At 40.0% G+C, this 135,072-nt stretch overlaps 2 protein-coding genes and 1 pseudogene across 8 annotated transcripts in view; 1 reads left to right on the top strand and 2 right to left on the bottom strand.

The window, feature by feature from the left end:
• YEATS2 (YEATS domain containing 2) overlaps positions 1 to 35,761 on the bottom strand; it is a 116,960-nt gene extending 81,199 nt beyond the window's left edge. The window contains exons 1-4 of one of the 4 annotated variants that reach the window (XM_059391439.1): positions 35,586 to 35,761; positions 9,633 to 9,750; positions 5,187 to 5,284; positions 4,412 to 4,504 (exon numbers count right to left, since the gene is read on the bottom strand). In XM_059391439.1, coding sequence (XP_059247422.1) covers positions 4,412 to 4,504; positions 5,187 to 5,284; positions 9,633 to 9,732 — 291 coding nt within the window. In that variant the 5' untranslated portion in view covers positions 9,733 to 9,750; positions 35,586 to 35,761. Of the gene's footprint in view, positions 1 to 4,411; positions 4,505 to 5,186; positions 5,285 to 9,632; positions 9,751 to 12,901; positions 13,013 to 35,391; positions 35,461 to 35,585 lie in introns of those variants that run through there. The other 3 variants (XM_059391441.1, XM_059391440.1, XM_059391442.1) reach the window with 3 other exon arrangements.
• A 1,309-nt stretch (positions 35,762 to 37,070) lies between these two features.
• LOC132010066 (prefoldin subunit 1-like) lies at positions 37,071 to 37,443 on the top strand (annotated as a pseudogene).
• Positions 37,444 to 60,173: 22,730 nt separating this feature from the next.
• Positions 60,174 to 108,587, bottom strand: KLHL24 (kelch like family member 24). Of its 4 annotated transcripts, XM_059391449.1 has the most exons (10): positions 108,435 to 108,587; positions 103,334 to 103,464; positions 101,757 to 101,819; positions 100,048 to 100,198; positions 91,889 to 92,865; positions 79,646 to 79,830; positions 78,173 to 78,291; positions 74,256 to 74,444; positions 72,569 to 72,757; positions 60,174 to 65,164 (listed from the first exon to the last, which is right to left on the bottom strand). In XM_059391449.1, exons 5-10 carry the CDS (start codon positions 92,806 to 92,808, stop codon positions 64,964 to 64,966), a joined length of 1,803 nt encoding a protein of 600 aa, XP_059247432.1. In that variant the 5' UTR covers positions 92,809 to 92,865; positions 100,048 to 100,198; positions 101,757 to 101,819; positions 103,334 to 103,464; positions 108,435 to 108,587; the 3' UTR covers positions 60,174 to 64,963. The 4 variants fall into 4 exon arrangements, with proteins under 4 accessions (XP_059247432.1, XP_059247430.1, XP_059247431.1 ...); XM_059391447.1 differs by lacking the exon at positions 100,048 to 100,198; XM_059391448.1 differs by lacking the exons at positions 100,048 to 100,198; positions 103,334 to 103,464.
• Positions 108,588 to 135,072: the final 26,485 nt, after the last annotated feature.

The raw sequence follows: 135,072 nt of genomic DNA on the forward strand, positions 1-135,072 counted from the left end.
CATGCTTAAAATCCTTCAACATCTGCCCACACCCATAAAATGAAGTCCAAACTCCTTAATGTGGTCTGAGCCAATAAGAGCTAGAAAGTGATAATTATGTGAAGGTCCTAACACTAAGAGCTAAAGGTGCAAGTTCTCTGAAACTAAATGAAAAATAGAGGTAAATATAAAGTAACATATGGGAAATAAGATTTGACTTTAGGGCGCCTGGGTGGCCCAGTGGGTTAAGCCTCTCCCTTAGGCTCAGGTCATGATCTAAGGGTCCTGCAATCGAGGCCCACATTGGGATCCCCCCTCTCTCTTCCTGCCTCTCTGACTGCTTGTGATCTCTCTCTCTCTGTCGAATAAATAAATAAAAATCTTTAAAAAAAATAAAAAAAGATTTGACTTAAAATAAAAAGCAAGCCTTGGGGCATCTGGGTGGCTCAGTGGGTTAAGCCTCTGCCTTCGGCTCAGTTCAGAATCTCAGGGTCCTGGATCAAGCCCCACATCAGGCTCTCTGCTCAGCAGGGAGCCTGCTTCCCCGCCCCTCTCTGCCTGCCTCTCCGCCTACTTGTGATCTCTGTCAAAAAAAATAAAATCTTAAAAAAAAAAAAATAAGCCTCACACTGCTTTAACACAAACATATCAACTGCTCTACATACAATGTCCCTATAAAATATATAAAGATATAAAAAATATATATGTAAAATGGCTCCCAAGTAGGAGTAAAATGTAGTATAGAATGCTTTAAAATGATTCATACTTACATATAAAGTTTGTCATAAGTCCAGTACTGAGGCCTGGAGTATTTCTGTGTTTCTTGTTATTTGAATACAAAATACAGTGTATTCTGTTATAATGGGATACACTCTACGATTCCTAGGAAGCCCAACTTTTAAAAGCGGTGCAAGGAACATAATTTAGCAATAAGAAAGGAGCCAAAGGCTAGTATTTCAGAGCAGCAAAATTATTGCATCTCAATAATAAAGGGTATTTTGGGGCACCTGGGTGGCTCAGTGGGTTAAAGCCTCTGCCTTCAGCTCAGGTCATGATCCCAGGGTCCTGGGATCGAGCCCCGAATCAGGCTCTCTGCTCAGCGGGGAGCCTGTTTCCTCCTCTCTCTCTCTCTGCCTGCCTCTCTGCCTACCTGTGATCTCTATCTGTCAATTAAGTAAATAAAATCTTTAAAAAATAAATAAATAATCTTAAACAAAATAATAAAGGGTATTTTTTAGAGCTGTGATGTATTTTGTTACAGCAAATGAAAAACAAATGGCAGATCATAATAGACAAAAATACACCTAAATATCTTTCAATTAACTCTAATCAGAATATAACAGGAAAAAAAAATCAGTGCACTTCTAGACTACCAAATAACACAGAACTGCTAATGGTTTAAAAAAAGGTGGGGGTGCTGCCTGGGTGGCACCGTTGGTTAAGCAACAAACTCTTTGGTTCAGCTCAGGTTGTGATCTCAGGGTCATGAGATCAAGCCCCCTGTCAGGCTCCCCACTCAGCAGGCAGTCTGCTGAAATTTCTCTCTCCCTCTGCTCCCCACCCCCATCATGCCCTCACTCACACACTCTCTTTAATAATAAACAAATTTTAAAAACAACAACAACAAAACATTACATAGACAACCACCTCTTCAGAGTACCTACAAGCACCATGTCACACAGACAACTAGCTTATAATGTTCATCTTGTTGGATCCAATAGCAAACCATGTAACAGATGACAGTAAAATCTGCCCTGTTTTGAAGAGTGTCTCCCAAAAATTCATGTCCACTCCAAACCTGTGAATGTGACTTTATTTAGAAACAGGGTCTTTGCAAATGTCATCAAGTTGATAATGTCATACGGGATTAGCGCTTACCTAATTAAAGGGAAATGTGGAGACACGTAACAGGTAAAACATCCATGTGAAGATAGGGGCAGAAACTGGAGTGATATAGCCACAAACTATGGAATGCCAAGGTTTGCCAGCAACTGCCAGAAGGTAGGAGAAGGTGAGGAAGGTTTCTTTCCTAGAGCCTTCATGGTCTAGCAACACCTTGATTTTGGACTGTTAGCCTCCAGAATCACGAGATAATAAATTCCTCTTGTTTTAAGCCATGAAGCTAGTGGCAATTTGTTATGGTAGCTCTAAAAAGTAGTTCAGACTCTACTATGTATTAGGGAAACTCCTGCAGTAGAAGAAACAACTACCTAATATGTAAGATTAAATTCAAATAATGCTCCAGATTTCTAAGACAACATCGGGAGTATGACCAATGCCAGGTACCCTCAAGCAACACAGGATGACATGAAAGCCAAAATATGGTACCAAAATATGGTACATTTCACCTGTAAAAACCATGAGGGACAATGCAAACCAGTATGGCATTGTACGTTCCCCTGGCCTGCTACCACTCTCATTGAGCCAGTACTATCCAAGAGAATTATCTAATTCTAATTGAGAAAACTTAGGAAATTTGAAAATGAAAAATGAATAAAAGTTATAGGAAATGATCAAAATATCAAACAAGAAGAAACACTTCTGTTTCAATCCTATTCCTATTCCTTAATAAATGGAGTAATCCAGTAGCAATCACATTACCAAAGTGATAAAAACGTAATATTCCAATTTGTGATATATGAGGTATCTAGTATCTCTTATGAAGTATCATTGCCAAAAACTTCTAACTTTAATCAAATCTTTAGACCCAACTATCAGTTTGCAGAAAAACAGAATGAAGGAATAACCCAAGGAAAAAAATCAAACAAACACAAAATGTAGGATAAATGGCCTGATCTTTTTTTTTTTTTTCAAAGACTTATTTATTTATTTATTTGACAGACAGAGATCACAAGTAGGCAGAGAGGCAGTGAGACAGAGAGGAGGAAGCAGGCTCCCTGCTGAGCAGAGAGCCCAATGCGGGGCTTGATCCCAGGACCCTGGGACCATGACCTGAGCCAAAGGCAGAGGCTTTAACCCACTGAGCCACCCAGGTGCCCTGGCCAGATCTCTTTAAATAAGTCAATATCATGGGGAGAAAAGGTGAACTATTTTAGATAAAATAAGTCTAGAGAAACCAAACAACCAAATGTAGCCCCTGAAGTCCGATTAGATCCTACATCAAAAAACAGCTTTAAAAGATATTTTGGGGGGACGCCTAGGTGGCTCGGTTGGCTGGATGACTGCCTTTGGCTCAGGTCATGATCCTGGAGGCCTGGGATCGAGTCCCGCATCGGACTCCCAGCTCCATGGGGAGTCTGCTTCTCTCTCTGACCTTCTCCTCGTTCATGCTCTCTCTCACTGTCTCTCTCTCTCAAGTAAATAAATAAAATCTTTAAAAAAAAAAAAAAGATATTTTGGGGATGAATGGGAAAATCTGAATATGGACTGATTAGCAAATAATATAAGGATGTCATACAAGAATATCCTTTAGGAAATGTATGATTTAAGGGTAAGGTGTCATGACGCCTGGAACTTATTTTCAAATGTTTTACAGAAAAGTAAGATAGATAAAACAAAGATGACAAAATGTTAAAAATGGTGAATATGATGCAAAAACAGGTGCTTATTTAATCTCTTTTGTGGATTTGAGATTTTTCATAGAAAGTGAGGGGAAAAAAATCCTGAATAGGATGTATCTACTGAAACTACAAATTGCTATTCATTAGGAAAATCAGTCTATCTAAAACTCACTTCAGGGCACCTGGGTGGCTCAGTGGGTTGAGCCGCTGCCTTCGGCTCAGGTCATGATCTCAGGGTCCTGGGATCGAGTCCCACATCGGGCTCTCTGCTCAGCAGGGGCCTGCTTCCCTCTCTCTCTCTCTGCCTGCCTCTCCATCTACTTGTGATTTCTCTCTGTCAAATAAATAAATAAAATCTTTAAAAAAAAAAAATAAATAAAAAAAAATAAAACTCACTTCAAAGCTGATCACAACCAAAGGAAAAATAAGGCAAGTTAGAATACAGTCTCACTCAACTTTGTACCTAACAAAGCCTAGGAACAGTGCTAAATATTAGCTGGAGAAGGATTTAATATAAAGTGAAAAATGTTAGGGTGCCCGGCTAAGTTGTTGGTTAAGTATACGACTCCTGATTTCAACTCTGGCCATGATCTCAGGGTCATGAGACTGACCCCTGTGTCGGGCTCTGCGCTGGGCGTATAGCCTGCTTGAGATTTTCTCTCTCCGTCTATCCCTCCTCACCCCACGCTCATGCTCTCTCTAAATAAAAAAAATAAAAATAAAGGGGAAAACGATACTTAGGATTATTGACAGTTTATGTATTTTCCCAGGAAGGTAAAATAGGCTTCTTGAGTTCTAAAGGTCAATATAAGAAATGTTTCAAAGGCAGGAATTTCACATCAACACTAATTTCCCCTTCACACATATCAAATATGGATAGCCAGAAGTGACTGTAGATAAGGAAGACTTACCTCAGAAACTTTTAGAAGCCCTGCAGAAGCATAGTAATTTGCAACAATGCAGGCACGAAGTTTATCCATCATCCTTCTTGCTTCAATCAGTCGCTAAAAATAATGTCAACTTGTTACTTTAAAAAACAGAAATCACAGATGAGATATACTACAAAAAATTAATAAAATAAGAATACAAATGATCAAAAGCTCAATTCTCTAATAACTGAAGAAAAGCAAATAAAAATGACCATCTCTACCTGTCACACTACAAAAGATTTTTTAAAGGAATTTCTACAAAAGCTAATTTTACAAGAGTATGCATACATGTTAGTATGTATATTTATGTGTATGTATAAATACTCATTGAGAACTGTCTGCAAAAATAGTAGGTACAAGAGCAAAAAGGAATTATTTTTTTGGGATGGAATTTCAAGTAATTTTTTTCATTATGTATTTCTGCATTTCATTTATAGGGGAAAAATATATATATATACACCTTTTTTCCAAAATGAGAACACTCTTTTTAAAAGAACAGTAAGAGGGGGAGGGGTGCCTGCATAGCTCAGAGCAAGATCTCAGGGTCCTGGGATTGAGTCCTGCATGTGCATCAGGCTCCTGACTCAGTGGGGAATATGCTTCTCCCTCTTCCTCTACCCCTCCCCATTGCTCATGCACTCTCTAATAAATAAATCTTTAAATAAATAAAAGAACAGCAAAGGGGAAAAATCACGATTCTATCAACAGATTTTTTTGCAACAGCTTTTTTAAAAAAAATTATTTATCACCATTATACCTGGTCAATGACTTCAATTTCATGTTCCTTATTCTTCATTTCAAGTGCAAATTGTTCCTTGATAATAGTCTCGATCTTCTGCACAGCAGCATCTCGAGCTGCATAATAAACATAAAATAATCCAAGGTCTAATTACTCAGTAACTATCATGATCTAAGTCAGTATGTAAAAAAAGAAACCCAGGAAACAGTAATTCCTACATGGAGAAACCTAGTGGCTGTCACCTTAACCAATGATGAAAAGTTAACATTACTAATATGGCAGCAAACTGACATAAGGCACTGAGAAGTCTACATCACTCTAAGGCACTCTGGCCAAAAATGCTAAATCTAATTACAGGGAACATCAAACAAACCCAAACTGAAGGACATTCTACAAAATAACTGGCTTACATGATTCAAACATTAGAGTCAAGGAAGGCAGAAAGGTTGAGGAGATTAAAAGAGATTAAAGAGGTATGACAACAAAATGCACTGTGTGATCCTGGACTGGAGCCTAGAGAGGGAAACAGTTATAAAATACAATACTGCGAAACTGGTAACACCTGAATATGGACTGAACGCTACATAATGTAATGATGAATGTTAAAATTTCCTGCTTCTGATAATAACGCTGCAATTACAAAAGACAAATCTTCTTAAGAAACACAACACTTGTGTTTACAGGTGTCCAATTTATTTTCCAGAGATTTAAAAAGAATAATGTGGGGGCGCCTGGGTGGCTCAGTGGGTTAAGCCGCTGCCTTTGGCTCAGGTCATGATCTCAGGGTCCTGGGATCGAGTCCCGCATCGGGCTCTCTGCTCATCAGGGAGCCTGCTTCCCTCTCTCTCTCTCTCTCTCTCTGCCTGCCTCTCCATCTACTTGTGATTTCTCTCTGTCAAATAAATAAATAAAATCTTTTAAAAATAAAATAAAATAAAATAAAAAGAATGACGTGCATATATACCTGCATGCAAAGATGCACGTATCTGAGAGAGCGCACGCGCATGTGTGGGGGGGCCAGATAAATGAGGCAAAATATAAACAACTGGCTAATTAATCTGGATAAAAGATATAAAAGTATTCCTTGCAATTTTTCTGCTAGGAATTATACCAAAATAAAAATTACCTAACAACAAAAAGAAATCCATTAAGATTCTGACAGAAATATTTGGTGACCTGTGAAAAACCACAGTTCCAAAGAAAAAGAAAATAAAGAGGTAGCTAGAGGGGAGGTATAGTCTGTGACATAAGAGCAGCTCATAAAGAAGGCAGGGAACTTCCTTCTATAGAGAAGGATCTAGCAAGCAATTCAGCAGTTCCTGATTACAACTACCTAAAAGAACGAGCAAAGAAAGAACTCAAAAATTAAAAAATGCCTCTGGGGCCCCTGGTGTCTCAGTCAGTTAAGTGTCCAACTCTTTTTTTTTTTTTTTTTAAAGACTTTATTTATTTATTTGACAGAGAGAGATCACAAGTAGGCAGAGAGGCAGGCTGGGGCGGGGGAGGGGTGCAGAGAGCCCGATGCGGGGCTTGATCCAAAGACCCTGAGATCATGACCTGAGCCGAAGGCAGAAGCTTAGCCCACTGAGCCACCCAGGCACGCCAAAGTGTCCAACTCTTGATTTCCACCCAAGTCATGATTTCAGGGTCATGAGATCAAGCCCCATGGCAGGCTCTGTCCTGGGTGTACAGCCTGCTTAGGATTCTCTTACTCTCTCTGCACCCCGCCCCTCAATCTCTCTCTCTCTCAAAAAAAAAAAAAAAAGCCTCTCTCTCCCTCTCTCTTTTGTTTAAGATTTTATTTATTATTTATTCGAGAGAGGGACAGAAAATATAGTGAGAGAGAGCACAAGCAGGGAGGAGAGGAAGAGGAAAGCTCCCCGCTGAGCAGGGAACCTGATGCAGGGCTTGATCCCAGGACCCTGGGCTCAAAATCTGAGCCTGAAGGCAGACGCTTAACCAACTGAGCTACCCAGGCACCCCCACAAGCCTCTACTCTTGAAAGCAATAACGTACTATATGATAACTAGAATTTACATAAAATTTCAAGGGGTCACCTGAGTGGCACAGTCAGGTGAGTGACTCTTAGTTTTAGCTCAGGTCATGATCTTAAGGTCATGAGATAGAGCCTGAAGTCATGGTGTCTGCTAGAGATTCTCCCCTCTCTTTCTGCCTCTCCCCCATGCACACTGTCTCTCCCTATCAAACAAACAAATCTTAAAAAAAAAAAACCTTGAAATTAAAAAAAAAGAGGATTAAAAAAATGCCTCTAGAGGTCACAGAATTCAGATGAAGACTACTCAAAGTAATATGCAACTCAGAGTTTAAAATATCAGATACAAGAGGAAAAAAGAGCCAAAGAACTGCCTGAAAACCCTGGAATTTGGGGGCATTTGGCTGGCTCAGTCAGTACAGCATGAGACTCTTGATGTTGGGTTTGTAAGTTCAAGCCTCACACTGGGTGTAGAGATTACTTAAAAATAAAATCCTTAAAAAAGAAAAAAAAACCTGGGAATTATACAAAGTGAGCCTATATCTACAATATGAAAAAAAAATGATGTTCAGGGGCGCCTGGGTGGCTCAATGGGTTAAAGCCTCTGCCTTCGGCTCAGGTCATGATCCCAGGGTCCTGGGATCGAGCCCCACGTCGGGCTCTCTGCTTAGCGGGGAGCCTGCTTCCTCCTCTCTCTCTCTGCCTGCCTCTCTGCCTACTTGTGATCTCTGTCTGTCAAATGGATGAGTAAAATCTTTAAAAAAAAAAGAAAAGAACCTTTAAAAAAAAAATGATGTTCATGCATGCTCTGGAGTATATGAAAAATTACAGAGAAAATTTGGACCCTCTGATGACCCATGTAATTTTCTCCCTGTAAAATATATCATTAAACTGGCAACTTCAAACTAATAATGGTATAAATGGTATAACTGAGCATTCTTATGGATAGTCTGCATGGAGGAAAATGACTGCTTTTTGTCATTGTCAAAGAATATTTTCTAGTATCACTATATATAGATCCTTATATATATATATCCTTGTGTGTACAAACCAGCAGATATTCTTAGGGAAAAGAAGCTGAAGTCAGAGAACTTGATCACTGAGGGCTGTTTTATCATAAGCTCCTTAGAGAGAAACTCTTCTAATAAAAACAAAACAATATAATAAGCAAAAGGAAGTATTCAGAAGCAAAATTCTGAGAAATAAAAATACAGTTTGGGATTAGGCACAGAATGGTCACCCAGAGGAAGAATAGCAAATTATCCCTCAGTAGGAAAAACTATCCCTGCTTAGGCTAAGTACCTGGGAAATTACACTGTATTTTTAAAGTGAAATTATGATGTTCACTAAAACAATCAGTTTTCCTTCTTATTTTTATTAAAAAAGTCATGCCATCTGATGCATTTGAGTAATGAATCCAAGTGTCACAAGTCTTTGGCTTATTACTGAAAGGAAATAATTTCCTTATAAATAAAATAACTGAATGAGGAGAAAGGTTGCAGTGAAATGTTTTCATTATTTAGAATTCAATTTGATAATTTTTGGTCCACAAAGAATTTTGGGAGGTACACAGGACTTGACTGCACTTGGAGACACAAATTTTCTTTCACTACTTCATAGGACTTGACTGCACTTGGAGACACAAATTTTCTTTCACTACTTCCACTTATCTTTGTGGAGTTACAACAATATGACTTGGATGCCTTCTGTACCCAGTCGTGTCAATTTACATAGATTTATTATTTTAATAAACAGCAGTGAATTTCAGCAATAATTTGTTTTAAAAACCCAAATTCAGCACCTTCTCCTGAGATACCTTAAAATATTCTGGGTAGCTACAGACACATATTTGATAATTTGCTCTTCAACTAATAATATGATCTTGGGCAAGTAATTTCACACCTCTGAGCCTAAACTAAAAGCAGCTAAGTGCAAGGGTTAAACTAGATCAGAATCTTCCAAATTTAGGTCCTCCATATACCACCTTTAAGTTACCTACACTACATCTGAGAATCATATGAAACATCTATTTCACATAATTAAATATTATATTTAAATAATTTTAGCCTTATCCTAAGCAACAGTAGTCATGAAACTATGAGTTTGATTAGACCATGTATGTCCAACAGACATTAAAATAATATGGCACTACTGTAATAGAAAACCTTAATCCATGTACCACCTATTATCATCTATCCATACTGCATATTATAAGACTTTATGGTTATGACCGACTTACCATGATAGCTAAATCTTTCAGCCAGTCTCACTATTGACACTTTCACTGTCTATGTGATTGTCTTCTGGTCTTCGTTGGAACACACGGCGTATTGCTGTTAACAGAGGAGTTAACTAATCCCTCTTCAGATTATACAAAACAGTGGAAATGCATTTTGTCTTAATCCCTATAAATCTTATAAGGAAGCACATCTCAACAAAGAAATAATGTCTCAAAGCAGGTGCATTCGTACCTGAATTCTCAATTGCTTTATGACGCTTATTTGGAAGGGCCACAGACACGTCCTCATAATCTGGATCGGTTTCTTTGATTGTTCGCTTGAGTCCAGACATGATGATATTCGTTCTTCACTGTGAAGTAGTAATAAGCGAATAAATAAACAAACACTGCTTGATGCTAGTACTTATAACTGCATGTGTACACGTAAATGAAGAGAATAAATACTACATAATACTGAACTCTTAAGTCTCTATCTAAGACATATATATATATCCCTGTTAAAGTCAAAAGCATAACTAACTTCAAAAGTTTACTAAAAACAGGGGCTCCTGGGTGGCTAAGTTGGTTAAGTGTCCAACACTTGGTGTTGACGCAGGTTATGATCTCAGGGTTGTGAGACTGAGCCAGGCGTCAGGCTCCCCCCACAACAGAAAGTCAGCTAGAGATTTTCTCTTCCTCTCCATCTATCATTCATCCCCCACCCGCTACATGCACATACTCTCTGATAAATATGTAAATTTTTTTAAGTTAACTAAAAACAAAAACAAACCATAATCATCTGTCAGAAAATGTAGGTTTTCCCTCTCAAGAGAAAATCCTATAATAAGGTAGCACATTGCTCAGACTTTTCAAAAGGAGCCAGGCTTTCACAGAAGGGCATTCATAAGTGAAGGAAAGAAACCAGACTTTGATGAAAACATGGTAAAGTCCAAATAGCACCTTGGAATTCATAATACAAAACAGGAGCAATACATATAGTTAAGCTCTTAAATAATTTATCATACAAGTCCTCTTTCTGATACTTACACAGTGCCTGCTACATAACAGGTACTCAATAAATATTATTGTTACTGATCACTTTTCATTACTCATAATAAACCCAAATCACAGACATATTAAGCAAGTTTGCAAAATAATAAGTCCTACGTGTACAGGTCTTCAAATAAAACAATCCCATAAATCTTCTAGATCAGTACAGTACCCATACATTAGCAACTACTCATATGTAGTTATTTAAAGTTAGTTAAAAATTTAAAAAATTAAAAAATAAAGTTAATTCAAAATTCAGTTCCTTTCTTCCACATTTCAATTTTTCTTTTTTTCTTTTAAAACAAGAGAACAAGAGCAGGGGGAGGGGCAGATGGAGAAGCAGACTCCCCACCAAGCAGAAAGCCTGATGTGGCACTTGATTCCAGGACCTTGGGATCATGACCTGAGCCAAAGGCAGAAGCTTAACCGACTGAGCCACCCAGGCAACCCAGATTTCAATTTTTTAATTTCAGAACTAAACACGTTTCAAGTGCGCAACAGCTATCAGTGGCTAGCAGATACAGAACACTTATATCATTGCAAAAAGTTCTACTGGACACTGTTCCTCTTCCAAACTGTGTTACATTGAGCACTTAGTAATATTTCATGAGTTAGCTTAGGAAATGCTGTCCAAACCAGTACTGTCCAAAAGTCATATGATGTGAGCCATGTATGGAATTTATTTGTTTAAAGATTTTATTTATTTATTTGACAAGGAGAAATCACAAGTAGGCAGAGAGGCAGAGCAGAGAGCTGAGCAGAGAGCCCGATGCAGGGCTCGATCCCAGGACCCAAAGGCAGAGGCTTTAACCCACTGAGCCACCCAGGCACCCCAGCCATATATGGAATTTAAAATTCTCTAGCAGCCACATTAAAAAAAGGAATAAAAGGGGCACTTGGCTGGCTCAGTCAGTAGAGCATGCAACTCTTGATCTCAGGATCATGAGACTGAGCTCCACACTGAGTGTAGAGATTACTTTAAAAAAAAAAAAAAGGAAAAAGAAATGGATGAAATTAATTTTAATTGTATTTTTACTTAACCAGTGTACCCAAAATATTATCATTCCAACAATGTAGTCAATATAAACAAATTAGCGATAAAATATTTTACATTCTTATCTCTGTGCTAAGTCTTTAAAATCCAGTGTGTATTTTACAGTTAGAGCACATCTCAATTTGGACCAGCCACTTTCAAAGGCTCAATAACCACCTGTGGCTAATGACTCCCTTACTGGGCAACGAGGGCCTACCGATACAGTATACAGATAAGAAGACAGCCTCAGGGTAGTTATGAGTTGTCCCTTAGAGCATTCATCTACAACACAGAAAAGACAAGAAGAGCTCCCTGATTTCCAAACCTCTGTTCTATCACTAATGGTTATTTACTTAACCAAAAGGCAAAAATATACAATATGCATTTACTGAGGTGATTAAATTTTTAAAATAAAATTAATTTAAAAATGTTAACTCAAAAATATATTTTATTTTAAATTATAAAAGAACTAACACTTTAAAAGTTTCTTGGCTTAGTCCAGTTCTGTTACCCATCCCAGAGACAGGCTCACATGATTTAGCTGGGAGAGGAACCCATTATGTAATGTTATATATTTAAGTCCTAGATCTAAGAGATCATTTTCTCCCGTTACTGCTACTTTGTGTAATAAGCTCAAAATGTTCTAAAAACTCCAGCACTTACAAATATCCAGAATTAAGCCATTTAATGTTTCTTCACCATCATTACACACCTGCTATAATTTAGAATATAAATGAGTCTTTACTTTTGTAAAGGCCCTGAATCCAACTGTTATTTGCTGTTTCTAAAGCTTATAAAAATTGAGCATAGAGGCACCTAGGTGGCTCAGTGGGTTAAAGCCTCTGCCTCCGGCTCAGGTCATGGTCTCAGGGTCCTGGGATTGAGCCCCACATTGGGTTCTCTCTGCTCAGTGGGGAGCCTGCCTCCCCCCCTCTCTGTCTGCTTCTCTACTTGTGATCTCTGTCAAATAAATGAATAAAATTTTCAAAAGAAAAAAAAAGTAAGCATAATGGGACACCTGGCTAGTTCAGTTGGTAGAGCATGCAACTCTTGACCTCGGGTCATGATTTATGCCCCACGTTGGGTGCAGCGCTTACTAAAAATAAGATAAAAAATAATTTTTCTTTAAAAAGTGAGAGTAAGTTCTTGCCTTCTCTATTTGGTCTGCAACTAGTTTTAGACAACATGAAAAAATCTTGGGCCATTAGATAAAGAATACATTCTTTAAAAAAAAAATCAACAAACCTCATTCTACTCTAATGCAGATGGAAAAAAACATATATCCTATTCTCTGATAAACCTAGAAACAGATACAGACACATCCTAGCTGGTCTTCAAATCTGTTTCTGTGCAACACCATTTCTTGGTGACACCCTGTCTCCTACAGTTTTCCAGAGTTTTATGAGATTATCTGTAAAGATGAGTGTGCTCAGCATCACCTTCACTCACCCATTCCATGGGCCTCATTATCTGAATATTCTCCTCCTACTTCCCTAGAGTAATAGTAGCTCCTCTCCAGGAAGGCTGGGGATCTTTGAAGAAAAGAGTATTTTATTTCACCCTCATTTAAGGGATAAAGCAAAAACTCTCCTTTGCTCCTTTTGCTCTAAAACAAAGGAAACAGAAGGGAAAAATGAGAAGAGTTTGATTGTGGAAAGTTGGGGTAGATAAGGAAGAAACCACCAATGAGTTAATTTGTACTGCCAAGGTCATTTGTAATTCATGCAACCCTTGTAATAAAGCTTTTCCTGTCTTCTCTGGGCATAGATTTGAGCTTCTGATAAACATATTTAGAAAGATTTAGACTGGGGTGCCTGGGTGGCTCAGTGGGTTAAAGCCTCCACCTTCAGTTCAGGTCATGATCCCAGGGTCATTGGATCGAGCCCTGCATTGGGCTCTCTGCTCAGCAGGGAGCCCTGCTTCCCCCTCTCTCTGCCTGCCTCTCTGCCTACTTGTGATCTCTGTCAAATACATAAATAAAATCTTAAAAAAAAAAGATTTATAACTATACTGTCACTTTTTAATAACTCAGGTCTGCTTCTGTCTAGCAAGAACAATACTGAAGTATACACGTGCCACATTCAAGTATCCACCAGCTAAGGCTAGGAACAACTGCTGGGGCGTGCTCTCATCACGATGGAATGAGTGAGAGAATGGAATGTGTAACAAATGACCCCTGGTCATGTTAAGTTTCAGATTCTTGTCTCACTTTGAGATTTATGAAAAGGAAATAGGAACAGTTGCTAGATACTGTCAGATTCAACTTTGAAACAAAATGTCCTATTAATACTCTTTAGGTTTTGAATCAAATGAAACAAAAGAGTACAGAGATGGTAAATGTGAACTGCTTAAAGAAAAAAGTCTGTCACTGTTTATAATTAGTCTGTGAGAAAGGATTTTCTCCATACCATGGGACCACTTCCACATTCAAAAATGTATGTAATGCTGATTCCTCTAATTTAAAATACTTAAGTCACTGGGTGCCTGGGTGGTTCAGCTGGTTAAGCGACTGTCGTCAGCTCAGGTCATGATCCCAGAGTCCCAGGATAGATCCGGCTCCCAGCTAAGCGGGGAGTCTGCTTCTCACTCTGACCTCCTCCCCTCTCATGCTCTCTCTCTCTTTCTCTCTCTCTCTCAAATAAATAAATAAAATCTTAAAACAATAATTAAAAAAAATAAAATATTTATGTCATTTAAACAGGCTCATTATAGAAAATTATTGGCTTGGGGCACCTGGATGGTTCAGTCAGTGGAGTGCGTGACTCTTGATCTTGGAGTTGTGAGTTCAAGCCCCACACTGGGCATGGAGGTTACTTAAAAATAAAAAAATATGGGCACCTATGTGGCTCAGTGGGTTAAAGTCTCTGCCTTCAGCTCGGGTCATGATCCCGGGGTCCTGGGATTGAGCCCTGCATCAGGCTCTCTGCTCAGCCGGGAGCCTGCTTCCCCCTCCCTCTCTCTCTGCCTGCCTCTCTGCCTATTTGTCATCTCTGTCTGTCAAATAAATAAATAAGATCTTTAAAAATAAATAAATAGATAGATAGATAGATAGATAGATAGATAGGGGAGTCAAGATGGCAGAGAAGTAGCAGGCTGAGACTACATCAGGAAGCAGGAGGTCAGCTAGATAGATTATCAATCCATTGTGAACACCTACAAATCCAACAGGAGACCGAAGAGAAGAACAGCAACAATTCTAGAAACAGAAAATCGACCACTTTCTGAAAGGTAAGATCGGTGGAGAAGTGAATCCAAAGCGACGGGAAGATAGACCCCGGGGGGAGGGGCCGGCTCCTGGCAAGTGGAAGAGCAACAGAGCACAAAATCAGGACTTTTAAAAGTTCTGCTCCATTGAGGGACATCGCTCCAGAGGCTAAACTGGGGTGAAGCTCACGCGGGGTTAGCGTGACCCCAGGTCCCGCGAGGTCACAGAAGGATAGGGGGTGTCTGGAGTGTCACAGAGCTCGCAGGTATTAGAGCGGGGAAGCCGGCTACAGAGACAGAGCCAAGGAGTGAGCTCTCAGCTCGGGGTTACCTTGAACCAGTCACAGGCTGGGTGAGCTCGGAGCGCAGCCAGAGGCCAAGGAGACGGGAGTGATTGGGCACTTTTATCTGAGGGCGCACTGAGGAGTGGGGCCCCCAGCTCTCCGCTCCTCCGGGCTTGAGATTGGGAGGCCGCCATTTTCATTCCCATCCTCCGGAACTCTACACAAAGCGTTCAGGGAACAAAAGCTCCTGAAACCGAACCCAAGCAGATTACTTAGCCCAACCCCTGGTAAGGGCGCTGCAGTTCGGCCTGGGGCAAAGACACCTGAGAATCACTACAACAGGCCCCTCCCCCAGAAGATCAACAAGAAATCCAACCAAGACCAAGTTCACGTACCAAGGAGAACAGCAGAATTCCAGAGGAGGAGAAAGCAAAGCATGGAATTCATGGCTTTCTCCCCAAGATTCCTTAGTCTTGCAGTTAATTTTTTTTTAATTTTATTTATTTTCTTCTTCTAATTTTTTTAACTTTTACCCTTTCCTCTTTTAACGTTTTTTAACGAGGTTATCTTAACAATACCTTTCATTTAAAAAAATAATAATCATCATCTTTTTTGAACCTTCATTATTTGAGTCATATTTTATCCTTCATTTTATCTAATTTTATTTTTTGTATACACATAGGGTTTTTTCTTCTAAAAAATTCGGGGTATGACTTCTTCTAATAGATCAAAATATGCCCTAAATCTAGCTCCAGGCTTGTTCTAGTCTCCAACCCGAGCAAAATCTCTCCACTTTCTTTTTCTATATTCTCCCAACCAACTTACTTTATCAACTCCTTTTTTAGAAATTATAAAAAATTTTTTTTCCATCTTTATAGGCATATTCCATTCCTTCATTGTGTTTACCCTTATATATGTTTTTCATTCTTTAAAATTTTAGGAGGTAGTTTCTTCTAAGAGACCAAAATACTCCCAAAATTAAGTGGGTGACCCTGTTCTAGTCACTAGTCTAATATATATATTTTTTTTATTTTTTATTTGTTTAAAATTTGTTTTCTTTTTTTTCTTTTTAAATTTTTTTTCTGAACTTCTTTTTATCCCCTTTCTCCCCACCATGATTTGAGGTCTCTTCTGATTTGGCTAAAGCACATTTTCCTCAGGTCTTTGCCACCCTTTTAGTATTTTATTTGCTCCTTCATATATTCTTATCTGGACAAAATGACAAGGCAGAAAAATTCACCACAAAAAAAAAGAACAAGAGGCAATACCAAAGCCTAGGGACCTAATCAATACGGACATTGGTAATATGTCAGATCTAGAGTTCAGAATGACAATTCTCAAGGTTCTAGTGGGGTTCGAAAAAGGCATGGAAGATATTAGAGAAACCCTCTCGGGAGAGATAAAAGCCCTTTCAAGAGAAATAAAAGAACTAAAGTCTAACCAAGTTGAAATCAAAAAAGCTATTAATGATGTGCAATCAAAAATGGAGGCTCTTACTGCTAGGATAAATGAAGCAGAAGAAAGAATCAGTTATATAGAAGACCAAATGACAGAGAATAAAGAAGCTGAGCAAAAGAGAGACAAACAAATACTGGACCATGAGGGGAGAATCCGAGAGATAAGTGACACCATAAGACAAAACAACATTAGAATAATTGGGATTCCAGAAGAAGAAGAAAAAGAGAGGGGAGCAGAAGGTATACTGGAGAGAATTATTGTAGAGAATTTCCCTAATATGGCAAAGGGAACAAGCATCAAAATCCAGGAGGTGCTGAGAACCCCCCTCAAAATCAGTAAGAATAGGTCCACACCGTGTCACCTAACAGTACAATTTACAAGTCTTAGTGATAAAGAGAAAATCCTGAAAGCAGCCCGGGAAAAGAAGTCTGTAACATATAATGGTAAAAATATTAGATTGGCAGCAGACTTATCCACAGAGACCTGGCAGGCCAGAAAGAACTGGCATGATATATTCAGAGCACTAAACGAGAAAAACATGCAGCCAAGAATACTATATCCAGCTAGGCTAACATTGAAAATAGAAGGAGAGATAAAAAGCTTCCAGGACAAACAAAAACTGAAAGAATTTGCAAACACCCAACCAGCTCTACAGGAAATACTGAAAGGTGTCCTCTAAACAAAGAGAGACCCTGTAAGTAGTAGATCAGAAAGGAACAGACAATATACAGTAATAGTCAGCTTACAGGCAATACAATGGCACTAAACTCATATCTCTCAATAGTTACTCTGAATGTTAATGGGCTAAATACCCCAATTAAAAGACACAGGGTATCAGAATGGATAAAAAAGCAAAACCCATCAATGTGCTGCCTATAAGAGACTCATTTTAGACCCGAAGACACCTCCAGATTTAAAGTGAGGGGGTGGAAAACAATTTACCATGCTAATGGACATCAGAATAAGGCTGGGGTGGCAATCCTTATATCCGATCAATTAGACTTTAAGCCAAAGACTATAACAAGAGATGAGGAAGGACACTATATCATACTCAAAGGGTCTGCACAACAAGAAGATCTAACAATTTTAAATATCTATGCCCATAACATGGGAGCAGCCAACTATATAAACCAATTAATAACAAAATCAAAGAAAGACATCAACAATAGTACAATAATACTAGGGGACTTTAACACACCCCTCACTGAAATGGACAGATCATCCAAGCAAAAGATCAACAAGGAAATAAAGGCCTTAAATGACACACTGGACCAGATGTCACAGATATATTCAGAACATTTCATTCCAAAGCAACAGAATAAACATTCTTCTCTAGGGCACATGGAACATTCTTCAGAATAGATCACATCCTGGGTCACAAATCAGGTCTCAACTGGTATCAAAAGATTGGGATCATTCCCTGCATATTTTCAGACCACAATGCTCTGAAGCTAGAACTCAATCACAAGAGGAAATTTGGAAAGAACCCAAATACATGGAGACTAAACAGCATCCTTCTAAAGAATGAATGGGTCAACCGAGAAATTAAGGAAGAATTGAAAAAATTCATGGAAACAAATGATAATGAAAACACAATGGTTCAAAATCTGTAGGACACAGCAAAGGCAGTCCTGAGAGGAAAATATATAGCGGTACAAGCCTTTCTCAAGAAACAAGAAAGGTCTTGGGCGCCTGGGTGGCTCAGTGGGTTAAGCTGCTGCCTCCGGCTCAGGTCATCTCAGGGAGCCTGCTTCCTCCTCTCTCTCTCTGCCTGCCTCTCTGCCTACTTGTGATCTCTCTCTGTCAAATAAATAAATAAAATCTTTAAAAAAAAAAAAAAAAAGAAAAGAAACAAGAAAGGTCTCAAATGCACAACCTAACCCTACACCTGAAGGAGCTGGAGAAAAAACAACAAAGAAAGCCTAAACCCAGCAGGAGAAGAGAAATCATAAAGATCAGAGCAGAAATCAATGAAATAGAAACCAAAAAAACAATAGAACAAATCAATGAAACTAGGAGCTGGTTCTTTGAAAGAATTAATAAGATTGATAAACCCCTGGCCAGACTTATCAAAAAGAAAAGAGAAAGAACCCAAATAAATAAAATCATGAATAAAAGAGGAGAGATCACAACCAACACCAAAGAAATACAAACAACTGTAAAAACATATTATAAACAACTCTATGGCAACAAATTTGACAATCTGGAAGAAATGTATGCAGTCATGGAGACATATAAACTACCACAACTGAACCAGGTAGAAATAGAAAACCTGAACAGACCTATAACCAGTAAGGAGATTGAAACAGTCATCAAAAATCTCCAAACAGGGGCGCCTGGGTGGCTCAGTGGGTTAAGCCACTGCCTTCGGCTCAGGTCATGATCTCAGGGTCCTGGGATCGAGTCCCGCATCGGGCTCTCTGCTCAGAGGGAGCCTGCTTCCCTCTCTCTCTCTCTGCCTGCCTCTCTGTCTACTTGTGATTTCTCTCTGTAAAATGGATAAATAAAATCTTTAAAAAAAAAAAAAAAAATCTCCAAACAAACAAAGCCCACGGCCAGACGGCTTCCCAGGGGAATTCTACCAAACATTTAAAGAAGAATTTATACCTAGTCTCCTGAAACTGTTCCAAAAAATAGAAAAGAAATGGAAGGAAAACTTCCAAACTCATTTTATGAGGCCAGCATCACCTTGATCCCAAAACCAGACAAGGATCCCATCAAAAAAGAGAATTACAGACCAATATCCTTGAAGAACACAGATACAAAAATTCTCACCAAAATACTAGCCAATAGGATCCAACAGTACATTAAAATGATTATTCACCATGACCAAGTGGGATTTATTCCAGGGCTGCAAGGTTGGTTCAACATCTGCAAATCAATCAATGTGATACAACACATTAATAAAAGAAAGAACAAGAACCATATGATACTCTCAAGAGATGCTGAAAAAGCGTTTAACAAAGTACAGCATCCCTTCCTGATCAAAACTCTTCAAACTGTAGGGAGAGAGGGTACATACCTCAATATCATCAAAGCCATCTATGAAAAACCCACTGCAAATATCATTCTCAATGGAGAAAAACTGAAAGCTTTTCCGCTAAGGTCAGGAACATGGTTCATTATCACCACTACTATTCAACATAGTACTAGAAGTCCTAGCCTCAGCAATCAGACAACAAAAAGAAATTAAAGGCATCCAAATCGGCAAAGAAGAAGTCAAACTATCACTTTTTACAGATGATATGATACTGTATGTGAAAAACTCAAAAGGCTCCACTCCAAAACTGCTAGAACTTGTACAGGAATTCAGTAAAGTGTCAGGATATAAAATCAATGCACAGAAATCAGTTGCATTTCTCTACACCACCAACAAGACAGAAGAAAGAGAAATTAAGGAGTCAATCCCATTTACAGTTGCACCCAAAACCATAAGATACCTAGGAACAAACCTAACCAAAGAGGCAAAGAATCTATACTCAGAAAACTATAAAGTACTCATGAAAGAATCTGAGGAAGACACAAGAAAACTGAAAAATGTTCCATGCTCCTGGACTGGAAGAATAAATATTGTGAAAATGTCCATGCTACCTATAGCAATCTACACATTTAATGCAATCGCTATCAAAATACCATCCATTTTTTTCGAAGAAATGGAACAAATAATCCTAAAATTTATATGGAACCAGAAAAGACCTCGAATAGCCAAAGGAATATTGAAAAAGAAAGCCAAAGCTGGTGACATCACAATTCCGGACTTCAAGCTCTATTACAAAGCTGTAATCATCAAGACAGTATGGTACTGGCACAAAAACAGACACATAGATCAATGGAACAGAATAGAGAGCGCAGAAACAGACCCTCAACTCAATGTCAACTAATCTTCGACAAAGCAGGAAAGAATGTCCAATGGAAAAAAGACAGTCTGTTTAACAAACTCTCCTTGAGGAGAATACAGGCAGCAACCTCTTTGACCTCAGCTGCAGCAACTTCTTCCTGGGAACATCGCCAAAGGCGAGAAGCAAGGGCAAAAATGAACTATTGGGATTTCACCAAGATCAAAAGCTTTTGCACAGCAAAGGAAACAGTTAACAAAACCAAAAGAGAACTGACAGAATGGGGGAAGATATTTGCATACAACATATCAGATAAAGGGCTAGTATCCAAAATCTATAAAGAGCTTAGCAAACAACACCCAAAGGACAAATAATCCAATCAAGAAATGGGCAGAGGACATGAACAGACATTTCTGCAAAGAAGACATCCAGATGGCCAACAGACATATGAAAAAGTGCTCCATATCACTTGGCATCAGAGAAATACAAATCAGAACCACAGTGAGATACCACCTCACTCCAGTCAGAATGGCTAAAATAAACAAGTCAGGAAATGACAGATGCTGGCAAGGATGCGGAAAAAGGGGAACCCTCCTACACTGTTGGTGGGAATGCAAGCTGGTACAACCACTCTGGAAAACAGCATGGAGGTTCCTCAAAAAGTTGAAAATAGAGCTACCCTATGACCCAGCAATTGCACTACTGGGTATTTACCCTAAAGATACAAACATAGTGATCCGAAGGGGCACATGCACCTGAATGTTTATAGCAGCAATGTCCACAACAGCTAACTATGGAAAGAACCTAGATGTCCATCAACAGATGAATGGATAAAAAGATGTGGTATATGTACACAATGGAATACTATGCAGCCATCAAAAGAAATGAAATTTTGCCATTTGCGACAACGTAGATGGAACTAGAGGTATTATGCTTAGCGAAATAAGTCAATCGGAGAAAGACAACTATCATATGATCTCCCTGATATGAGGAAGTGGAGATGCAACGTGGGGGGTTCGGGGGTAGGAAAAGAATAAATGAAAAAAGATGGGATTGGGAGGGAGACAAACCATAAGTGACTCTTAGTCTCACAAAACAAACTGAGGGTTGCTGGGGGGGAAGGGGGCCGGGAGAGGAGGGTGGGGTTATGGACACCGAGGAAGGTATTTGCTATGGTGAGTACTGTGAAGTGTGTAAAGCTGGCGATTCACAGACCTGTACCCTGGGGGTAAAAATACATTGTATGTTTATAAAAAAATTTTTTTAATTCAATAAATAAATAAATAAATAAATATGTATGTATGTATGTACACACACACACACACACACACACACGCATATATCTGTATGTATATATAAAAAGTAAACAGCTTTCCAATAGTGATGACCTCTCCATGTGTAAAAATATCCCCTCATGAAGGACCTCTTCCACTGGTCTCCGGAAGAGGAGAAGAGGAAGCATGAGAAGCACCTGCTGCAGAGCCCCAACTCCTACTTCACAACTGTGTGGCGTCCCCAGAATTCTACAAAATCACCAGTTCAGTCTAGCCACCTAGACTCCCCACAAAGTAAAAGAATAATAATAGTAAAATAGCAAAAACCTGTTTAGCTACCACTTAGTCTAAGAAATAGGAAATTGCTTATACTTTTAAGTGTCTTCAAGTACTCCCCTCACCGATCATTTTGTATTTTTTGAATATCTGAAATATTTTATGATAAAATCAAATTTAAAAGTATTACGAATCTGGGGCATCTGGGTGGCTCAGTTGTTAAGCATCTGCCTTCGGCTCAGGTCATGATCCCTGGGTCCTGGGACTGAGCCCCGCATTAGGCTCCCTGCTTGGTAGGAAGCCTGCTTCTCCCTCTCCCGCTCCCCCTGCTTGTGTTCCCTCTCTCATTCTCTCTCTCTCTGTGTCAAATAAATAAATAAATAAATTTTTAAAGATTTTATTTATTTATTTGACAGAAAGAGATCACAAGTAGTCAAAGAGGCAGGCAGAGAGTGGGGGCGTGGGCAGGGAAGCAGGCTCCTTACTGAGCAGAGAGCCTGTTGTGGGGCTTGATCCCAGGACCTGGAGATCATGACCTGAGCCAAAGGCAGATGCTCAACTGATTGAGCCATCTACGTGGTCCGAGGTTAATCATTTTTCCTAAAGAGTTAATTTTTTTAAGTAATTTTTACACCCAGTGTCGGATTTGAACCTACAACCCCGAGATCAAGAGTTGCACCCTGCATCCTCCTCTGAGTCTTGGTTTCATTTCAGGTCATGATCTCAGGGTTGTGAGGCTGAGCCTTGAGTTGGGCTCTCTGCTGAGCATGGAATCTGCTTAAGGTTCTCTCCTGTCCCTACCCCCTACCCCTGCATGCTCTCGCTCTTGCTAAATAAACAAATCTTTGGGGAAATAAAAAGAGCTGTGCACTCTAACTGAGCCAGCCAGACACCCCATCATTGTTATTTTTTTATAATGACTTTAAAAAAATTTATTGGATTGAAAGGAAAGGTATTATGCTAAGCAAAATAAGTCAGTCAGAGGAAGACAATTGTCATTTGATGTCACTAATACATGGAATTTAAAAAATAAAACAGAGAAGCACAGGGGAAGGGAGGAAAAAATAAAACAAGATCAAGTCAGAGAAGGGGACAAACCATAAGAGATTCTTTTTTTTTTTTTTTTAAGATTTTATTTATTTATTTGAAAGACAGAGATCATAAGTAGGCAGAGAGGCAGCCAGAGAGGGGTGGGGGAAGCAGGCTCCCTGCTGACCAGAGAGCCTGATGCAGGGCTCGATCCCAGGACCCTGAGATCATGACCTGAGCCGGAGGCAGAGGCTTTAACCCACTGAGCCACCCAGACGCCCCAGAGATTCTTAATCGTGGGAAACAAACAGGGTTGCTGGAGGGGAGGGGTTGTTGGGAGATGGGGAAACTGGGTGATGGACATTAAGGAGGGCACATGATGTAATGAGCACTGGATGTTACATAAGACTGATGAATCACTGAATTCTACCTCTGAAACTAATAATACTCTATATGTTTAATTAATTGAATTTAAATTTAAAAAGGGAAAAATTTATATTAAGTAATCTCTGCACCCAGCATGGGGCTCAAATTCATGACCCTGAGATCAGGAGTCACATGCTCCTCTGCCTAAGCCAGCCAGGTGCCTCTATTAGGACTCTGAGGTCTAATTCACATACTGTAAAAATCACTCTTTTAAAGTACAAAACTCGGTGTTTTTCTTTTTGTTTTAGTAGATTCACAAAGTTGTGCAACTACCACTATATCTAATTCTAGACAGTTTTTATTAATAAGTAGTTTCTTAGACCAGGGAGAGTTGATTTAAAGAACAGCCAATTTTCTAAAAATTGTTTCATGTTTCGGCACCTGGGTGGCTCGGTTGGGCTTTCAGCTCTTGATTTTGGCTTGGGTACTGATCTCGGGAGTTGTGGGCTTGAGGCCTGGGTCTGGCTCACGAGCTAGGTGTGGAGGCTGCTTGGGATACTCTCTTTCTCTGGCCCTCCCTCTTTGAAAGAAAGAAAAGAAAAAGGTCTCATGTTTTAAGGTACTTATATCCTTTTTAGAATCTCAGTTTCACATTGAAAAGCGTGAGATTTATCCCCACAGAATTTGTTGTCCATTTGAAAGCCCCAGTGAAAAATCCCTAGTGAAGTGTACAAGATTTGGTTCAATTTATATACTCTCTGTGACTATGTCCAAGAATTTAACACAATCTTGATCTGGTCCAGTTTCTTCCTGTCCTTTCAACCTGGATTTGTAGACAAGCTTTGTTTTCTTTTGCTTCTCTTGGAAAAAAAACTTATATGGCTTCATGGTTGAAACAATAGGGTTGTCATATGAATCAGAACTGTCATTTCAGACAATTCCAGTCAGTGATATTTGTCTGAAAGTGCCACCAGGGAAGCTTATATGACCTCTTTTCTTTCTCTTTTTTCTTTTTTTAAAGTTTATTTATTCAAGCAATCTATATCCAGCATGAGGCTTAAACCCATGACCCTGGGATCAAGAATTGCACGCTCCTCCAACTGAGCCAGGCAGGTGCCTGTGTATGTTCTTCCTTCTGTCAGCTTAAGAATTTGCCTTCAAGGGGCGCCTGGGTGGCTCAATGGGTTAAAGCCTCTGCCTTCGGCTCAGGTCATGATCCTAGGGTCCTGGGATCAAGCCCCGCATCGGGCTCTCTGCTCTGCAGGGAGCCTGCTTCCTCCTCTCTCTCTGCCTACCTCTCTGCCTACTTGTGATCTCTGTCAAGTAAATAAATAAAATAAAATAAATTTAAAAAAAAAAAAGGATTTGCCTTCAATATCTCAAAACCCTTGAACATTTCAAATAGTTCACTCTGTCCAGAGAGAAGATACATTAAGTGGAGGGGTGGGAGAGGGTGGTAAAGGAAGAGTAAAACATACCTAAGGCCAGTTCTCTCCAGTTTTTGCACTAACAGATTGAAGCGGTGGCATGAATAATTCAGAATAGCTGTTTTATTCTAAACTCTTCTACATGTTGCTTTGCAGACTGGAGACAAAGTACTGACCTGAATGGATCCTGGGGCTGACCTTATATAGCAACTTGCATGGTCTTAAGCAATTTCATGTGTAATAGGAAAGTAGGTATTTTTGACCTGGAAATATGTAATACTTAAATAAGACCACAATCTTTTTTTTTTTTTAAAGAGAGAGAGGGAAAATGTCAGGGGGAGGAACTAAACAGGTGTTTGCTATTTTATTATTATTATTCTTTTACTTTGTGGGGAGCCTAGGTGGCTCAGATCATGATCCCAAGATCTTGTGATAGGGCCCCATGTCAGGGGGAGAGGGATGTGGGGGGTGGTCTGCTTCTTCCTCTCCCTTCTGCCCCTCCCCCCAACTGTGCTCTCTCCTCCATGCTCTCCCTCTCTCTCAAATAAATAAAACCTTTAAAAAAAGATTTGCTTATATATGCTATTTAGTATATATGATATTTTTTTTTAAAGATTTTATTTATTTACTTGAGAGAGAGACAGTGAGAGAGAGCATGAATGAGGAGAAGGTCAGAGAGAGAAGCAGACTCCCCATGGAGCTGGCAGTCCGATGCGGGACTCGATCCCGGGACTCCAGGATCATGACCTGAGCCGAAGGCAGTCGTCCAACCAACTGAGCCACCCAGGCGTCCCAATATATATGATATTTTAAAAATAAAACTTAAATAAAGAGGGGCTCCCGGGTGGCTCAGTCGGTTAAGTATCTGCCTTCAGCTCAGGTCACGACCTCCAGGTCCTAGGATCTAGCCCCGCATCAGGCTAACTGCTCAGCGAGAAGTCTGCTTCTCTCTCTCTCTCTCTCTCTCTCTCTCTGTGCCCCTCCTTAATGATTGTTTGTTCTTCCACTCAAATAATGAAGTCTAAAAAATTTAAAAAAAACTTAAATGATTTACATTCATACTATGGCATAAATCAGTTCCATTACAATGTGACATACACATTCCTAAAAATCTCCATAAAACTGTATAATAAAAACCACAAAGCAAGGGGAAAATGGAGTTAAGGACACAACATTCAAAAATGCCATGAGCGACATAAAAAAGGGAATCTAATAAAACCAATAGCATAGTTTTACACATTAAAGGGTTGCAAAATAGATAAACGCTATAATAAATATGGTACTTCATCCTGAAAAAGGCCTCATGTTTGCTTGTGGAAGTGGGCACTGAAAGGTTACAACTTGTGCATTACTGTGAAGTGGTAGAATTAAATAATCTGAAATCAACAGAAAGTTGCAGCACCAGATGTGGCTCACAACAGAGAAGTAAGGTAAGGTCACAAGAAGATATCTGCAAGGCGTGTGCCTGCATACAGCTGTGGAGTCCCTTGAGCAAAGTACAGTTTTCTGAATTCACCTAGCATGTCTTGCAGAAGAAATCACACAATCAAATGTGAAATTCACATTATACTCAAATGGTTCCCTGAGGTTTTTTTTTTTTTAATATTTTATTTATTTATTTGACAGAGAGCACAAGCAGGAAGAGAGGCAGGCAGAGAGAGAGAGAGGAGGAAGCAGGCTCCCTGCTGAGCAGAGAGCCCGATGCGGGGCTCGATCCCAGGACCCTGAGATCATGACCTGAGCCGAAGGCAGAGGCTTTTAACACACTGAGCCACCCAGGTGCCCCAGGTTCCCTGATGTTTTAATTGCATTGGAGCAAATTCATGTTTTCTCAAAGCAACACTGACTGTAAGACTGAAACGCAGCCACGAGAAAGAATGTGCCAATATGGAAAACTCCAAAATAGACTGTGAAATGAAAAAAAGCAAGGTTCAGAATAATATGTATACTTTGATCCCTTCTGTGTAAACTAGGGAAGAAAAACGATTTTTAAAAAATGCTGATACATGTCTGTGTAAGTTTTCACAGAAGAAAATATTAAAAAATGATTAACAATAGTTGCCCCTGCCCAGGGTAGTGATTTTCCTTGTTATTCCTGACTACATTTGAACTTTCCAAACCTGTTCATGCATTACTTTAGGGAGGAAAATGCCAAAAGGACTAATCTGGGAGATGGATTACAGTTTCACCCTGCTATGGAAGTGCAGCATTCCTATGAAACCTTTCCTAAACTGAAATGTGTATCCCCTGCTTTATGAAGTTCACATTATACTACCTCACTTTTTCAAAAACCTACATCAGTACTGGTTTTCCCCAACTGGAAGAAATCAGAAGAGGATTTCTGCTTTTGTAAAAAAAAAGCTATGACTATCTTTCTTTGTAAAACCAAAGTAGCATAACGTAAACTTTCAGAAAGCAGGCGATTCCTATATAGAGGTATTTATGTCTGTTTTCTTCTTCACTAAATGTTCAAAAGAACATAGCCAAAGGGCGTGGACCAACTGGAACATTCATACGTTGCTGTTGGAAATGTGAAGTGCTACAACCACCTTGGAAATCACTTTGGAAAACAGTTTGGCAGTTTCTTATAAAGGATACTCTACCACATGACCCAGTCATTCCACTCCTAGATACTTACCCAAGAGAAATAAAAGCCTATGTCCATACAAAAACTTGAAAGCACATGTTCACAGCTTTATTTCCAGGAGTCAAAAAATGGAAACAATCCAAATTTCCATTAACAGGTGAAAGGATAAACAAACTGTGATATATCTGTACAACAAATTATTATTCACCAATAAAAAGGAATGAACTGATACATGGAACAATGTGAGTTAATCTCAAAACAATGCTGAGTCAAAGAACCCAGTTTAAGAAAAAGTACATACTAGAATCATTCTACTTATATAAAAAGCAAACTCGTCTACAGTGACAGAAAGCTGATCACTGGTTGCCAGGGGAAGGGACAATGACAGGAAGAGGGGAGAGGGATCATTAAAGGGCATAAGAAAAATTTATGGGATGATACATATGTTTACTATCTTGATTGTGGTGATGGTTTCATAGGTGTATAAATCTGCTGAAACTTCCCAAATCGCACACTGTGCAGTTTGTGGATGCCAACTGTAGCTCAATGACATACGTAAAAACACACACAGAGCGCCTGGGTGGCTCAGTCATTAAGCGTCTGCTTGGCTCAGGGAATGATCCCAGAGTCCTGAAATCAAGTCCCGCCTCCGGCTCCCTACTCGGGCGGACAACCAGCTTCTCTCCCTCTCTCTGCCTGCTGCTTCCCCTGCTTCTGCTCTTTCTCTCTCTCAAACAAATAAAATCGTTTTTAAAAATTATAAAAACACATACAACTGGGGTGCCTAGGTGGCTCAGCAGCTGAGCACCCAACTCTTGGTTTCAGCTCTGGTAGTGGTAGTGAGATCAAGGTCCTGCGACCCAGCCCAGCACTGGCTCTGCGCTCACCATGGAGTTTGCTAGAGATTCTCTTGCTCCTTCTCTCTGTTTTCCCTCTCCCTCCCCTTCTGCTATTCTCCCCCCTTTTCCCAGCACACTGGGGCTCTCTAATAAAAAACTAAAACCTTTAAAAACAACACACATACACACAGACACACACAAGTACTCAATATTCTGCCAAAAAAAAATATGAAGACTACACAATGGGAAACCTCATATTGTTCATGAAAGTGTAAAAATGGTGCAGCTGCTGTGGAAAAGTCTGGCAGCTCCTTAAAATGCAAAGCAGAATCGGGGTGCCTGCCTGGCTCAGCAGGGAGAGCTTGTGACTCTTGTTATCAGGGTTGTGAATTTGAGCACCATGTTGGGGGTAGAAATTACTTAAAAAAAAAACCAAAAAACCAAACTTTAAAAAAAAAAAGTTAAACAGATTTACTATATGACCTAGCAATTCCATTCCTAGGTATATATCCTAGAGAAATGAAAAGACATGTATGCATAAAAACTTACATGTAAATGTTCATAACGGCATTATTCATAATACTGAAAAAGTATGAACACCCCAAATATCTACCAACTGATGACAAGACAAAATGTGGTATGTTCATAAAGAATATATTTTTTTAAGATTTTATTTATTCATTGAGAGAGAGCATAAGCCGGGGGAGAGGCAGAGGGAGAGGGAGAAGCAGCCAGGAGCCCGATATGGGGGTCAATCCCAGGACCAGAGATCATGACCTGAGCTGAAGGCAGACGCCCAACCATTTGAGCCACCCAGGTGCCCCCATACAGAACATTATTAAGCAATAAAAATAATTAGGTACTGTGGGGGGCCTGGGTGGCTCAATGGGTTAAAGCCTCTGCCTTTGGCTCCGGTCATGATTCCAGGGTCCTGGGATCGAGCCCCACATTGGCCTCTCTGCTCAGCAGGGACACTGTTTCCTCCTCTCTCACTGCCTGCCTCTCTGCCTACTTGTGATCTCTGTCTGTCAAATAAATAAATAAAATCTTAAAAAAAAATAATTAGGTACTGATACATGCTACACCACAGATAGACTGAATACAGCATGCTAAGTGAAAGAAGCCAGATATGTTAGGCCACATGTTATATGATCCTGTTTACATGAAATGTATAGAAACAGGCAAAACCATAGACACAAACAGTGGATGCCAGGGGAGAAGGGGGAACCAGAACTGACTGCTGATAGGTATGGGGTTTCTTTCTCAGGTGATGGAAATGTTTTGGAATTAGATGGTAGAAATGGTTGCATAATCTTGTAAATATACTAAAAAACATTGAATTATACATTTTAAAATGATGAATGTATATTACATGAATTATATCTCAATTATAAAAAGTATACACACTCTCGGGAGTGCCTAGGTGGCACAGGTGGTTGAGTGTCCAACTCTTGGTTTCAGGAGGGATGGTGATCACAGGGTCACGAGATGAGGCCCCACCACAGGTCCACACTCAACACAGAGTCTTGCTTGAGACTCTCTCCCTCTCCTTCTGCCTTGTCCCTGAACTTGTGATCACATGCTCTCTCTTTTAAATAAATAATTTTTTAAAAAGATTTTATTTATTTGAGAGAAAGCACGAGCACAAGCAGGGTGAGGAGCAGGGGTAGAAGCGGCTCTCCGCTGAGTAGGGAGCCCGACATGGGGCTCAATCCTGGGACTCCAGGGTCATGACCTGAGCTAAAGGCAGACACTTAAACAACTGAGCCACCCAGATGCCCCAATAAATCTTAAAAAAAAAAAAAAAAACATAAAGCATACATACTCTAGGGGCACCTGGGTGATACAGTCAGTTGGGCGTCTGACTCTAGGTTTCTGCTGAGATCGTGATCTCCAGGTCTTGGGATAGAGCCTTCCATCAGCCTCCACACTCAGCACAGAGTCAGCTTGGGTTTCTCTCTCCCCCTCCATCTCCCCACTGCTCACACATGCATCCATGCTCTTGTACTCTAATAAATACATAAATCTTTTTTTTTTTTAAAGGCAGCGAAGGCAGCGGCTTAACCCACTGAGCCACCCAGGCACCCTAAAATAATAAAACTCTTTAAAGCTTCACAACACCGGATTTGCAAAGATTTCTTAGATATGACCCCAAAGTCACATGTCATAAAAAAATAAATTGGAGGGGCGCCTGGGTGGCTCAGTGGGTTAAGCCGCTGCCTTCGGCTCAGGTCATGATCTCGGGGTCCTGGGATCGAGTCCCGCATCGGGCTCTCTGCTCAGCAGGGAGCCTGCTTCCCTCTCTCTCTCTGCCTGCCTCTCCATCTACTTGTGATTTCTCTCTGTCAAATAAATAAATAAAATCTTTAAAAAAAAAAAAAAAAATAAAAAATAAATTGGATTTCATTAAAATTTTTCAATTTTGTGCATCAAAGACACTATCAACAGAGTAAAAAGGCAAGTCAAAGGAGAAAATGTTTACCGATCATATATCCAATAAGGGATTCCTATCCAGAATATAAAGAGAGAACTCCTGAAACAGAAAGCAGTAAAAAACGTGACTAGAAGTAGGCAAAAGATTTGGAATAAACATTTCTCCAACAATATAGAAATGACCAAATAAGCCCTTGAAAAGATGCTCAACATCACTAATATTAGGGAAGTACAAATCAAAACCACAGTGAGATTATCACCTCACACCCATTAGGATGACTATCAAAGGAAAGAACGAACAAACGAACAAACCAGAAAACAAGGATTGGCGAGGATGTGAAGAAACTGGAACCCTTGTACAATGCTGGGAATATATGCACAAGCCACTATGGAAGAAAGCGTGGCAGTTCCTCAAAAAATAAAAATAGAATTGCTATATGATCTAAAGAGTTCTACTTCTGGGTACATACATACTGAAAGAACTAAAAGCTGGGACTTGAAGAGGTATCTGTACACCCATGTTCTTTTTTTTTTTTTTTTAAGATTTTATTTATTTATTTGACACAGAGAGAGATCACAAGTAGGCGGAGAGGCAGGCAGAGAGAGGGAGGGGGAGATCCTGAGATCATGACCTGAGCCGAAGGCAGAGACTTAACCCACTGAGCCACCTCAGCACCCCTGTACGCCCATGTTCTTGGCAGCATTATTCTCAATAGCTAGAAGATGGGAACAACCCAAGTGTTCATCAACAGATGAATGGGTAAACAAATGTCATACGTACACATACACTGGAATACTATTCAGACTTAGAAAGGAAAGTTGTTTACTCAAAGAATACAGAAACACTAATTCAAAGGGACACATGTGCCCCTATGTTTACAGCAGCAATATTTATAATTGCCAAGATACTGAAGCAGCCCAAGTGTCCACTTATTAATGAATGGATAAAGAAGATGTGGAATATATACACAATGGAATATTATTTATCCATTTAAAAGAATGAAATTGGGGCGCCTGGGTGGCTCAGTGGGTTAAAGCCTCTGCCTTCGGCTCAGGTCATGATCCCAGGGTTCTGGGATCGAGCCCCATATCGGGCTCTCTGCTCACCAGAGACCCTGCTTCCCTTCCTCTCCCTCTGCCTGCCTCTCTGCCTACTTGTGATCTCTGTCTCTCTGTCAAATAAATAAATAAAATCTTTTAAAAATAAATAAATAAATAAATAAATAAAAATTTAAAAAGAATGAAATCTTGCCATTTGTAACCACATGGATGAAGCCAAAGAGTATGCTACTATAAGTGAAATAAGTCAGTCAGAAAAAGACAAAAGACCACATGATTATCACTCATACGTAGAACTTAAGAAACAAATGAACAAAGAAGAAAAGAGACAAACCAAGAAACAGACTCTTAATTACAGAGAACAAACGGATACCTACCAGAGGGGAGGTGCGGGGGATGGGTGAAACAGGTGAGTGCACCTGTGATGAGCACAGGGTAATAATACACAGAAGTGTTGAATCACTATATCATTCCCCTGAAACTAATAAAACACTATATGTTAACTAACTGGGATTAAAATAAAAACTTAAAAAAAAATTTTTTTAAAGAAAATTCTGACACATGCTACAACATGGGTGAACCTTGAAAATATTATACTAACTGAAGTAAGCCTGTCAGAAAAACACAAATACTGTGTGATTCTCTTTATATGAGATACTTAATATAGTCAAAATCAGTCACAGAGGGCGCCTGGGTGGCTCAGTGGGTTAAGCCGCTGCCTTCAGCTCAGGTCATGATCTCAGGGTCCTGGGATCGAGTCCCGCATCGGGCTCTCTGCTCAGCAGGGAGCCTGCTTCCTTCTCTCTCCCTCTCTGCCTGCCTCTCAGTGTACTTGTAATTTCTCTCTGTCAAATAAATAAATAAAATCTTTAAAAAAAAAAAAAAAAAAAATCAGTCACAGAGACAGAATGGTGGCTGCCAAGGACTAGGAGAAAGGGGGAATAGGGAGTTACTGTTTAATGGGTACAGATTTTCAGTTTTGTAAGATGAAAAGAGTGATGTAGATGGATGGTGGTATGGTTGCACACTGTTACAAATGTATCTAAGACCACTGAACTGCACACTTAAAAATGGTTAAGGTGGTAAATTTTATGTGTATCCTACTATAATTGGGGGGGAGCATATGTAGGAGCTAAATGTTAAATACGGCTTTTCCGTTATTAACCATGCATATGTAATAACCTCATTTATTCCCAGAAAAATACTTAAGGGGGGAAATTCTACAAGCTCTATGTCAAACTACATGTTTTCAAGATCTAAAAGAACTCTTGACAATCAATTCCCAGAAGTGATAAAAACAAGAAGATACACACAGGAGAGAAAGAGAAATTTACCAATGGCCAATATATGTGGAAAAAGTGTTCAAACACATTAGTAATCAAGAAATGAAAAATTAAACAAGACACCATTTTTTATCCTACCAAATTTAGTTTTAGAGCAAATGGAAATAAGGCATCTCAAAAAAAGGTCTAGGTTTTTCTAATCTGCACTCATTATCTTCACTTCCTCAAGCCCCAATCAATTATTCCACTCTGGTTTCCACCTCCCACTTCTAGAACTCTGGATACTACCACAAACCAGGCTGGCTCAGCTGATGGCGGGTGTGACTCTTGATCCCTGGGTTGTGAGTTCAAGCTCCACGCTGGAAGAAGAGATTACTTAAAAATTTTTAAATCTTCGGGACGCCTGGGTGGCTCAGTTGGTTAAGCAGCTGCCTTTGGCTCAGGTCATGATCCCAGCGTCCTGGGATCGAGTCCCACATCGGGCTCCTTGCTCCGCAGGGAGCCTGTTTCTCCCTCTGACTCTGCCTTCCACTCTGTCTGCCTGTGCTCGCTCTCGCTTGCTCTCTCTCTGACAAATAAATAAAATCTTTAAAAAAAAAAAAAAAATTTTAAATCTTCAAAAATAATAATAGTAATACAATGACAAGACAAACAACCTCCAAATCCAACTGAGTATCTCACCAAACTTCTCAGAAGCATGGATGGGCCAATTCTCAATCGTCTATGAACTTATTTTTCTTGGCTTCCATGACACCAGACTTCTGTTTTTTTCCCCTACCTCAACTGGCTGTTTTTCCTGTCCTATGTTCAATCTTTTTCCAGTACTGACCTCAAAGCACCAATTTTCACCTCTCTATCTATACTTTTTCCCTTGATGATCTCATACAGTCCCATACCTTTCAATATGTAATGAACTCCAAATTTTTATCTAACAGGTCTTGGTTATCTCTTCCATGAGTCCCAAACTTGTACATCCAACTGCCTCATCAATATACCAGCTTCATAACTGATAGGCATCTCACATTTAATATACCCAAAAAGAACTAATTTTTCCCACCTCAAATTTCTCTTCCATCCTTCTTCCTCTCAGTAAATGTCAAAATCTACTCATAGTAGCTCAAAACAAATACCAAATGCAAAGAATTCTCGGGCATCTGGCCGGCTCAGTCAATAAAACATGAAACTTCTGATCGCAGGGTCGTGAGTTCAAGCCCCATGTTGGGCACAAAGCTTAATTTTAAAAAATATATCAAGGGGTGCCTGAGTGGCTGAGTTGGTTAAACATCCAACTCTTGATGTCAGCTCAGGTCATGATCTCAGGGCCATGAGATGGAGCCCCACTTCAGCTCTTCGCTCAGCAGGAGTCTGCTGGAGATTCATTCTCTCTCTCTCTCTCCCTCTGCAACCCCCTCTGCTCACTCGGGCTCTCTTTCTCTAAAATAAACAAATCCTTAAATATATATATATATATATATATATATATATATATATATATGCAAAGAATCCTCCCATCCCCTCACTAACCCACTCCCAAGTCTTGTTCATTTTACCTCCAAAGTATTTTTAAATCTTTGTACTTCATCTCTGCTGCCATGGACCTAGCCCACGGTACTGCAAACAGCATCCTAACTGATCTCCCAGCTCCCACTCTTGCCCTCTTCCTCCACACAGCAGTCAGATTATGCTACCTGCCTTCTTAAAACCTTCAAAGGATCCCTGTGAAAACTAAATTCCTAATCAGGGCATTAGCTGCTCCTATATTTGAAAGAACATACACACCAAAAACACACAATTTCTCCAGGCAGTAAAACTATGAATACTCCTCCGTATTTTGCTGGTCTCTATTTTTTAATTTTTCTATGATGAGTACATGCTACTTGCTTATTAAGAAGAAAGGATATTGCTGAATACTGTATATTACATTGCATTTTTACACCCTAAGGAGAAAAGAGAATGAAAATTGTAGGTAAACTCTGTAACTATTATAAGCGTTGATGAAAATTCTAGCAAACACATATAAACAATCTAAAAATGAGGTGTCAAGGGATGTGAGATTATGTTATTTTCCTCTTCTACTTTCTATTTTTTAACCTAATTACACTCATGATAGAAAAAAAGGTTATGATATAAACCTCATTCACTGTCTTCTGCAATCTGGCCACAACCCACCAAACCAGCCTTTCTTCCCAGTACTCACTTTCCCAAGCTTTCTACTCTAACCCCGCACCGTGTCACACCTCTGGGGCTTTAACTCCGGCATATCCCTGAAATATCCTCCAACCTTTCTAAATCCCACTCATCCTTCGCGAGGGAGGAGGACAGTAAGGATGGCGACAGGTTGGAGGAGGATTCCACGGTTCTTGTCAGTAAACCCACAACTTGCCAGTGTTGGAGCCAAATCTCGTCTCCAATCCCATCCCAGGCCACCAAACTTAACATCCTGACAGCTCCAGCCATTGGGGTTCAAGGGACCCCCCCCATCCCCTCAGGGAGCGCTGCGCCCTTAAAAGGACCCTCCAACACACCCAGATTCCAGGCTCCCGCTACGGAGACTCCCTCGACAGACACACTCACCCCGGAACCAGCCTCCCCCTCCCGGTCCTCTGCTCTCTGCATTCACCGGCTCCCTCCCTCTGCTCCGCCGGGGCCGCGCGGTCGGCTGGGTGGGGGAGGGGAGCGCACGTGCCCGCGCCGCCCCCGCCCAGACAATGCCCCGGAGAGCGGAGCGCGCGCCCGGCCCGTCCGATCCCGCTCCCGCCAACACTCACCCCTTCTCCGGTCTCCAGCCGAAGCGCAGGGCCCGCTGGGCGCGGCGAGAGGTCACGAGGGACGTGCGAGAGCGGGCGAAGCCCCGCGGAGCCGCCCGGCCACGAGGCCCCAGCGACCCCGGAGCCCGCGGAAGCACACGACTCGGCAGAGCCCGCCCGTCCCTTTCGGCCCCGCACGTCAGCAGCAGGGGCGGGGCGGGACGCGCGCGGCGGCGGCGGTGGCGCGCGCGGCCCCAGGGGCGGGACTTGCAGGGATGTGGGCGGGGCCAGGGCTCCAGCCGGTGCTGGGGCGCGCGCCAGGCTGGAGCTGGGGTTGGCGGTGGCCCAGACTCTGATCCCGGCCTGTGCTGCCGCACTGCCTGGGGAGTATGGATGTCCGTTCTGGCAAAGGCACCGTTCTTTATCATTTCCTCAGTAGAAATGGCGAGTTCCAGCCTCAAGTTTGACAGGATATTCATTCTGCCGGCATATATGAAGCTTCTACAGTAATAACAACAGCAGTTAACGATTTGTGTGTTTATCATCTTGAGCCAAGCTTTGTCTTAGGTGCTAGGGATACATATAACAATAGTTATATGTAAATATAACTAACCTGTTATACAGATGCAGAAATTGAGGCTCCGAAAGGTTGGGACTTAACTAGTTTATACAACTAGCGAATGGCAACCCATCATATCCAATTTACCTCCTAAGTATATATATATATTTTTTTTTAAGATTTTTATTTATTTTTGAGAGAGAGAGAGAGATTGAGAATGAATGAGCCAGGGAGGGACAGAGGGAGAAGCAGACTCCTGCTGAGCAGGGAGCCTGCCTCAAGACTCCCATCTGAAGACCCTGGGATCATGACCTGAGCCACCCAGGCACCCTGCTCCTAAGTATCTTTTGAGCCCACCTTTTCCTTTCTTTCTTCCTACAATACAGCTCCTGCTGTAGCTCTCCAGTGATCTGTTTCTGTCACCCTTCACTCTGTTCAACTCACTATGTAAAGATTTACCAGAAAGCCTGGGTGGCTCAGCCAGTTAAGTATCTGCCTTTGGCTCAGCTGGTGATCCCAGATTCTTACAATCAAGCATCCACTTTTGGTTTTGGCTTAGGTCAGGATCTCAGGGCCATGAGATGGAGCTCTGCATCAGGCTCCACGCTGGACATGGAGTCTGCTTGAGATTCTCTCCCACTCCCTCTGCCCCTCCTCCTGTCAGTTTATGCATTCGCTCTCTCAAATAAAATAAAATCTTAAAAAAAAAAAAAAAGCCAACACTCCAGGGTGCCTGGGTGGCTCAGTGGGTTAAGCCACTGCCTTCGGCTCAGGTCATGATCTCAGGGTCCTGGGATCGAGTCCCGCATCAGGCTCTCTGCTCAGCAGGGAACCTGCTTCCCTCTCTCTCTCTGCCTGCCTCTCTGCCTACTTGTGATCTCTCTCTGTCAAATAAAGAAATAAAATCTTAAAAAAAATAAAATTAGAGGCACACCAAGTGAACCAAGATGGCGGCTCCCGTGGATCTGGAGTTAAAGAAGGCCTTCACAGAGCTTCAAGCCAAAGTAATTGACACTCAACAGAAGGTGAAGCTTGCAGACATACAGATTGAACAGCTAAACAGAATGAAAAAGCTTGCACATCTTACAGATACAGAGATTATGACTTTGGAGATGAGACTAACATGTATGAAGGTGTAGGAAGAATGTTTATTCTTCAGTCCAAGGAGGTAATTCACAGTCAACTGTTAGAGAAACAGAAAATAGCAGAGGAAAAAATTAAAGAATTAGAGCAGAAGAAATCCTACCTAGAGCGGAGTGTGAAGGAAGCTGAGGACAACATCCGGGAGATGCTGATGGCACGAAGGGCACAGTAGAAAATCTCTAGCAGAAGCTTCCTGCCCCCTCCCATTCCTGGCAAGGGCAGAGGGGCCCATGTGGGGAAACAGCCTCTCTTCTACCCTGATGGACTTTTTATTTGGATGATCTGGTAACCCTATATTTTCTACTTCACCCTGATCCCCTTTCAGATCCCAGCTCTGTATTTTTTATCCTGGCTCTGTCTGCCAACCCTACCCAGAACACTCTTCTCCCCTAGGGGTGAATCACCAACTCCCAGGAGAGGGAAGATGGGAGCCAGGACAGACAGGGGAGCACTGCCTAAGCCTATTACTCGTTACGCTGCTTAGACCAATAAAAGGCATCTGTTCCCCTCCCCCCGCGAAATAATTAATTAATTAATTAATTTAAAAATAAACAAAAAAATAAAAAAATTTTAAAAAGCCAACACTCCAAACACTGAGAAATATCACATATTAATCTGGATTTCTCCTTCTATGAAAAATCAGAAGCTCTGGTAACCTGGCCCCACCTTGCTATAATTAGATATTGGGTAACACCAGGTACCTATCAGGCAGTGTTCCAAGCTCTTCACAAATTTAATGTAAATAACAACTTTTTCCTTCTTCTCTACTCCGTGGAAGAGAAAATGAAAGCACAGAAAGTTTGAGCCACTTGTCAAACCGCTAAGAAGTGGTGGAGGTGGCCACACAGCCAGGCCCTGTGGCACTAGGATGTTAGCCACCACACACCCCAGGCATACCATTTAGAGAAGCCCTATAGGCTGCAGTGGATGGTCCTGTCCCCTCCCCTTGTCTTGGCGTGGGATAGGGGGCATTCTATACAGAAGGCAGTTGCCATCTACTGTTTTACTCCAGATGCTGTTTTTCAACATTAGAAAATTATTACTCTGTACCAAGTAGAAAATTAAAAATATTAAACTGAGGGGCGCCTCGGTGGCTCAGTTGGTTGAGCATCCAACACTTGATTTCAGCTCAAGTCCTGATCTCAGGGTTGGGAGATTGAGCCCTGAGTGGGGCTGAATGTGGGGCCAATAGCTTGCTTAAGATTCTCAAGATTCTCTCTCTGCTGCACCCCACACCTCGCTCATATGCACTCTCTCTTTCTCTAAAAAAAAATATTATATTGACACGCCTAACTTCCATGGATAAGAATTTAAAAATTATTTGGGAAATTTCTGTTTGTACATTATCTGACCAGATAAAACTAGTAAAACCAGATTAATATTCAGGTTAAATATGTATGAGAAACAATTAACTATGTTTCCATGCTTCTTTTTTTTTTTTTAAAGATTTTATTTATTAATTTGACAGAGAGAAATCACAAGTAGACGGAGAGGCAGCCAGAGAGAGAGGGAAGCAGGCTCTCTGCTGAGCAGAGAGCCCGATGCGGGACTCGATCCCAGGACTCTGAGATCATGACCTGAGCTGAAGGCAGCGGCTTAACCCACTGAGCCACCCAGGTGCCCCAGCTTCTTTTTTTTTTTTTTAAAGATTTTATTTATTTATTTGACAGACAGAAATCACAAGTAGGCAGAGAGGCAGGCTGAGAGAGAGAGAGAGAGAGGAGGAAGCAGGCCCCCTAGCGAGCAGAGATACCCATGTGGGGCTTGATCCCAGGACTCTGGGATCATGACCTGAGCTGAAGGCAGTGGCTTTAATCCGCTGAGCCACGCAGGCACCCCATGTTTCCATGCTTCTGAGACAACTCATACTTCTGAGGTGATCTCTTATTCCCAAGTATATAATATTAAAATGATAGAGCTAAGGCAACTAAAATGTTAGGTAACTTTTAAATTTGGAACAGTTTTATTTAAATAAAGTTGATCTCCATAGACTGAGGTCAGGGAGATTTTGACGATATGCTTAAACTTAGTGTCAACTCTTGGAGAAAAAATATAGTTTACGTAATCACTTATAGCCTCTCAAGTGCAAAAGGGGAATGAATGATTTAAAGACTTATTTATTTATTTTCAAGACAAAGAGAGCATGGAGGGAGGTTCAGGGAGGAGCAGAGAGAGATGGAGAGAGCAGACTCCCCACTGAGGGCAGAACCCAACGTGGGGCTTTATCCCAGGACCCTGGGATCATGACCTGTGCCAAAATCAAGAGTCGGATGCTCAACCAACTGCACCCCCAAGCACCCCCCAGGATGGGGGTCTAGATTGCTTGCCAGTGTCTTCCTTAGTAAATGTGTGGGAGGAAAGAGGCTGATATGGAAGTTAAGTGTACAATATTAATGAAAGAAAAAAAAAATCAACTGTAATTAACATTAGTCAAGAAGGTTCCAGGAGTGTTGACACTGACCCAGGAAAAGCAGCCTATAGTTGGAGGGGCTTCAGTCAGGGAGATGTGCCAAACAACTCCTTGCAGGGCTCCAGTGGTGAGGGGCCCTGCTGGCAGGCTGAAAGCAGCAATCAGGGAAACAAGGAAAGCCTGAGAAGGATGGCAAACTCAAAGTTCTGCCCGAGGCAGAAACTGGCTTAAATGGAAAATTGTTGCTTTGACCCAGAGATTCAGGTGTCCTGGCCTATTCCCTAGGAAGACCATCCACACTTCCTAAGATTAACATGAGTGGGACCCCAAGAGCCCTTAAGGTAATGACGTTCCCTTATCAGGTTGCAATACTAATTCAACTTCTTAAATGAGATCTCATGTATTTACAGCCCCAAACAAACTGTAGTTAGTGCCTAGGAATTATACTCATACAGTTAAAAATAAACAATAACTGGGGTGTCTGGCTGGCTCAGTCAGTGGAGTGGGTGACTCTTGGTCTTGGGGTTGTGTGTTCAAGCCCCACACTGGGTATAGAGATTACTGCAAGAATAAAAAACCTTTAGGGGTGCCTGGGTGGCTCAGTCAAATATTTGCCTTTGGCACAGGTCGTGATCCTGGGGTCCTGGGATTGAGTCCTACATCAGCCTCCCTGCGAGCAGGAGTCTGCTTCTCCCTTTCCTCCCTACTTGTTCTTTCTTCTCTATCTCTCTCAAATAAATAAAATCTTTCTAAAAGGAGTTTAAAAAACTTTAAAAAGTAATTAAAAAAAATAAACGGTTATTTCCAACCAGGTCCAAACAAGAAACCAAATGTCTGTCTGGCCTAAACTGATTTGATTTGATTTTGGCAAAACTATATCCACCTTTGTAGATCTTACTGGATCCCATCATAACCCAAAAGTAGCCAGCTATAGTGCCTTTTTTTTTTTTTTTAAATTTTATTTTTAAGTAATCTCTAGACCCAACCTGGAGCTCAAACTCACAAGACCAGGATCAAGTGTCAGTTGTTCCACTCACTGAGCCAGCCAGGCACCTTCTCCTAGTGCTTCTAGCCTGTGTGCAGTCGCCACTGAATCCAAGCTCTGGGAATGGGAAAGATGATGCAAGACATGTTTTCATTCTTGCAAAAGAAAAAAAAAAAAAAAAAAGAATATTTATTTGCCCTGGAAGGAAACTTTCTGTGACTGGAACTGGTGGGGTCCTCTGTGTTTACTTCTTAGAAAACTAAAGCCTCTTGATGTGGAGAAATTGGAATTCTCATACATTGCTGATGGGAGGGTGAAAGGGCGTAGCCACTTTGGCAAACAGCTTGGCAGTTCCTCAAAATGTTCAACACAGAGTTACCCTATGACCCAGCAGTTACACTCCTAGGCAAATCCTGAAAAACAAGAAAGCATATGTCCACACAAAATTTGTATGCAAATGTTCATTGCAAAAATTTGTATCTTAATGAAGTTGTAGTGTTTTGTTTTGTTGTTAAGGTTATTTGATTTTTTAGCAATCTCTACGCCCAGTGGGACACTTGAACTCACAACTCTTGAGCTTAAGAGTTGTATCCTCTTGGGGCACCTGGGTGGCTCAGTGGGTTAAGCCTCTGCCTTCGGCTCAGGTCATGATCTCAGAGTTCTGGGATAGAGCCCCGCATCATCAGGCTCTCTGCTCAGCAGGGAGTCTGCTTCCTCCTCTCTCTGCCTGCCTCTCTGCCGACTTGTGATCTCTGTCTGTCAAATAAATAAATAAATAAATAAATGATCTTTAAAAAAAAAAAAAAGAGTTGTATCCTCTTTTCATGGAGCCAGCCAGGCACCCCTCAATGAAGCTGATTTTTAAGAAAATAAGTCTCCGGAAAAAAGAGAGAGAGAGAGAGAGATGGAAAGGAAGGGAAGGGGGAGGGATGGAGGGAGGAAGAAAAAGAAAGGGAGGGGGGAGGAAAAGGGGAAAGGAAAGGGAAGGAATCTCTGAGCATAGGCTAAAAATGTCTGAAAATTACTTATAAAAGTAAGGTAAAATACGTATAAAATTTCCAACCAACCAATATGATTTCGTTCTGGTGGAACCTAGGCAATGCAAAAAGGTGAATGTGCAAAGTAGTTCTATTTAAACTTCCGGGTCAAGTTTTTAAAGCATGAATTTTTTTTTGAAAAAAAAATTTTTTTTTAAGATTTCATTTATTTGAAAGACAGAGATCACAAGTAGGCAGAGAGACAGGCAGAGGGAGAGGAAGGGAAGCAGGCTCCCCGCTGAGCAGAGAGCCCGATGCGGAACTCGATCCCAGCACCCTGGGATCACGACCCGAGCCGAAGGCAGCGGCTTAACCCGCTGAGCCACCCAGGTGCCCCTAAAGCATGAATTTTCGAAGCCTGAAGACTTCTGGTTTTAATTTGGTGACATTTTCTTATATCTTTAATTAGCTTTAGGTTTCCAGTTAATACAGTACTGAGATATTTTCATTACTTTTTGTTTTTGAATGAAGTTAAGTAAGTGCTGAGCTTATTTGTTGACAGAATTTTTAATATCCTTTAATTTCCTTGATGGTATTGACTTGTACGGTCCTCTGATAGTTTTTATCATGATGTTTTCCTGGCTTCCTATTTTATGATCCATCTGTTCTAGAAATGCCCCTAAATGCCCTTAGTCAAGAGATATAATCCTGACTGTAAATAGTCCTCATTCCCAAATATAATAAGAGGCCTCCAGTGGCCTCAACTGAGCCAAAGCAAAGAACATTGCATATATCAGGTTTCAAAAATCAATTGCTGGGGAGAGTGCTGGGGAGAGTTGACCCTGATGTTGGAAGACTTAATCTGCCTTCACAATGGCAGATTTTGGATGTTGCCCCTGCAATCAGATCTCAGTTCCTCCAGTGCAAGTGAGCAGGGGATTTTAGTTGGTAAGAGCAATCTTCTACAAATTGACCTCGGCACTGATTTGAACCACGTGGGTAATAACATTTATTCTCTAAATATCTCCAAACTTTTATACTTCGTATGACCATTATGTTTCTTCCATGTTTATAAAATACCTTGTTCAGATATTCAGAGTAAACTCATGCAGAGTTGGTGTTCCCCAACTGAGAAACAGATAATGTCAGAACAGTCATAAATGTGCCTAGAAAATTACTGTTCACATTATAAAGGGAACAAAAGAAGGAGAATCTGACAGGGAATTTTCCTTGCTGTTTTATATTGTATTCATTGTAGATAAGACCAAGTGGAGAATCTAAACCGTCAGATTTTGTGTACAGAATGAATTTGGGTTTTTCATGGCTCCAAATGCAGGTTGTCTGTTTTTTTTGTTTGTTTGTTTTTGTTTTTTAAAGATTTTATTAATTTGTGTGACAGAGAGAGGGAACACAAACCGGTGAGTGGGAGATGGAGAGAAACAGGCTTCCTGCTGAGCAGTTAGCCTGATGTGGGGCTCCATCCATCATCCTGGGATGATGACCTGAGCCAAAGGCAGAAGCTTAATGACTGAGCCACCCAGGCACCCCCAGGTTGTCTGTTTTAAAGTAAAAAAACAAAGCAACAGAACAAAACCCCATAAAATTGAGTATAATAGCTGGGAAAACTTTTCTGTTACTCTTAACTGTATACTGTATGCTGTACAATGCTGACTTTTTTTTTAAGTATGCGCCACACCCAGCATGGAGCCCAATGTAGGGCTTTAACTCACGACCCTGAGATCAAGACCTGAGCTGAGATCAAAAGTCAGGCACTTAATCAACTGGGCCACCCAGGCATCCCAGTGTTGACATTAATATTTTGCATAAAAGATTTATTTATGCAACAACAAAGGTGGAAAAAGCTGTGCCTCTCCTCCTGGGTCACCTTGTCCCTCTCTTTCTTGAACTCTTCCCCCCCCCCTTTTTTTTAAGATTTTACTTATTTGCTACAAAGGGCGGGGTGGGGGGGGGAAGCACAGAGGGAGAGTGGAAGGGAGAAGCAGACTCCCTGCTGAGCAGAAAGCCCAATGCAAGATTTCAATTCCAGGACCCTAAGTTCACGACCTGAGCTGAAGGCAGACACCCAATTGACTGAGCAACCCAGGCACCATGAACTCTCTTGCACAACAACTTGGCAGACTTCATATCCATCCTCAACCTGTTCTCCTGTGCCTCTTTGTATAGAAGCTGGACAGTTGAACACTCAATTTCTTACCCTCCCCTGCAGCCAGGAGTAACCATGTGACTCCATATCCAAGATGAAACCACAATTCAACAAATGAAAAGAACTCCCAAAGATGGAAGAGAGTTGCAGCTAGTCCTGCCTTTGCCCCCCTGTCCCCTTGAATTTGGATCTGATTCCTGAAGGTCCAGTAGCCATCTTTCAGCTATAAGGTTATAAGCCAACACCTTAAAAGTGGCTCAGAAAGAAAGCAACAGTCTAGGTCCTTAATGATGGTATTGAGCCTCTGTACCAGGTCTAGACTGCCAACTTGCTGTGTAAGAAAATCATCCTTTGTTTGAACAACTTGTAGCCAGGTTTTCTATTATTTCTAGCCAAGGACATTCCTGTATGAAACACGAGATTTCTTCAATATATTCCTTTCCTGATTTTCCTCAACTTCTCTAATAGTTCTTTCTCAGTCTCTGTCCCAGCCTCCTCTTTCTCTGCCAATGCCTAGATACTTAGGTTTCTATGACTTCTGTCATTGTTTTGTTCTCATTTCTTGAATAATTTTCTCCATGTGTACAGCTCGAACTGCCCCTTACATACCAATGAGTTTCCAATCTAGACCATGACTTTAGCTCTATCCTGAACCTGGACCATTATTTTCAAGTACCTTTAAGACATTTTTCCTTGCATGGCCCTGAAGCACATTCGGCCTATCCACAGTTAAACTTATTTTTCTTCCATCCACAATTTACTTTTCTTCCTTTCTCACCTAGTTTGGTTAGTAGTTTCACCATCCACTCAGTTATCTAAGATAGAAACTTTGGAATCTTTTACTCTGCATTTACCCTCACAAGTGTCATCCAATTAATTGGTTTCCAGGTATTACTGAAACCACCTTCTTAATTTTTAGGTCAACTCTCTCTCCTCTCCTCCCTCAGCCATTGCCGTGCGCCAGGTGCCCACTTTCTCACACCTGGATTCATGCACCTCCTAACTGGTTGTGTTGCATTCCAGGTCTCCCAGTCTAATGCCTCTCCGTGGGCAGGCCAACTTCCTCCAACAGGAATTTGACCACCTCTGCCCTCTACAATGCCTCCCAGTGCCCCACCCCCATTGCCTAGGGCCAGAGATTCTCAAGTTTTAGCACCTGCATTACTTGAAGGACTTGTTCAAACAGATTCCTGGGCCCTCCTCCCATGTTTTCGATTTAGTGGGTCCTAAAATGTGCATTATTTTTTTTTAAGTAAGCTCCATGCATGGGGCTTGCACTCACAACCTCGAAATCAAGAGTAGCATGTTCTAATGACTGAGCCAGACAGGAACCCCCTAAAATGTGCGTTTCTTTCTTTCTTTTTTGAAAGATATTTATTTATTTATTTATTTATTTGACACACATACACACACACACACACACACACACACACACACAGAGGGAGGGAGAAAGGAAACACAACCAGGGGGAGTGAGAGAGGGAGAAGCAGACCTCCCACCGTGCAGGGAAGCCCCAGTGTGGGGCTTGATCCCAGGACCCTCAGATCATGACCTGAGCTGAAGGCTGAGCTGATACTTAAGGACTGAGCCACCCAGGCCCTCCTAAAATATGCATTTCTAACAAATTTGGGGTGATGCTGATCAGGGACTATACTTTGAGAACCACCAGCCTAGGTTAAAATTAAAACTCATTAACATGAGGTTTAAGATCTATAAGGACCTATTTTAAATTTTTATTTTAGCCACAGGCTTCCATTGAGGTTAAACAATAACTTTGTTGTTTAACCCTTAAACTGTCCCTGCTCTCCTTCCCCCAGGGGACATAAAAGCAAGTCCCAGAAACCAGCTCCAGGTGTGGAGACCAAGAAAAACAAGGCTGTACCCACCTTGAGTCTAGCCATGACATAAGTACAGCCATCTTGGCAAAGCAAAAGCCGGCACCTTGCACTGTTAAGAGTGGGTTAGCATAAGAATGGTCATCCTGAAGGCTGGGAAGCAATTTCACTGAGCATCCCTAACCAGCCCACAGGGCGTACGTGACTTGAGATAAGAGAAACCAGCTAAAACCTCAGAAACAACTTAATCATATACCACCAGAGTGGTTAGGTGATGGCACCACAGGGACCATTTGTTAAAGAAAAACAAATAGTTAACTTGCAGAGATCACAATCCTGCAAGACAGGAGTCTCCCTTGGTTTGCAAATGTCCCGGTGATTTACAACAAAAAGGGCTATCTCTTCAATGGCCCAATTTCCAGAGACAAATGGCTCAGTTCCTCAAGGCCTAAAGACCCTCCCATAAAACTGAGGGAGGCTGCAGAAGGAAAGGTAAATAGTTAAATTTCTTCTAAACCTAAATCTCACTTATCTGCCAGGATGGCGCCAGGGTGACGCTGGGGTGGCAAAAAGTTAAACAAAACTAACCTGTCAAAGTGGGGCGCAAGATATGTAGGTAGCTATGAAAAAGTGCCTGGAAAATGCTATGTAAACCCTTGGCTTTGAGTGCTCGGGGTCCTTGTTGAAACCCGCTGCGCCGGGCAGATACTTGGACCCCAGCTAGCTGGAAATAAACCTCGCTGTGTGACTTGCATTATCAAGAGTGTTCTCTGTCTAATTGAGGGGTGGTTGACTCCGTACCCTACCAGATCATTTACAGTCTAACTTCCCAGTTTCTCGCTACTCCTCCCTACACTCCTGAAGTTATTGTCAAAGTCATCTTCCACTTCTGTGGAAACTCAAGGTCTTGACTCATTCTCTTCCCTCTGCCTGGAATGCGTGTCATCCTTCTCATTCCTGCAAACTCCCTTACCCATTTTTCCAGGAAAGTCCAGCTCCAAAGAATTAGTTTGCTGCTTCCTCCTCTCTATTCCTTGACACTTCATACATAGGGTACTTGTAGTCAGTCTTGTTGCTTAAACTGTGGTCCTCCACTAATACTTGAGACATCAGCTAAGAGCTTGTTAGAAATGCAGACTCTCAGGCTTCACCCCAGATCTCTTGTATCAGGATCTACAATTTAATAGGATCCCCAAGTGATTCCTGTGCAAAAAGAAGTGTGAGAAGCACCACTGGGCATGGCCTTATCCTAGACATTGTTATAGATGGTTCGATGACAATATTTCCTTTGATTCCTTCAGGAGTATTTTGGCTCATCATTATTGCCCACAATTTATAGAGGAAGTAGAGTTTAGTAATAGTAAAGCTGGGGTTCAAACCTAGGACCATTTGGCTTTAAAAAAACAACAGTTGTGCTTGCTGTACTGTACCTATTGTTTCTCTATGACAGGTCTTCCCACGTAGCATTGTAATGATCTATCCATAGATCTGGCTCCCTGTCCGTGCTGGGCAAAGTCTCTAGTCTTCAAGCATAAAAACAAAGAAGATTCTTTGTTCTTTCTCACTGTCAACTCCAGTTCTGATAGCAACTTTGGGTAGGATGAACTTCTTGAAGGGAAGAGTTTACCTGAATTTTAAATTCTAACAGCTTTACTGAGATATAATGCAAACACCACACAACCCATTTAAAGTGCGTAATTCAGTGGTCTTTAATATATCCATGGAACTGTGCAACCATCACCACCATCGGTTTTCAAACATATCACCCAAAACAAACTGCATGGCCTTCAGCAGTCACTGTCCATTTTCTCCTAGGACCCCAACTCCCGGCAACCACCAACCTACCTCTGTCTCTGTAGATTTGTCCATTCCAGATGTTTCACATGAATGGAATCGCACAATAGGTAGCCTTTTATGATTGGCTTCTTTCACTTAGTGTAATGTCTTAAAAATTCATCCATGCTGTAGCATGGTGCTTCCTTTCTCTTTATTGCTGACTAAAATTTCATAGTACGAATATGTTACTTTGTATTTGTCCAACCATCAGTTGACAGACACTTGAGTTGTTTCTAGCTTTTAGCTGTTATAAGTAACACTGTTACCAATAGCGGTGTTTAAGTTCTTGTGTGGACATACGTTTTCAGTTCTCTGTTTATATACCTAGGAGTGGAATTGCTGGGTCATATGGTAACTCTGTGTTTAAGTTTTTGAGGACCTGCCAGACTATTTTCTAAAGGAACAAAATCATTTTAAATATTCAGCAGCTGCCATGTGAAGATTTCATTTTTTCCCCATCCTCGCCAACATTTGTCATTATTTACCTTTTTTCAAAATTCAATTTCTTTAAACTAAAAGTTTTAGAGCTTATCTTTTATTAAGGTCAAGAAGGCAGAGATCAGGATGATACAGCAGAAGCTAAGAAACACCAGGAAACACTAGAAGCTAGATGAGAGGCACAGAACATATTCTCCCTTACAGCACCCAGAAGAAACCAACCCTGCTGACACTTTGATCTCAGACTTCTATCCTCCAGAACTGGGACACGATACATTTTTTTTTTCACGATACATTTTTGTATCTAGTGCCCTAGAACTTATCTTTTTGATTATAGTCATTCTAGTGAGCATGAAGTGCTATGTCATGGTGCTTTTGATGTGCATTTCCCTGATAATGAGTGATATTGAACATCTTTTCATGTGCTTGTTGGCCATTTGTATAACTTTCTTGGAGAAATGTGTACTCAAATCTTTTGCCTATTTTTGAACTAGCTTATTTTATTTTATTTTATTTTAATTTAATTTTGTATAAGTAAGCTCCATGCCCAGTGTGGGGTTCAAATTCATGACCATGAGATCAAGAGTTGCATGCTCTATTAACTGAGCCAGCCAGGTGCCCCTTCATTTTATTCTTTATTTATTTTATTTTTTTTAAGGAAACTCTACTCCCAAAGTGGGACTTGAACTCATGATCCCAAGATCAACTGTACCAACTGAGCCAACCAGGTGCCCCTCCCCTACTTTATATTTAGTTTTATTTTTTTTTTTTATTTTTTTTTTTTTAAGATTTTATTTATTTGACAGAGAGAGAGATCACAAATAGGCAGAGAGACAGACAGAGAGAGAGATGAGGAGAAGCAGGCTCCCTGCTGAGCAGAGAGCCCCATGCGGGACTCGATCCCAGGCCCCTGGGACCATGACCTGAGCCAAAGGCAGAGGCTTAACCCACTGAGCCACCCAGGTGCCCCTATATTTAGTTTTAGCTCTAAGTGTTCTCTGTACATTATGAATTGAATTGTGTCCTCCCTTCCCTCCAAAGTTATGAAGTCTTAATCCCCAATGCCTCAGAATGTGACTTTATGGAGGCAGGGTCTTTATAGATCTAACCAAGTTAAAATGAAGTCTTCAGATGGGTCCTAATCCAATATGACTGGTATCCTATGAATGGGGGAAACCTGGAGACAGATATGCAGACATCATCATATGAAGATGAAGGCAGAGATCAGGATGATACAGCAGAAGCTAAGAAACACCAGGAAACACTAGAAGCTAGATGAGAGGCACAGAACATATTCTCCCTCACAGCACCCAGAAGAAACCAATCCTGCTGACACTTTGATCTCAGACTTCTATCCTCCAGAACTGGGACACGATACATTTTTTGTTGTTGTTGTGGAAACAAGCCAGTCCATTGTACTTGGTTATGGCAAACCCAGGAAACTAGTATACTCTATATTCTAGATCCAAGTCCCTTTTCAGATAATATGGTTTGAAAATATATTCTCCAATTCTATGGATTGTCTTTTCAGTTTCTTGATGGAATCCTTTGGAGCACAGAAGTTTTTAATTTTCATGAAGTTCAATTTAATTTTTACTCCTTTTCAGGGTTAATTTTCTTTTTTAAGTTTTATTTATTTAGGTAATTGCTACATGCCACATAGGGCTCAAACTCACGATCCCAAGATCAAGAATCACATGCTCTTCCCATTGAGCCACCCAGGTGCCCTTTCAGGGTTCATTTTTGAGGCTAGCCTTTGAGGTTTGTTCAGATCCTAGAAAGGGTCTTCTTAGCTGGTTTCTTTCCCTAGTTCTCACTAATAAACTAGCTTGCCTATGATGTTGTTCATTGATCTCTTGGATCTACCAGGATCTTCTTAATGACCCACCACCATGATTTTCAAGACTTCCCTTAAGGCTTGATCTTCCCCACACTGGTTTAAAATAAAGCCAGTCATCTTTACAAGCAAAGTGCTGTATTGGTGTGGTAGCCTCTGGTCTGCTTGGACTGTCTTTTTTTGGGTGGAACCTCTAACATACAAGAGGGAGTCTTCACCTCTAACATAGAAGAAGGGTGTCTTCACCTCTCTGTGATACTCACCTGGAAATTAGCCTAGGCAACATGGACATGTCGGGGTGAGGAATGTTAGTGGCCTGCCCTTTCCTAGGAGATATCCTTAACTAGGAATGGGGGTGAGCTTCATCTTCTTGGTGATGCTGTCTTGTGTAGTATAGCTTCTGTCACTTGAGTTAGGTGGGAGGGTGAGGTTAGGAATGTGCAGTGGCTTGAGTGCTACAGACTCTGTTCTTGCTAAATTATAGTAGATTTTCTTGAATAAATGTTTCTTCACTTACTATATGCCCTTCACATCACTGTTCTGGGAGTAATTTATAACATTTTGATAAAAACAGGATCATTACAGCTGTGGGGTTAGGGTTAATAGATAGGGGGTAGGGATAGCAATAGCAGAATAAGTCAGGAATAGGAGAGTGTGTCTGTAGCAATCAGTTAAGACTTCCAGTGAGCATAACAAGAGACAGGCAGTAGTTAGCATAACAAGAGACAGGCAGTAGCTCTGAACCAGACCAGGTACCACTAAAGAATTTTGAAGTTTATAACTTCCCTATTCCTTTGTTTCCTAACATACCCCTTATGCTTCCCATAGTGATTATCAGTCAAATAAATACTCATTACCTATTCTGTGCCAGGCGCTTTGTCAGGCAGGTCCTAGGAATAGAATTAGATTAACAAGATAGACTTGGTCCTTGCCCTCAAGGAGTGAAGAATAAATCTGTTCAGAAAACCAGTAAAGGCTTTATAGAAGAGGCAGCATTTGAGTTGGAACCAAAAGCCAGGAAAGGGTTGCTCCAAACCTAAATTTAGACAGAAACCCAAAACCTAATGTTAAGGTCAGGGGAAGTCACTATTATGTAAGATGCTAGGAAATCATTAGGAATATTATTTAACATATACTGATAAGCTTTTTCAGTTCTAGGCAAATTCAAAATATGTCTTTTGTCACTGGCACTCTGTCTTCTCTTCTCTCTCTCTTCACTTTTCCGTGACCTGGGGCTTTCTAATACTATCCACTAAGGTTTCTTAACTCCAGCTGGCTTTTTCTCTTGCACTGGATTCTTGGCTAGATCCTTGGATCTCACCAAGTAAGAAATGGTTGCTGATTTTAAAGAGTCCATAACTTGGGAGAGGGAGGAAAAGAGTCAAATAAACACAAAAGTACCATGACAGAGGTATATAAAGGGGGCAAAATGGATGCACAAAGCTCATCTAACTCAGAGTGGGGTGGGAAGAGAGTGGTCATGGGAGTTCCCTTGAGGAAATGAATTCTAAGCTCTTTCAGAGAATGGGAGAGATAGCTGGAAGCAATGCATTCCAGAAGAAAGCCAGGGCACAGAGATGGGTAAACCCATGAAGCATTCCTCCCCACCCCCCACCCCCAAGATTTGGGGAATTCCATATTGTATTTATTTTGGCAAGAAGCAAAGCCTTCCTCTCCCTAAAGGGGTGGAATCTCTCTCCCTGGCCCTTAGCAGCCAGCTAGGTATATGTACTAGTGTCAATCCAGTTGATTGTTTCCCGGAGGGATTTCAATCAAGGAGTAAATGAGATAAAGATACATTCATTAGCAGTTAATGGTGGATCGACAGGGATGCTCTCTCCAGATTATTTCTGCTTAACGATCACAGTTGTGTGTCCTTCTTCATGGCTCTTTGGAGAGGCCCCAGTTTCTGCTTGTTTTCCAGGTCTGATACTTTGCTGCCTTCCAGTAAATTCCTTATTCAGCTATATTTGGTTTCAGTTGCATGCTAACTCTGATCTTAGGCAAACCACTCGGGAGCCTCTTCCACGGGAGAAATGATGAGGGCCTGAACTAAGACATTGGGAGGGACAATGGAAAGATAGATAGACGGATGGACAGATAGACAGCTAGATAGAAAGAGAGGTAGATTTAGATATCAAAGAGGAAGAGTTCTTGGCACAAGGTAGGTACTCGTAAATATTTGAATGTATGATTGAATAACAGAAAAAAATTACTTCTAGACTTCTGTCTTTGATATGCAATTTTGCTATTTGTTGCAGAAGAGAGACTACAAGATAAGTGAGTATTCTTGGAGAAAGAGATTCTGGTTTCAGTTGCTAGTAGTCCCATATTAAAGACTCAGGCAGAAATTTCTTTTTTTTTTTTAAGATTTTATTTATTTATTTGACAGAAATCACAAGTAGGCAGAGAGGCAGGCAGAGAGAGACAGAGAAGCAGGCTCCCTGCTGAGCAGAGAGCCCGATGTGGGACTCGATCTCAGGACACTGGGATCATGACCTGAGCCGAAGGCAGAGGCTTTAACCCACTGAGCCACCTAGGCGCCCCTCAGGCAGAAATTTCTAAAAGATATTTGGATACAAGCAGGAGTTCCTTGTAAATGTAGTTGGTGGAGCATACAACTCTTGATCTTGAAGTGGTAAGTTCACGCCCCGTGGTAGGCACAGAGCTTACTTAAAAATATATTAAATTTATGGTATGCCTGGGTGGCTCAGTGGGTTAAGTCTCTGCCTTTGGCTCTGGTCATGATCTCAGGGTCCTGGGATTGAGTCCCACATCTGGCTCTCTGCTCAGCGGGGAGCCTGCTTCCTCTCTCTCTCTGCCTGTCTCTCCGCCTACTTGTGATCTCTCTCTGTCACATAAATAAATAAAAATCTTTAAAAAATTAAATTAAAAAAATACATTTAGATACAAGTATATGGATTGAATAGTTATATTTAGAAGTCATTAAATGTAGATATAACCGGAGCCATATAAGTGGATAAAATTCCGCAGGTTAATTATCTGCAAGTTAGGAAGAAAGCCTGCTGACTGGGGATTTAGGGCAGAGGTGGAGGAAGAGAACATGAAAGAGAAAAGGGAAAATTTGGCTACAGCCAAGATAGAAAAAAATGTAATCAAGGGCATCAAATTTTTAGGGAGTTAAATAAAATAAGGGTTTGGGATTTAATGACAAAGATGTAATCGGCACTCTAGGCAAGTGTGATTTCTTCTTCTTCTTTTTTTTTTTTTTTTGCAAGTGTGATTTATGTAATGGTGTATGTGAGCCAGATTGCAGTGTAGTAAGAAGTGAGGCAAAGAAGAAGTTTAAAATTTCTCTCTCTCTCTCTCTCTCTCTCTTTTTTTTTGTAATCTCTGTGCCTAAGTTGGGGCTTGAACTCACACCCTGAGATCAAGAGTCCCATGCTCCACCAACCAAGCCAGTCAGGCACCCTGAAAGGAGAGATTTTTAATTTATTTTTAAATTATTTTTATTTTTATTAAGCATAGTTGTTTTATTTTCAGAATGTTATTTAAATTCTAGTTAGTTAACATATAGTGTAATAATGTTTTCAGGAGAAGAATTTAGTGATTCATCACTAACATATAACATCCAGTGCTCATCGTAACAAGTGCCCTCCTTAATACCATTACCCAAGGAGAGGTTTTTGGTTTTTTTTTTTTTAAGATTTATTTATTTATTTTAGCAAGAGAGAGAGAGAGAGTGCTTGTGCACAAGTGGGGGGAGGGGCAGGGGGAGACAATCTTTGAGCTGACTCCATGCTGACCTTGGAGTCCGCTGTGGGGCTCAGTCTCATGAGCCATGAGATCAGACCTGAGCAGAAATGAGGAGTCAGAGGTTTAATCAACAGAGCCACCCAGGTGCCCCAGGAGAGACTTTCTAAAAATAAGGTGGAGTTTGAAGGGAACTTAAAGCTGCAGAAAGGGTTTTAAAGATGAGAGGGGCTGGAGTATGTTTAAATGCTGTGAGAAAGTACTCATGGAGAAGGAGATTGACAATCAGAGATGGAGGTAGAGGGATGTTCCTAAAATGCTGCACAATTGGGATTCAGAGTTTAGAGGGAGGATGGAACCCTAAATCATGAAGAAGAGTGGACAGGAGGGCAAGATGCTGAGAGAGATTCTACTTAGATGTTTAAGTCTTCGGAGGAAAAAGGCAGGATCAACTTCTGAGAACAGAAGAGAAGATAATAGAGTACTCTAGGAGAGCAGGGAATGAGCTGTCATAAAGGGAAAAGGAAAGAGGGTAGGTGCATTTAAGGTTTGCCGAGTATCTTGCCCAGTTTGCAGCTAATTTATTTTCTCTATCAGTACTCAACAGCTTGGGAGTAGGAGTAGAGAAGGCCAGTAATTGGATTGATTCTCATGTGGACAGAGAAGAGAAAGTGGGATGGAAGATCAAAAGAGTGAGCAGATTTTGAGTGCTGGTGACCCTGGTTGGAACAACATTATAACTATGGAATGCAGGCTAGGAAGGGATAGTGGGCAGTCTAGGGGCCTGCATGAAGACATGTTGGCAGATTAGAGATCTGAACAAGATCACAAGGAAAGTCATAGAATGAGAGAGGAAGGAAGGGAAGGCTCTGGCAAAAGACAGGCTTTAGAGGTAAAGGTTTCATTGGAAGAGCTATTCTGGGGTGATGGAATGATCTAAGGCAAGGCCTTGTGGGTTACTAGAGTAAGTGAGGGTGACGGTCTCTTGACTGGAGGTCAAAATACTGTAAGGCTAGAACAAAGAGGTTCTATAGGCTGAAATGACCCGGGATAATGGCAGAAATTAAGACCAAGACTGTAACTAAGACGTCAGTTTTGCTATAAACAACATGGTGATTGGTAGGTATATGGAAGCTACAAGTTGAGAAGTGGAAAATGCAACAAACTAGAGCATGAGGGGGTACCTGGCTGACTCATTCAGGAGATCATGCAACTCTTGATCTCAGGGTTATGAGTCAAGCCGCATATTGGGTGTGGAGCCTACTTAAAAACCAAAAAACAAAAACCAAAAAACAAAAAACAAAAAATACTACAGAAACCCACAACCAAAAAAAACCTAGGATATTAATGCAATGTTTCCCTGTCTCAGCAAGAAACCCCTCCCTGACTGCTTTGCAGTTCCTCACTTGACAGAAAACTTCTAGAGGACAGGACCTATCTCATTTGATGTATTAATCCCATGGCACCTTACCCAGTGACTGGCACTACTGGAAAGAAGGAACCATAAAATCTCTTTGCTCTATGGGGCACCTGGGTGGCTCAGTGGGTTAAAGCCTCTGCCTGCAGCTCAGGTCATGATCTCAGGGTCCTGGGATTGAGCCCCGCATTGGGCTCTCTGCTCAGCAGGGAGCCTGCTTCCCTTCCTGCCTCTCTGCCTACTTGTGATCTCTCTCTCTCTGTCAAATAAATAAATAAAATATTAAAAAAATAATAAAACATCTCTTTACTCTGGAAACTGAAGATTCTTTATTCTTATTCACACACTTTTTTGGTAACTGGAATGCCTGTAACTTTCTCTATCACATTATATAGAATTTATCTGTTCACATGTCCACTTCTCCTATCAGTCTATAAAGCTTAAGAACAGGGACTATTACATTCATTAATGCAATGCCAGTAGGAAGCGTTCTGCCTGATCCACATTGAGGACTCCAATGTTTGCCAAATAAATGAATAAATAAATGAATTAAATCTCTAAGCTATTAATTACTACCATTCCTGATTAAGCACCATTGCCATGTACTATGTTGCTTTTACGTTCTAATTTAATGCTCAAACCAAGCCTAAGTGGGAAGGGGGAAAACTGAAACTCAGAAAAGGTTAAATATCTCACCCAAAGATGTATAAGTAAATGTTAAAGCCGGCATTTGTAAACAGTTGACTTTGTTTTTTTTTTTTTTTAAAGATTTTATTTATTTGATAGAGAGAGATCACAAGTAGGCAGAGAGGCAGGCAGAGAGAGAGGAAGGGAAGCAGGCTCCCTCCTAAGCAGAGAGCCCAATGCGGGACTCGATCCCAGGACCCTGAGATCATGACCTGAGCTGAAGGCAGCGGCTTAACCCACTGAGCCACCCAGGCGCCCGACTTTGTTATTTTTAAAAATATAGTTTTGTTTCTTTTTAAAGATTTTATTTATTTATTTCACAGAGGGAGATCACAAGTAGACAGAGAGGCAGGCAGAGAGAGAGAGGGAAGCAGGCTCCCTGTTGAGCAGAGAGCCCAATGCAGGACTCGATCCCAGGACCCTGAGATCATGACCTGAGCCGAAGGCAGCAGCTTAACCCACTGAGCCAGGCACCCTAAAATATCTTTTACTTACTTCTTTGAGAGAGAGAGAGAGAGAGAGAGAGAGAGAGAGAAAACAAGATGGGGGAGGGGCAGAAGGAGAGGGAAGCCTGCTGTGGGACTTGACCCCAGGACCATGGGATCATGACCTGAGCCAAAGGTAGATGCTTAATCAACTGAGCCACCCAGGCACTCCAACAGTCAACTTCACCTATTTTCACATTATGTTGTTGCTGAGCCTAGTCTAAGTTTAATATCTAGGACTTTTCAGAAAACCAGGATTAGTGGATGGCTCCATAGTGTTAACTTTATCATTAGGACAATGATTCCCAAGGGACTTTTTTCTACATATGCCAGACCTATGCCCTCTGAGAAAATGACATCAAATATGCAAAGATTTTAATGAAAACATGCAGGGAAATGCCCTGTGATGGAAAACGTGGGGAGAGAGCCATTAGATGCTAAAATCAAGTGAAGGGAAGAGGGAAATAAGGTTGGATAGCAACATCCTGCATTAGCATGTAGTTTAATAAAGGTTGGACAAAGTAGAATGGGAGTCATGGAGCCAAAATCCACCATCAGGAGAGCTCTGTCTTGGGACTCCCTAGGTGGTTCAGTAGGTTAAGCCTCCAACTCTTGATTTCAGCTCAGGTCATGATCTCAGGGCTCTGAGATCAAGCCTTGTATTAGGCTCCATGCTGGGCAGGGAGCCTGCCTAAGACTCTCTCTCTCTCTCTGCCTATCACCCCCCTATCCATCTTAAAAAAGAAAGGAAAAAAAAAAGAGAGAGAGAGAGAGAGAGAAAAGAAAAGAAAAGAAAAAAGAAAAGAAAAGGAGAAACCTGTCTTTCAGGAACACACGTGCCTTAAGTAGCCCTACCATAAGACATTGGCTGGGAGCAGCTGGTGTGAGGTGTGGCCTCAGTGCAAATTCAAGACAGATTTCAAAGCCACCGGCTGGGGCCTTATTTGGTCAGTTATGCTCCTTGTAGTTGGAGGCTGGCCAGTCCCATTTCCATGGCTGCCATACCATACAAGAAAGCTTTTTGAAGGGTTGCTTTTGCTTTCTCTTTGGTTTTACCTCTTTTGTTCACAGGGGACCCTGAATTCCTGTAAAGCCCTACCATCTTTGGTATCATCCACCAAATCCCAGTAGGATGGAGTGTGTGTGTGAACAAATACATTTGACCAACGAACACACCTTTCTTCCTTCCTTCCCCTTTTCTTCCTTCCCTCCCTTCCTCCCTCCCTCTCCCCTCCCCCTCCTTTCTTCCCTTCCTGAGAGAGAGAGTGGGAGGAGGGGCAGAGGGAGAGAATCTTCAGACTCCCTGCTGACAGCAGAGCCCAACTCTGAGTCAGGGGTTGATTCTGTGACCCAGCAGATCATGACCTGAGCCAAAACCAAGTCAAGGCTTAACCTACTGTACCACCCAGACACCCCTAAATGTGAACTTTTAAAGTCTTTTCTTCTCCCATTTGGACAAGATGCCTCCCTTTATCACACTGTCTCTTAATAAAAGGGTATCAGCACTCAAAGCCTAAACTCTTTGGACTGATTCCTCTTGAGCTCTTTGGTTACAGTACACATGTACTGATTATTACGTTTATCAAACTGTGACTCAAAAATCCCGTTTTAAGGTCTACTATTCTGAACAAGATCTTGTATTACCATAAAAAACAAAATCGGTGCTTTTACTCACTAATACATGAAGTCCCTCTGTGCTTTGTGAGTCTTAATTTATAAAGGTGACTGAGTGACAATACAAAGAGATAAATACTACTGAGATAAAAGTTTAATGTTAGTCATAGTTTCTCTAGAAACAAGAGGCACAGCATGTCATGCAGAGCTACGGAGAAAGCACCCGTGTCAGGAGGCAGAAAGAAATGAGGGGAGAGCTAAGGTTGGAGATTTCATTGGCATTTCCATGAAAAAGTCACCGCAGGGCAGGGTATACATACAGTTTAAGAATGGCTAGTTTTAATAATTCCGGCAGGCTTCAGGACAGAGGAGCTGTTCTTAGTTGTTTGGTACTTGACCCTGGAGTGACTCAGAGCAGGGGAAATATTGACCTGGTGTGTGAGTTGGGGTGGTGGTGGTTAAGGGAATAGACGAGGTTGTTTGGTTTATATATGAAAGGTAGGCTTGCTGACAAGTTGGTTACTGTTTCCAGGAATTAGCTAGTTTTAGGAAGGGCAGTTTCTCCCAGCAAAGTCCTCTAAGATGTCAAAACATCATAAAAAAACATGAAGCAAAAAATAAAGGCCTCAACAAAATTAGGAGGAAAATCATGCCTTTTGATTTTCTAAATCTCCATTAAAAGTTAGTATCAGAAAAGCAGAAGGCAGGTATAGCCTATTATTTTCCTCATTCCATTAAGAGTGCAGGTGATTTTTTTCCTTAAAGCAAACTCTACGTGGGGCACCTAGGTGGCTCAGTCAGTTCAGCATCTGCCTTCAGCTCAGGTCATATCCCAGATCCTGGGATTGAGGCCCCACTGGGCTCCCTGCTCAGAGGGAGTCTGTTTCTCCCTCTCCCTCTGCCCCCACCCCTGCCCCCCTAGCTCATGCTGTCTCAAATAAAATCTTAAAAAAAGAAAAAATAAAGTAAGCTCTCTATGTTCAATGTGGGGCTCGAACTCACAACTCTGAGATCAAGAGTCACATGCTCTAGCCACTCTAGTGTGTACTCTAGTGTTCTTTGATTTGACTCTCAAAGGTATTCCTGTAGTAATATGGAGTAAAGAAATTTTCTTTACTCTTCTGTACACACGCCAGGCACCTCAAGAGTGCAGGTGATTTTTTAAAGATCAAATTGAAAGTACAAGAGGGTTCTATTCCTTACCCACTGTCCAAATATTTTTATTTTTTTCAATTCCTTCCCTGCTTCTACATATTGCATTTTTGTCCTGAATAGCTACATGGACAAGGAACTGACATTTATGTTCTCTTGTGCCAGAACTACTCACCCTTTAACACCTATCCCATTAGCTCATCTCCTTACAAGCCTATGGCCTTTCCTAGTATAAGGAAAGTATGGTTCAGAGGTTAAATGGCTTTATGGTAGAGCACTGGTTGGAATCAGGTCTGATGAAGCCATATACTTTCCAGGGGTGACTACAAAGGAATTGAGTCAAAGGAAAAATTAACATGGACTGTTTAAGAAGCACTCTAACTTGCCATCTTATTTCGATGGCACAATTTAAAAACTAAGTCTAAAAAGCTAAGCATTACATATGCCCTGTAACATACTTACACCTTTCCAAAATTTTACTTTTTTAAATGTAGAATCAGACATTACCTATATTGTAAATAATATGTCCTTTCTTTGACATTTGAAAGGAAATTTCTTTTTTTTTTTTTAAACATTTTTTATTTATTTATTTGACAGACAGAGATCACAAGTAGGCAGAGAGGCAGGCAGAGAGAGAAGAGGAAGCAGGCTCCCTACAGAGCAGAGAGCCCGACATGGGACTCGATCCCAGGACGCTGGGATCATGACCTGAGCTGAAGACAGAGGCTTTTAACCACTGAGCCACCCAGGCGCCCTGAAAGGAAATTTCTTTACTCTTAATATTACTACAGGGATACTTTTGAGAGTCAAATCAAAGAACACTAGAGTACATGTTATGGGTAACTTTCTGATAATTACAAAAAATTTTTTTTAACATTTTCTCTCTCTTTTTTTTTTAACTTGAGAGAACACAAGTGGGGTGATGGGCAGAGGGAGAAGTTGACTCCCCACTGAGCAGGAAGCCCAACTCAGGGCTTGAGCCAGAGGCAGATGCTTAATTGACGGTGCCACCCAGGCATCCCTAAAATTTTTTTGTGGATAGGTAACACTTCCATGTGGTTCAGACTAAAACATTGATTACATGCACTTTTATACATGATTACATATAATTATATATAAATAAGCAGTGGCATTTCCTTTTTAACTGTTCTTCAGCCAACATTTCATTTCTTCATATACACTAATGCTTTATTTATTCTTCTAGTTAATTTATCGACATACCAGTAAATATTCACATATACTAATATGAATCTCCCTCCATCCCTTTTTTTGCATAACCTTTTGGATGTATTTAAAGTAAAACAAAACAAGAAGGTTTTGGTAAACAAAATTTAATACAACTGTATAGTCAAATAATAATGGTTAAAGGACATTTTATTAGATATGACTTAAAAAATTAAACTATGCACAAAGTATATTTAAACAAGACATGTAAGTATTAATATGCTACAACCAAATTGAGAACAAAGTACAAAGCATTTTTTTTTTTCACTGTGAAGATTCTTGGAGCCTCTCACTGAAAGCAAATGACATTTGGCTACCATAGGTCTGTACAAGTTGTAAAGCATATTGTGCTTTTTTTCAACTCTGTAATTGTTGTCTTAGCTCCAGAAATTCTCAAGAATTTAAATAAAGAAACTCGGGGTTGGGGGGAGGATGATGAGGAAAGCAAGAGTAAGAAAAAAAATAGTGCATAAGGATGGAACAAAAGTAAGTACATTTACTTTTCTGACATTAGATGCAGATACTGCAAATGATGTTTTCAAAGGTTTAATCAATGTTAGATGTTTGTCTAAATATCTTAAAAAGCACCTTGGCAACCAAAACAAAACCCTCAAATATAATAAAACTCCAAGCACTCAACAACATTTCTTAACATTCTCGTTCTGCCAAGCAATCACATGGTGTTCATTAAAACTTTTAAGAAGGGGAGTTTACTTTGTAGGAAACAAATATGAAACACATCTAAGGTAAGCTTTATTCAGAATAAAAAAAAAAAGAACGCTAAAATAGAACTAGAGAACTTAAGGCACATAAACAAATTCCGATGCAGTTATTCTGAAAACATCAAAACAAATTTTTTCTCTTTGGAACAATATATAAAATAAGTTATGACTACTGCTGTTTTTTTAAAAAAATTATGATGATCATCTTCAGCACTAAGTAAATTTAATATCTAAGGCAATCACACAAACATAACACATTCATAAAAAACATTAAAAAATGTGAAGTCTGTTGAAAATGTCTCTGGAATTATCAATTCACACTCTGGCTCAAGTGGTTTCTGATGTCTAGCATTAAATGTGACAATGAGTAGAGCTACCTAATCAAACCTACTTAAAAGCCAACCAAATCGCCCCCATTCTGGTTACTTGACATGGTGAATTTATTAACTAAAAATAATAATGGGGTGAGGTGATGTAAACCTGGCTTTTGATATAATGCACAAGAAATTCTAATAAGGCCAAAATTATGTTGAGGTTAACTTGTGTCTTGAGTTTAGTAAAACAAAGGCTTCCATAGGAAACCTTTAATAAGAGACATTTATCTTATTACTTGGCACCACATAAATAGCTATCTCTTCTCTTTGAAAATAAAATCTGGAGAGGTCTTTTCCACACATAAATCTCAAGACACAAAAGGCACACACAACAATTCAAACCCTCTCTTTTCATGTATGGGTTCTCACAGCAATTCTTTTTTTTTTTTTTTTTTTTAATCTATTGCCATATCCAGACAACAGGAAAACAAAACAAAACGAACAACACACACCTGGTTTGCATATTGACAAAAGTAGTATAACTGAGCCTTTGTCTTTCCTGAGTTTCAAAAGGGTATATGACAGTAGAGAAACATAAACAATTCGTATTCACTAAGAGAAAATGTATCAGTCCACAAAACATTTTCATCTTTCTAAATATAAAAGAATGAATGTTCAACCACTGCCTGTGTGAAGCCCCTTTACCAAATTAAATTTACTCTAGGATCATGAACTGAAGGTTATATAGTTATGGCACTTTAAACACCCCAATAGGCCAAAATGACAATACCCTCCCTGAGTATTTACATCACTTTTTTCTTAACACCTGGTTTAAATGGAGGAAAATATCTATATTTCAGTCATTTAGGAAAACAGAAGGTTACTTAAGACTCAATAAGCTACTATTTCATACCTGTGCAGTAGTAGTCAGTGGGGAGATTAAATTTGAAAACGAAGGTCTACTGCTTCAAAAATCAGACCACTTTATAGCTCACTCATAGACAGGAAAACACACGTTCATGAACAAAAAACAACTATACTTTCTTGTTAATCTACAAAACATATGCTTGAATTCCTTTTCCCACTGAGGTATCACAGCTGGGTTTAGCAAACTCGTCTCTACCTCCAATTTGTTTTCTAATCTCGTGAAACCTTATGTATTACATAGATTCTGACTGTATATAAGTCATTATACTAATACTCACCATGTACTTCAAAATTTTTTCTAAGTAATCATTATACCCAATGTGGGGCTCAAACTCATGATCCCAAGATCAAGAGTTGCATACTCTACTGACTGAGCCAGCCAAGTGGCCCTTATCGTGTACTTTCAAATGTAAAAACATATTATAGAAATGCCCAAATAAAAATTTCTGGGATTGAAATTAATTAAGTCAACTAATTTTTACTTTATGTGTTTTCTGATCATCACAAACTGATCAAATTCTTGGTGTTTGTATATATGCATGTACATGACTCTGCTATCTATCTATACATGTATACATACATACTAATCCAAAGGCTTATATGAGCATCTCCTATCAAAAGAAAATCTGTCAACTATGTGATGACAGTATGAATATAATCTGACACAATTTGGCTGATGAATCCCTTTTGATATACTAATTATATCCTAAAATTCTTTGATCAGTGCTAACACTGTTATTTATCAACAATCAATAAAGGAAGATAACTAGAGTATATTAAAATATCAGCTGAGTGATTTCAAAAACTGTTAATTTCATAGAATTCAAGTGAAGTTCTTGGTGGCCTACTTAATTTACATAGTTTTAAATTATGTAGAAAAAAATGAAACAATATTGGCATGAGGTCTATGTTTAAACAAATTGTTTTATAGGATTTCATTTCAAATTTAGTACAATACACGGATAGTAAAAATAAATGTATAAAGAAATACAAGTAACTAGTTAATATTTTTACAATAGACAAAAGTGCTAAAATACAAGTGATCTTGAGAGTTTTGTGTGTGTGTGCAGTGTCTATTTATGTATGGGCATGATCTTACGAATACACATGAAATAACAAGTATCATTTGTCTAATCCTCAGCATTTACAAAACACTTCTCATACATTATCCCATCTGCTGCAAAGAATCTCTGAACTAAATAGGTTCCATTATCTACAAAAGGTATAATGCAGAAGTAGATGTTTACTTCAGAATTAAAACAAGTATCCCAATTGTATTTACAATTGTCTTTTCAATGAAAACAATAGAAAACTGTTTCCTGAATTGCTCTGATAATTATCAGGAAAAGGTACATGTCATTTCAAATTATGATTTGAAAAATTTAATTCCCTAATTATTTATAAGATCTTTAGAGTTTTCCTCAGAATTCAGATTCCAGCTAAATTGATGATGATGCCATACAGTTTATTAGAAATCTCTGAATCATCCTAAGATGAGAAAACAAAATAATTTATCTATGTTAGGTTTTTCATTACTAACTGAGTTTTAACAGATATCTGGTGGTACTATAATCACACATCTGCATCATCTCTCCTGTGACAAAGAGTATGTAATTATGATCTGAGACAACAATAGTGCCTGGGCAGTCGAAATCCAGCAGGCTACCCGGAACATCCCTGGAATATCCCTAAAATGTTGTAAATTTTATCTGTTCACCCAGGAATAACAGTAATCACTTATTCTACAGTTCCTGTCATTCCATTTGCCTTAGAAAACATTTTACATTCCTCACTGAAAACTAGTAAGCTTATCAACTAGAGTTGAAAAATCTAGACGAAGGCAATTTGAGAATGTTGACCAGTATTTTCCACAATGGGTACCAACTGAAAGATATATCTTCAAAGACTGCAAATACCACTGTTAGGTTTTTTTGGATAGCTAATTTTAAAAGAAAAATGGACCCACTGACAGGTGGTCCCACCTTTATCCTTTAAAGGTAACTCAAGAGTGGAGACTCCAAGATTTTTACCTGTTCACTGGAAAGGAAGATAACCAGGGAAGAGGTCCTCTCCCAAAGCACCATCCTAATGAAGTCAAACCCTACTGGGCTAGGGAGAAAATTTTTCCCTGTTTTCCAAAATGGATTTCAACTCTCTTGCCAGGTTCTAAAAAGGTGTTCCCTAGAGGATTTAGAGATGATACAGAGGTATTTTGAGAGCCACAATGGGTTGTTCTTCCCTTCAAGGTCTTACATAATTTTTCTTAGGAATTAACCTACAATTTTACTCCCCATTTTAGGGGCACCTGCTTTTTTATCTCCTATCCAATGTTCTTCCAAAAATATGTTTGATATAAGACAGCAATTCTAGGAAGTCATGATAATTCAGTATTTTATCATATTCAAATTGTTGTCATTACATTTTTATCAGTTATTAAAAAAACCCTTCAATAAAATTTATCAGTTTGGATGTATTTTTAGTGAAAAAGATTTTTTAAACTGATTTCTCCCCTTTGTAAGCATTCTAAGCATTATGTGATTTAACCTAAATGAAGCCTAAGTCATGCAATTTTCTATACATATATGACAAAATAAGGAATATACAGGCTTACAGATAAATGTATATAAATGGAGAAACCATTCAGAAATTCCTAAAGGTTATACAGGCAGGCATTATTTCCTATTCCACATGAATTTCTTACAAATACTTACAAAGGTACACTCTCAAAACCCAAGCAATAACCACTATTATCTTCAACAACAAAAATTTTTTTTCCAATTACAGGAAAGACTTTATTACAGTTTAAAAGATCAATATTTCAGGGGAAAAGGCACCACAATTATTATCTTTACTTTTTTGTGTACATGGCACAAAAGGAGATATGTCAAGTTCCCACTCTGGAGTTCTTAAAACCTCTCATCTTGGATCAGTGTGGCTTCTTGGGTGAGGTATCCTGGCTTTAGAGCTTAAAGCATTTTTCATTGTATCTATGTATAGTCACACAGCCATGATAGGACACTGGCCGGGGCATTGCAGCCACCCCTGTGATGATACTTGTTGCAGGATCATAACAGAGAATAGTGTCTGTGGCTTCTCCATTTTCCCGTCTTCCACCCAGGATATATATTTTACCATTACACACAGACATACCACAGTTTTCCTGTTGAACCAAATACATTAAAAAAAAAAAAATTAACTCTGGAAGGCAAGGGATTTGGTAGCAAGCTGAAAAGTAAAATAAGACATGCTTTAGCAGACAAAAGTCATGAAATAAACTCCCTTTTGTTGAACTCCTGCTCTATGTGTGAGTGCTAGATAATTTTGCATGAATTAAATGTTAAAATAAAATATATGTTATGATTGGGGCCAAGACGCAGGAGGTGAAGTGGGGGTAGTGGGCTGAAAGAAGGGTTTTAACTTAACAGTAGTTGAACAAAAATATTTTCGAAGAGTATGGCTTGCTTCTCCTATTACAGGGAGGTCCTTTATTACAGCAAGTGGCTATTACATGACCAAGGAGTAGGAACATTATTCATTATGTGGGATTACCCACAAGCTGAATGAATGAATGAAAGAAAGACTCAAAAACAAATTAACAAAGCACTGTTATAGGAGCCTTGGCTGGGTTATATAAACTCCCCAAATAATATTTTAACTTTGCACAAAATGGGATTCTTAGCTGAATTTTACTCTTCTCTGTCAATAACATAATTATTATAAGAAACAAATATTCTTGCAAGGACGAGAGTGATTCTTCCAAGAAAGAAATTACACTAAAACTGTCTCCCTATTTCCTGGATCTGGTTATGCTGCAGGTCAAACATTCTATTTACATTAGTTTAATTATTCAATTACTTTAATTCAGAAAGTTATTGCAAATTATTATCATCCTGTTCCTATATAACTAGCAATGAGATGGGTTCTACCAATCAGTACAATAATAATTTTTACTTAACTAGATTTGCTGTGTATATAAGTTTTGCTCTTTTTTTTTTTTTTTTTAAGATTTTATTTCTTTATTTGAAAGTGTGAGCACGAACAGGTGGGGAGGGAGTGGAGGGAGAGGGAGAAGCAGACTCTCAGGTGAGCGGGGAACCCGACATGGGGCTTGATCCCAGAACCCTGAGATCAGGACTGGAGCTGAAGGCAGATGCTTAACTGACTGAGCCACCCAGGAGTCCCTAAGTTTTGCTCTTAAAGAAGAAATTAAATCTTGGTAGACTTATGTAACAGAAGGTAATATCTTCAGGTCTAAAAGAATTCATGAGTACTTGAAAGTACCTATATGAGAGTTTACACATACCCAGAATAACTTGCCTCATTATCATTAATGAATGACAAACTTTTATCTGGAATAACACCCGTGAATTACACCAATTATGTGCCAAACTACATTTTTCATCTGAAGCACAGTGAGCTCTTTCTATAAACTCTAAAAGTTCTGAATACAATAAAAAACTTTATCATCCTCAGTTTTCAGAGAGAACCTAGGCTACAGGTTGAACCTTACAGTCACTTTAATGATGATTCTTAAACTATATGATTATAGGATCTTATTACAATGTCATTTCAGGTAATAATGCTCAGAAATAAATGAAGCAAGCAACCTTGAAATCAGTTATTCCTTCATATCAGGAAATTACTTGTATTAGATATAGTAGCTTATTTCACTCTATTAGAATCTCAAAAGTTGTGACAGCTAGTAAGAAAAATAATTTATTGGGGCACGCCTGGGTGGCTCAGTCAGTAAGCGTCTGCCTTCAACTTCCAGGGTTCTGCAATCAAACCCCATGTCGGGCTTCCTGTTCAGCAGAGAGCCTGCTTCTCCCTCTCTCTCTGCTGCTCCCCCTGCTTATGTGCTCTCTCTCTCTGTGTCAAATAAAGTCTTTTTTTTTTTTTTTCCAAATGGAAAAATTGGGGCACGTGGGGTGCTTCGTGGTTTAAAACTCTTGCTTTGGCTCAGGTCATTATCTCAGGGTCCTAGGGTCGAGTCCCCCATCAGGCTCTCTGCTTGGCAGAGAGTCTGATGCAGGACTCGATCCCAGGACCCTGAGATCATGACCTGAGCCGAAGGCAGAGGCTTAACCCACTGAGCCACCCAGGCACCCTTTTCCATGAAATTTTTTTTAAAGATTTTTTTTTTCTAAGTAATCTCTAAACCCAACATGGGGGTCGAATTCACAACCCTGAGATCAGGAGTTGAATACTCTCTTGACCGAGCCAGCCAGGTGCCCCACCACATGAAGTTTTAATGTTATTTTTCAAGACTGGAACGAGACATGATCCTAGTATTAAAAAAAAAGAGAAGCCCTTCCCTTAATTATTATTTTTTATAATGCTTAATGTTTAAATGTTAAAATTCCAACAATAAACAAAGTCAGACTTTTTCATTTATTATTCTAAACTTTAATGACAGTTTAAATACCTGGGCTACTGAAGAGGGATTGAACAAACTTTATATCTGCAACAGTTTTTTTTTTTTCCCCCCAGCTTTTTTTTGCCACTTAGTATTCTAAGCATTTGAAAAAAGTTTGACTTGGGGCACCTGGGTGGCTCAGTGGGTTAAAGCCTCTGCCTTCCTCTCAGGTCATGATCTCAGGGTGCTGGGATTGAGCCCCACATTGGTCTACTCGGCAGACAGCCTGCTTCCTCCTCTCTCTCTTTGCCTGGCTCTCTGCCAACTTGTGATCTCTGTCTGCCAAATAAATAAATAAATCTTTTAAAAAAAAAAGAAAAAAGAAAAAAGTTTGACTCAAAAAATTGTGTAATAGGAAATTACAGTTGATTTTCCCTTTTTCACATATAGCATTAAATGGTAGGCAAACACTTAAAGATGGCTCAAAAATTACCTATAAATAATGCTTACAAAGATATTCTTCTAGATTCTTATTTAAGAATTTTAAGATCTTTTTAAAGATTTTATTACCTATTTGACAGAGTGAGAGAGAGAGTATAAGCAGGGGAAGCAGCAGAGGAAGAAAGAGCAGCAGGCTTACTGCTGAGCAGGGAGCCTGATTCACGGCTCGATGTGGGCCTTGGATCCCAGGACCCTCAGACCATGATCTAAGCCGAAGGCAGACGCTCAACTGACTAAGGCACCCAGGCGCCCCTACACAGATATACGTAAGGGTATTGGTAGTAAGAATGGACTGAGGAGAAAAGATAATCCCAGAAATCTCAGTGTTTTTTTGCTTCAAGAAATTTGACGTAGAGTATTTGATTTGGATTTCAATGATTTTGTCATCATAGATTTAATATACCTCTGAGCTAAGTGATTTTTCTTTGAAATTTTCAAAGTCACTGTTATTTGTCCTGTTGCTTTTTCATAGCTTTATCTCAACCACGTAGTTAGAAATATATTCATTATATGCCCTGCATTATGATAGATGCTAGAAACTATCTTCCTAAATTGTTATCATTTTCTATAGTATAGCCAAGTTCTGAATGAATAGTACTTCTTGGCGAAAATGCATTGTACTTTAAAATATCCACTATAAGGGGCACCTGGGGGGTTCAGTTGTTAAGTGTTTGCCTTCGGCTCAGGTAATGATCCCAGGGTCCTGGGATGGAGCTCCACATCAGGCTCCTTGCTCAGTGGGAAGTCTGCTTCTCCCTTGCCCACTCCCCCTGCTTGTGTTCCTTCTCTCGCTGTCTCTCTCTCTGTCAAATAAATAAATAAAACCTTTTAAAAAAATACCCACTATAAGCCAATAAAGGTTAGCTTTCATTAAAGAATTCAGAAATTGGGGCATCCGGCTGGCTCAGTTAGCAAAGCATGACTCTTGATCTCAAGACTGGGAGTTCAGGGACGCCTGGGTGGCTCAGTTGGTTAAGCGGCTGCCTTCGGCTCGGGTCATGATCCCAGAGTCCTGGGATCGAGTCCCACATCCGGCTCCTTGCTCCGCAGGGAGCCTGCTTCTCCCTCTGACTCTGCCTGCCACTCTGTCTGCCTGTGCTTGCTGTCTCTCTCTCTGACAAATAAATAAATAAAATCTTTAAAAAAAAAAAAAAAAAAAGACTGGGAGTTCAAGCCCCATGTTGGGGGTATAGTTTACTTAAAAAAAATTTATAAGTGTAAACACTTGTCACACAGGTGAATGTGACTATAATATGGGTTTCTATATGGTAGGGCACACCTCAGCTCTACAGACTGTCCTTTCTAAGACAGGCCACTCAGCTACAGAAATGTGATTCATTTTTACTTAACTGTGATATATGAGGGATAGAAGATTATATTCCCTCTGTACCATGAAGCTGAAGGTCTATTATATCCCCTCTGTACCATGAAGGTCTTATTATGTCCCTTTTATCAGCTGAGGCAATGTTACTTTGAATACATTACTAATTAGAGATTATACCTCAATGTCAAAAACTTTAGAAAAATGGTGTTACATTCAAACCCTATTTCATTTTCTTTACAGTCTATATCTCTTTACACATTTGCATATAAGACTCTTAAAATTAGGTCCCTTGTTACTGCACTATCTCATTTGTTTACTTATTCAATAAATATTTACTGAGCACCAATTAATGCAAGATACATAGAAAATGAGTTAGAAAAAACAGTATTCTCAATAAGATGGAATTCTGGTATGGAAATAAACATTTATACCCATAACAGTTTATGACTGCCATAATATAAATGCAAGTGCAGTGACAGATCAGAAAAGAAGGAGATCAATCCTGAACAGGGAAACTGCAGTTTGTTGTAACTATGAAGTGGTCCTTCGAAGAGGAGTAGAATTACAAGTAGAGAAGATAGAAAAGACATTAGAGTCTGAGACGGCATCATGAACCAAGGCAAGAACACGTAGGATCTATATAGCAAATGCAATTTAACAGACACTTAACATAATTGGGATGAAGTTGCAGAAAGTGAATCTGAACAGACAAGCAGAGGTCAGACGATAGAAGGCCTAGAATGAAGTGGGGAAACTTGGATTTTATTCAGTATGTTTCCAATCAAAGGAGAGACATAATAAGAATTATGGGAAAATAATCAGTGGCAAAATGGGAGACAGAAGACATTAAAGAACACTAATTAGAATATTATTATTTTTGTTTAGGGAAGAACTGGTAAGAACTTGAACAAAAGCAGGAACTACAGGAGTGGAAGAAGAGGAAACACTCTAGAGGACACAGAACTGATATACCGGATTCAATTTAGGAGAAAGTGAGGAAACTCTAAGAAATTAAGTCTAGGTATGAAATAATAGAAAAATATATATTGGTCTTGCCCCTAGTTCCTGATACAGAGCTCCTAAATCCCTTAGAATTTCCCAAGTGATAAGTCTTTTGTTCTAATGAGGCGATTGTTGGTGGGCTTCTGGATGGGAGGGCTAGTCACCAAAAAGATCAAGCCATAATCATTATCTTAAAACTTTCATCCCCATTCCCCATTCTCTGGAGAACGGAAAGGGGCTGGAAATTACATTAATAACTACATGATGAAGCCTCCATAAAAATTCCCCAAATACAGGATACAAACAGCTTCTGGGTTAGTGAACATATCCATGTGCTGAGAGGGTGGTGCACATCAGCTCCAGGACAGAAGCTCCTGTGCTTGGGACTCTTTTGGACCTCACCCTATGTGCCACTTCATCTGTATCCTTTATGATATCCTTTATTATATAATAAACTGATAAACACAAGTATTTCCCTAATTTCTGTGAGCTGTTCTAGCAAATTACTGAACCCAGGGAGGCGGTTGTGGGAATGTTAATTTAGAGCCAGTCAGTCAAAAGCACTGGGGGACAAGCTGGAACTAGCGGTTGGCTTTGGAAGCAGTGGCAGTCTTCCTTTTCTTTTTTTTTTAAATATTTTATTTATTTATTTGACAGAGAGAGAGATCACAAATAGGCAGAGTAGCAGGCAGAGAGAAGGAGAAGCAGGCTCCCTACTGAGCAGAGAGTCCGATGCGGGGCTTGATCCCAGGACCCTGGACCATGACCTGAGCCAAAGGCAGAGGTTTAATCCTCTGAGCCACCCAGGTGCCCGGAAGCAGTGGCAGTCTTGAACGGTGCCCTCAACCTGTGGAATCTGGCCCTAACTCCAGACAGATAGTGTTGGAACTGAACTGAACTGTAAGACATTCAGCAGGAGATGGAGAATTGGTTGGTGTGGGAATAAATCCACATATCTGGTGCCAGAAGTGTTGTGTGAGTAAGGAAGATCAATCCTAAACAGGAAACTGCAGTTTGTTGTAACTATGAAGTGGTTCTTCAAAGACGAGTAGAATTACCCCTTTCCATTCACTAGGTTTTCCATTCACTAGGTTGTTTGGAAACAGAAAAAGTAGGCTTGGGGAAGAAGGTGAATTCTTTTTTTTTTTTTTTTAATATTTTATTTATTTATTTGACAGAGAGAGATCACAAGTAGGCAGAGAGGCAGGCAGAGAGAGAGAGGAGGAAGCAGGCTCCCTGCTGAGCAGAGAGCCTGATGCGGGACTTGATCCCAGGACCCTGAGATCATGACCTGAGCCGAAGGCAGTGGCTTAACCCACTGAGCCACCCAGGCGCCCCAAGAAGGTGAATTCTGTTCTAAGTTTGAACTCCTGGGACATCATAGAAAATATCAAATAAGCAGTTGGAAATTTGAGTCTGGAGCACGAGAAAAAGGCTTTAATGAAGATCAAAATTTGAAATTAGTACTGGGCAATAAATGTGACCACTCAAAAATGGAGTATAAACTAGGAAGCAGGTAGGGAAAAGAGACTCTAGGAATACCCATATTTAAGGGCTGGGCAGAAAAATAAGAGAATATGGATGAGACTGAGGAGATTATTAGTAATTACCTCTGAGAGAGTAACTCTAGACTAGTAGATTGGTAGATCCAGATTTCCAGCATTAGAGCCATCAAGCATTTTGGTGGTTAGAAGGAGAGTAGGACCATAAACCAAAGGCTGAGCAGAGGCTTTTTGGGAGGCAGGGGGTGGAGATGGAGTAGGGGTATAGGCAGTGTACATGGATGAGACCTAAGTCCAGCCATTTCTTTCTTTCTATTTTAAGATTTTACTTATTTGATAGAGAGAGGCACAGTGGGAGAGGGAACACAAGCAGGGGGAGCAGGAGAAGGAGAAGCAGGCTTCCCGCTGAGCAGGAAGCCCAATGCAGCGCTCGATCCCAGGATCCTGGGATCATGACCTGATCTGAAGGTGACACTTAATAACTGAGCCCCCAGGTGCCCTCACCCATTTCTTTCATAATAAAACCACAGAAGGAAAGAAACCAGTTTGGGAGCACTTCTTCTCTTTCAAAATACATAAGATATAGGGATAAGGACTGGAGTAAATTCTGAAAGAGGTCAAGGAAAAAAAAAAAACTACCAGCCCAAGTGCAACGGTTGCTTCACCATGGGATGGTAGAAAATAAGGTATTTCAATAAAACAATTCCCTGAAACAAGTTTAAAACAGGAATACCACATGCTTTATGTGGTTTTAAAAATTATGAAATAATTCCAGCATGCATGAATGATATTAACAGTGAAATTACAGTATATTTATAATGGTCATGTATTTGGTCCCTCCTAAATTGATTTCTCTTTTGGACTATTTTAGGTCATTACCTGTCGGCTGAATGTATTCTGTACATGCATCCAGTAATCTTCAACTGGATCATAGCAGTATATTGCCTTGGTCAGCCCACCAGCAACATATATCAAGTTGTTTAAGGATACAGCTGTTATACACCTCTTGGCAATTGGGATAGCTGCACGAAGTAGCCAAGAATTGGTTTCTGGATCATAAGATTGAACCTAGTAATATATAGAAATATTTTATTGAAATTTCTAAACCAAAATGCATATTTACTTAATAAAAGTCTATCAATATATAGAAACACAATTAAAAATGAAATCCCATTAATTACAGTAATTCACATTAATTCACAGAATTAAGAGAGGTTAGCTTGATAGAGAAATGCCTGAATTATAAAATTCTCAAAAGAAATGCAAATTTATTACTATCAAGCAGAATAGAATAATAAACACAAGTTGTTTCCAGGAAGAACAGATACTACACTATCATGATAGGTTTTCTTTACTTATTTCTACTAAACAGTCTACATTTTTTTTTTTTTTAAGATTTTAGAGAGAGAAAAGAGGAGAGAATGCACGTGAATTGGGGTGCAAGAGGGAAAAACAGAGGGAGAGGGAGAGAGAGAATCTCAAGCAGACTCCCTGCTGAACATGGAGCCCAATGTGGAGCTTGATTTCACACCCTGAGATCATGACCTGAGCTGAAATCAAGAGCTGGACACTTAACTGAGCTATCCAGGTGCCCCAACAGTCCAGATTTTTAAAACATTGTGTCATACAGGATAACTATGTCTCAATCTGAATAAAATTTCTTTATGCTTTTAGGAAGTCCTTTCTGCAAAAGAACACAGGAAACTTCAGTATACTCTGAATGATCACAAATTCTGAATTCTAAAATAGTAACATTTGGCCACATTATATTAAATTTAATTAAAAAGATAACTGACTGGGTGTCTGGGTGGCTCAGTCAGTTAGGTGTCTGACTCATAGTTTCAGCTCAGGTCATGATCTCAGGGTTGTGAGATGGAGTCCCGCATTGGGCTTTGTGCTCAGCACGGAGTCTGCTTGTCCTTCTCCCCATGCTCCTCCCCGTGTCCTCTCTCAAATAAATAAAATCAATAAATAACAGATTGACAAAATTTAGTTAACAACTGCTAAACAGTTTGGCATCAGACAGTAGTTTCCAGAATAACAGTATTTTCTAAGGTGTCAGGAAGGCAAATATTCTTTTGTCCCAGGGATTCAATGAACTGCAGCAACTCTGAGCTGTCCTCTATTGACATTACAGATGTTTCTCTTCCTCTTTTTTGCTCTAAAAAATACTTATAAAGTATGCAGAAGATGACCCAGTGGAAGCAGTGTAGTTACTATATTTTATTCTCTGCTAATTCAATTCCCAACTGTTTTTTGTGAGTAATTTTTTGATTCTACAGACTGTAACAGGAAAAGATTTTAAACTATTTAGTAGAATATCCCAATGCTGAGAGTAGTTTTGTTTCAAAAAGATTAAATAATGCTTTTTACAAAAAACTGTTAGATATATTAGGACTTCACTTCAGTAACTTGAAACTTAGTGTTTTCCCCCCAAAGTATAAAGTACTAGACAATTTTTAAAAGGCTCCTCACACTAAGGGACCTCGCTATTTATTTGATAAGCTTTCTGTATTTTTCCTCCCGTATACATAACTGGTAATTTCTGTAAGAGAACATGGCTTACCTTATCAGAACAAGTATTATCATCAGGTCCTCCACCAATCACAAACAATTTGCCTACACAGCTAGTCACGGCAGGAGAACTCACTGCTTCCTTAAGGGGAGCAACTTCAGTCCATCGATTTGAAAAGGAATCATAACATTCTACGCTGCTAAGTCTGTTTTGTCCATCATAGCCTCCAACAACATATACCTGTATGTGAAATACATGGAAAAATCTTAATTGTCAAAAGTCTGAATTTTTTAACTAGTTGGTTAAGGAATTAAAGGATCTCTTCCCTTTAAAAGCCCTTGATAACTATAATTGCAATAAATCTAGCTTAGTTTTTGAAACTTTCATTAGCACCCTCTCACCACAGGGGAGACTTTTTAGACTTTTTTTTCCTAATAGCCCCTGCAAATGAAGTTTTAATACCACCATATACTGTATATCCTTTTATGTCCTATATGTATATCTGTGTTTTACACATGGAAGAGTACAGTTGTTTTCATCCCCCAAAATAACCTTCACCCCCTTAAGGGTGATACTGCTCGCACTGAGAATTACATGATTGTTTAAATGCTCACACTCATGGATGATGAAAATGTTCAATTATTATGAAGTAATAAAGCTACAAATCTAAAATATTAGATAAGGAATACTAGACTGTAAGACCAATGAAGGCAGTGCCTATCTTGTTTTTCATTTTAGTATCAAGTGTGCTTAGCAAAGTATCTACCACACAATTAACTCTATACTATATATTTCAAAAGGCTTCCACAAATCTAAGGAAGGCAGACATATTAATCTTTATGTGACAGCTGAACTAATCAACAAGTCATTTATTAAATGACCTATATGTAGATAATCCATTAAGAATAATGAGATACGTGGGGTGCCTGGGTGGCTCAGTGGGTTAAGCCGCTGCCTTCGGCTCAGGTCATGATCTCAGGGTCCTGGGATCGAGTCCCGCATCGGGCTCTCTGCTCAGCAGGGAGCCTGCTTCCTCCTCTCTCTCTCTGCCTGCCTCTCTGCCTACTTGTGATCTCTCTCTGTCAAATAAATAAATAAAATATATATAAAAAAAAAAGAAGAATGAGATACATAAGAAACTTTTAACTTGGGTTAAAAGTTTTAACAGTGGGTTAAAGCTTCTGCCTCTGGCTCAGGTCATGATCCCAGGGTCCTGGGATCAAGCCCCACATCAGGCTCTCTGCTTAGCAGGGAGCCTGCTTCCCCCTCTCTCTGCCTACTTGTGATTTCCCTCTCTGTCAAATAAATAAATAAAATCGTTAAAAGAAAAAAAGAAAGAAACTTTTAACTTAAGCGAGGTTCTTCAGTTTAACATCCACAATTCCTTTAATCGACAGTCATTATCAACTCTTCCCTCCATATGAAGTAACTATTAAGTCCCACTGAGTCTTCTTTTACAGCATCCCACATCTGTCCCTTTTGTTTCTTACTGCCACTATCCTACTTCAGGATCCATACCATTTTGTACTTCTCAATTAATCTCCTGGTCTCCACTCTTGTGCTCCATCAACCACAGATTAATCTTCCTAAATACTTCATCAACTCCTTTAATAGTTCAGCAACAGATGCCTAAGTGGTCAAGGCCAAACCTTATACACCTACATTCAAGTCTGTTCACAATTTATCTTTCTGTATGCCTCCAAATTTCTAGAACAGCCAATGCTATTTTGTATTTCAAGGCTGCACTTCTCATATTATGTTAAAATGATCTCTTGGTGGGTTTGTTCTCCCAACACTAGGAGGTTCAGAGAGGTTAAGTAACAACTCAAAGTCACCCAGCTGGAAGAGTATATGGAAACTGTGGCACAATGTAGCAATTAAGGGCATGGCTTTGAAGTTAGTAGAAGCAGGGTTCAGTATCTAGCACTGCTATGAAATGTAAATCTTGGGCAGTTTACTTATCCTCTGAGAGTCAGTTTTCATTTCCTCAATAAAAATGTAGACAGTAATAGTACCTATCACATAATATAATTTTGAGGATTAATTTTTTTACCATTCTCTTGCATTCATAAATTAAAAATATATGTTGTGAGCACCAAGATGAAAGTACTCTAGATTAAGAAAATCTTGAACTTTTGCTTTGCTCCTGCTTTATTACTTTCTGTGTAACCTTAGGCAAGTGACTTGATTTCTCTGAATTAGGTTTCTTTAAAAACTGCAAAAGTTATACAAAATTTTCTCTAAGATTCTTTCCTACTCTTAGATTCTCTATTCCAAATCATCTTACCTAGGTTTTCTTAATAGAAACCATTTATAAATTTAAATACTTTTATAGGTTTGAATTCAATTTATATTGTAATTTTTTAGGGTAACAGTTTCCATGACGTGAGTACTTACTTTTTAAGGTATGAAAGATTCCTTTCATGTCTTGATTTATTACTTCTAAGTTTTAGGTAACTTCAAGTCAAGTATACTAACATTTGTCAAATAAATCTATGTTCGCCAATCCATACATGATATTTGAGACATCCATCATTTGCATTTGCCTTTGTACTTTCAGACTAAATAATTACAATTTTTTTTAGTCAGATCTCTTCTCTTTCCAACCACTTCAATATTTTAGCTGCCCCTTTCAGTAATATTTTATCATTCTTGAAGGATGGCTACCAAAACTATATAGCAATTACTGACAAACTAGTGATTTCAGAAAATAGCCAATCAGAATTAGTTTATTTCTATTATATCTATCTCAAGGTCCCCATTATTTCAGTGACCTTGTCGAGAGCAGCAGCACAATAGCCTTAGGAAGTTAGCTTTCCAGCTGTGCTTTGAGACACTCTTAATATTCTGTAGTATAGAAATTTCAAGCAGGCTCTATGGGGAAATAGGGGGAGGGGACCAGGCTGAGTGGGAAGGGTTCCTACACCATCTCTGTTTCTATTAGGGCAGCTCTGTTTTCTCATCGGTGACTCTAAAATGTCTCCACATGAGGGCCCAAGAGGTAGCAATCTTTTTAGAAGGGGGTATCAGGGAACCAGTCAGAAATACACATGCAAGCAAGTATACTGCTTTTATTCAGATTGCTTATTAATATAAGATAGCTTTGAAGGAGCTAATAGAGATGGAGGCAAAGAAAAGCTAAAGGGTTCTTGGTATATGCTGCTGTATTTTTATCTGTTCTACATAATGGGTTTTTATGTTAGATTTAACTTTTTAACTTTAAAAAGGATGTAGCTGCTTTTAAAAAGCTTGGAAACCACAGGTCTACAAGTGTTTCTCAAGTTCCTAAGGACAGAGAATGGCTCAGAACCAACATATAATTATTTATTTGTTTTTTAAAGTACCCTCCACAACCAGCATGGAACCCAACATGGGGCTTGAACTGTGAGATCAAGGCTGGAGCTGAGATCAAGAGTCAGATGCTTAACTAATTGAGCCACTTGGGCACCCCCCCAAATTATGTATTTAAAATATTTATTAGCCACAGTCAATAATCAATTTTCTTTAAAATACACTGGTGAATTTATCTTAACACTATTTTAAATTTGTTTTGTCCCTAACTTGTATAAAGAAAAAAGATAAAATAACATCAGTCTAGGTAAATATATCTTTGCCTGACTGCCAAAGTCAGTAAAGGGAAAAAGATTGCTTGGATTAGACATTGGCCTGTTTTTGTACTTGATGTAACTCCTTTATTTTCCAATGCTTCTTAAGCTTTCAGACTCCAATGGAGCATGAAAAGAGAAATGTGCTGCACTGCCACAAATTCCAAATTGGGAGAACAAAATATCCATTCAAAAGTACAGTGTCAAATTGTTTATATCTTCAGTTTATCTATTGAGGTTAGAAATGGAAGGAAATACAATTTGAATCCAAAATACCCTGAGACTGAGTAAGATGAAGGATTTAACTGTGGTATTTATTTTGGAAATGTGCCAGCAATAGTAATAAAAAATAGTTTCTCTTACTTTACCAAGGAGGACAGCCATTTTGTGACGCCATCTGCCTTTATTTAGAGAAGCAACTCTGATCCAAATATTCAACTGTGAGTTATAAATCCACACATCACGGCCATTGATTCTTCCACCTTTAAATGCAAAACAACGTATACACAGTATGTATGTCATCAAGGGATTTATGCTCAAGGCATAGATAATTATAATATAGGATTTATTTACCCCATCTAAGAATTTGTGAATTTAGTTCAATGAATGAAAGAATGACCCTCTTAAAGCTTAATGAAAATAGTTCTACAGAGTAGATTTAAACCTTGCCGATTATTATCTTGAGAATCATAGGCCCTAAGTAATAAAATGCAAAATACAAGTTTTACAAATGTATAAGGCTATTAATTTGAATCACACATCAGAAGCACCCAAACAACAGAATTATTTAAAAAAGATTTAAAAAAATCACCCATTTATTCAAAAGCATGCCACTATACAAAATGAATTATGTCTTGTTAAATTGTGTAACATGTAGTAATAGAGTAACTCCAAAGCTGGTAAAATTATTAACCAAATAAATGACTCAGGACCAAAGATAATGCAGTTATACTCTGTATAAGTCTGTCATTTCATTGTCTCAGATTTTAGATATAACATCAACATAAAAGAATTACAAGTTAAGAATTTTAAGGAAAAACCTATTTCATAAACTTTGGTGAGAATTTCAGAAAACTTGGTTGGATCAGAAATGCTTAATTCTTTTTTTTTTTTTTTTTTTTGCTTTTTTTTTCTTAATTAATTCTATGAGTAAGTTTCACTTTGCATACTTCACAGTGTACTTTAAAACAAAGTTAACGTGTTCAAGTTTTAAAAATTATGCCATATCCCATATGCATTTGAGAGCACTTAAAATATGACAATTAAAGGCATTTTTCTGGTGGATTGTTTATAAATCATTCTGGATCATCCTGAGCCTGTTTTTAAGAGAAAAAGTCATTCCCAGCTTTATTTGTTGTATAAACTGATCTGCTGAAAGCGGGCCTATTCACTTTCATGGTTTTCTTCTGAGACACTACTATTTGTTTAAAATAGCCAAGCTGTGTTCAAATTAAAAGTAGCTACAGTGCGAAATAGGTCAATCAGAGAAAGACAACTACCATCTGATCTCCCTGATATGAGGAAGTTGAGATGCAACGTGTGGGGTTTGAGGGGTAGGAAAAGAATAAATGGAACAAGATGGGATTGGGAGAGAGAAAAACCATAAGAGACTCTTAATGTCACAAAACAAACTGGGGTGGGGGCATGGGGGCAGGGAGAGGGTGGTGGGGTTATGGACATTGGGAAGGGTATGTGCTATGGTGAGTGCTGTGAATTGTGTAAACCTGGCGATTCACAGACCTGTACCCCTGGGGCTAATAATAACATTATATGTTTATAAAAAAACTTAAAATTTTTTTTTAAAAAGTAGCTACAGTAATAATAATTTTTATTTACCTGAAACAAGAATGTCATTTCTTAGAGCACAGACTGCATACTCTGATTTGGTAAATTCCGGAAGCTTAGCCAAAGACTTCCATTCCCCTGTCACAGGATCATAGCACTCGGTGTATGGAAGATTAAATCCTCCAACCCGTTCACAGCCTCCAACGACAACTATCACCTCAGAATAGCCAGTTGACCTAAAACAATTATTATAAGAATATATAAATAATAAAATACACTCAAGATTGTTGAAAACTCTAAAAATATACATGAATGTAAAGAAAGTAGAAAGTAAACAGTTGTTTATTCCCTGAGCACGTGCCACATAACACAGGCTGCCAAAGACTTTGAGAAGGATTTTGAGAGACATTTTGAGAGACCTTGAGAGACATTTGCAAGGGATTTAGTGATGTCGTTTTCCACAGAAAATTTCTATGGGTATTTTTTTCTATCAGTTTTGCCTTAAAAATTACAAAGCAGTCCAAAAATCCTACCTAACTCAACTGGAATCCTGGTAATAGTAAAGATGACTTCCAAAGGTAGTTTTGTAGTAATTCAGATGTGTGCAGCCATACTAAGGTAAGATCATGAAGAAAAATGGTGATTTTTCATAAGCTTGCTAGTCCTTTTTTTTTTTTTTTTTTAAGATTTTATTTATTTATTTAAGAGAAAGAACAAGAATAGGAGGAGGCATAGAGGGAAAGGGACAAGCAGACTCCCTGCTTATCTGGGAGCCCAATGCAGGGGCTTGATTTAAGACCCCGCAATCATGATCTGAGCTGAAGTCAGATGCTTAACATACTGAGTCACCCAAGCACCCCGGATTGCTAGTTCTAAAAAAACTAATTCATATTATAATCTAAGTACCTTTTAAAGAAGTATATGTATTTGCTTGGAACTATTTCTTAAAATAGTTTTTTAAAGTTAAGTACATTAAAGCAATCCAAATCAAAACACTGAGCAATCAAAGTGTTAACAGTTTATGACAAAGAATGTTAAAGGAAAAAAAGCAAGACCAAAAACTGTACTGAAGGTCTCATCAATACTATGTAAAAAATGTGTGTGGAAAGAATATACCCATACCACCAAAGGCTAATGATGGTTAACTCTGGATAGCGTGGCTTCTTTCTTTCTATCAACACAAATTTCCACAATGATAATGAGCATGTTCTACTTTCAGAGTGGAAAAAACATTTACAGCATGAAGAGAATCCTAAGGTTTATGGTAATCATGGACTTCTTTTATTTTGTAGTTTAAATTTTAGATACAGGGCGCCTGGGTGGCTTAGGTGGTTATGCCTTCAGCTCAGGTCATGATCTCAGGGTCCTAGGATTGAGCTCCGATTGGGTTCCCTGCTCTGTGGACCCTCTGCCTGCCCCTCCCCCTCCTTGTGCTTTCTTTCTCTCTCTGTCAAATAAATAAATAAATAAATAAATAAATAAACCTTTAGGGGCACCTGGGTGGCTCAGAGGGTTAAGCCTCTGCCTTCAGCTCAGGTCATGGTCTCAGGGTCCTGGGATCGAGCACCACATCCCGCTCTCTGCTCAGCAGGGAGCCTGCTTCCCCCTCTCTGTCTACTTGTGATCTCTCCCTGTGTCAAATAAATAAATAGAAATCTTAAAAAAACAAAAAACAAAAAACAAAAAAAAAAACCTTAAAAAAATTTGTTGTTGGGGTGCTTGGGTGGCTCAGTTGTTAAGTTGTCTGCCTTTGGCTCATGTCATAATCCGAGGGTCTGGGATTATGCTTCTCCCTCTCCCACGCCCCTTGCTTGTATTCCCTCTATCGCTGTCTCTCTCTCTCTGTCAAATAAATAAGTAAAATCTTTAAAAAAAATTTCCTGTTTAGATACAGGAAAAACTAAAAGCTTATTCAAGTTTTTTGTTGTTACTCATAAGGCTCAATAGAAAGCTTGTAATTTTAAAATTATTTGACTTTTATATTTTTTCACAAATATAACTGAAATGAAAAAGGTCCTGTAACTACATTTTATGGTTGTTACAATTTTAATCTCATGATACAAAATGCTAACAATCCCTCTTCTCTTAACTTAAATGTGGAAGGAAAAAAGACCACATTGGAACGCTAATTTGTAGTTTTAGTCAGTATGATGTTTCACAATTACATTAGAAAAAAAAATTAAGCAATACTGGTACGTCACTTTAACAAAGATACTATATTCTAGCTACATTTACTCATAGCTTTTCCAACTAATAATCATTTACCTGTTCCAGGCCAGGCATACTTTTCCTTTACAAAATCAGAAAAATGTATTGTAGAAAAGAATTGTATTCACAGATATAATAAAAATTACTTTTAGGAGCCTAGCAAATCATATAACCCTAATCTAGTATATAGTAAGACATCATCAGAAGAACTGAAATATTATCAATACTATTTTCCACATTAGTTCCATAAAGAAACTATTAAAGTAAATCAAGAGTAACACCAGATACTTGGTACAACTAACTTATCCTTTTCATAAAAGTATCACTTCCTAAAATTATCGTTTCTTAAAATTATACTTGAAATACCTCTAAAACAAATCCAGGTGATTTTCCTCAAAGCCTTACTTATTGACTGATCAAAAGTTACTTAATACTGTCACTAGGGTTCAACGACTCCCAGTTATTTTAATATGAAATCAAGGTAACTATATTATAAGAATTGTGTTTTATACACTTTCCTTATAACATTTTTACTTTTTTCTTTTCTGAAGAGACAGAGAGAGAGCAAAGGGGCATCACAGATTGGGGGGAGGGGAAGGTCAGAGAGAGAGAGAATCTTAAGCAGGCTCCACACCCAGCATCAGGCTCAATATGGGGCTCAATCTCAAAACCCTGAGATCACAACCTAAGTCAAAACCAAGAGTCAGACACTTAATCAACTAAGCCACTCAGCTGTCCCACATTTGATTTATGTTATAGCTTCTCTTTGCTTAAACTTGCTAGCTTTTTTTTAACACTTCTTAGCCTAATAAACATATGTTGTCTATTTTTGTACTTTTGAATAAGAAGAGAGAATAGCACCAAAAACTAATGACTAAAACAAGTAGCCCCACTAAATAAAGGATCTTTTCAGTGTCTACTGGAAATGTGTTTTTATCTGAAAAGATCAATAAACTGGTAGTTTTGCCTGTACTAAAGGTCTTACTTGCAACCAAATGGTTTTTAACTTAATTGAAGACAAGCCTGGTGTTTTCATTAAAGACTGTGAATACACCAAAAGTTATTTTTAGGGATGCCTGGGTTGGCTCAGTTGGTTAAATGACTGACTCCTGGTTTTGGCTCAGGTCATGATCTCAGGGTTGTGGGATCAAGCCCTACACTGCGCTCCCAGATCACTGGGGAGTCTGCTTGAGTTTCTCTCCCTCTGCCCCTCTTCATGCTTGCATGAGGGCTCTCTCTCTAAAATAAATAAATCTTTCTTAGAAGTTATTCTTTATTTCGTGAGGTTGGAAAAACTTTTATCTAAGGCAGGGAGATGACCGCCTTGAAGGAAATGTGTTATTCCAGCTAATAATGGCAATTGGAACAAAAAGGCAGTCAAGATAATACAGGATGAATAAAAGTCTGGATACCCTAGTTCAATCTATTTTTTGGAGTGAACATTTATTTTATTAATGCTTTAAAGTGAAAATCCTGATTCTGCCGTGATAAAATAAAAAATATCTGCTGTTTTAGTATTAAATTTTACCATTTGTTCCTGGGAAAGTATTATGTATTACAACTAAATTATCTTTTTTTTTTTTTTTTTACTATGACAAGTATTGTTTTTTAAAAAAATCACCATCCTTTTTTATCATGAATTAAAGAAAAGATCAAATTAAAAGATTACATTCTTTGATTTATGTGAAAGATTTAAAATAATTCTCTCCCTCTGGCCCTCCCCCTTTGTGCTAATAAATGAATTTTAAAAATCTAAAAAAAAAAATCTCAAAAGGCAAAATACAGGACTTGTTGGATGAAATAACAGACTCAGTTATTATCTATGCCAGAGACAGGCCAAACTCATTCTCATCAATAAAAGGGGTCACTGGGAATGGTTAATGGCTAATGGAAGAATAACTGAATGTATTTAAAAAGCACAATAGGAAAGCCATTGTTTCCATATAGCAGGAAACTGGAAGAAAGAAAGGAATGATATTAGTAATATAATCTATTCACCATTCCAAGACTCAAAAATATCTGAAAACTGAGCCATCAAACAAATTAATTAACTAGAATAGAGATATGAGACTTGAAGCCCTTCGACAGAGAGACACATGGCTCTCTAGTCTGTACGATATGACAGTTACTAAACTTAATGTATTAATTAATATATCTAAAGAAAGAACTAGGGGCACCTGAGTGGTTCAGTGGGTTAAGCCGCTGCCTTCGGCTCAGGTCATGATCCCAGGGTCCTGGGATCGAGTCCGGAGTCAGGCTCTCTGCTCAGCAGGAAGCCTGCTTCTTCCCACACCCTGCCTGCCTCTCTGCCTACTTGTGATCTCTCTCTGCCAAATAAATAAATAAAAATTTAAAAAAAATAAAAATAAAGAAAACTATATATCAAAAGAGGGACTGGTTAATCACAAAAGCAATAAGTAAATGAATGAAAAAGTAATCACAGAAGGTCTTACAAGAACAAACATCTCTTGTGCCCATTCAAGTTCTTGCTTAAGGGAAAGAATCTTAGCTTAGCTAACCTGAACATTACTGGTTCTTTGGTAAGAATATTTTTATGGTGGGTGAGACTTCCTTAAGCTGTACTAGCTGAGAGGACTCCAGTTCTAAAGATCTACTAATTCCCTTTGTTTGGATTCCATGCTTGCAAAACAACCCTTGAAAACTTTGACTTCCCACTTAGTGATTTGTCCATAGTAAAAGAATATGGTGAACAGACTGGCTTAAAGATCTGTATGTGTCGATGTGGAATAATCTCCAAGATACTTATAAATGAAAAAAACAAGGTGCAGGGCGCCTGGGTGGCTCAGTGGGTTAAGCCGCTGCCTTCGGCTCAGGTCATGATCTCAGGGTCCTGGGATCGAGTCCCGCATCGGGCTCTCTGCTTGGCAGGGAGCCTGCTTCCCTCTCTCTCTCTCTGCCTGCCTCTCTGTCTACTTGTGATTTCTCTCTGTCAAATAAATAAATAAAGTCTTAAAAAAAAAAAAAACAAAAAAACAAGGTGCAGAACTGAGTGTATAAAGAGAAGCAGGGAGGAATGTGTGCGTATACACACACACACATAATATATACACACAAAGAATATTTTCAAAGAGTTCAAGAAACTGGTAACAGTGGTATCCTTTGGCTAGAACTGATGTATCAGGGATCAGGTAGAGGGAAACTTATATGTATATGTTCATGAAAAATGTTTGAGTTAAGAATAAAAATGAATGACACCTGGATAGTTCAGCTGGTTATGCATCTGCCTTTGGCTTAGGTCTTGAGATCTCAGGCTCTCTGTTCAGCAGGAGCTGCTTCTCCTTCTCCCTGCCACTCCCCCTGCTTGTGCTCTCTTTCTCCCGTCAAATAAATAAATAAAATCTTAAAAAAAAAAAATCTTAATTATAATCTTCATGTTCTTACTGGTTTTCAATAGGAACTTGAGCTTTGTCTTCCTTATGGACTTAATTTTCATTATACAGTAACTGTTAGACAAGAGGTAGTAGGAAGTATTAGAAAAGTACCTCAAAATGACAAGCTTATTAAATCTTAGTTATCTCTGTTGCTCAATGGAATGTGGCAAAGAGCATCATTTTTTTCCCATAGAACTGAATAAATTATTCTTAAAATAAACCATTCGATATCAAGCATATCTTTCAAACCAAATTTCCTATTCTGTAAAAGTAGAGCACAAATTTACAATCTATTTTGATTATTTTCTTTATGAAACCAGCAAAAATTTTTACTGTGCATTTTTGTGTGAAATACTAGGTTATATACTTTTCATATTGTATTTCCAATCCTCACAATCTTACAAGGTGGTATTATGCTTAATTTTGCAGGTGAGAAAATTGATACAGAAGTTAAAATGTTTTGTCTAAGGTCGTGGTATTAACTATTTGTATGGAGCCACATCCCAGTCCAGACCTGATTCTGAAGCCAGTACTCTGAACACATCATGGTACTTCTACTCGCCATTTATTTAAAAATAGTCATCATGTAGTAGTACAGAGATTTAAAGTTGCATAATATATATTAATCAAAAGACAAGTATTCGTAAGATTTGCTCCTATGATTGATTTCTACTGTTTTTTCTCCTGAGGGTTTACAACTGAGAGTGCAGATTACCAAAGCTTTTGTGCTCTTAGATCAGCCCATATCCTGTTTCTAGGTAATCGCTACCATACCCTGTTTTTTTTCTTTTTAAAAAGATTTTATCTATTTATTTGACAGAGACATAGCGAGAAAGGGAACACAGCAGGGGGAGTGGGGGAGGGAGAAGCAGGCTTCCTGCCAAGCAGGGAGTCTGATGCGGGGCTCACTCCCAGGACCCTGGGATCATGACCTGAGCCGAAGGCAGACCCTTAACAACCGAGCCACCCAGGCATCACTCATACTGTTTTTTTTTTTAAAGATTTTATTTATTTATTTATTTGACAGAGAGAGATCACAAGTAGACAGGCAGGCAGAGAGAGAGAGAGGGAAGCAGGCTCCCTGCTGAGCAGAGAGCCCGATGTGGGCCTCGATCCCAGGACCCTGAAATCATGACCTGAGCCGAAGGCAGTGGCTTAACCCACTGAGCCACCCAGGCGCCCATACTCTGTTTTTTTAACGTATGTTGAGGTTTTCTCTCTTATTTAAGAGACACGTGGGTATGTATAGGTAGAATATTCAGTATGGATTGAACTGTGGAGAACACTCGGCACAGGATAAACAGTGAAGAAATACTGGCTGATGTGAGGACTATAACCTAATTAACAGTGGTGGTAGCAAGCTGTTATCACCCTAATCCAGAGTTAATCTTTGTATCACTAATGGTGGGACCACCAGATATGGTGTATCTTCTAATGTAATGCAATACAATATACACATTACCTAGGATGAATTCTAGCCAAAAATATTTAACTTGTCTCTATTAAATGGAAGCTTATAGAGCTAACTTCCAGTTTTCAGAAAACACAGCTAAATTTAGTTAAGTGACAGTGTAAGGCAGCAACCTAATATAGAAGGTGGACTATTTTTCTGGACAACTTCCCCATCAACAAGTTAAAATCATGGGGAAAAAAAAAAAAACTGTTCTGGATTTAGAGACTTCATGGGAATAACCAGATGCAATAAGTGGTACTAAATTGGATCAAGGTTCATTAAAGAACAGTTTGGAAAAGACTGGGGAAATATGAATACAGATTGGGTATTAGTTAATATGAAAGAAATATTACTAACTTCAAGCGGGATGTTATTTAGCCTATGTTATTGTTTTAAAGATGTGTCCTGAGGTAAAAATAAACAAACAAATAAATTTTTAAAAACTGGCTGAATGAATGGATGAATAAATGAAAGAGAAAGTCTGGGCTAGAGTTCTAGGTCTGATAGCCAATAACATGTATGGTAATTAAAATCAAGAGAAAAAAAGAGATCACCTAGGAAGATGGGATATAAGGCAAGACAGAGAGGTGTGAACTGAGGGGACTATCAACATTTCAAAGGCCAGACAGAGAAGGAACGATCAAATGGGAAAAAGAGCAGTTGAAGAGGACCATGAGGAAATGGTGTTCCAGAAGCTAAGGGAGGACTTTCAAGAAAAAGTAAAGCAACTGATAAAGTCAAATCCTAAAGTGAGATCAAGGTGAATAAAGACTGAAAAGAGGCTAACAAATAACAAATAGAAGGTCAGTGATGGCCTGATTGAGAGGAGTTTCAGCTAAGTGACTGGAGGGGAAGCAGAGGAATGAACTACAATTGAAGTGGAGATATCACTTCTCTTTCAAAGAAGTTTGGAATTTCTCAGAAAGATGAGAACCTGACAAACAATACACATTGTTCAGATAATGAAATTCCTAGTGACTGGTACTAATATGCAGTAACAGGTAAGTGAAGGAATATAAGGAACAGAAGGTGATGATAAGAGTTATAAAACAAAGGATTTATCTTTATATTCCTTATGCAATGCCTACATAAAATAAATACCTTTTATTATATTCACAACAATCTGCAAGCTCAATATAACTATAGTTTTTTTCTTATTTGCCTCCTAAAGAAAGATAACATCGAAATCTTATATAAAGATGTGCTTCACTGTATGAAATGGATTGGCTCTCTTAAAAACTGGATGTAAAATACATGTTTACAAATCAAATAATTAAGCACAGTAGAAAATTATCTCTGTATTATCTAAGCCTAATTACCTTTAGAGGGCAATCTGATTTCACTTAGGTCATATTTTTATAAATAATGTTAATAATAACTTACTTGATTTTACAATATACATCCTTTCATTCCTAATTCTAATCCTGTACATATATAGGAGACAGATGCTGGAAAGTTATTATTAGCCCTATTTGACCCAAAGCCGTTCTGTCTGCTAAAAGGGGACAAATCTGTTTGAAAACACACACTTTTCCCCTTAGAAGGATACTGTGTTTCCAGAAAAGTTCTAGGAGAGCCCCAAAACTGTTCAACTTTTTTTTTTTTTTTAAAGATTTTATTTATTTGAGAGAGAGCATGAGAGCAGAGTGAGCAGGAGGAAGGGGCAGAGGGAAAAGCAGACTCCCTGCTGAACAGGAAGCCCCATGTGGGACTTGATCTCAGGTATCTGAGATCATGACCTGAGCTGAAGGCAGAGCTTAACTGAATGACTGAGCCATCCAGACACCTCCTGTTCAGCATTCTTCTGGCTCAGGTCATGATCCCAGTATCCTGGGATAGAGCCTTGCACTGGGCTCCCTGCTCAGTGGGAAGCCTGCTTCTCCCTCTCCCACTCTCCCTCTTTCTGTTGCCCCTCTCAGGGTGTCTCTGTCAAATAAATAAACAGAATCTTTAAAACAAACAAACAAACTCTGTTCTTTCACATTTTTAAGGTCAGCCCATGCTTCTTAATAGCCCTTAAAAAAAACAACAAAAACAACTGGGGCACCTGGGTGGCCCAGTGGGTTAAGCCTCTGCTTTCTGCTCAGGTCATGATCAGGGTCCTGGGATCAAGCCCCTCATCGGGCTCTCTGCACAGTGGGGAGCCTGCTTCCCCCCATCTCTGCTGCCTCTCTGCCTACTTGTGATCTCTGTCGAATGAATAAAAATCTTTATTAAAAAAAAACTTAAAAAAATTAGTATATTTATATAATAAAATTGTTTTTTTTGTCCTTTGTTAAAAAACAGAGTCAAAAACCTTAAGTGACTCTTAATCTCACAAAACAAACTGAGGGTTGATGGGGGGAGGGGGGATTGGGAGAGGGTGGGTGGGTTTATGGACATTAGGGAGGGTATGTGCTACGGTGAGTGCTGTGAAGTGTGTAAACCTGGCGATTCACATACCTGTACCCCTGGGGATAAAAATATATTATATGTTTATAAAAAATAAAAAAAATAAATTAAAAAAAGAGTCAAATACATTTCTTTCTTACAAAGCAATTATTATTTTTCACTAAAGTCAGTTGACTTTGAAGAAAAAAATGTGCTCTAACCTTAATACAAAGAAGTAATAATTTTTTATAATAATAATTACACAATATTTTATCTAATATATAAAAAGTTTAGATTGTTGGGTGCCTGGGTGGCTCATAGGTTAAGCCTCTGCTTTTGGCTCAGGTCATGATCTCAGGGTCTTGGGAATCAAGGCCCATATTCGGCTCTCTGCTCAGCAGGGAGCCTGCTCCCCCCCCCCCCGCCCGCTCTCTGCCTCCCTCTCTGCCTATTTGTGACCTCTCTGTGTCAAATAAATAAATAAATCTATCTTAAAAAAAAGTTCAGACTGTCAAGTACTGTGAGTTTTCTTTACAGATTTATTTATTTATTTGAGAGCGAGTGCACATGTGCCCATGCATGTGAGCACACAAGTGAGGTGGGGGAGTAGAGCGAGAGGGAAAGAGAGTCTTAAGCAGACTCTGAGTTAAGAGAGGAGCCCCACTCAGGCCTTGATCTCAAGACCCTGAGATAGGACCTGAACTGAAACGAAGGGTTGGATGCTTAACCAACCACACCAACCAGGCACCCCTGGGAGTTTTCTTAAGTGGGTCAGACCTACACTACACTATATAAATAATAACAGCTATTAATTTTTAATAACTTCTATGCACCACTTTCGATGATAAGTACCTTAATAGTTTCAATGGCAGGGGCGCCAGGGTGGCTTAGTGGGTTAAGCCTCTGCCTTCAGCTTGGGTCATGATCTCAGCGTCCTAGGATTGAGCCTCACATCGGGCTCTGCTCAGCAGGGAGCAGGCTTCCCCCTCTCTTTCTGCCTGCCTCTCTGCTTACCTGTGATCTCTCTCTCTCTCTCTCTGTCAAATAAGTAAATAAAATCTTAAAAAAAAAGTTTCAATGGCAGAACCTGTGAGGTAAGTACTATTTATTATCATTCTCACTTTACATATGAGGAAACAGATTACATCTTTCTATATTCAAACTAGTGAAGATTTTAAAGACATACCATCTCATCATATGCTGAATTTTTAATCACATCCCAAAACAATAATAATCAAAAGCAAAGCTAAAATTTTGGTTTGAGAGCTACGCTCTAATAAATTTATAGGAAAAGTGGAGGTGATATGAAAAAATAAAAATACCAGTTTTGCAACAATGTGAATATATTTAACACTACTGAGTGGCACAATTTTTAAAATTAAGATAATAAATTTATGCCATATTTTTTTTTTTACCACAATTTAAACAAATTAGCTTTGTTAGAAAAATATTAGGGTCCCCTCCCCTTTTTTTTATTTTTTTATTTTTTATTTTTTATTTATTTATTTTTTCCCTCCCCTTTTTTTTAAAGATTTTATTTGTCAGAGAGAGCATGAAAGAAAAAGCACAGCAGGGGAAGCAGCAAACAGAGGGAGAAGCAGGCTCCCTCCTGAGCAAGAAGCCCAATGTGAGCCTCGATCCCAGGACCCTGAAATCATGACCTGAGCAGAAGGCAGATGCTTAACCAACTGAGCCACCCAGGCATCCTGAAAGATTCTTTACTATATATCTCACAATAGCCATTTCTCGCTTAGTCCAGTATAGTACATTTAATATTATTCCTTCAAGTATTAACATGATTATTTTTCTATAGCTTATAAATTAAAATGTTTTACTGAAATAATGCACTATAAAAACATACAAGTCTAATACTGAATTGAATTCCTACCTCTAAATATATTTTCCAAATTCTCCCTAATGATGATATAATTTTTATAATCAGAAAAAAATTTAAAAATTAAGATTGACATTAAGTAACTGTGGCAATAAGAAGAGGTCTGAAACCTGGGTTTTACATCAAGAATCCACTCAATATATACCAGTTTACTTACTTCACCTTTATATTTCAAGTTGCCTGTTAGGAAAAAAGGAAGTCTGTGAATTTGCCTATTGCGTGTGTGTGTGTGTGGTTTTGTTGTTGTTAAGATTTTATTTATTTGACAGAGATCACAAGTAGGCAGAGAGGCAGGCAGAGAGAGAGAGCGAGCAGGAAGAAGGCTCCTTGCTGAGCAGAGAGCCTGATGCAGGGCTCAATGTGGGGCTTGATCCCAGGACGCTGAGATTTTTTTTTTTTTTTTTTTTAAAGATTTTCTTACTTCTATGACGGGAGAGAGAGAATCTCAAGCAGACTCTCCACTGAGTGCAGAGCCCAATGTAGTGCTTGATCTCATGACTCTGAGATCATGACCTGAGCTGAAATCAAGCCAACTGGGCACCCCTGCCAATTGTTTTTTATATGCAGAAGCAGTACAAGAGAGTCCGAGTCTACTTTATATCAAAAGACCCTTTAGAAAGAAAAGTGGAATTATTTGGGATCCTACAAAGATTAAGAGAAATAAGCAGAAATATGCTGAGACGTTCACAGTTGTGAAGACACTCTGCAATAACCTTTCACAGCTCAGAATAACAAAGAATGATAGTGTTGAATCTAGTCTTCACTGAGAAAGACTTTTTAAAAAAAATTCTTTTTGGAGGGGGAGAGAAATTTTAATGATTTATGTAATCCAAAACAAATCTTAAATTATGGAAAGCCATAATTAGACAATGCATATAAATGACTACACTGAGATTTCACTCAGGAGGTTTAAAAATATTTTAAAAATAAAAACTTTTGTTAATTATGTTGTAGTTCTTTAGAATTGGTTCTCTCACCTGCGTGGCCTAGTCCTTGGAGACATCATTTCATTCCCAAGTATGTGGTACCGTCTTGCTTCATGCAACAGCTGATAACACTCAGGAGAATTCTGGATCAATTGGTCCACCTCAACTGTTTGGACAAAGTAGTTTGGATGCAACAGAGGGAGTCTCACATGTGTCAGGAGCTCATGTAACAGTGGTCTTCTCAGATCAACAGCACGATAGACCCAACGCATGACGGCTTCAAAAACCATTTCCTCTTTACCAATAACAAGTTCATCACTACAAATATAATCAATAAGTTCATCTTTGTCAAGCTCAAGAAATTCTTCATGCTGTGACACATCCTCAAAAGTCTGTAATGCAAAATTCTTGCATTTTGTGAAGAGTGTTTTGAGAGAATGGGTATCAGCAAAGCGCTGGATTCCTAAGCAGTTACAAGGATCAAGTTGCTCCTCTAAGAACTTGGCACAAGCATCACGGAGAACACTAATCTGAAAGAGGCTTGACGTTTCAAAGAGATATTGTACATTCTCTGTAGTGATCTTTACCTTTCCAGTATAAACATACTGCAAAAAACATTCCATAGCTTCAGCTAAAATACCATTGATCTCAACCAACATTTCTCGGCTTTCTCTGTGGTCATTACAAAACATAGCTCTGAAGTAGCTACTACAGGCTGAGAGAACAGCTCTATGGCAAGGAAATTCTTTGCCTTCCACACAAATGATGACATCTGTGAATAAGCGGCTGTCTCGGAATTCATTGAATATCTGGAGTATGTTTTCAGCATGGGATGATCCTGAAGAGAAGTCAAAAAACTCATGGCCTGTGAGAGATTTAGGGTCCATTTCAAAAACTTTACGCTTAGTTGCTGGGGAATCACGAACCCCAAGATCCTCTCTGTTTAGTCTTCGTCCCAATATTAGTACCATTGTTACATCAGTTGACTATGTAATTGTTGAGAAATGTTAAGGCTCTTCTTTATGAGGCTAAAAATAGGGGGAAAAAAAAAGAAAACATTTCAATATACAAAAAACTCAGCACTGAAACGACATAGTCTCATTTTGATGTAAACATTACAATAAAATCACATACTTAATGTATCTTATAAGGAGTATAGAGTACTCTTTTTAATAAGAATTGACAAATAACAATTCGCATTATGGGTACAATTTGCAATAGTACTTCTTAAGGCCACCCCCCAAAGATGCTATATACTTTTTGAATTACTAATAACTTCTTTCTCCCCTTTTACACAACTGGGTTATATCTACTGACTGCAGAGTTAAGTTTGAGTGCTGTAAGACAAAGAATTTGACCACATTCAGAATCTTAATATAGTATTGTGAGAGAAGAATTCAGTTATATCTATCAGTAGTGTACTGGTGGGGGCACCTGGGTGGTTCAGTGGGGTCATGTGGTTAAGCCTCTGCCTTTGGATCAGGTCATAATCTCAGGGTCCTGGGACTGAGCCCCACATTGGGCTCTCTGCTCGGCGGGGAGCCTGCTTCTCCTTCTCCCTCTGTCTGCCTCTCTGCCTACTTGTGATCTCTCTCTCTGTCAAATAAATAAATGAAATCTTAAAAAAAAATGGGTACTGGGGCTCCTGGCTGGCTCAGTCAGTACAGGATGTGACTCTTGATCTTGTAGTTGTAAATTGGGAGCCTTATGTTGGGTACAGAGATTATTATTATTATTATTATTTTAATATTTATTTATTTATTTGAGATAGAGAAAGTGAGACAGAGCATGAGCGAGGAGAAGGTCAGAGAGAGAAGCAGACTCCCCGTGAAGCCGAGAGCCCGATGCGGGACTCGATCCCGGGACTCCGGGATCATGACCTGAGCCGAAGGCAGTCGTCCAACCAACTGAGCCACCCAGGCGTCCCGAGATTTTTTTTTTAAATGTGTACTGTTTGACCAGCAGTCCCTTCCTAGCAAGCTATCCCAAGGAAATAGGAATAAGTGGAAAGATTTATCTACCGTGATGTTCAATGCTCTATTAGTAGAAAATACTTATAACAATCTAAATGCCCTACAATAGGAGATGAGTTAAACCATACTACATCTTAAGGACTGAAGACAGTCTATGCAGCCATTTAAAATTATGTAGACTATTTAATGACAGGGGGACTTATTAATCAGATAATAAGTGAAAAGCAGATCATAAAACATATGCTCAAAATAGAAAAAATTATGTTATCAGTGTATCTTAGGGATAGAAAAAAGGAGGCACATATGCCAAAATGTTAAGTGATTTATTTAACTTCTGGTTTCCTCTATTTCACCCAGTTTCTACTATAAATATGCAGTATCTTGTTTTGAGATCTTTAAGACACATGTATCTATGCCCTTCTCCCTTTCACTAATAAGAAACATCCCCAAACTTCTCTCAGAAATGAAGATGAATAGGTAAACTGACTAAGCCAACAGACTGAGGCAATGGGCTACAGCTATCAATTCTCTTTAAGTTTTGATTTTTAATGTGGTTCTTCTGCTGCCACTCTTTTCACATCTCCATAAGTTAATATGTGATCCAAAAGGTCTCTGTAACTGGCTTAAGAGCACTCAGAGTAACTCTCAACTATTCCCAAGATCTCATAATCTCATACACACAATTGCTTCTAAAGGTCCCAGCTTCCTTCTGAAATATTTCAACAGTTAGATATCCAGGCTTAACTAAGCCTAATGAAGGTTTAAGAAGATCAAAGATAACCCCCTAATGAAATGCCATCCTACATTCACAAGTCACAAATAAAATGGAGACCTGCGAGTTAACAAACTAAATTTAGAACTGTGTTTTGTGGGGCTTCTGGGTAGTCCAATTGGTTAAGCCACTGACTCTTGGTTTCAGTTCAGGTCATGATCTCATGGGTCTTGAGACTGAGCCAGGGCAAGCTGAGCAGGGAGTCGGCTTGACTGATTCTCTCTTCCTGCCCCTCCCCCTACTCATGTATGTGCATACATGCACTCTCTCTAAAAACAAATTAATAAAAAAAAAAAAAACCCTGTTTTTTTGTATAACCCTCGCATATTAAATTGTACCCCATTTTAAAAATCCTTATGTGAAATAAGAAAATATGAAATACCAAAACCAAGAAGCAACTCATGCTATTATATTCTCTTTCATATTCTAATTTATTCTTTTTTTCAAGATTTTATTTATTTGAGAGAGAGAGTGCGTGCACACAAGTTGGGAAGGCAGAAGGACAAGTACCAAGCAGGAAGCCTGACTTGGGGCTCATTCCTAGGACCCTGGGATCATGACCAGAGTTGAAGGCAGACACTTAACCGACTGAGCCACCCTGGCGCCCCCTAATTTGTTCTTATATTTGCCTTCTTTTCTCATCACACTAATGACCCAGATGCCCTAGTTGCAATATTCACTAGATACTTCCAACTTTCATCAATTCCTTCACTGAGTGTATTTAACCTTGTCACTTCCATTTTCTTTCTTTCTTTTTTTTTTTTTTAAGATTTTATTTATTTATCCGACAGAGAGAGATCACAAGTAGGCAGAGAGGCAGGAGAGAGAGAGGAGGAAGCAGGCTCCCCGCCGAGCAGAGAGCCCGATGTGGGACTCGATCCCAGGACCCTGAGATCATGACCTGAGCCGAAGGCAGCGGCCTAACCCACTGAGCCACCCAGGTGCCCCGTCACTTCCATTTTCTAACATTATCAACAAATGTTTATTGTGTGTCTACCATTGCCAGGATACTGTGCTTAGCCTATAGTTTTTGGAGATGTAGGATATTACTAGATATTGCAGCTGAGGTGGTTTTTTTTGTTTTAATATATATAGCTAAGACAAAGCATATTCACAAAAAGATTAATAAGGTAGCAAAGGCAATATGATACCACACTACTATAGACAGTTCCCACTTAAGGTTCTATTAAATATTTTTTACCTCTTCATATAAATTAGCACTTAATCTTTCTTAAGTCCCAGTGATAGGATTTTCCCTGGGCAGATGTACACCAGGCTATTCTAAACCATTTTTTTTTTTAAAGATTTTATTTATTTATTTGACAGGCAGAGACCACAGGAGGCAGAGAGGCAGGCAGAGAGAGAGGAGGAAGCAGGCTCCCCGCTGAGCAGAGAACCTGATGTGGGACTTGATCCTAGGACCCAGAGATTATGACCTGAGCCGAAGGCAGTGGCCTAACCCACTGAGCCACCCAGTTGCCCAAGGCTATTCTAATTAGTAGGAAAAAGTACCTGGTTGTAATAACATTTGAAGGTCGCCTAAATGTTTGCACGTACAAAATCCTTTCTCTTCCATCCCTCTCTTTATCTCCTAATTTTGCAGGTAAAGTCAGAAAAAAATTCAAGCAATGTTATCAAATGGAATAAAGATGCAAGTAAAATAAACACTATTTTTATTTGGGATCGATCACCAGGTGGGGATTCAGAGGCAGTATGCTAATAGGAACATTTCTATTGTGTTCATGTGGATTTAAAACATGCTAAAATGACCGAAGGAGGGTCATTTTGGTTCCCTCTAAGAATTCTGGCTAAAACTAAGGAAGTTCTTGGAAATCTACCAAGTAACGCTGTAGGAACTATTAAGAGCCAAATCTGCGTACTAATTGTGTATTAACTGGTTTGACGATGCCATGGGGGCTATATTTCCTTAAATACATTAAAAAAACAGAACAACACTTTTTAAAATCACAACAATCTTTTTAAAAATATGCTTGCTATGTGCCTGGCATTTTCTAAATTCTCTTTTTTATTTTTTATGTTTTTAAGGATTATGTATTTGAAAGAGAATGAGAGAGAGAGAGAGAACAAGAGAAGGGGAGGGTTAGGACAAGCAGACTCCGTGCTGAACAGAGAGCCCGATGTGGGACTCCATCCAGGGACTCCAGGATCACCACCTGAGCCGAAGGCAGTCACTTAACCAACTGAGCCACCCAGCCATCCCTCTCTCTCTTTTTTTAAAGATAATTTAGTGGGGTGCCTGGATGCCTCAGCTGGTTAAACAACTGATTCTTGATTTTGGCTCAGGTCATGATCTCAGGGTCACAGAGCCCCACAAGGGGCTCTCAGTAGATAGTCTGCTTGAGATTCTGTCCCTTTCCCTCTGCCCCTCCTCTGCTCTCTCTTAAATAAATAAATAAATAAATAAATCTTTTTTTTTTTTTTTAAGGTAAGATTTATTTATTTATTTATTTATTTGAAGAGGGAGGGGCAGAGGGAGAGAATCCTCAGGTAGATTCCCCTCTCAGTGTGGAGTCCAACAGAGGGCTTGATTCGACCACCCATGAAATTACAACCCCAGCCAAAACTAAGAGTTGGATGTCTCACCAATGAACCACCCAGGTGCCTCAACTGTCTAAATTCTTCATAGAGATTTAATTTAAACCTCCCAACAATCTTATGAGGTTGTTACTACAATTAACAAGAAAAATTGTTTATAGCCTTAGGACTTTATCTTTATACACAGGATTAAGACAGATTTTTCTAAATAGGCAGAAACTATTTGTAAAGTAAGTGAAAGACTGACAGGGATAATTTTTACCCTCACTTCTACATTTAAGAAAACAAACAGAAAATTTTAAGTATTCAAATATTATATATTATTTTCAAAATGTATAACAAAGTTTATAATATAATGAAACTGTTATATAGCAGTGGAAACTCATGTAGAAAGCTTATTTAAATAAACACACAAATAAAAATAAACCTAAGAGAAAAAAAAAAACCTAAGAGAATGCTTATGAATAACTGTTTTTTGGAGCAATGTCAATTACTGGGTATTTAGTCAGTAAAATTAGTTTTTCTTAAATTTGAGGAAATATTTGTCTACACATACATTCTGGTCCTAGAAAGCCAAATTTTGAACTGTAATCTATTATGTTTTGGAGGTTTTAGGTAACAGATTTTCCTAAGAATAAAAATCTTCTTTTGTTCATTTTAGGCACACCTGGGTGGCTCAGTCAGTTAAGCATCTGCCTTTGGCTTGGGCCCTGGTCCCAGGGTCCTGGGATTGAGTCCCTCATTGGGCTCCTTGCTCAGCAGGGAGACTGCTTCTCCCTCTGCCTGCAGCTCTCCCTCCTTGTGCTCATTCTCTCTCTCTCTCCCAGATAAATAAATAAAATTTAAGAAGAAAAGCTTTTTTAAAAAAATCATTTTTTGTTCATTTTAATACCTAAATGAATAAAATTACATGAGTTTAAAATATTTTAAAATGTATTATCAAGAACATAAATGTATTAAATATATTTTCAAGAACTAAAAAAAAGGGAGATGTTTCCTCCCATCTCTCTGGAGATTTTCCTGACTAGAGAGTTCAAGTTTGCCTTATTGTAGGTCATTAAACTTCTTGGGTTATGGATGCCCATGCAAGTGGGTGCTACCCACAAATACATATACATGGGTTAAAATGTAGAAATTCCCTTATAGGGCACTTGAGTGGCTCAGTCATTAAGTGTCTGCCTTTGGCTCGGGTCATGATCCCAGGATCCTGGGATCAAGCCCAACATCAGGCTCCCTGCTCAGCGGGGAGCCTGCATCTCCTCCCTCTGCTTCTGCCTCCAGCTCCCCTTGCTTGTGCCCTCTCGCTGTCAAATGGATAAATAAAATCTTTTTAAAAAATTCACTTATAATACATATCAATTCTAAATTGCAAGCTCCCAGACATGTGCACATATCTCAAATATACTTTTTTAAAAAAAGATTTTATTTATTTATTTGAGAGACAGCAGAGAGAGACAGAGAGAGCATGAGCAGGGGAGGGGCGGTGGGAGAGGGAGAAGCAGAGTCTCCGCAAAGCCAGGAGCCTGATGTGGGGCTTGATCCCAGGACCCTGAGATCATGACCTGAGCTGAAGGCAGATGCTTAACTGACTGAGCCACCCAGTGCCCCTCAAATACACTTTTAACATGAAGTTATCTCAATAATGGTTCAATACACAGAAACCTATCTCCCATAGGTGAGAGATCACTACTGTGCCCGAATGCCAATTTTTGTTCTTGAAACTGAAAAAAGTTCAAGGCACATAGTATCACAAGTGATAACCATTCAATTATAATGAACATAAATAAATATGATATGGAATAGAACTTATTTTAACCTTAATGCTTTACCAAGCTAAATTCATGATTCACTGATTCATGGTTGAATCAGTCATAAAACAGCTTCCCAAATAAAGAATTTATCTTCAAATCAGCTTACTTAAATTCTTACTGTGTTTTAGATTAAAACAAAATTCACAAATTATTGTTTTTGATTAGTGATATTATTACTGGCATTACTGACAACATAAATTTTCACCTTTATACCTTTCCTGTTCTACATTTTTGTTCTCTCAGTATTTGAATTTTTTTTTTAATTTATTCATTTATTTTGTGGGGGCAGGAGCTCGTGAGCCAAGGGAGGGCTAGAGGGAAAGAAAGAGACAGAATCCTAAGCAGAACTGCACCAAGCTCAGAGCCAGAAGCAGGGTGCAATCCCACAAAGCCAAGATCACGACCCAGGCCAAAATCAAGAGTCAGATGCCCAACTGACTTAGCCACCCAGGTGCCCCTTCTCAATGTTTAAATGAAACAAAATAATGCAACAGAATACAAACAAAATGCAAAACAAAATAACAGACTATAAGGACTAAGAATTTCCCTTTTGGCTAAAAGGGACAAGAAAGAAAACAAGTGAAAAGATACTCTGCTTTCTGTATCCAATAATCTTACTGTGTCTGGTATTTGTTACCTAGTATCTCTATCTGATAAATTTGGAGATAATAGATTGAGCAAGTTATGTATTAATATAAGGCTGATTAGACCTTTGTAGGAGTTAAAGGTTTGTCTTTCATGTTATTTTCTGCCTCTTATTCTTGTAGCTGGTTCCTTGACTGTTGACTGACAAGAGGTCTTCCACTGCTTTCGCCCAGTGTAAAACTGAAAATCCTGACTATAACAGCTATAAAATCACCTGCTGCTATTACAAAGTATTCAACAGCAACAAGATACTTGTTTACTGCTTTGTACTTGGGGAGGCTATCTCACAGATCTGGGCTGTTTCCTTCCAAGCAGCTTTGGCCTAGCTTTTTGTACATCCTCACTTTTGCTAGACTTTCTGACAACTCTCCCATTAACCAGTGTCCACAACACGAAATGTAAACTCTTCCTATACAGGGTAAATAATTCACGCAAGAAGATCTTAGAGGGTACCTGGGTGGCTCAGTGGGTTAAGCCGCTGCCTTTGGCTCAGGTCATGATCTCGGGGTCCTGGGATCGAGTCCCACAGCGGGCTCTCTGCTCAGCAGGGAGCCTGCTTCCCTCTCTCTCTCTGCGTGCCTCTCTGTCTACTTGTGATCTCTCTCTGTCAAATAAATAAATAAAATCTTAAAAAATAAAAAAGAAGATCTTAGAAATAGGAGAAGTATTTCAAAGTGTATCTTTTGAGCTTCCAGATTTAATTTACCAGCTTTTGTTTTCCCATTTTACACAAAGTATTTTATTTTAACTAGTAATGGTTGAAAATGTGAACACAGGTTTAACCACATCTCAGAGTACAGTATCTAATATAGGTTCAAGATTTATAATAAATGAATTTATATACAATCAAGCAAACAAAACATAAATAACAGGTAGAATTCTTCTAAAAATTTAACAAATATCAAAGCATCATCATTCCTTTCAGGAAAAAGTAAGCAACTAAATAAGCATCTCTAACCAAAGTAAGAGGGAAAATGTTTGTTCCAAAGAAATACAACGACAAAGTATTATCTAGATAAAGGTAGCAAATGCAAGGGTGATCAGACTGTCATGTCAGTGCCTGACTGCCAGTTGCATGATTTGTCTAGAAAAGGGAGTATCTTTCTTTCCCTTGCTTACGTCTTCAGGAGCTTTATTTCTTTTTTCTTTTCTTTTTTTTTTTTTTTAAGATTTTATTTATTTATTTATGAGAGAGAGAGACAGTGAGAGAGAGCATGAGCGAGGAGAAGGTCAGAGGGAGAAGCAGACTCCCCATGGAGCTGGGAGCCCGATGCGGGACTCGATCCCGGGACTCCGGGATCATGACCTGAGCTGAAGGCAGTCATCCAACCAACTGAGCCACCCAGGCGTCCCAGGAGCTTTATTTCTGAAGCAATACTCTCACTTGAGAGGAAGATTTAAAAAAAAAAATATTTTATTTATTTATTTGACAGAGAGAGAGAGATCACAAGTAGGCAGAGAGAGAGGAGGAAACAGGCTCCCTACTGAGCAGAGAGCCTGATGTGGGGCTCGATCCCAGGTCTTTGGGATTATGACTTGAGCTGAAGGCAGAGGCTTTAACCCACTGAGCCACTCAGGCGCCCCTGAAAGGAAGATTTTTAACGAAGGATTTTTCTGGTTAAAGGTACTCTAGGGTTTATTTCCAACTGCAGAACTCAAGCATGTTGTAGATCTAATTCCTGACTGCTAGGTAGAGATTTAAAATTATTTTTGGCCTGTGTCTCAGAAAAATGAGGAGAATTTCCTTAATATCTCCATTTTCTGTAGAAAAATGTAGAAGAGGGACTGTTTCCTTTTATAATCTTGAGGACAGAATTGTTTCCCAATACACTGACAGGCTTAAGTAATCCCTGGTTAAAGAAAGGAAAATGGTTTGGATTCTCCAATAACAATGCTTAGTTTTGTTTTTCTTTTTTAAAGATTTATTTGAGAGAGAGAGAGTGAGAGAGCATGCAAGTGGGAGGGGTAAAGGGAGAAGGAGAAAGAGAATCCCAAGTAGATTCCTCACTGAATGCACAGCCTGACACAGGGCTCAATCTCAAGGGCCCTGAGATTACAACTTGAGCCAGAATCAAAAGTCAGACACTCAACCAACTGTGCCACCCAGGCACCCCTTAGGTATTTTATAAATATTATAAATGTAAATATAATATAAATAATACCTTTTTAGCATTTGTTTGACCAAATCCCCAGTCAAAATATTTGTGTTGTTTTAACTTCCACACCTAAAATAAATGGAGAACAGCAATGTATTATCAGATACTAATCACTCAAAGCATAGTTGGCTTTACTTGCTAATACGTTAAAGAAGTTTTTAGCCTTCAGTTTCTGACTTCTACATAGTTTAAAAGTTTACTTTTGCATAGGAAATCACTACTGAATAACAATTCCTTAAAGCAAATTAATAATTTTATGCTCTTTTACATACAAATTAGTTTCCTTATTGGTCAACTTCCTTACTTGACAATATTATCTTGGAGTAAAGTTTCTTGAAAGATGAGTAAACAAAGATTTGTGTCAATAGCAAGTTAACTGGTGGCACTGAGATGACAAAATATATATCCTGTGACTATTCCACTATGGCTATTTGAAGAGTAGCTGGTAGTTGAGGTCTCATCTGAGTTTGGGGTCATTAAATAATTCTGAGTTTGTCTATCAATAATACAAAAATTGACAGTTTAGTCATTATGTATTATAAAACTATGGAATCAGTTTGAGAAAATCAGAAAATATCTTGGTAATTCAAGAAAAAATTCGTTTTTAATCCTTAGTTATCTAGATTATCCATATAGAATCTCAAATAATTATTTTAGAATATATAAATGCATTATTATACATGCATTTTAATGCATTAATATATATTATTTCTTCTACTTTGTTAAACCTTATAAACTTAGTACCTGTGAAAACCAATTAATTCAGCACAGTTCTTTTTTTTTTTCTTTTGAAGGATGGGAAGGAGAGGAATGCTTAAGAGAAAGTACTAGAACCCTGAACTGTGCAGAGAACAGCAATAGTAATTAAACACAAGTGGTTCTGGTGTCTGGCCCAGATATCTACAAACAGAACTCATAAAGTGTTAAAAAGGCAAATTTTTAAAAGTTGATCATGAAAACCAAGATATGAACTACTCATTTTTCCCTACATATGTACACAAATACATCTCTATGCCCTGATTATACTACAATTGTAAAATAGAAGTTATTTTGAACATTTCCTTACTCCCAGAAGTAAGTATAACTTGGGTGTATCCCTGGTAAAGAATATTTCAACTTGGTCAAATTAGGAGACTGTTAATCCTAGCTAAGTAAGTGGTTTTTTTCCCAATGGACAATAAAATCCTGAGCCAATGTAGGCATCCAAGTCAACTGAAGAAATGTGTTTCTGTCTGGCACTGGGATCATAAATACTGGATTCAGATTCAGTTCAAGACTCTATAGGGCTGGTGTACCTAGCTGGCTAGGCAGAGCATGTAACTTGATCTCTGGGTTGTGAGTTGGAGCCCCACACTGGGTATACAGTTTATTTAAACAAACAAACAAACAAAAAAAGGAGAACAACAACTACTCCAGGACTGATACTAAAATAGATTCAAATTTTTAGTGTTTTGCTAGTAGAAAACACAGATTGGAATAGATTTTTCTCATGATTGACCTGGTCTAGAATTACTACCTTAAGGAGTAGAAGGGCAAGGCAATTCACTAGGGCATTTTGAGTGGAGTTTTAAGGAAATACTTACCAGCCTAACAGGTAAAAGCAAAGGACAGAGGAGGTCAGTGTACAAAGCCCAAAGGAGTTATAATATCAGAACTGATCTAGAATGTAGCTGTACTGCAACTAAGCCCAATTTTTCTTCAGAATGCAGGAATCCTATACAAAATAAAGAAATTATCATCAATCTTAAAAGATTGTGTGGGTTAAGGAGGAGCTTTTAAGACAATACATACCATATAGCAAAGGAAACCAACATTTTCACTAATGTGGTCCCTACAACTAGTGATAGTGAGCTGTCACATACTATGTTCTACGCTACATTTTCGCAAATTTAACTTTGAGTGCAGAAAACAGCAATGAGAAGACTAACCAAGAAGAGGTTTATTTTTAATATAAAGCTATATAGATAAAAGCAAAAGAAAGCCAGAAAAGTACAACATAGTAAGTCCATTATTTAAAAATGACTAGAAAATTATACTTAACATGGTACTACATAAAATCATGCAGATTTTATATATTTTTATACATTTTATATTTTTATACATTTCAAATACTTTCACCCGATTTTCACAAAAGCTAATTTATTTATTTGAACCATTCTATTTAATGACTTTTTAAAAACTATAAATTTACACTCTTAAAATTTCAATTTAAAGCTTTACTTTGGGGGCGCCTGGGTGGCTCAGTGGGTTAAAGCCTCTGCCTTCGGCTCAGGTCATGATCCCAGGGTCCTGGGATCAAGCCCCACATTGAGCTCTTTGCTCAGCAGGGAGCCTGCTTCTTCCCCTCTCTCTCTGCCTGCCTCTCTGCCTACTTGTGATCTCTGTCTGTCAAATAAAATAAAATAAAATAAATAAAATCTTTAAAAAAAAAAATAAAGCTTTACTTTGGGAGCATCTGTAAAACTGAACCAAGTTTTACAAATTCAGTATTTAAAGTCCAGTCTTCAAGGTGTTCTTTTCTTTTGAGGGGAGGAAGAAGAGTTTATTTTACATAGCTAAATAAATGTTTATTTTACACAGCTAAATAAAAAATAAACAGTAAATAAACAAGATGTTATTTTCAACATTTTAAATGTTGAATCAAGAACACATTTACCATCAGACATCAGAAACCAACTGACACTTCAATTTCTTTCCCTAGGATTAGAGCAACAAGTGGTTATCCCTTGTTGACTAGAATTCAAATGGTGAATACATTCTGATTAATGAGAGAAAAAAACTAAGTGTCTAATGATGAAAAATTTAGCAGTGCTTAAACAATGTGTCAGACTTAACAATATGGTCCTGTAACTAAAAAAGAATATGATCTTAAATAACAGAACAAAATAATCAAATACCTTCATTCAGTGTTTCTCTCCCTTGCCTTAAAACTTTTGCATACTAATATTCCCCAACCCACAAAGGAGGAAAAAAATGTTAATTATCAAACATCACACCTACTATCAAGCTCCCTATTAAGCCAATTCATGCTTCTCACTAGACTTAACCTGTAGACTTAATGTCATTTGGTTTTACCCTGCTAACATGTTTCTTTTAGAAACATGGTATTTAATACATTGTTCCATATTAAAATCAAATTAAATCTGCAAGGACACTACCTACTGCTCTGCCACTCGACCAGACCAAGTTTAAGATCTAGTATTTTGGATGACTTCTTTATGTATAAAATATCTTTGTTAGTGATTTATATTTACCTTAGGGGTGACAGAAATTATTTACAGAAATAACTTTTAGAAACTATTGAGTAAAGAGTAAAACCTAATCACTCTTTTTAAAAGTAGGCTCCAAGCCCAGCGTGGAGTCTAATGTGGGGCTTGAATTCACAACCCCAAGATCAAGACCTGAGCTGAAATCAAGAGTTGGACACTTAACCAACTGAGCCACCCAGGTGCCCCAGGCCTAATCACTTTTAAACATCATTTAGTAGACTTTAAGATGTGCCAAATGCTGAAAAATTATAAACCCTTGGGTAATGAATTTAGGCAGAATGACAAACTCATCAATTAAAAGTTTAGCTATTGTGTTTTTAATAGTAGAAAGAATAAAAGTTTCAAAATATCAAGTTGTCAGATGGCCACATTTTGTTTTAGTCACACAATTAGGATCATATAAAACTTCAGTTAGATGGATATACTTATAAGCCTATTTTATTTACATTTGTCAGCATACAGTCCATACCTAAATATTTATTGAAAAAGGATGTCTCAAATTTCTAGGTAAAAGTATATATGGGGCACTTGGGTGGCTCAGTCGTTAAGCATCTGGCTTCTGCTCAGGTCATGATCCCAGGGTCCTGGGATTGAGCCCAGCTGAGGCCTCCCACTCCCTGCTCAGCGGGAAGCCTGCTTCTCCCTCTCCCACTCCCCCTGCTTGTGTTCCTGCTCCCCCTGTCTCTCTTTCTCTCTGTCAAATAAATAAGTTAAAAAAAAAAGTCCAGTCATTAAAGAGGTGGAGTGTAGGGGCACCTGGGTGGCTCAGTGGGTTGGGCCTCTGTCTTTGGCTCAGGTCCTGATCTCAGCGTCCTGGGACTGAGCCCCACATCGGGCTCTCTGCTCAGTGGGGAGCCTGCTTCCCCACCCCCCACCTCTCTGCCTACTTGTGATCTCTCTCTGTGTCAAATAAATAAATAAAATCTTAAAAAAAAAATAAAAAAGAACGCATGAAGTCTCTGGTAGTTGTTTTATAAAAAAAGAGGTGGAGTGTACAGTATAAAAAAGTATATACAAAAAAAGTATTTACAAAATAACTAGAAATAAAGTAATAATAAAATAAAATAAAATAAAAAGAACTAAAAAAGTATATACAAAATAAGTATAAAAAGGTATATACAAAATAACTGCTGTCATTTATTTAATAGTATTTATTTTTCACAGGCTTGACTTTTGGGTTTTAATGAAATGGCAGAAAAACAAGGAAGTTTGTTTTATTTTTAAGTATTAAGGTTTTAGCAACCTGAACAAAAGGTAGGAAAGTTTAAATTAAAGCTTAAGAGCCTTAACTCATTTCTTTTTCCTGTTCTGAGACAAAGTTACAGGCTTTGTCTAGATAAGCAAGCTTCTGAGTGTTGATTTTAAAAAAAGGTTAGAGGTTTGCAGTTTGTACTTATTTATATGTTAAGTGTCCTCAATGCACAAGTGAAGAGACAGTTTGGGATCACAGAAGCTCCCTTCTGGTGTAGTCATCTCCACTTGAATATTAAAAATATATTAAGAGTGCGTAACAAATGAGAGCTGTTCATATTCAGTTCCTGCTTCACCCAGGGAACTCCATCTACCTTCTGCAAATATGCATTAGGTCTTGGGTGAATTCTTACAAATTTACAGGGAAAGAAAAATCTGATAAAGCCCAAGTACACTATTAACTTATGAAATTAGGCAAACTGCATATTTTCTTGGAGATTTTACTAACGTGGGTAAATATATGACTGTGCCATAGTCCTCTTAAAAAACAAAACAAAACAAAACACAACACAACAGGCTCGCTGCCGAGCAGGGAGCCCGATGCGGGGCTCGATCCTGGGATCGAGACAAAGGCAGAGGCTTTAACCCACTGAGCCACCCAGGCGCCCCTAAGCTGTATCTTTTTAAAAGTAGAATTCTAATTTTAATCTTGGTCGACGCGGGTCAGATTTTAAATGTTTTACACTCCTTATAAAAATCAAACTCAGCTGGTGGTCCTAAAAGGCCATAGCTGCAAATAGTAAGCGTAATTCTTCAAAAGCTGCTTGGAAGCAAGTGATTAACCACTAAACTCAATTGTGAATAGTCATTGCCTCAGAGGTGAGTGAGGCATCCTAAAATATGGCGTTAAAGTCCTTATTTCGCTACTTAAACCTTGTTTACAGAACCAGCAAAGACAATTTCGCAAGAGAACTTCCTTCCCACCATCTCGGTAATAAAGCGGCACTAGTTAAAGGGGGCTAATTTTCCGGTCTTCGAAGGGAGCTGCCGTCCGCTGCAGTCCCAGAACTGCCTAAGGCTGGGGCAGAAGCGGCGGCGGTCACCGAGGAACAACAAGGTGGCCCGTCCTAGAACGCCAGTCCTTCCGCGCGGGAACGCGCGCCGCTAGCTACAGTTGGGCCGCAGCGGCACCAGAGGCGAGAACGCGCGTTTCCGCGCGTCCTCCAGATCACCTTCAAGGGGGCGGGGGAGAACGGCTAAGGGCACAGCGACTAGACGTCCGCCAATAAACACTCGGAACTTGCCCCGTCGTCCCGCCCACAGTCCGCCGCAGGCGCCCAATCCCAGCTGTAGTAACCGTCTGCGCCTCGAGTGTCCAGAACTTGGGGGCGGGAACATTAGGAACTAAATTAAGAATCCGCGTCCGGGACTGGTAGGAAGGTGGGGAGGTTAGGCGGGGACTCTGCAGGCTAAAAGCCTGCGCCCCCGCCCGCCCCGACTCCCCGGGGACGGTCGCTCTAGGGCCGGGTTCCCGGCGCTGGCTCAGCCGCCATCCGTGGTAAACAAAGGCTCACGGGGGGTGGGGGCGGGGGTAACGGTCAGGTGACGGTGCCTGGCACATTTCGCAACTGCTTTAATGGGGCTTCTCTGGCCCGATGCCCTGAGACCCACCTTGACCCCCTCAGCCCTCCCGAACAGGACCAATGATTGCCCCCACCAAACGAAACGTATTGGCTCGAGACCTTCGCATTCTTAGTGCTTCCTTCGATTAAAAAAGAGCAGCGCCTGGTTCAAAGCCCATTGGCAACATGCGGGGGCCGTCCGCCCAGCCCTGTGCACCAGCTGCCCCTGCCCCTGGGGCAGAGGGGGACCCGCACCTGCTACCCCCAGCCCCGGCGGCCATGCTCCTCCCAACCCGCCCCCGGAGGGCTGCGCCAGCAACGCCGCGGTTCCGGGGCGGTAGTGCCAGGAGGCGGGGGTGCCCTCCCTTCAGGACTGCCGTTACCGCGACGGCACTGAAGGAGACCCCGCGCCCCAGACAGAGACGCTGCAAGTCCCAGCCTCAATCTCTCCTCAGACCCCACGTCTGGCTCCGAGACGCTGGCCAACGCCGGCTTCCCTCCTGCAGGCACCCCCATGGTAGCGACCTCAGCCGCCCCTCCGCCCCCGGTTCTAGTCGGTTCCTCGCCTCTCGGATAGTTCCGGAGCTGTCATCCCCGGGTACCTCTCAGCGAAGGCTGGAAAGAGCCAGCAGCAGTGGCCAGCAGCGGCAGCTCCTGACTTCCCTCAGCGGCTGGCGGCGCAGCGCTCTCTCCAGCGCCGGCGTCTCCCTCCAACCACCAGTGTTTGCAGCAGCTCACAACAAAGGAAACATGTGACCGCCGGGGCCAAAACACTGAGCGTCACCGACCCCTGGCCAATCCGAGTGGGCGCCCCCTGCCCTGGGGCATCCTGGGATATGTAGTTTCCACTCCGGGGGCGCCTGCCGGGGCCGCTTGGGTTTCCCGCTATAGCGCGGGTGTCTGTGCGGAGTGTGAGGAAACCCAGTCCAGGGGTTGCTGATTCGGAAACACTTTGCTTTAGTTAGAGACGGGTTAAGGAAATCCATCCATGTTAGGAGCCTTAGTGAGAAACCTGAGTCGTATGTTTATTGCCACGTCCCAAGGCAAAAGCACATTACCAAGAATTCTCAGAATTGGGCCGAGGACATAGAGATCTTTTTATTTGACCCCTTGATAAACAATCGGGAAATTTGAGGGCCTGAGAGGTGAAAGGGACTAGAACTCCGGTCGCTAGACAGCCCAGACAAACCGCCTTTCCCTGCAAATCTGTTCATGTCGGTCATATCAAATCCTAGGTTACCTCTTAATTTTAAACGTGCATGCAAGTGTTATAATGTTGTTGCAAATCCCTATTTTCCAAGGTACATAGATTCCTTAAGGCATATTTTGTTCCTTTGTTTCTGCAAGTATATATATTTTTAAGGATGAATATACCTCCTGATTTTGAAACATTTAACTAGTTTTTGGCTTCTGATACCGGAGTTATAACTTCTCTCTCTTCTATACTTTATGAATACAGCCATGCCCTTGTTAAATAATGGAATGTGTTCCAATGACCAGTGATGGAAATAATAAAGAAAGCATTTAAAATATGCTTTTTAGGCCTCTTTTCCATCTCTCATTATAAACATTTGCATGTCTCAACTGAGATCCCTGAGGTCAGGGATCATGTCCTTTGTTTTTCTTGTTTAAGATTGTATTTTTCTTTAAATTCCTTTATCTTATTTTATTTTTTTAAATTAACATGTATTATTTGCTTCAGGGGTACAGGTCTGTGAATCATCAGTCTTACACAGTTCACAGCACTCACCATAGTTCACAGCAATCCCCAAAGTTCATCACCCAGCCACCCTATCCCTCTCACCCCCACTCCCTCAGCAACCCTTAGTTTGTCCTGAGATTAAGAGTCTCTTATGGTTTGTCTCCCTCTCCATCCCATCTTGTTTTATTTTTCCCTCCCTACCCCCTTCAACCTGCCTCTCAAATTCCTCAGAGAGATCATGTAATTGTCTTTCTCTGATTGACTTATATAGCTCAGCATAATACCCTCTAGTTCCATCCATGTCATTATAAATGACAAGATTTCGGTTTTTTTTTTTTATGGCTGCATTGTATTCCGTTGTATGTATATATAATACATCTTCTTTATCCATTCATCTGTTGATGGACATCTAGGTTCTTTCCACAGTTTGGCTATTGTGGACATTGCTGCTATAAACATTCAGGTGCATGTGCCCCTTTGGATCACTACATGTGTATCCACTACATGCTAGGTCATAAGGTAGTTCTATTTTCAACTTTTTGAGTAACCTCCATACTGCACTAACTTGCTTGAGATTTTATTTTTAAGTAATTGCTACACCCAGTATGGGGTTTGAGCTCACAATCCCGAGATCAAGAGTTATACGCTCCACCAACTGAGCTAGCCAGGTCCCCCAAGGATCGTGTCTAATTAATTTTGTATCATAACATCCCTTGGAGTTGTTCAATATTTATCTTTTAGCTGATGGAATAATCTCTACTTCTTGAGGTTATAGGGACTGGAGTGGAAAAAAGTTGCCACCAGATGCCCTAGGATCCACTTGGACTTATCTACATGAGGAGGTCCTCAGACTCCTCTTGGGACAGGAGGGTGTGCAGGGTGATCAAGCACGCTTCTGAAAGTGGAAGAGATTGAGGGTACCCGTAGAACAAGCAGCCCTGAAGACAGGCGAAGGCCTTCTGGTGAGTGTGGGAGCTCCTTAGGTAGTTTCAGCCAGAATGTAGGTAGTTTCAGCATTGGTGGAGGGTCCTGGGAGTTAGACCCACCCCACAAATCAGTGGGCATGGCTGGGTGGCAGTCTTTTCCTCAGCTAGGACTGGAATAGGAACAGAGCTGTCAAGACCAAGGGGAGCCTATTGAAGTTAAGCGAGACTAAGCTATAAGGTGATTTTTAAATTTATTTTCTGCAGTGTTTACAATCCAAGTTGGCTTAGTCATTTGAAGGAGGCAGCTACTTGGAGTGGGGAGCTCAGAGGGTCTTCAGACCTGTTTCCTCTCCTTTCAGGGATATAGCAAATTGTGCCATATTCTCTTCTTGCAAATACCTGATTCCATTCCAGTCCGTATTTTGCTCTCTAGCGCATCCATGACAGCCTTTAAGGTTTGAAGGTGGCCCATCATCCGTAGTTCTTCCGGCAATTCTTTTCTTTTTTTCCCCTCTCCAGCCTGCTCCCCTTCTTCATGCAGACAACAGTCAGACAGAGTAAATCATCAGTGGAACACTTTGAGACCTTTCTGCCTCCCCTCTTGGCCTCTCACGTGTAGTCCCCTTACACTATTGTAGTAGAAATGTTGGTCATTGGGTAAGGGTCATCTCTTGTGCCACCTCTCCTATGGGGCTTTCTCTGATTTTTTCCTCTCTCCCTGATCTGCTGTGAGACTGGGCATATCTCTCAGGTCTTTTATTTATTTTTTAAAGATTGTATTTATTTATTAGAGAGAGAGTGAAAGCACGAGTGGGGCAGAGGGAGAAGCAGACTCCCCACTGAACAGGGAGCCCCACGAGGGGCTCAATCCCAGAACCCTGGGATGATGAACTGAGCTGAAGGCAGATGCTTAACCAGCTGAGCCACCCAGGGGCCCCTCTCAGGTCTTTTAGAATGTGACACTCACACTGTGTTTATACCCAGTCCCAGAATGCAGCTGGGTCATTTGATTTCCCCTGCAAAACCCTGATGAATGGAGATTTTACTGAAGGATTCACAATGAGAATCATATGGCATTTCACACTGCAAAACTACATAAAAATTCCCTTCAAATATTTCTGCTCCTTTATCTCAGCTTCTCTGTTGGTACAAGCTACTCCTCTTTTCCCACCAGACACCATCTCTCTAGGCCTCTCTCCAGCCACAAACTTGGGCTTCTTCCCTTTCCATAATCTCTGCCACCTTCTTCCAGAACACCCCCATCTCTTTTTCTGAAATTTGCATTTTCACACTAATCATCTTTTTTTTTTTTAATTTTTAAAAAATATTTTATTTATTTATTTTAGAAATAGAGCAAATAGGGGGAGGAGCAGAGGAAAGAGGGGCAAGCAGACTGCCTGAGCACAGATCCCAACTTAGGGCTTGATCCCACAACCCAGAGATCATGACCTGGGCAAAAATCAAGAGTCGTACTATTAACCAACTGAGCCACCCAGGCACCTCACACACTCATTATCTTTCAAACAAGAGAGTTCCATTCTTCAGAAGACAGAGAATAGCAGGGCACCTGGCTGGCTCAGTTGGAGGAGTGTGCAAATCTTGATCTCGGGGTTGTGAGTTCAAGCACCATGTTGTGTGTAAAGATTACTTAAGTAAATAAAACTTAAACATATAAAAAGAAGACAGAAAATAGCATAAATAACAAATGATTTCTGCCTACCCCACCCCCACCTCATTTTCCTCCACAGACAATTTAACATCTCAGCAAGTCTATTACACAATACCAACTCCGAGTGTTGAGTGAAGGGGAGAGTAAACACAGTACACTATTTGCTCTTGGCACCGTGTCTCTCCAATCTTGAGGCCCACCCCTTTCCTCACTTCTTCTCTGGTGAGGTTAGATGTGACTCATTTCTGAAGCCCTTTGAATGCAGAGGTTTGCCTCTCCCTGGTTGTATAGTTACCAGAAAAAAATTGAGTTAACCTGGTGAGGTCCTACTCCCATCCCAACCCAGACTGTCTAGTCCCACTAGGTCAGTTAAAGCATTAAGATTCAACAAGGCAGGGGTGGGGCGCCTGGGTGGCTCAGTGGGTTAAGCCTCTGCCTTCGGCTCAGTCATGATCTCAGGGTGCTGGGATCGAGGCCCCGCATCGAGCCCCGCAATTGGGCTCTCTGCTCAGCAGGGAGCCTCCTTCCCCATCTCTCTCTGCCTGCCTTTCTGCCTACTTGTGATCTCTCTCTGTCAAATAACTGAAATCTTAAGAAAAAAAAAAAGATTCAACAAGGGAAGCTATAGCCTGGAAAAGTTTCCATTTTGGGGTCTGGGAAAAGAGGTAAGTCTGTCATCTGGAAGGTGAGCATCCTCTCCCCCTCCCTGAGCTTTTTCCTCATGAGCTTTTTCTTGCCTGCCACAAGATATCTTCCCTCACAATTGAAGCAAATCCATCTCTTGCTGGTAGGGTGGGGTGGCAATCTTTGCTTTCTTCTTGGAACTATCTCAGGTTGAGGTCAATGAGATGCCTGTAGTCGGTGCCTTGATGGATTCAGGATCCTGTTTGTTACCAAACTTGCTACACTTACATGCAGATAAGGGGGACTGGTCATCGCCATGAGTCCTGGACTCTGACTTCAGATGGCTGAGGCATACTTGCACCTTCCTGCTCTGTGATGCCAAACCCTGGTCTGCTCTTCATTCTTCTTCCCCAGGACATCTGATTTCACCTCACTTTATTTTATTTTAAATTTTTAAAAAAGATTTATTTATTTATTTGATAGGCAGAAATCACAAGGAGGCAGAGAGGCAGGCAGAGAGAGAGGAGGGAGCAGGCTCCCTGCTGAGCAGAGAGCCCGATGCGGGGCTCGATCCCAGCATCCTGGGATCATGACCTGAGCCAAAGGCAGAGGCTTTAACCCACTGAGCCACCCAGGCATCCCTCACCTCACTTTCTGTCTCCTTCATTAATTCCCTAGCAGTGAGAATTCAGGTGGTTTCTTTGGTCTCAGAAGAAACCTCGGGACCCCTGGGTGGTTCAGTCAGTTGAGCATCTGACTCTTGATTTTGGTTCAGGTCATGATCTCAAGTCATGAGCTTGAGCCCTGTGCCAGGCTCTGCGCTGGGAGTGCAGCCTGCTTAAGATTCTCTCTCTGCCTCCCTCCCTCTCTCTCTCTTCCCTACCACCTCCTGCCCCGCAAAATGAAGAAATCTGTCATTCTGGAAAAGTTTTGTCCTAAGTTACTCCTGCCCTGATTGCCCTAGGTAGACCTGATTCTCCATAGCACCCCACAGCACGTTTTCACATGACCTGCTGCAAACCCTTCTCAGGTCTGAGCACATGAAAAGTGTCTTCTCTTGTTTACAGCATCTGATCCCAGGCTTGGGCCAATTAAAAACAAACAAACAAAAAAATCCAAAACCAAAACAACTCTTTCCTACTCTCAGCTCTGCTCAGCAATCTGTCTCACAGATGGCTGTGTGTCCATATAGAATTCCTGCTGCTGGCCCCAGTGGATTTTTACTCCATCTCCAGTTTCTTGCTGTCCTGTGACATTTAAAGGCATATATAATTCCAGCTTGATCTTTCTCTGCTGTCCCTGGCACTGCTCTCCTTCCAGATGACTGCAGTTTCTGAGAGTGTCTTACCCATCTGTAGTTCCCTTCTGCCTGATGGGCAGCCCTCCCAGGAATTCTTCAGTAGATATGAAAGGTGGGGCCCTGTCCAAGAATATCTGCAGCAGACCTCTCCTGTTCTTGGAAGACCCCATCCAGTTTCTTAAGAAATTATGTCTGTTGAGACTGGCACACTAATCTCCAGCCTGAGAATTCTCAGTGTAATAAGCTTATTTGATGCTGTGATCATCATATCCTCTGTCTGACACACTCTTTTTGTAACCTCCCCAAAGCTCTAATGCAGATCTCAGAGCACTTCCCATACACTGAAAGGATGGGGACCATCCTAATTTGTGCTATGTCATTTTTCACTCATTGAGTAAACTCAGCACTCTGCCAATCATGTCCTCTATCTCCCTACGAAGACTGAACATCTGTTTCCAGTGGGTTTCAGGGTTGAAGAGTCTAGGTTCAAAATTTAGCTTTGTTTCTTAGTAGCTATATATCCTCGAGTAACTGGGACTTGATCTGTCCCAGTTTTCTTGTCTGTAAAAATGAGGATAGAAAACCCACCTCATAGGATTGTTATGAAGACGAAATGAGAAAAGCAAAAAATATATTACAGTGCCCGAAATATAGTAGGAGCTCTATCACAACCAAAGTTGTTACTGTTATGTTTATTGTCCCCTCCCCCACCATTTCTAGCTATGTCCTCTGTGCTTTGCCCTTTGCTCCAGAACAGAAGGGGTAAAGAAGGAAACGAAGAGTAATAGAACTTACAACCTCTGTTATCTATATTTGAAAAACAAGGCAAAGCAGGCTTTCTGAATACTCACCGGGGTCCTGTCCTCTAACTTCTTTTGTCTTTGCCAATGGGCATGTGTAAGATTAAAAGAGAGAGACTGACTACTGGATGTAGGAAAGCAGTTTTCCTCTGCTCTTAAAATATCCACACTCAAAGGCCACATAACTGAGCTTAAATAGAGATTGATTCTGAGTTGCAGATCAAGGGGCTAGTAGTAAGGGGTTGAGGGAGACCTACGTCTTCTTCAGTAAGCTTTTGACATTAAAACAAAACAAAAACAAAACCACTATGTGCATATGTTTACTTTTCAAATAAAACAAAAATGTTTAAAAAAAACCCTTGCCTCACAAATGTACTCACTATTGTGCAAGCTCCTTTGCTTCCAGCCTCAGATCTCTTTGTGACTGGCCTAGAAACAGCAGGACTCCTAGGTCACCGGTGCATAGGGACAGACACTCTTGACCCTGCTTGTGATAGCATTGCGAGCACATGCCTGACATACTCTGGATAGCCAGTCTGGTTCTATTACTGGTACATGAAAGTTTTGCTCTGGCAGCAAATCTCTAAATTTAGATGCTTTTCAGGATGAACTCTGGATGATCTTTGTCCTGAAGACTAGTAAGGAATTGGAGGGCACCTTGCTTTTTATTTATTAAGTCAAGTGCCAAAGTAGATGTTTCATAATATAAAACTTATGAAGGCTGCCTTAATAATGGAAAATAAAATAAAACACAGGGAGTATCTAAGATTTCTCCTTTACAGTTCTCACAAAAATTTTACCCTGAATTCCTTCTTTCTTTTTTTTTTTTAATTAATTAATTTATTTGAGAGACAGAACAAGAGCAACAAGTGTGGGCAGGTGGAAGGGCAGAGGGAGAGACAGAATCACAAGAAGGCTCCATGCCCACCACACAACCCGAACTCATGACCCTGAGATCATGACTTGAACTGAAATCAAGAGTTGTATGCTTAACCGACTGAAGCACGCAGGTGCCCCCCCCTTTTAAATTAAGTATCCAAAGCATTACCATATTATAATAATGCATCATAGTAATACTTTGCACACTCAAATGAAATAAAAACAAGGGGCACCTGGGTGGCTCAGTGGGTTAGGCCTCTGCCTTCGGCTCAGGTCATGATCTCAGGGTCCTGGGATAGAGGCCTACATTGGGCTCTCTGCTCAGTGGGGGCCTGCTTCTTCCTCTCTCTCTACCTGCCTCTCTGCCTGCTTATGATCTCTGTCTGTCAAATAAATAAATAAAACTGTTAAAAAAAAGAAGAAGAAATAAAAACAAGTCCAGAGTAAAAATTCTTATCCTGGTTTAACTCTATGGAGGTCTTTAGAGTTAATACAATTTAGGAACTCAGTTCTCATATAATGTCAAGATGCTAAAACATTGCCATTTTCATTAAAGAAAAAACAATTTCAGAAATGAGAGAACCTAAGGGAATGATGAATTTTCTTTAATAAAGAACCAGCTCCTTGAAAGGCCAGATACACCAGGGTTTTGTTTTTTTTTTTTCTTGCACAAAGTATTTTTATTTATTTATTTTAAAATTTAATTTTTTAAATTAAATTATTTTTTAAAATTTATCTTAAAATTTCTACAATTTAATTTGACAATTAACATTGTATGTCTTTGAAGTATACAACTTGATTTGACATATATGTGTGTATGTGTATATGTGTATAGTGATATGATTACCAAAATGAAACAAATTAATGCATCTATTATATCAGATAGCTACCATTTTTTTCAAAGATTTTATTTATTTGTCAAAGAGAGAGAGAGAGAGAGAAAGCACAAGCGGGGGGGTGGGGCAGGCAGAGGGAGAAGCAGACTCCCCACTGAGCAAAGAGCCCAGTGTGGGACTCTGTCCCAGAACACTGGGATTATGTCTTGAGCAGAAGGAAGACACTTAACTGACTGAGCAACCAGGCGTCCCTAAAGATTTTATTTTTATGTAATCTCTATACCCAATGCGGGGTTTGAACTTAAAACTTTGAGATCAAGAGTTGCCTGCTCTACCATCTAAGCCAGTCAGACACCCCACTGTTTTCTTTTCTTTCTTTCTTTTTTTTTTTTTTTGAACTGGTGAGAACACTTAAGAGCTCTCTTCTTAGCAAATTTCAAGACTACAATAAAATATTTTTAACTATAGTCACATTGTTGTACATTAGATCTCAGAGCTTATTCATTTTCTATAACTGAAACTTTGTACTTTGGTTAAAATCTCCCTGTTTTTTTTTCTGTCCCCCAGCCCCTGACAATCACCATTCTGTTCTCTGCTTCTATAGCTTCAACTTTTCTTAGATTCCATATATAAGTGAGATCATCCAGTAATTGTCTTTCTGTGTCTGGTTTATTTCACTGAGCGTAATATCCTCTAGGAGGATCCATGTGTTGCAAATGGCAAGATTTCCTTCTTTTTTGAGGCTGAATAATATTCCATTATATATATTTATATAACATGTATATACACACACACATTCACACACCCTCTAGGGTGTTTTTTTTTTTTTTTTTTTTAAAGATTAATTGTTTACTTTAGGGAGAGAGTGAGCTGTGGGAAGGGGCAGAGGAAGAGGAAGATAGAAAGAATCTCAAACAGACATCCTGCTGAGTGCAGAGCCTGATGCAGGGCTCAATCTCATGATCCTGAGATCATGACCTGAGTTGAAATCAAGAGTCAGGTGCTTAAGTGACTGGGCCACCTGGGTCCCCCCTCAACCAGGGTGTTTTTAATGAAGAGTTAAGAAAGTAATTTTGGATTCAGATGGAATAGGTTCAGATCCTGGCTCTGCTACTATTAACAGGGCGATGGTGGATGGTTTATTTAAATGCTTTGATGCTTTGTCTGAAAATATATTCTAATAATACCTTTTTATTATGGGAATTAAATGACAGCTTATAAAAGGAACACATAGGGCTCAATAAATGTTAAGTGTTATTCAGTTAGGACATAATGGTAAGTATTATTTGTCAAGATATAATAAGTACCAATATGACAGGAGCTAATGTTCTATTGATGTATCCCAGGAAAGGAAGATTCTTCCTGTTTAACAAGGAACAACATGGAGTAATGGAAAAAAAATAACAGAGAAAAGAGGGATCCTGGGGGAGTCCTGCCATAGCTTATTCAGCCGCCCTGGACAAATCACCTAAACCCCCTCTGGTCCTAGTTTCCTCATTTCTAAAAGGAGCAAAGTAGCTTGAGTTCCCGAGGGCATTTGGCTAAAGTGTTTTCAAAGGTCTGTCTAGTTTTAGAAGTACAGGAAGTCTGCATATTTCTTTATTGAAAAGACTTCACTGGAAAAGTTCTTTTTTTTTTTTTTTTTAAAGATTTTATTTATTTGTTTGACAGAAAGATAGAGCACAAGTAGACGGAGCAGCAGGGAGAGGGAGGGAGAGAAGCAGGCTCTCCACTGAGCAGAGAGCCTGATGTGGGGCTTGATTCAGGACCCTGGGATCATGACCTGAGCCGAAGGCAGCTGCTTAACTTACTGAACCACCCAGGTAAAGTTCTTTTAGTCCTTTTAGTTCAAGAAGCACCGATATCAGGATATACCTGGGGGTATAAAAAATTCTTTGGGATGCTATTGGATGAATATAAGACACATGGCCAGATATATACATGTGACCAGAAATCAGGTTGCAGGTCTGGGAGTGGAAAACTTGGTTGACAGGCTAATGAGACTGGGGAGGATCACACTGAACTTGGTTCCTCCTTTGAACCTTTGAAACAACTCCCACTGGTGAAGGAGTACACTCCACAAAGCCTCTCCAAGATGCATCCCTGACTGAGCACCTCCTCCCCATACAGTCCCCACTCCTAATGGAGAGCCCTGAGTCATCCTGCCCTCTCCCAGTCACCCTGCTCCTGTGCTGAACCCCAGTTTGCCCTGCTCACAGCCTTTCTTTCTTTCTTTCTTTCTTTTTTAAAGATTTTATTTATTTATTTGACAGAGATCACAAGTAGGGAGAGAGGCAGGCAGAGAGAGAGGAAGGGAAGCAGGCTCCCCGCTGAGCAGAGCGCCCGATTCGGGGCTTGATCCCAGGACCCTGGGATCATGACCTGAGCCGAAAGCAGAGGCTTTAACCCACTGAGCCACCCAGGCGCCCAGCTCACAGCCTTTCTTTCGGGACTTGTTGCCTCTCCCAAATTCCGCCCCCAGCTCTTACTATTTTTAGCTCCCAACTTGGGGACTTTTTAGAGTAAACAATCACATGCACTAGGGAATTTACAACATTACTGACTTGCCTGCCCCTTCTTACCTTCTCATTAAGAGTCCCTGGCTATAAAAAGAAGAAACAAATAGTTTTTAAAATTCCCTTCCCCCCAACCTAAAAGTGCTAAATGCCAAGTAGACAACTTCAGAAAGGACAAAGAAGAAATTGGGTATTATTTGTGATCTTCCAGCCCAAAGATAGCTACTCTTAGCAATACACTTCCAATCTTTTACTTCTTTTTTTTTTTTCCAATCTTTTACTTCTTTATGTTTATATTAATATATCTGTAGCTATTTATACATATTTTTTGCATATTTAAATTAACACTATACATACAAAAGAAACTCATATTAACATTTAATATGTGGCTTTCTATTTTCTTCTCTCTGCTCTGTTTCAATCTACCTCTTGGCAGTCCCATCGACGCTGACCTATAGCTTGAATATAGCTTTCATCAGTATGTTATTATGAAATACTGAGATCGATTGGAATTTTATGTGCAAAAAGAAAGGTGTCTCTCCCCAAGCTGAAGGTCATATAGGCTCATCAACTCTGCAGACATGAATCCCAGGAAAAATTTATTTTTGATTTTTTAAAAAGATTTTTTTAAAGGTTTTATTTATTTATTTATTTATTTATTTATTTATTTTTTCATTGAGACAGCTTTTGCACGTTCACACAGGCAAGCAGAGAGGTGGAGAAGGGGAGATGGGGGAGAGGATCTGAAGTCGACTCTGCGCTGGGTGCTGAGCTCTCCACAGGGCTTATCTCACAAGCCGGAGATGATGACCTTACTGGAAATCAAGAGTCAAATGCTTAACTGACAGCCATCCACGGGCCCCATCATCACATTTAAAATTTTACTTTTATATTCCTCCCTTTCCTTTCTAGTAAGAGAGAAATTTTCAATAATATTAAAATAGATCTTTCATTAAAATTCAATTCACAATGTCATGCTGTCAATACAACTATTTCATATGCATTTTTCATAGGCTCAGAATTTGTTTACATGCTTTTTTAATATTTATTTTCACTTAAAATTGTACTAGGAACATTTTCTACGCTTTATTAAGTACTCCCAATTAACTTCACATTAATAATGATAATAATAGCAAAATTTTCTGAGCACTACTCTAGGTGTTTGTTAAGTGCTTTACCTGAAGTATCCTATTTAATCTCCACAACAGCACTGTAAGATAGCAACTATTATTAGCTAGCTCCATCTTTTAAATTTAGTTTTTAGAAAGAGAGAGTGCACATGATCAGGAGGGAAGGGCAGAGGGAGAGGGAAAGAATCTCAAGCATACTTCTGCTGAACACGGATCCCAACATAGGGCTCGATCTCACGACCCTGAGATCATGACTGGAGCCAAAATCAAGAGTCAGAGGCTTGACTGACTGAGCCACCCAGGTGCCCCATTTAGCTTTTTAAAATGGGAAATTAAAAAAAAATTTTTAATGGGAAAGCTGAGACTCAGGTACATTAATTACCTTAAAAAAAAAAGATTTATTTATTTTAGGTAGGGGGAGGGACAGAGGGAGAGGGAGAGAGAATCTCAGGAAGACTCCCTGATGAGCACCGAGTCCCATCTCATGACCCTGAGATCATGACCTGGGCCTAAATCACAAGTCAGACGCTTAACTGACTGTGCCCCGGATACTCAGGTACACTAAGTACTTTGCCCAAAGAAAGAAGCTTAGAAAATCTGACTCCAGGATCTGAGCTCCTTCTGAACCATTATAGTTATTTTTGCTTCATAATGTGCATTGGTAGATGTTCTACATTTTGTTCAACTACTCCACTGGTTTTGGATACTTTTACTGCATCTAGTTTTTTTTCCCCTCCAATTTTGATAACTCTGCAATGGACATCTTTGTGCATATAGATTTTTACTTCTATTGCATGATTTTCTTATGCTTAGTTCTCAGAAATGGAAAAGGAAAATAATTTTCCTCAAAAATATTGTTCCAAAAGACCTTATTGGAGGAGCTGTTGAGAGAAACAAGGGGAATTTATTCAGTTCTTTTGCCACAGGCCCTGACCCTGAGCCCCTCGGGGAGGGAGATGGCACTGAGGAATCTCATTCCATTCAGACTGTGTTTGGTGCCTCTCAAGTTACAGAGCGCTGGACTTCTATTATCGTAGCATTTATTGCAAGCATTTTAACATTTCATTATGTTTCCCTCACTTAAAGAAAAGGACAGTTTTCCTCCTTTGAACCCAGAACTTAACATAATATCTAATGCATAATAAGTACTTAATAGATGCTTGTTGAGTGAACAAATGAAGGATAGAGAGAGAAAGGATTTCTCTTAACTGTGAAGTCTGTTTCAATGAAATTCACTATGATAGTAAAGATCAGTACCTCCTAGGGTATGTATTAAGTATTGAGGTGTGTATTAAATCTTTCTATCTTGATGCTTTGTGGGGCCTTGCCTACTAGAAGGTGCTGTGCCTCCCAGGGTTAGCAAATGCCTACAGATTCCTACAGATAGCAAACAACTCCTCTGGGAGAGTATTTTTCATTTGTAAACCAGCCAATCTAAGACCATATCCCCATCACCTGGCTTATCGGGTTCTCATAGGGCTCTCACCTTTGAGCCACTGCATTTTCAGACAGGGTACTAAAGTTGACAATGACAGAGATAATGGTGGCTGAAATATGTGACAACAGAGGGGAACAGCAGGGCTATTGTAACTGACAGGAATAGTGGCATTAATTATAAGGTACAATGGGTAACAGCCAGGGAGAGGGCATGATAATTATGATAGTTAGTAGAAATGATAATTTAATAAACTTATAGAGCACTTTAATAATCTCAGTAAATAATAACAATGTCATTGCTTTACACTTGCATACATATTATCTAATTTGCTTTTTACAACACACACCTTTAGGTAATATTATCCTGTCTGATTACAGAATGGGCTAGGTCTTCTGATAAGTTCATAGAACCAGCAATAAAACTGAAGATCACCATAACCAGTCTTCTCATTGTAAAATTGAGGAAACCGAAGCCCGGTGAGGGTCTGATCATTAGTTTTCAGTGTCAGTTGGATTGGGCCATGGGGTGGACAGATATTTGGTCAAACATTATTTCTGGGTGTGTCATTGAGGGTGTTACTGGATGAGATTAACATTTGAGTCTGTATACTGAGCGAAGCAGAGTGACCCCTTCAATGGGGGTAAGCTTCATTCAATCGGTTGGATGCCTAAATAGAACAAAAGATGAAGTAAAAGAAAATTCCCTGTCTGATTGTCTTTGAGCTGGGATATTGGTCTTCTCCTGCCATTGGGTCAGACTCAGACTGGAACTGTACCATTGGGTCTCCTGGGTCTCCAGCTTGCCAAGTGCAAATATTGGGGCTTCTCAGCTTCCATAATTGTGTGAGTTGATTTTTTATTATCTATCATCTATCTTTCTATCTATCATCTATCATCTCCCATTGGTTCTGTTTCTCTGGGAAACAGGGGAAGAAAGTCTGGCTTTGGTTAATCCCATCTCTCCTGTCATCTTAGCTGTCCTCTGCTGACTAATCCCAAACTAATTTAGGAGCCATCTCAGAGTCTGACAGGAAAAGGGCACAATGCCAGCAGCTGGTGGCTTGGGATCAACTTCTAAGGCTTCCTTCCCCCTGAGGTCTGGCTGACACCCCTTGGTTAGTACCCAAATTCCATCCTTTTTGCCTTGAGCTGAGCCAAGAGCCCAGGTTAACCTCTGCTCACAACATTTCACAATAGCACCCATCACTGCACCTGAGATCATAGCTGAGGAGAATAATGCTCTCATAAAAGAGAACTGGCTTCATGTTCCTGGGATGCCAGGCTGGCTTTGCCTTGGAGACCCAGACAGGAGATCAAGGTCACCTGAGGTTTCAAGACAGGGACTAAGTTACAAGCTATTCCCATTCTTTGAGCAGGTTCAGAATTGAATCGGCCACCAGACTAGGATACAGAGGGCTGAATTACTGGTCCAGGTGTCTCAAGTTGTCCAGGGATGAAATTTGCCCAGTAGTGTAAGGTTAGGCTGAAGCCGTAGCCCAGAGAGGTAAAAATTTAAAGCACTGCAGAACAGGGAGCTGGGTAGTGCTGCTGGAGATATTTCCTTCTGCTTATTTCATGAGCACTGAAATTTTATTAAAAGAACCGTTGAAAGCTTAGGCACTTAAGGTGTGGTTGATGGATCTGATTCTGTTCGGAATCAGAGAACTTTTTTTTTTTTTCAGAGAACTTCTTTTTGAAACAAAATTTTTTAAAAAAATTATTTATTTATTTATCAGACAGAGATCACAAGTAGGCAGAGAAGCAGGCAGAGAGAGAGAGAGAGAGAGAGAGAGAGGAGGAAACAGGCTCCCTGCTGAGCAGAAAGCCTAATGCGGGGCTCAATCCCAGGACCCTGGGATCATGACCTGAGCTGAAGGCAGCGGCTTTAACTCACTGAGCCACCCAGGCGCCCCTGAAACAAATTTAATAGTAACAGCAAAGCTTGGTGGGAAAAGAGGCAGCAGCAAGTACAGACAAAGAGAAATGGCAAAAATAGAGAGCATTTGCATTGTCTGAGCTAGTTTCTGTGTTGTTCACTACAGCCAGGAGCTTCTCTAATGCCTGCTGATGTCACCACCAGAAATAAAATCTGACTTCTTCTCTGGATCGCTACCTTTGCTAACAAATGTCGTGTCCATAAAAGTGTAATGAAGACATGACCAAGAGCTGCTGCAAAGGTGCTGGCTGGGTGGGTGGCCAGCAGGGACAGAGAGCAGGGAGTCAGGGGCATTGTGGAAGCCAAGGGCTGGGTCACCAACAGGTTCAGACAGGATCCCGGCATGCTTGGGGCCTAGAGTGGTATCAGATAAGTAAACAATCAGAGGGAAGCCAGGCAGGTTCTCTGGCTTACAAAGAGATTCTGAACCAGGGGAGTGAGTAAGGCAGAAATGGAGGCTGGGGAGCAGAAATGGCATCAGGAAATTTTCAAATTTCCCTGAGAGGGGGTCACAGCCCCATAGCCTTAGATGAGGTTTTAAAAAAACGAAATCAAGTTAATTTTAATTAATCAGGGATGGCTCGGGTTTTTAAATTTTAAATTAAATTAAATTTTATGCACAACTGCATCCACAAAATGGTCTTTCTAGAACTTCTAGGGACTAGATGTCTCAGGGAAGCCAATGCCCACCTCCATTCATTTCCCTAGAGGTTCATGACAGACAACAGGCTATGTCATTGGGCAGAAGGGATTCATTTGAACCTTAGGGATAATCATTGATTTTTCCTTCAGACCCTGCCTCCTACCACTTGGAATAGGTACAAGGGGTGGAATTAGAGAAAATGTAGAGAGGTGGTAAAGAAGTGGAATAAGCCAACCACAAGTCTATTCTTCAGAGGCAATCACTCTATTTCTGCATCTGTAGAGTGGACATGATTATTATAATAGGATTGTCATATTAGATGAGGAAGATGCTATTTTGACATTTTTTTGGGAAAGATTTTATTTATTTATTTGACAGAGAGACCACCAGCAGGCAGGGCGGCAGGCAAAGGGAAAAGCAGGCTCCCCATTGAGCAGAGAGCCCCATGGGATCATGACCCCTGGATCTCTGGGATCATGACCTGAGCCAAAGGCAGATTAACTGACTGAGCCACCCCTTAGCAAAGATGCCCCTTAACATTTTGGTACATTTTTTTCTAGTCTTTTTTGTTTGTTTGTTTTCGTGTTTGTTTAAGATTTATTTATTTATTTGAGAGAGCATGCATGCATGCATGAGTGCAGTGGAGAGAGATGGAGAGAGAATCTCAGGCAGACTCCTTGATGTGGGGGTTCAGTCTCAGGACACTGAGATCACAGCCTGAGCTGAAATCAAGAGTTGGATGCTTAACAGACTGAACCGCCCAGGTGCCCCTCTTTCTAGTGTTTTTGTTAAGCATATTAACATGATTGGAATCACACTGTATATATAACTTTTATACCACTCTTTTCCTTAATAATATATCATGATTATTCTTGTGGTCACAAAAATACTGTGTATAAGGGATGCCTGACTGGCTTGGTTGGTGGGGTGTAAGACTCTTGATCTAGAGCTCATGACTCCAAGATCAAGAGTCGCATGCTCCTCTGACTGAGCCAGCAAGGCTCCTCTTGACCTCCTGGCTCTTGCCTACTGGTTATCTCCTTTCTGTGGAGTAGAGAGTCCGAGATATAGGAACATAGGGAGCAACTGGAATTTCCTTTCTCCGCCCTAGCTGGTACTGTTTGGTCAAGAGGCCAGCCCGTGTTCTGATCTTATCCTTACCCCTTAAACTTAAGTTCTTTTCCCTGGAAGTAGTGGGCTGTAGAAAAATCTTTGGGTTCTGGAGTCAGAGAGAACTGGATTCAAGTCCCAGTTCTGGTACTTAGCTAGCAGAGTGATGTTGGATGGAAGTTCTTTGATGCATTTGAACCTCAGGTTCCATATCTGTGAAACGGTCACAATAATAGGGATGTAGCGAGGATTATATAAAAGAAACAATATGAAGTGTAGAGCCTGGTATACATGATGTATTTAACAAATAGTAGTCCTTCCCATTCTTTTTTCTGTTATGAAGGGACTAGGTTGGGCCTGGAGTTACCATTTCAGATGAGCCCCTGGAATTACATCCTCACAACTGGAGTTTGACTTGTGCAACAAGAAGGACACATTTTTTTCGGCTTTTGTACATTTTGTTCCTCAGCCTAGAACAGTGACTCTCAAACTTTACCAGATACCACAATCGCCTGGAGGACTTGTTAAAACAAATATTGGTGGCGCAGTATACAGAATTTCTGATTCTCTAGGTCTAGGGAAGGGTCTGGGAACTTGTGTTTCTAACAGTTTCTCAGCTGATGCTGTTGCTGGTCTGGAAACACAGTCTGAGAAGTGCTGGCCTAAAGCATTTTATTACTCTTCCTTCTGGCTAACTCCTACACATCCTTTAGGTCTCAGCTTTGATTTTATTACCTTTAGAAAATCTTCTTTTTAATGCTTTATTTTTTAAGTTATCTCTACATCCAACACTCCAACTCATGGCCCCAAGATCAAGACTCACATGCTCTATCAACTGAGCTAGCCAGGTGCCCCTAAAAAACCTTTTCTTTCTTTCTTTCTTTCTTTCTTTCTTTCTTTCTTTCTTTCTTTCATATTTTATTTATTTGAGAAAGAGAGAGAAAAAGCTCACACATGAGCAGGAGGGATGGGCAGGAGAGAGACAAGCAGACTCCCTGTTGAGCAGGGAGCCCAACAGGGAGCTCCACTCCAAGACCCTGAGATCATGACCTGAGATGAAGTCAGACATTTAATTGACTGAGCCACCCAGGCACCCCCCTAGAAAATCTTTCTTAAATTTAAAGTCCAATTTAGGCATTTATCTTCTGTCTTTTTAAAGCTCCCTGGGCTTGCTAGCTCATAAGACTTATCACAATGTTTTGTCATTGTCTTACTGCTTGTCTGTATCTCCCACTAGACACTAAATACTTTGGAAAAGTGACTATATCTGCCCTGTTCATGGTTATATCTCCAGGACCTACCTCAGTATCTGGTACATAGTAGGTACTCATTAAATGCTTGTTGAATAAATGAGTGAGTGTGACCCTGGGTAATTGGAACCAGAGCCTAGGGACTCATGAGGGTGAAGTAGGTAACAGGAATAAGTTCTAGTGGCCAATGGTCATGCAATTTAGGAATTTAGTATCCGGGAGATAAGCAGAGCATTGCAGGGGTTATAGGTACAGGGACTGGACCTTAGGAGCTTGGTCCACCCTCTGGGCTATGGAGAACAGGGCAGAACCCAGTATGATAGAAACTGAGCAGGAACTTAAGACTCCATTTATGATTAAGACAGTTGATCTATAGATGGTCCTCAAGGGCATTATATTGAAATGATGTAAGTCAAATGCAGAAAGACAAATACTATATGATCTCTCTTACATGTGGAATCTAAAAAATGAAAAACACAAAAATTAACAACAACAACAAAACCCCCAAGTATATAGGTACAAAGAACAGATTAGTGGTTACTGGGAGGTGGGGGTGATGTGGGAGAAATGGGTAAAGGAGGTCAAAAGATAAAAAGAAAAAAATATTATATAATATATGTATTGTATATAATATGTCGCTGAGTTTAGACATTGTTATCTGGGACTTGGGACTTCCCATTGATTTGGGTAAAAGATATTTGTGTTGTCTTTTGTGTTTAACATCATTTGAGAGGATTTTCATTTACCTTTAAATATTTAAAAATTTGTAATATTTGGCATTTCCATTTTCTGCTGTATAGAGAGATACAATATATACCCCATTAAACCATGGAGCTCTCCCCCCTAAAAAAGATGCTTGATCCAAAAAACAGGATTTAAAACATTAGTGGTCCCATTCTTGTTTGATGACCCAAATATATGGTCTATCTTGATTACTATTTCATGTACACTTGAAAGGACGGTATCTTCCATTGTTGAGTGGTGTGTTCTATAAACATCAATTAGGCTAAATTAATCAATAGAGTTGTTGAAATTGTTGATGTCCTTCCTGATTTTATTTATTTGTTCTGTAATTATATGAGTGACAAGTATTTATCACTCCAGATATAATTATAGATTTGTCTTTCTTCTTTCAGTTCAATTAGTTTTGCTTCACATATTTTTTTCTGAAGATTTTTATTTATTCGTCAGAAAGAGAGAGAGCACAGGCAGGGGGAGCGGCAGGCAGAGCAGGCAAAGGGAGAAGCAGGCTCCCCACTGAGGAAGGAGCCTGATGGACTCACAGGGCCCTGGGATCATCACCAGAACCAAAGGCGGACGCTTAACTGATTGAGCCAGCCAGGCAGCCCATTGCTTCATGTGTTTTGAAGCTATGTTAGCTGCACACATATCAAGGCTTGTTAAGTATTTTTGACAAATTGATCTCTTTATGAGTATGAAATGTTCCTCTGTTCTGAGGTGTACTCTATCTGATATTAACATAGTCTCTCTGGGTTTCTTTTTAAAAAAACAGGTTTATTGAGTGGCTCCTGGGTGGCTCAGTCAGTTAAGCGTCAGACTCTTAATTTGGGCTGAGGTTATGATCTCAGGGTCCTGAAATGGAGCCCTGAGCAGGGTTCCATGGTCAGCAGGGAGTGTGCTTGAGATTTTCTCTTTCCCTCTGCCCTCCCGCCAGAGCACACATGCTCTCTCTCTCTCAAATAAATAAATCTTAAAAAAAAAAAAAAAACAGTTTCAAGGAGATATAGTTCATATACCATACAATTTACCCACTTAAAATGTACAGTTGATGCTTTTTAGTGTATTTAGATTGTGCAATCATCAATAAAACCCAATTTTAGGACATTTCATTGTCCAACTTTCTTTTGGTTAGTGTTTTATGGCATAATGTTTTTACCTTTGATTTTCTTAAAAAACAGCTTTATTGAGATATATCCTTTTACTTATAATCATTCTGTCTCCTTATATTTATTCATTTATTTAAACATTCAAGTTACATTTTTAAAAACTTAAAAAAATAAGATTTTATTTATTTATTTGTCAGAGAGAGAGAGCACAAGTGGGGGGCGGGGGCGGTGGCAGCAGGCAGAGGGAGAGGCAGGCTCCCCACTGAGCAAGGAGCCTGATGCAGGCAGGACTCAATCCTAGGACCCTGGCATCGTGACCTGAGCCAAAGGCAGATGCTTAACGGAGTGAGCCACCCAGTCATCCCTTAATCTCTATACTCAATGGGCTTGAACTCACAACCCAGAGATCAGAAGTTGCATGCTCCACCGACTGAGGCAGCCAGACATCCTTGTATCTTTAAAGTCAGTTTCGTATGGGCAGCATACAGTTGAGAGTTGAGTCTTGCTTTTTTATCAGTGTGATAATCTCTATTCCTTTAAGACAATGGTAGATAATTTGCGTTTAATGTAATATTTGGTACAGTTGTGTTTTAATCTACCAATATGCCATTCATTTCCTGTTTGTCCCATTTTCTTTGCTCATTTTCCCGTCTTTTCCTGCTTCCTTTTGGATTAATTGAGTATTTTATTTCCAAAATAAGCTTGCTATCTATATCTCTTTTCTTTGTCTTATTTTTTAGTGGTTGCTATAATATAATATATATTATATAATATCCATTATATAATATATAAGATACATAATATCCATTTTTGATTTAGAACAGTCTATTTTCTTATATTATATCTTTTATTATATATAAGATATATAATATCCATTTTTGATTTAGAACAGTCTATTTTCAAATAATATTGTACTGCTCCATGTATAATGTAAGAAATTTAAAAGAGTATACTTCCATTCCCCCCTTTTGTCATTTGTTCTACTGTTGCCATACACTGTACTTCTACATATATTATAAAGTCTACAATAATTTGTGGATTTTTAAAAAAATTTATTTATTTATTTTTTAATTTGTGGATTTTTGCTTTAAATAGTTATTTATCTTTTATAAGAAAACATGAGAGAAAAAAGTCTTTAGCATTTACCCACATATTTACCATTATTGGCACTCTTCATTCTTTATGTCAGTCCGAGTTTCCATATGATATAATTTCCTTTTGCCTAAAGAATATCTATTTTTTCATTCATTCATTCCTTCATTCCTTCATTTATATAAGTGCTACACCTAATGTGGGGCTTGACCTCACAAACCTGAGATCAAGAGTCTCATACTCCACTGACTGAGCCAACCAGGTGGCCCTCTCTGTCTACTTTTAATGTTCTCTTCTTCTCTTTTTTTTTTTTCAGTAACTTGATTATGATATGCCTTGCTTTTTTTTTTTTTTTTTTTTAGATGTGTGTGTGGGGGGCATCTGTGTGTGTGCATTCATCCTGCATGGGGGTTTGTTGGGATTCTTGGATCTATGGGTTTAGAGTTTTCATTAAATTTGGAAAATTTCAGCAACTTTTCCATTTAATATTTTTTCTGTCACTCCTCCACTTTTCCCTCTTGTACTACTATTATATGTATGTTAGACTACTTGCTACTGTAGGTCACTGAGGCTCTGTTCAATTTTTTCTAGACTTTTTCTCTCTGTGTGCTTTAGTTTAGACAGCTTTCATTACTACGTCTCCAAGGTCACTGATCTTTTTTTCTTTACCGCCTACTCCTTTAAAAAAAACCCATTTATTTATTTATTTTGGAGAGAGCAAGCAGGGAAGGAGGGTAGAGAGAGAGGCAAAATCTCAAGCAGACTCCCTGCTGAGTGGGGAGACCTACTCAAGGCTGGATCTCACAACCCTGAGATCATGACCTGAACTGAAATAAAAAATTGGATGCTTAACAGACGGAGCCACCCAGGTGCCCCCTTTTGTTAATCCCTTTCAGATGTTTATTAAATTTTCTTTCAGACATTGTACTTTTTATCTCTAGAATTTCCATCTGGTTTTGTTTATATATTCCATTTCTCTCTGTATCATGTTCATTCTTCTTTTAAATACTGTAATGGTCATTTAAAAATTTATTTTATTTATTTGTTTTTTACAAAGATTTTACTTATTTATTTGACAGACAGGGATCACAAGTAGGCAGAGAGGCAGGCAGAGAGAGAGGGGATGGGAAACAGGGACCCCACTGAGCAGAGAGCCTGATGTGGGTCTCGATCCCAGGACCCTGAGATCATGACCTGAGCCGAAGGCAGAGGGTTAACCCACTGAGCCACCCAGGTGCTCCTATAATGGCTGTTTTAGCATACATTTTTGGTTAATTCCATGAACGTTATTTCTAAATTTTTTTAACTGATTTTTCTTCTTGTCATGGTTCAATTTTATTTTTAAAGATTTTATTTGTTTTAAGTAATCTCTCACCTGACGTGGGGCTTGAACCCACAACCGTGAGATCAAAACTCACCCACTCTACTGACTAAGTCAGCCAGATGGCCCATGGTTTAATTTTCTTTTATTGGTTTCTCTGCCTATCTTGTAATATATGATTGGATGTTGGGAATTTTGACTTTTGTTGAGCACGGGAGTTTCCTTTCTTCCTTTAAAGAATGTTGACCTTTGTTCTAGCAGGAGTTGAATTAATAGAAGATCAGTTTGATTTTTTGAAGCTTATTCTATTATTATTTTTATTATTTGAGAGAGAGAGAGAGAAAGAGAGATAACTCATGCATGAGTGGAGGAAGAGAGGGCCGGAGGGAGAGGGAGAGACAGAATCTTAAGCAAGCTCTGTGCCCAGCAAAAAGTCTGATGGGACCTGATTTCACTACCTTGTGATTATGAGCAGAGCTGAAATCAAATTGGTTGCTCAACTGACTGAGCCACCCAGCCATCCCTTGAAGCTTATTATAGCCTTTATTCACAGACTGATGTCTTGTTAGTGAGATGTGACTCTTAGGGGTTTTTCCTGAATGTCTCAGGTGCTCTGTGTGGTTTCTGCACTCTGACTGATCAAAATTCAAATGTGTCCCAGATCTAGGTAAGCTCTGGGAGTTTTTCGGATGGCAGTCATTGATTATAATTTCTAAAGATTGTTATGAGGATTAAATTAAATAATGCATATGATCAGAAGGTTATGATCAGGTGGTTATGATCAGGAGGTCATGAGGGACTTCTGGAACTTTGGCAAATATATTTTTTGATTTAGGTAATGGTTATATTTTTACTTTATAACTATTTGTTAAACCGAACATATTCTGGGTTTATGTTACATTATCACAATACAAATTTAAAGAAAGAATGTAACAAAATGCTGACATATAGTTGGTATTTAATAAATATTAGTCATCCTCGGGGCACCTGGGTGGCTCAGTGGGTTAAGCTGCTGCCTTTGGCTTGGGTCATGATCTCAGGGTCCTGGGATCGAGCCTTGCATTGGGCTCTCTGCTCAGCAGGGAGCCTGCTTCCCCCTCTTTCTCTGCCTGCCTCTCTGCCTACTTGTGATCTTTCTCTCTGTCAAATAAATAAATAAATAAAATCTTTAAAAAAATAAGTAAATATTAGTCATCCTGATTAAATAAGATATGCAAAACATCTGGCCAAGAATTCAATGCACAATGAATTCAGAATTGTTTTCTGTAAACTTCTTTTGCTAGTATAACCTACATAAAGACAAGTGCACAGAGCATAAACACAGAGCTCAATGAATTTTTCCCAATGTGAACGCACCCAAGTAACTAGCAACTACGTCAAGAAACAGAACTGAATTGTTGTTAATGTAAAAGGATATGGAATGGAATTTTTCTAGTGTCTCAGAATTGTGGCTGAATTCTCAAAGCTGGTGATAAGGATAAGTACCTCTCCTTTTCTAAAGAATGTCATTATACATACCTTCAGAAGTTCCTAAAAAGATGACAGAGCTGGCCTTTGGCTATCAGCCTGCCATTTACCTCCAGCCTCATAGGAACTAGAATTTCAAAGGTGGCTTATTTCAGAATCTGAAATAAGGATGTGATGTGATTAACTGATGGGCTGACAAGTAATCACAGCTCCTGTGCTTCCAAGGAGACAGAGCTATGGGCTAGGAGAGTTTTGGGGAAGCCTGAAATACAGACCACGAAGTGAGGTGGAAGGTGGTGGTGGGGTTAGGGCTGGTCCTAGTGAAATAAACATTGGTATTTTCTTCTTGCTTGGAGAATTCTGAAAGTAGAAAGCAGGCTAGAGCAGATCTTGATGGAGGGTCAATGAGAGAGAGCAACAGTTTGGTAGGGTAAGTATATGTGAGCTCCTCGGTGAAGTGGACTGTGCAGTAAGGAATACGCCTCGGTGGGATCCTGTCCCACAGGGTTATCTGCCAGGACTCTAGCAGTATGACAAGGTGCGGGTTCCCTCTAAGGGTTAGGAGCCAAGAGGACGGTTTACAATAAATTAGCGAGAGAATACTTCACCCACATCGGGGTACCATGCACCCACAAATGCTTCCCTTCTGAAGACCTAGCATTTAGGGTACTCATGGATGTCATGACACTCTCCCCTGCTGGACCTAAGCCACACCACAGTTGGCACGGGCATTCAGGCCAATGGTGCTGCTCTTCCCGCTCTGCCCACCGCTCCCCCTTGGGCTACCCATGCTGGTAGCCTGTGGAAGGAGGAGGTGGGGCTGCGGGTACAGGCAGCTGGTGGGGGTGGTGAGTCAGGCGCCCTCTGCCTCCGTGGCCTCCTCGTTCGTTCATAGCGCTCTCTCTGGGCCTCAGCACCGCGCGGCGCCCTCCGGGCAGGGTGGTGGTGGCGAGGGCCTAGCAGCTGCGTGTGCAGCCTTGGCGCAGGCGCGTGTCTGTCCTGGACCTCTGTGGTGGCCCCCGGGTGCTAGAGATCTAGAGGGCGCCCAGGTGAGGGAGGCTGAGCGGAGGCGTGGTTTCTGTTTTCCGGCTCCCGGCTGAGGCAGCAGCGGTGGTGGAGCGTCGGAGAAGCCGGGTGGAGTAAGTAAGGGTGGCATACCGGTCGTATTCTGGGAGCTGCCTCGTGGTCCTGCTGTTTCCCGGGCGCACCACGTGTCGCCCTTGCCGCTTGCCTGCGGCCATGTGAGTGATGATGGCGGGCAGAGCCAGCAACGTGGCGCTTTGGCCATCTTTGAGAGCTACCCTCTGGCCTATGTGTGTGTACGCTTGGGTTCTTTTCCTGCCTGAAAAGTGAACTTCCAGGCGACACGGGATGCTCAGTGGGACTTCGAGGGGCCGAGGGAGGCAAGTGGACGAGACTGTGGCAGCACAGGGTTAGGCCCTAGGCTTGCCCATACCGCTCCCTCGCCCCATGCCCCGGCGCCTCTGAATGCCTTCCCGCCAGTCGGGACAGTCAGTGGCAGTGACATGCCCTCTGAGAAAGTCTTCCCTGAGGACCTAAGGGCATGCATGCCCCGGGGTGCCGGTCTCCCCAGCACCAACCCCTCCTCTGCGGAGATGGCCACCCACCACTACCCCTTGGCTGTGGGCCGAGCCCCTAGCTTCTGCTGAGGGCCCTCCTGCCAGGTGGGGCCCCGGGCTGTTCTTGGCCTGAAAAAAGAAAGAAAAGGCAAGGAAAAAAAGACGTAACCCTTGAACATCGGTCCACCTTTAGTCAAGAGATCACAGACTGTACCTGCCTGGGTTAAAAGACCTTTCCCTTCCCCCTAACCCAATCCCGCAGGAGCCAGGAGGGGTGGACGAGGGAGCCAGAGGATATTGAATTGGATGTGAGGCTTTTTGTTTTGTTGTTGTTGTTGACTATGGACTGTTTTTGTTTTGTTTTGTTTCTTTAATGGCCCCAGATGAAGGTATTCTTTTTTTTTTTTTTTTAAGATTTTATTTATTTATTTTTCAGAGAGCAAGCGAGCGAGCGAGAACGAGCACAGGCAGACAGAGTGGAAGGCAGAGTCAGAGGGAGAAGCAGGCTCCCTGCGGGAGGAGCAAGGAGCCCAATGCGGGACTCCATCCCAGGACGCTGGGATCATGACCTGAGCCGGAGGCAGCTGCTCAACCAACTGAGCCACCCAGGCGTCCCAGATGAAGGTATTCTTATAAGCTTTGGAGGCCCTGGAAAACTTCAAGATCTTCCTGGGATGTTGGTTGTCTAGGGTAGTAAAAAGGCAAGGTTAAAAGACACTTGTTAGGAGACAAAGCCGTTTATATCTCTTGAGTTTAGTCCAGTGTGTGTGTGTGTGTGTGTGTGTCTGTATGCGTGTGTGTGTGCCCTTTGCTTCTTCTGGGGTGTGAGAGAGTGTGAATTTCTCCTCCTCTATAAGGTGCACTTTTCCAGAGATTTGAAGTCACCAAGTCCTATCTCTGTCCTGTGAACAGTCCTACGTAAATGTAGGTAGATTCTCTCCTTTCTCTTGCATTATCAATCGCTGAAGTATTCTGCATGTGAGGCTTTTCCTGATGATACTGTTTAAAAATTTAGAGTTCTTTTCCCACCAGTTGCATTTTAAATTCATGCCTTCCATGTAGTGAAGGCATCCTGGGTCCCTTTGTAATTGGTGATGCAATTACATTAATCAGCAACACATGTACAGGTTAGTGACAGCATGATGGCAATATTGATATTTCTGCATTTATCTCAG

Source organism: Mustela nigripes, chromosome 2, assembly GCF_022355385.1.
Source record: "Mustela nigripes isolate SB6536 chromosome 2, MUSNIG.SB6536, whole genome shotgun sequence".
NCBI classification, from domain to species: domain Eukaryota; kingdom Metazoa; phylum Chordata; class Mammalia; order Carnivora; family Mustelidae; genus Mustela; species Mustela nigripes.

Bases quoted from the DNA above. Each gene is read 5' to 3' on its own strand.
- KLHL24 (XM_059391450.1), bottom strand. From the start codon at position 92,808: ATGGTACTAATATTGGGACGAAGACTAAACAGAGAGGATCTTGGGGTT. The intron at 79,831-91,888 runs GTGAGAGAACCA...TAATTGTTTTAG, and splicing joins CCAAGGACTAGGCCACGCAG to GTCAACTGGCTATTCTGAGG. The intron at 72,758-74,255 runs GTAAGCCATGTT...ATATATTACTAG, and splicing joins ATAATACTTGTTCTGATAAG to GTTCAATCTTATGATCCAGA.